Below are 144,179 nucleotides of genomic sequence, written 5' to 3' on the forward strand. Positions count from 1 at the left end.
CAGTTGATCTTTTTAAAGATTCAAATATTTAGTGGTAGTATCTACAATAGCCTTTTGCAGATTTATGCTAAGCCACTCAGGTACAGTGTAATTTACTTTGTACCCTGAAACTATACAGACTTTTATCTGTGGCCTTGCCTTTGGGTCCTTTTCATTGTGTCATGTGTTTTTAATGTAAGGTTTTGTGTTTTATGTGTTCTAAATAATATTTGTTTAAAATACATATATTTTTAAAAATTGCTTTGGTCCTGCTGAAGTGTGTAATAAATCTTCAGTGGGTTCTCCCCCCCCCCCACGAGGTGATTTGCCTTTTCTTTTTTTAAGGAGGAGGAGGGAAAAGAATTGAGAACAACTGCAGTGCAGTTAATGGGAGTAAAGCTATCAAACTTTTGGCTCCAGCTCAAGACTGCAGGGACTGCAGTGGCCCCCCCTTTAAAAAAAACCCTACAGCCTCGCCACTTTAGGATATGCGTCAGGATGATGGAGAGAAAAAAGGTTAGCCACTTTCTCAGCAAGAGGGGCACGTTTAGCTGAGCTGCGAAAGGAAAGCACCAAGAAGCATGTCCTTAATGGCAAGCAGGCATGGCGCCCTATGACGCTCCCAGGGCAAGGCGCGAAAGAGGGCGGGAAGGAGGAGGGTTGCTGATCCAACACAAGGGCCCTTTGCCCATTACGAAGACAAATGGCCCTTCTTCTAAGGCATTCATTTGCAGCCACCTCTCTCACCAAGGCTGGAATCAGCTATAAAGGGCTTCATTTAAACAAATACGAATGACACACCACCGGGCTCCCCTCACCCCTAGGGCGCCGCTTAAGCCACAGACCCCGTTTCCAGTGCTGCGAACAGCAGGCAAGGATAGAACGCGATGGGTTCTGGGATGCGGCAGCGCCTCTGAACATGTGCAGAGCGCTTCCCGCGGGCAGGGGCGGGGTGGGCCCCTCTTCTCCTAAGGGAGGGGGCGCCCCGTCTCCTTCTTTGGCGGCGCGTCGGGTGTCAGCCCTGCTGCAGTCGCTGCCTGCCTGCCTGCGGGGACGCTCTCCAGGCAAGCGGCGGGCGGGGAAGGAGCAGCACCGGGCGGCGGCGACGTCGTCTTGGCTCTCGCGGCCCGCCATGGCCCAGGCCAAGATCAGCAGCTCCAGGAGCAGCTCCAGCGTCGCCGAAGCCGGCGGCCAGCAGCAAGCGGGTGGGGGGCAGCTGCGGGGCCGCTTCTTCCGTTCCACCTCCATGGCGGACCGATCCAGCCGCTTGCTCGAGTGCCTGGACCAGCTGGAGAGGAGGTAACACCCGCCGGGCTCGGCTAGGAAACGGGGCGGACAGTGGTCTGGCTTGGCTTGGCTTGGCTTGGCTTGGCTTGATATATATATATACAGTAGAGAGAGAGAGAGAGAGGGATGGAGTTTAGCAGCTTTGGAAAAAGTAGGGAGGCAGAGAGAGAGAGATCTGCTGTCCTGCAATGGGCATTAAAAAGCAGAGTCAAATCATAATATGACTTCTTCTTCTCCCCGTCGGGGTTCCCGTGTCTTCCTTTTGAAGGGTTTCCATATGGGGCTGGCTTTTGTTGCTTGCCAGGCTCCCTGTTAAGCCCCGTGCGAGGGATGTTCACTAATCTTATCTTTCTAATAATCCCCTGGTTAGAATCGCTCTGCAAGCTTGCAAAGTGCTGCTTTGTCCCTCCGGGTGTCTCAGCCCCCGCAGCCAGTTTTCCTTTTGTTGTTCAGGTATGGTTTTAGTGGTGTCAGGCATGGGAAAGCAGCGATTATTGCTTCGCAATCCAAAGTGATGTCTGAAATCCTAGCACTTTTCACATATTAACTGGAATGAGGGGGACACAGGATCGTGTGTGTCATCCTTACTGCTAGCCATTATGTCTTTAGATCCTATGCACATAGGATTATTTTTTTTAAATGGATTTTTTTCTCTGGAAGGTTCACGTTGGGGTCGGGGGAAAGAGGAGAATATTTGTTCTCCTTGAACTGAATTTATGAAAGTTGAGGTGAGATGGAACACCCAGTCCTGCTCTCCCACTTTCAGCCTAATATGTGAAGGGTGCTTCTGTCGCCAAACCTCTTGTGTGCATTTTAATATCTGTGTATTGTGTCAAGAGACATGTTAAGTTGAAGGCAGGCATCAGCACCTGACACCCTGGGGCAGCTGTCAGGGCTCACCCAGCATGTCACTGCAAGCCACCATTTATATTTTCCAGAGTGACATGAGTTTGGCACTCTGGGGCACTGTGAAGAATTAAAATGCCATCTCTCAGCCCCCCCCCCCCCATGCACAACTGCTGCCACTACTGGATATGCCTGAGGGGACCTATCTGTGTAAGACAGGGTCCACCAGAAGACACTTTGACCTTTGTCATTACTATTTGGGGAGAGGTCCTGTAGTTGCTAATACACACATACAAGGTATTTTCCTACTTTAAAAACAAGGCCTTGTTCCTTAAATGGAAGCCAGCATTTCGAAATCAGTGCTCTTGACGGGGTGATACAGTGGCACCTCAGGTTAAGTACTTAATTTGTTCCAGAGGTCCGTTCTTAACCTGAAACTGTTCTTAACCTGAAGCACCACTTTAGCTAATGGGGCCTCCCGCTGCCACCGCGCTGCCGGAGCACGATTTCTGTTCTCATCCTGAAGCAAAGTTCTTAACCTGAGGTACTATTTCTAGGTTAGCGGAGTCTGTAACCTGAAGCATATGTAACCTGAAGCGTTTGTAACCCAAGGTACCACTGTACACCTATTACCCCCATCCTGGCCAGTGGTCAGGATGTAAAATAACAGAGGTTGATTGGAAGTGATTTGCTGGAAGCTTTCGCAGGGAATTGTTAGCTGAGTTGCCATTTGAATCTAAGGACTCGTTGACATCTGATGAGGTGCTCTGGTGGTGCGTGCAGGAGAGTTGGTTAGGTCAGATAGGAGGCTGTGGAAGATATGGGTCTTCTGCTGCCATATACCAAAGGGAATGGAGGTGATAACATATTACTGCAACTTACTGCAAGGTGCTCGCTGTCCGTGGGGCTATTAACAGAAGTTAATACGGTTAATAATAGAACATTAAGTGAAACTGGATGTATAGAAACACATTTCACCTGGTTAATTTCAGGCTTCAGTTTTAAAGTTTAAATAGCTTGGGATCAAGATACCTTGAAGACCACAAATACATCCTTGTTTATTAATATCGTCCCTCGAGTCCTCATCACTGAGTCCCTTTTGTATGCAGAAGTGAGGTGGACTGTGATGGAGCATTTCCATTTGTGTCACCCCAACTCTGGAATGCTCTCTCTCTATCTAATGCCATTTCAGCAACAGATTAAAAAAATGCTATTTTTATTCTTATTTATTTATGATTATTACTTTGTCAAAATAAAATAAATAAAAGTTGCTTAGGCTCTTTTCTTCTGTGTTTTCTCAACTGTTTTAGTTCAGTGTGACCTTTGTTATTCTCTGTTGTTCCTTTTTTATTGAGTTTTACAGATATGATTGATGGCTGATTTGAATATTTAAATGTTTGTTTTAAATATTTGTTCGCTGCTCTTGGTCGCTTTTATCTGAATAGTGTCATATGATTTGATACATGTACATGCATGTTTATTTTGAAATGGTGTTTTCCCCCTCATGCAAGCAATTATTTTATGCTTCAGTAACTGAGTGCATGTGTAGCTCCAAGAGCTACAACCTCGTGCAGGATGTTGGGGCATTTTAACTTCATAGCCGGTTGCAGCTGCCTCACACTTTCCCTCAGTATCTGTGTAAGAATGAGGAAGAAATTTGCTGCTGCAAGATGGTCCAGCTTTATGAGTGACGTACACAGGTGGCATGGTGGGAGAGGCCTATATATAGTTCCAAACTAGGAGGGACCTGGGAGCCCCAGCTGTCATTCCACAAACCATATGGAGTCTGAGCACCTTTTTTTTGTTGGCAATGCCTGGGCCCTAAGGATTCTAAGCCCCACTCGGCTCAATGGGATTTGCTCAATGCTAAATATGCTTAGGGTTTTAATTTGTCAGGAATATGTGATTCAAAATGAGAACCTTCCATTCCAGCTCCACTTCCTTAAGGCAGGGAAATCTTTATATCAGAAACATTATCAATCCTTTTCCATTCCCCAGAGCTGAAGCTTGAATTGCCTAACTGCTAACATCCAGGTGTGTGCATCGGTGGTGGGAAATAGGCTCTTACCATTTGAAGAATTCACAGGACACCTTTTAAAAATAGACTCTACAAAGTAAAACCTGGGAACAAACGAGGGCACACAATTAAGCCTCCCCCCCTCCCCGCCCCAGCTGTCCTATTTCAGGCCTTAAAAAGAGTGTGACCTGAAGGAACTTAGCCGAGGAAGCTTTTCCTGTGATAAAGTGAAGGGTTCACATACTTAATTTTTGCATCGTTAGCTTGCTGCTAAAGGCACTGGTAGCAAACAAACAAACAAACAAACCCTGCCAGAGCTGTAACCTGTTGAATAAGAAACAATGCTGCAGTACTAGTTTGCTGCTTAGTAGAAATAGAAAACTATATTACAGTACATTAGAGCATTAAAGCTATCTCCTTCAAATCCTGCTGAAGCTGAAATAGCTTGCTGCTCCTGCTGTTGCATTTCATAACATATATTTCCATCTCCAAAAAAGGAAGCTAGAGAGCTTAGAAAAATAAGAGAGGATATCCTAGAACTGGACTGGGCCGAGGTGAACAGTTTGGCTGTGGAAGTTCAGCTAGTTGATGGAGGCCTAGCGTTCAACGAGGTGGCTGCACGCTTGATAAATTAATAAATCCTGACAGAACAAACCCTTCACACAGAGCTAGAGATCTGAGAGAAGGAGTTCTAGCCTAATATTCTCTCCACCACAGTGGCGTAGCGTGGGTTGTCAGCACCCGGGGCAAGGCAAGTAATTTGCGCCCCCTAACCCATGGATTTGCCCTAACCCCCAGATGTTGCGCCCGGTGCGGCCGGCCCCCCCCTGCACCCCCCACGCTACGCCACTGCTCCACCATGCTAATTTCCGTGAGCAGAAAGCAGCTCACTAGGTGTCCTTGAACCAGTCAGTGTCTCTCAGTCACAGGTTTTAACCTACCTCACAGGGTAGTTGTGAGCATAAAATGGGTTGGAGAGGAATATTGAGCTCTTTGGAGGAAAGGTGGGATATAGATGTACAGTGGTACCTCAGGTTAAGTACTTAATTCGTTCCAGAGGTCCGTACTTAACCTGAAACTGTTCTTAACCTGAAGCACCACTTTAGCTAATGGGGCCTCCTGCTGCCGCCGCGCCACTGGAGCCCGATTTCTGTTCTCATCCTGACACAAAGTTCTTAACCTGAAGCACTATTTCTGGGTTGGCGGAGTCTGTAACATGAAGCGTATGTAACCCGAGGTACCACTGTAATATTATTAATTAATGAATAATTGTTTTGTACGAAAAAGCACCCCATCATGTGCGCACCCATCAGCAGTTTGAAGAGGCACTAGGCAAACACAGAACTAAGCTCAAGGCTTTTCTGTTACCTTAGCTTCATGAATATTTTTGTTAACAGTTTGGAAAAGACAGGTGTAAAACAATACGGACTTCTCTGTTTTCAAACATAAAACTCCACTGGGATAACACCACCATACCACTGTCGGTGTAGAATGAATGTAGGCAATCGACAAGATAGTGAAATTAATTTTAACTCCAGCATAACAAGTTACTTCTGTGGAAGCGGAAGACCACACTTTTAGGAATTCTAGTCCTGCTGGTAAGGTTGGCTTTGAATATTTTAATGGGATTTCTAATGAGATATGTGAATGAATGTAACAGTGGGCATGACAATTAAAAACACACACACACACACACACACACACACACACACACACAAGCACAGCATTGATTTGACCCATAAAAGCCTCTTCATACATTGTAGTAGAAGAAGAGACCCATTAAATCTTTCAGGAGCAGGGAACACAGTTCTCATAACACTGAGCGTTTTTTAGTGCAAATGTCTTTCTGTAGACATTCATGACTGAATACACCACTTCTCCTGAAGCTGAAACAGAGGCTTGAACAGACATGACTCAGCAGATCTATGAGCAGCAGTCTCAAAGGTTTTATAAAAGAGCCATGCCATGTTTAAACCCCTTCCCCGCATCACTTTTCTGAGGGAGATTACCCCAATTGGCCCTCGTTCCATAATAAAGCAAACCCCAAAGCAATTTCAAGAAAATGTTTTTAAACCTTCCTGCAGGAACACAATTGAAATTTTGTGTGTGTGTGAATAGTTGAATTCCTTTCAAAAAGGCCAAAGCAGCAATTTCCACAAGTGGATCAATCTCTTCACCGTGCCATTTTCTCAGTAGCAATGGCCTTCTTCCGCCCTTATTTGCATGGTAGGAAAAAATATGGGCAGCACAAGTAATTTAGTTATCTACTCTAAATGTACAGTGGTACCTCGGGTTACATATGCTTCAGGTTACATATGCTTCAGGTTACAGACTCTGCTAACCCAGAAATAGTGCTTCAGGTTAAGAACTTTGCTTCAGGATAAGAACAGAAATCATGCTCCGGCGGCACGGTGGCAGCGGGAGGCCCCATTAGCTAAAGTGGTGCTTCAGGTTAAGAACAGTTTCAGGTTAAGAACAGACCTCCGGAACAAATTAAGTACTTAACCCGAGGTACCACTGTAAAATGAATTGGTACTGCCATGAATGAGCAATTATTTTCAGTTATTTGCTAGAGAATGTCACTACGGGTAGCATTTGATTGTTTACAAACTCTCTTCCTATTTGGTTTTTCCTCTTCCCAGGGTTGAAGCTTTGCGCGATACAGCATCTTCAATGGAGCAGGAAAAGGAATCACTTCTAGAAATGATCCATGGCATACAAAACAGCCAGGATATGAGGAACATTAGTGAAGGTAAGAGTCCAGCAGTTCTTGAATCACTCACTCACTTTGGGCAAATGAAAAAAAAGATATACAGTATAGGGTAGTAGCCAATTGGTGGAAGGAGGCTATTTTTGGCAATTTCTCTTACTCCCTGTAGCTCCCAAAATTCACTCCAAAGTGCCATGGGCGTGTGGATATCCCAGTCCTATTGGGGTGAGGAATAGAAGGTTGCAGGGAGACAGGAGAAATCACCCAAAATGATTCCCTTCCTTGTTATTGTTGATGGGTGCCTTCCATCTGTGGAGCAACACCAATTGTGTACCATTCATAAAACTCATAATTTCACATTCTTGGAAAACACACCATACAATGTTTGAGCCCCTTTGCCTGGTAGTGAAACACTTGTTATTTTGCATGGATAGCTGCAATATTGGCCAAGTCAAAACCCTCTCCTAAGAGAGAAAATCTCTTGGCAAGCCCACTAGAACTATGATTGCACTCCCAGCTTCTATGTTGTGTGGTAGAAGAGGCAATTATACAAATAATACTACTAGTTTAGCTTGACTTTTCCAACTTAGTACAGCACATTGGTTTGATGTAAAGCTTTAAAACCAAAACGTTTTCACTTTCAAAATGCAGGTGAAAGAGAAGAACTCAGTCTGACTGCTAAACGTTTGATGGGCAGAACCCTCACGGTGGAGGTTTCGGTAGAAACCATCCGAAATCCCCAGCAACAAGAGTCCCTATTACATGCCACACGGATGATCGATGAAATAGTTGGCAAACTATTGGATGATTTGGAAGACTCCAAGAGCCGCTTAATGTCACTTTATGGTGCTTGTACATCTGAGGTGCCTGCTGGACCTGTTAACCAAAAATTCCAGTCTGTTGTAATTGGATGTGCAATAGAAGATCAGAAGAAAATCAAAAGACGGCTAGAGACTCTTCTCAGGAACATAGAAAACTCTGAAAAATCCATCATGCTATTGGAGCACCAGAAATCCACCGCAAGGCACCTCTGCAACAACGGGAAAGATTAAAAGCAAAATCAAATAAATCAAAGAATTGCTGCTTCCCTGGAATTTGAAGAAGAAAAAAGCAACACCAGAGGACCTTGCATGTCTATGTAGCCCTTAAACCAACTCTTGGGCGTTCAGAGCACAGAGGCATAGCTAAAAGGGAAGAAGCTAGGCAAAATTCCCTTACTTTACCCTCAGTGAGAAGACTACCAATTAAAAAATGGACTCATATGAAGCGCTTCCTCACTCTGCGGCAGATACAGGATTAAGCAGCTATAGGACTGTAGAAGCACATGAACATCCAGCAGTTTTCAGTCCATTGCTTTTCTTCCCCCAGAGTTATCCAGCCTATTTTACTCTGTGTGGGGAATAGTAGCGTCCTGGATATATTAAAATAGGTAGCTATAGCCATATTTGATATCAGTATTAAAATGTAGGCATCTGATGATGTGCCAATGATTTAACTTTTCATAAGCTGTATTTGGTTTGCTCCCGTACAGTTAACTGTTTTAGTATTTTGATACTTCTGTTATAAAAAAAATCTGCTGCTGAATTCCAGAAGCTCCTCAATCCCTGTTTTGCTTTGTTCTCTAGAAAGCTTCAGTGTCTACCATCATGTTCAAAAATGTCACATCGCACACTTCCTTTCCTCTCTTTCTCTCTCTCTCACACACAGACTCACACTCACACACAAAAGGCAGGTAAATGAGCATTGCATAGGGAGAGGATTCTGCGGTAAATGGATTGCTGCAGTAGATGCAAAGAAAATGATGTGCACTTTTTTCTTGCTGAAAATTAATAAAAGTAGATTGCACTCTACATTGTAAACACTTCCATAGCCTTTTTTTTGGGGGGGGGGGTAAAGGTTATATTTATTTATTTTTATCTATAGAGCTACAAATTGCTGGACCAAGGCAAATTGTGAGAAACTTTATATTCTAGTCGCACTCCCTCTATTATTCCACCTGCTCAGAAATCTTAACGTGTAAGTATTAATTTGGTCGTAAGTTGCTACAACTCTGTTATGACTGTGGAAATTGCTCCCCAGTTTTCTGCAACGCTCTGGGTAGTGTGGAAGGCCAAATGATAGCTGGTGCACAAAGACTCGCTGTGAAGCTGACCAAACGTGTGCTGTGCACCCTATTGTGGTGGAAGCAATGAAGGTTGCTTAGTCACCTCCAATGCATCTTTGACCTGCCCACCCAGTGGGGTTTATTGGCATCTACCATTGCAAAGGAGATGGTGGAACTCTCGGAAGCCTGCTGTGACAATGCTAGGTGCATAGAGAATCAAATGGCTTGCCTTCATAGGAACTTGAGTCCTGCCATTATTTCCAGGTCCAGGTGAGGTGTCCAATGCCTGACTTGGTGGCACCAGTTTCGGTTTTTTTCATCCTACAAACATGGACAAGATGCTTGTGTAGTCCAATCACAATATGTTTTTTTGACCATTATTCACCATGGCTCATTCAAGCCACATGCTGAGGGTTATGCAGGTGGGTCTGGGGGGAGGTTGATGCATCATTATGTGAGAGAAGCACCATTAAAGGGCTATGCTATGACCAGTGGAACTCCACCTGGGAACAACAGAGGCAGGCCCCTTAGAACAAGCTCCCCTCTGCAATATAGCAGGCGCAATTGTTTCAATTGTTTATTTAAAACATACTTCCTCACTTAGACATTTCCCTTGTCCACTGATGCTGATTTAATAATTCCAGCACTGCAATGATATTTTGCTGTTTGAGGGATGTTTATTACTTCATTAGCATAGTTTTTACTACTGTAAACAGCTCTGGAGGTTTTCTGTTTTTTAAAAAAATGAAAATCTGCCTACAGCTTATTAATAAATGCAGTAAACAGACAGAATACCAGTCACTTTTGTTATCCTACAATAGTTAAGACTTGAAACATAACTCAGAATCAGGCACACTATAACATAACTGGCACCTTTAAAAATTTGAGAATAGGTGAATGCCCGGCAGACACTGCATTGTATCCAAGGCATATTATGATTTAGGAAAAGAATGTTAGTAAATACCAGTTGACTGCATGCCAGTTTTATGGAAAATCAGCTTTCGGTTAAAATCCTTCGGTTCCAATTCACCTAAGGGGCACAGGGGTATGGAAATAGGCTTTGGCACACAGACAATACCAATGGAGTCTATTTTGTGCATATAAAGGAACAAGCAGAGAGAGATACACTTCCAGTATTCAGTGCTGCATGAAAAATGATGTTTTCTAGCCTGGGACTGTAGACAAAGAGCAAGGTAGATAGCTGGTTAACAGCACAAATCACCGCTGTAGAGGTGTTAGCAGGACCCACTTCCCTCCTTCAAAATGGGCCAGCTATCACAACTATCAAAGCTGGCAGTGTTACCCATACATTTAGCAATATATGCAGAGTTGTTGTTGTTTGCATGAAAAGTCTTCTCGCTTAGACATCTAGCAATGACTTTCAATTAACGCAGTTGCTCATTAGGCAGGAATTCAACACTGACTGATTCCTCAGTGCAAGTATGTTGGCTTGCCAGATGGAACAATTCCTTCTCTTATGTGCTGCTCTGGGGTGCATGCGGGGAGGAAAAGTGGGGGAACTCCCCTTGTGCAAACAGAAATCCTGGTGCAGGGCTTCTGCCAACAGGACTCGTAGCTGAACATGATACAAAAATGACTGGTAGTGCATCTTCCTTCTGCACTTAATACATCTATATTGGAAATGCATTACAGATGACTTCTGTAATAATTTTCTGGCGTTAAGAAAAGATATCCTAGAGATATCTAGGATGGTCCGTTATCAATCTTTAGCCTACTAAAGGCACTCAACTCAAGCTTTAAATTCTGAAAACAGTATGCGCTCAAACCTCAACGTACAGCAGCACAAGTACATGTTATAAACACACATTACATTTGCACTATTTTATACAAAGGCAAACAAGTAAAAAAATCACTGAGATCAGATTCCTTCTGTTCACAAGTACAAAACATGTAAGGCTACTAGTTTAATGTAAAAATTTTCATATAAAAATAATGTGCACACAGAGCCACAGATACTTAAGTAAGATTGAGTTGACAGTGGACAATTGGTAACTTGCTGATATGCTCTTGCATTTGTCAAAACAAAGCAAGACTTAATACAGTTTGGACCCATACATCTACAGCCATCCAGTGAGTAAATGCACTTGTTTAAAAAATAAGGTACTTAATCCAACAATTCATAATGAAGTAAGGGATTGATTACTGCAATGCCCAACTCATTGCCAGCAATGGGAATGGTTATGAAAGCAAAAGGAATCCTATGCTATTCATTATGTATGTATAGCTATATACTTTTCATTCCATGTTACTCGATAGCTAGGCAAAGACTCTCATCGAAGAAGAAAGTATGTTAGTTTTAGCATATGCATGTTCATGGAATTTCAGAAGCCCTCTCTCAAAATATAACTCTTATTGTGGGATGTGCTCTTAGGACGGACAATGCAGTATTTCAAGGTTGATGGATATAGTTTTAAATCTATTGGGTAGCTGAAAAGTAACATTGATGAAACGAGATCAATATTCAAAAGAACTGTACAATTCAGCTGCCAGAGCTCCAGGTCATGTTATTCGCCCTTGGATATAATTACGTTCCTCAGCTACTAATATCCAAAGTTTAGAATCAGAGTAATTTGGTAGTGACAGAACTTAGTTACAGAAATACTGTAGAAATATTAAACAACATGTAAACAGAAAGCAATCTTATAAATGCATGCTTCAACAAAGAAAACTAGGGTTAAAGTTTTACCAATGATCTTGCAGCTTGAGATTTTTTAAAAACAACTAATGCCCTCAATCCAAGAGCCCTGAAAATGTTGCCATCCTGATGAATGGGGTGGGCTGTGACATAGGAGTGCTGAGGGAGAATCCACAGAGAGAGCCTTCATAACCCTACCCCATTCAGCCTCCAAAAAGTTAGTGGACCATGTTCAGGGGGGCTGTTGTGGAGAGGAAGGGGTATGGAAGTCGGTTTTCCCCAAGTCCCAATATGTACCCTTAGCTCTGGCTCCAAGCCACTTTCTTGGGGTACACCATTAATGGGCCAACAATTTAATCCTATGCATGTTTATTTAAAGTATGTCCCATGAACCTGGAAGGTCTTGCTCTAAGACTATGCATAAGAGCCACAACGGCATGATTAAGAACAAGTGTGTATTTAAAGTAACAAAAAAAGGGGGGGGGCTTATTACCCTGAACCTGGGATGCTCAATAGATATTACAACAAGCACTAGAAAAAGTCCTCAAAAGCACTTTGATAAAAAAATCTCTATATTTTGCCATGTTTTTCCATTAATATATAAGCTATAGGGTTGTATTTTTTCAAAAACAGAGCTGATTGAAAATAGAACTACCAGGCTGTACCATTTATCACCTGCTTGCCTCATTAAAATTTAGAATATATATGTATATACATATGACACTAAATTAACTAAAACATCTAGGTGTAGCAGCAGAAGTATTTGCCTTTGGCACCGTACAATTTTTTGAAAGAAAAGTTAAGGCCCACAGAGTAGGGAGAATGTAAGCATGCACAATACCATTTGCGTTTGTTCAATTTTTTAAAAAATGAAAGTCATCTTTAGGATGCCAGTTCAGAAATTATCAGGAACCTATCATTGGGCCCAGTACCTCATTTATTATCCTGAATCTCTGACCAAGTTTTTATATACACACATTGCAGCTAGAATTCATAAGCTATATAAATATTGCACCGCCAATATTGCCAGAATGTGCATAGGGTAGTTTAACAAACTATTAATCCCAACTGAGCTATGTGGTCAAATAAGAAGGAAAAGGCATTTTCTCTTGAACGGTACCAATACTTAAGCATTTCAGCTGAACTTTTTCTTTTTCTTTTTCCTAAAGTGAAACCTATTGTACACTTTAATACAACGCATCTTTCGCCTGGAAAGTTGTCCTATTGTATGTAAAACAAATGCATGGGGGCAACGGTTCTATTTTTGTGCTGCCGGGGGTCTCATTATGTACTGATAATAATTCATTGCAACAGGAATATCCACTATCAATGCAAGATCCAATGCGTGCAACATCTGCTAAAGCACTGGTAAAACACCTCTACAGCCAGTTGTGTCCCTTATGGGTTTCAGCCGAGCAGCTGTGTCAGACCATCTTTTCTTCTCTATGCGGGAGTGTTAGGGAATGCTGCAGTTGCTAAAAGGGCTTCTGTTTTTCTTGGTCCTTTGTTTGTTTGGCCTTAGGTTGATGACATCACCACCATTAAGCAAGTTAGAATTCTGCCCAGAATGACTTCCACCTGCTGTGTTGAAAACACCTATTTGAAATCAAGCACAGGCACAAAAACGGAGTTACATATATGCAAACTGACCATCTTTGAAATATATGAGAGATTTTAAAATTTTAATTGTAGCATCTTGAACATTGTGAGATGTGTCCTGTATACAGATAGATAGATAGATAGATAGATAGATAGATAGATGATAGATAGATAGATAGATAGATAGATAGATAGATAGATAGACAGAAATACAACTTAATGTAAAAGCATGGATAATGCACAATTTATCCTTAGTTTTTCCATTTTAGAAATGTGTGCCTGATCAAATAATGACTTCACAAGCAGAGATCCCAGAGACAATTAAATAAAATTAATGCATGCTACTGTCAATCTTTAATATATCTTTTTGCAAAAGAAAAAACCTAAGGGCAGGATTCAACTAAATTGTTGCTTGGAATGAGATCTGCTTATGCAATGAAATTTCCCTTCCTTCTCTTCTCCCTGTGACCCTTAAAGGGTCGGGGAAGCCCCAAGTTTAGGGGGTGCGGGGCCGGGAGTCCCATTGCGCGAGGAAAGCTCGTTTCTCACATACTCCAGTTAACGCTATATTGAATTTCACCCTCAGTAATTGGACATTGGCACTCACACTCATCACTTGGCAACTAAAGCACAGCAGAGACATAACCCTGCGACAACAAATCTTACTTTCAGACACAAGAAATGGCGATGGGGTGGGGGTGGGGAGAGCAGACTGTGAAATACTTTAAAGAAGAGCTACATACAAAAGTTCAGTGTCTATGTACAAAAGACAGTTTACAAAGCTTTTTTCATCAGGTGCCAGTTTTTTCTTTAAAAACAAAACAAAACAAAAACAGCCATCTCTTGTACATCTTCGCCGGCATAATTACCATTAATGGCAGCTATATATTTTCAAACAATGTCAATATGCAGGGAATTCTGCACTGTCCATTCTTTGCATAACTTCAGTGCACAAGATTTTAAGAAAAGTGGCTGAAATGCCCTCATGTCATTAGTACCGTAGTTTGACATTCTAGAATAGAAATCATAGCCACACACACAGAGCCCATTTTCCCTACAGGTATTTGGCAAATTAAGTGTTTTTTTATTTCACTTTCATTGATATGCACTAGGAACAGAACAGGCACCCCATAGTTAACAGTACATTTTATCAGCAGGCAATACTGTCTGGCGGCATACATACCAATTTTGTTACTACTTGTGTGTACTACTTCTGGATCTTCAACTATTCTTTGTTTGAGTTTTTGAAGATACTTCTCAGCCAAATACTTAAAAACTGCAGAATATATATAAAGAAACTTTCAGGCATTAAGAAAAAGAGACAAGCACAGTTTTACATATTCTAGCTACTAATCCAGGTCTGATTTCAAAGTAACAAAACTCCTACCGACCATAGAAAAAGAAAAATCCAACCACATAAATGTCTCAGAAGGTGGTCACATGCAAGATAAGACGCACATTGCAGGTCAGGATGAATCACATGTATACCTGAAGGAGCGTCTCTACCCTCATCGTTCTACCCGGACACTGAGGTCCAGCGCCAAGGGCCTTCTGGCGATTCCCTCACTGCGAGAAGTCAAGTTACAGGGAACCAGGCACAGTGCCTTATCGGTAGCACTGATATCGGTGCCCGCCCTGTGCAACACCCTCCCATCAGATGTCAAAGAAATAAAAAACTATTGGACTTTTAGAAGACAACTGAAGGCAGCCCTGTTTAGGGAAGCTTTTAATATTTGATGAATCATTGCATTTTAATATTCTGCTGGAAGCTGCCCAGAGTGGCTGGGGAAACCCAGCCAGATGGGCGGGGTATGTATGTATGTATAAATAAATAAATATTATTATTATTATTATTATTATTATTATTATTATTATTAAGCTAGCACCTTATTTGTCAAGGGCTGATTTGAAAAACCATTTCAGAACAATTTGGACAACCAACACCTGGTATATTTATAAGAATGACCTACAGCTAAATATGTACACCCAGTTTGTTCTTTGCTGAACAAGCTGCCCGACCCTGCTTTACGACATTAAAACCAATCTCTTTTTCATCATGATTATAGGAATGTAAATAGCTGCCTTTTATCAAGTCACACCTATGGTGTCAGACAGGAGTCTTTCCTACACTTACCTGGCAATATCAGGGACCCTCTGCCTGCATAGCCCGTGCTCTACTACCAAGGTATGGTTGCTCCCATACATCTCTGCTGCCAGCCTTAGAGCTCTTAGTTTTTCAATCATTCCCTTTGAAATTTGAATTTAGCTTGAGAAGTTACTTTACTTGGGCCTAGCTCTCACTGAAGTGGTAAACACTGGGATGTACCACTTTAGACTGCAAATGGAGATTTGCATGACCAAATGCTCTTCAGTCCAGCCACAAGAGATTCCCTGTATCTTAAAAATTAGGTGTTGCAGACAAGCATTGATACAGGTTGATCACTTCAGTGAGAACTAGGCTTGACATTAGTGTTGGAAAATAAGAAAATAAGCCAGTGGTGGCCAAACTTGGCCCTCCGACTGTTTTGGGACTACAACTCCCATCATCCCTAGCTAACAGGACCAGTGGTCAGGGATGATGGGAATTGTAGTCCCAAAACAGTTGGAGGGCCAAGTTTGGCCATCACTGAAATAAGCAGACAACATTTGAAATTCCCTTCTGGAAAAGTTACAGCGAACTCTTACCTTCTGTTACGTTTAGGTCCTCCTTTACAGATGCTCGGTAGAATCTTAATTTTAGCTTTTTTGCCAACGCTTCTGCTTCTTCACTGTTTACCGGAGCAGAAAATTGTTTCAGACACTGGTTCTTTCCACACACACACCCCCCAGTACAACAGACACAATTAATTTAGATTATATTTAATCAATAGTAGATTAGATTACTGAAAGGTAACTGTATGCAAGAGCAGCAGATGATTGCTGTTGACAATATTGTAGCTTTAGGTTTATTTGCTACAAGGACTGAAGAGGTGGAGCTAACAGATGGTGGGCAGGCAAACGTAACTAAAAATACAGTCATACCTCGGGTTACAGACGCTTTGGAATGCGCACCATGCCGAACCCGGAAGTACCAGAATAGGTTACTTCTGGGTTTGGGTGCTTGTGCATGCGCAGAAGCACTAAATCGCGCTTTGCACATGCACAGAAGCGCCGAATCACACGCGCACACGCGGTGCTGCGGGTTTCAAACGTGCTTCCCGCACGGATCATGTTCGCAACCTGAGTGTCCACTGTATATACAGTAGTCTGTTATAAACCATCACAGCACCTTATGAAATATATGCAATCAATCAAGATATTCAGAGTTCATCTGTTATCTGCTATAACAGGGAAAACATAATTCCTGCATACATAAACCAAGTTAAACTAAATCTCCTTCATTCGTTTATTAAATTTATATTCCATCTTTCATCCAAGGAGCTCAGAGGGGCACTCCCCAAAATAAGCCTGTGGAGAGGGTTTGGCTGAGAGACAGTGAATGTCCCAAGGTCCCAGTGAGTTTCATGGTTGAGTGGGGATTTCTACCCTCACCATCCAAGCCCTTGTCTGACACTCTAACCCCTACACCACCCAAGTTTAATAGGAAGCCATTCATTTCAATACAGCCTGTGGCCAAACTATACCCTAGAGTGCCAGGACCATGTCCCGAGATGCAGGTCTATCCTCCAGTGTGAACTGGAGAATGGGGCATGAATGATTTTAAAGTGGAATTGGGAATGGACTAGAGGTGCTGAGCTACTTCTCTTCACCTCCCAGCCTGCCCAAGCCACGCTCACTTCCAGTACAAGAAAAATAACCACTGGAGTTAGAACAGGAGTGATAAGACTGCAGGGGCCAGTGGGATGGGGAGAGTTAACCACCACCTAACTATACACCTCATTTGCATTTGTACTCACTACATACTCTCTAAATCCTGCTTTAATTATTATGTTGTTTAAATGGGCTTGTTTATTATACATTTTAATTATTGATGCTTTGGTGTTTGGATGAGATTGTTTTACTATGTATTTTAGTTACATGTAGCTATATTTGTTTAGTTTGTGGCCTGCATGCTGGTAGCTAGCCGCAACGGACCATATATATCCATGCCCATTATCAAACCGAATACTTGCCGCTTCTTTGAATTGTTTGCATTTTTGTGTGACCATTACAAAGTCATTTAAGCGATTTGAAAACTGATTTCACAAAGCATGGCAACAGCACTTACTTCTTTATACAAGATTCATCTAGGAGGTCAATTTTATTCTGAACAAGCACTGTAGGGATGTCTCCGACTTCAGATACTACTTTCTCCTTCCAAGTAGGAATTGCTTCAAAAGACTCTCTGTCAACAGTCGAAAACACAAGCACGCACGCTTGGGCTCCTAAAAGTCACAATTAAGCACCGGTTTTTTGATAAATTTGGTTAACCACATCAAACCTATTAAGAAGCTGGAACAGGACTGTTTTTTCCTACTTTATTCAAATAAAGCAAGCATTTTCCAGCTAGTTTGTGTTGAGCACAGTGGGACTTATACCAGAGTAAACATGGCTTATTGTCCCAAAGACTTTGTTCTTACATTTGACTCAGGTCTTAAGGGCTGCACAGTAAACAGGTGTCTTAGTTGTCAAAATCACTCCTTAGGGTTGTTTGTACTACACTTTAAAGAGAACCATGTAATGAGCCCCTTATCTGGAGTCAAATACTTGGATCTGAACAAAAAAACACCACTGCTTGTTATTATAAGAACTAGTTACTCATGATATTCTATCTAGCTCCCCACTGCCAACAGTGAATAGAAGGTAATAGTATATACACTGGCAAGCATTTTACCTGAATTCTGAGCAGTCACTCCTGTACTGTAAGCAGTACGAAACCTTGTGTACTTAATGAAACCCAATAGCTTATGCCTTAGCCAAAGTTCTTTGAGCTGGGGTTGTAGAGAATACCTGCAGTTATAGAGTATTGTTTTATATTGTATATTTTAATTTTAATTAATCCCTGTCAAACTTTGGAGAGGTAGAATACAAAAGAAATAAAATAGGTGTGGATGAACAAAATAGGTGTGCAGAAGGAACTAGACGAGTGGTTCTTAAATTTTGTTTCATTAAGGGCTGCCTTTAATACACCAGACTTTCTTTATAGCTACCATGTGGAAAGCCACCTTAAAAAGCTTTGCAATTAAAACTGATCATCTCCTCTTATCCTCTCTGGCTGGAATCTAACAATGCACATTGTTTAGGAGACATCAAAAGTAACACAGCCTAGAACCATTGCCAGTTTCCTATCCGACATGTCAGTATGCTAGTAATTCTATTTACCTCTGTAATAAGCTTTCGTAATTGCATCAAATTCTTCTTGACCTGCTGTGTCCCACAGCATCAGTCGGACATCTTCATTGTTGACTCTTAAAAAAAACAAAAACAGCATACATTCTCAATATTTAATCATACTATAAAAAGCAAAATAAATTTCTTATTTAAAGTACATTTGTGGCAGTGGCGTTTATACCCCACATCTTTTCAGGAACACCTAAATCTATCCTACTTCCTTGTAAATTATTTATGCCTTTTCTAAAAAAAATCATTTTTTTATCACGATAGCGCTTGACCCTTGCCTTTTATCTCACAACTCTGCATGGTATGTGAGAATGAAAAGAGTGTGACTGGCCAAAGGTAACCTAGTATGCTTCATGGCTGAATGGAGATTGAGCCCAGGTTTCCTGAGTTCTAATCCAACACAGCCTGTCAAACCTTAGGTCCCCAGATTCTGGTTTGACTACAATCACCATTGTCGCCAAGCAGAATGGCTGATTATTAAGGATGACAGGAGCTGTAGTTTATCATTATATGGAGACCCAAGGCTGTGGGACTACAACTTCCCTCACCCCACAACGATCAACCATGCTGACTAGGGATGATGGGAACAGCAGTTTAACAGCATATGGGGACCTAAGGTTGAGAAGTAACTGCTGTAACTGCTACACAACACTGCCTTGATTTCAACTGAAAACCATCCTGCATCTTACTTTTCCCCTCTTTCTTTGTGAAAATGACTTCACTACTGTGTGTTAGTGAAATTTTAAAATTCCAGCTTACTTTTACTGTGATGTTCTTGTCCCCTACATAACATACTGCTATTCCCTGTCAGAAATATTCCCCACTTTTTCACTCATTCACACAACCTTTCTATCTCATCTGACAAATGAGACCTTTCCTTAAAAGGGCTGGTCTTTTACACAGTCTGTGCATTTTTTTGCATTTATTATTCAAGTCGGCAAATGTGGCACTTCTATGGAAAGTCTGCAGAATACAATTAGCATATAAATGCCGCACTTTCAGCTCTGTTAAAGAAAGGAAGAATAGTGTCACAACACTTTTCTCCAAGAAAACATTAGCTCAGCCCTTACAAAAAGCATCACACACAGGGAGGGAGGGAGAGAGAGAGAGAGAGACATACAAAGAGTGGCAAGAAGGAACTGTGCCCCCATATGTTAAAACACATACTGCATTTCTCTTTCCAGGAAATCAACTCCAATAGTTTTCTTGTAATCTTTCGTGAAAATTCCTTTGCAATATCTCTGGATCATACTGGACTTCCCAACAGCTCCGTTTCCAACCACCACCACTTTGATGGCCACTTCCAGATCTTCCTCCAACATTTTGGCAAATCCCCAAGGTCTGCAATTACTTCACAGTCTTAGCTAGATCTTCCCCGTATCTGAAGAGAAAGAGTAAAAATACTATTAAAGATAGTGCTATTAAAGATTCTAGCTTCTATGATCTACAGTGTATATGGGAGATAAGTGGCTTGTAGACCCTGTCTTTGTCTTTTTCCCAAGGCATAATATCTCACTGTACAGCTGAATGCCCTCAAGTTGACTATTCAGTGTCAGCACATACACCTTGAACCCAAGGACAACTAGGATAGTCAGGGTCAATTGTATCAGATACTAACACACGCCCAAAGATCCTGCTGCAGAATTTTGTTGCCTGAGGAAGAAGATGCATACAGAATGTCTATTCTTTCTAGCTCATTGCTCTTACCAAGCTGCATCAAGCTAACACCATCATTAACCCTCAAATTCCAAGGCCAACAGTAAAGGTAAAGGTACCCCTGCCCGTACGGGCCAGTCTTGACAGACTCTAGGGTTGTGCGCCCATCTTACTCAAGAGGCCGGGGGCCAGCGCTGTCCGGAGACACTTCCGGGTCACGTGGCCAGTGTGACATCGCTGCTCTGGCGAGCCAGAGCCGCACACGGAAACGCCGTTTACCTTCCCGCTAGTAAGCGGTCCCTATTTATCTACTTGCACCCAGGGGTGCTTTCGAACTGCTAGGTTGGCAGGCGCTGGGACCGAACGACGGGAGCGCACCCCGCCGCGGGGATTCGAACCGCCGACCTTTCGATCGGCAAGCCCTAGGTGCTGAGGCTTTTACCCACAGCGCCACCCGCGTCCCTTCCAACAGTACTGTATGAAAAAAAATGAAAGCAAAAGTTTAAAAAATACCTATTTGAATTGTAACAAGTTACGACAAGTGCTCTTTTAAGTAGGGTGGCTTGTTTTCTTACCAGGCATGCACAACAGAAATTTATTCTCTTAACAGTGCCCCATAAAGTATTTGTTTATTATTTGAAAAGAGGGTAAAATCAAGATTGGTTAAGTAGCCCATACAAATACAACAACTGAAAGAGAGTTACTCTAAATGTTTCAGAATTACAATGTCTGCAGCAATACATATCTTACGGCTGCACAGTATCACACTACAGTCCCTTCACGTCTTAATTCCTACCCGAGGCTGCTGTTTCCGAGGCATTTCATGTCTACACCAGCGCCTTTCCAAAGATACACACACCCAGGTTTAAGTCAGATGTCAGTGTGCAAACTCTCTGAGGATTTAGCCTCATTCCATTCAGTATGATCTGTTGCTTGTTTCCTTCCCCACCCTGTGTAATGTTCCTTCCAGCCACAAGTTCATCTCATAAATCTCCAACACACAGACACACACAGAGAAAAAACTACACACAAAAAACTATTCAGCTCCTTCCTACATCATACACGTTGGCTGCCGTGGGAAGCAGCCTCCCAGGCCAAATTCTACTCCTAATATAATTAGAGTATCTGTTCTCTGGGTTGGCCTTATCCAAGTTCCCTAGGTGAGCAACTATTCTGACATTACACTGTAAATTAGAGGCCATAATTAGAGTGGGGGGGGTGGAGAGGAACAATGGGACACCAAGACATTTCCAAGGGTGGTAGCTCCACCCAGGGCTGTACATGTAGCATTCACCAGAGCATGTCTTCATTGTGTTTCTGAAGCCCCCTAACTCACCACCAGGAATGTGCAATACTAGTGTGACTCTACATACAGTATATGGGGCTCAGGCTCAACTGGCCAATGGTGCAGTATACAATAGTCACTGCTTGAAGAAGTCACCTGGTGAAGAAGATAATTTGTAAACTGACTAAGACCAGAGGTCACTTCTGGAGGATTTTGTAAATTTGCACACCTGAATTCTGCAAGGCCCTCCAAGACATACAGCCACTGCAGCAGACGAAGCATGTACGGTGGTACCTCGGGTTACATACGCTTCAGGTTACAGAGTCCGCTAACCCAGAAATTATACCTCGGGTTAAGAACTTTGCTTCAGGATGAGAACAGAAATCGTGTTCCGGCGGCGGGGCGGCGGCAGGAGGCCCTATTAGCCAAAGTGGTGCTTCAGGTTAAGAACAATTTCAGGTTAAGAATGGACCTCTGGAACGAATTAAGTACTTAACCCGAGGTACCACCGTACAGCCCAGATCAGAGCAGTGACTGTACCACAGGACCCCTAAACTTGTTGGTACCTCCACCTTGAGTTACCACTCCCCCAAGCAACATTTACATATTAGACTCAGGGAAACTCATTCACATGGCTTTTAGTATTCTTCAAAAAAAGAAACCACCCTGACACTTAACAAATTTATCAGACAAGTGGTTTTCATAGGGCATCATTTTGTATATACCAAGTCTCACCCTAAACGTAACTAACGGAGCAGTTAGCTATTCAGACAAAATACACAGTATCACCATCTAAGATAAGGAGTATACTAGGCCTGCCAAGTGACAGGTACACGAAGGCAGGCAAATAAGTGCAGAACTTCAACCAATATAACTGCAAGGGCTGCTTCGTAATGCAGGACACCCCGTGGTTGCAAAATCTCCGCAATGTGGAAGGACAAAGTATAAATCTGACTGAGAACTCTGTCTTGGACCATCGGAGAGCAATAAAAATATCAGAAACCCAGAGTACGTACTGAGTGCCATGTCATCACAACTCTGAAATGTGAGCTCATAGCCAAGGATTTTGAAGCCGGTTTCAGCTTCTCCACCATCTGAGGATGGTATACCAATTTAATAAATAATTGTAATAACCTTTTATAGGGTAGGTACCCAGCTGAATCCTGCCAACCTAGCAGTTCGAAAGCACATCAAAGTGCAAGTAGATAAATAGGTACCACTCTGGCGGGAAGGTAAACGGCGTTTCTGTGTGATGCTCTGGTTCGCCAGAAGCGGCTTAGTGATGCTGGCCACATGACCTGGAAAAATGTCTGTGGACATATGTTGGCTCCCTCGGCCAGTAGAGCACTGCAACCCCAGAGTCGTCCGCGACTGGACCTACCGGTCAGGGGTCCCTTTACCTTTACCCAGCTGAAAGAACATTGTTTCTGTTAAGGGAAGCAGGTGTAGTGGAGTCAGACTACCTGAATCCCGGGCAGGGCGAGAGACAATCCTCACTCCGTCATGAAGCTCACCCTGCTTGGTCAGTCCCCGTCTCCTAGCCCAAACCTACCCCACAGGTTTGTTGTGACGGTTAAAATGGGGAAAAGGATAACCAAGATTTGCCATCCTGAGCTCTCTGGAGGAAATGTACACAAATGTAAAAAATAATAATAATAGAGGGAGGAGAGTTCTGGTAGGGAGAAAGGCTCGCTCGGAGACTCGGGCCGGGGTGGGGGGACGGGACATTTTTGCAATTCCAACCACACACGCGCGCACATTACGCACAGGCTGCGCGCCTCGGCCGCTCCACCTCTCTCCCTGCAGCCTCCCAAGCCAACACCAAGTCGCCTGCACAGGCCGTTCCCTCCACGACCTTACCAGCACCTCCAGGCAGCCCCGGTGGGGGAGGCGCCGGGCTCCCGCCTTCCCACAGCAGCCAACCCGCTTCACAGCTTCCCGCCCGGGGCCGCGCCGGGCTGCAGGCTCTGGCCGGCCGGCCGGCTCCCCGATGCCACCCCAGCAGCGGCGCCTCGCTAACCGGCGGCAGCGCGCGTGGAAGACGCATCCACGGCGACGGCCAGCCGGGAGAAGCGGAGGGCCGGCCCTTCCCAGCAGCTTACGCCCATCACCATCATCCCGGGTTCTCCCCGCCACCCGCCACCTCCTCCCAATGGCAAACACATCCCGGGCCGCCGCCCTTCCCGGGCTCCGCTTTCCTCCAGAGGCGAGAGGCGCTTACCGCCCCGAGCAAACGCCGAGTCCCCTGGCTCCGCCGCCCGCTTCTGCTCTCGGTGGGCGGGAACAGCCTTGCTGGCCCGGGTGGGAGATTGCAAGAGGAGGAGGAGGAGGAGGAGGAGGAGGAGGAGAAACGCCACATGCGACGAGGAGCAGCAGCCCCTTCGGCTCTGGGAGGCGCCGGATCCGCCACCAGCAGCTCGGCCCGGGCGAAGCAGGCGAAGCGCCCTGGCCTGGCGGCTCTCCGTCCTGGATGTGCAACCAGATCCTTATGCAAGCCCAGGCTGACGTAGGAAAAAACCCCGCGGAGATGAACGGTGTATTATTGCTCCTAAACAAGCGCGGTTGGCGCCTAGGTAGCAGCAAGCCCTTGCATGGTGGTGGTTTCGCTTGCTACAGCGCCCAGGGCGCCAGTAACTCTCCCCTCCGCCCATCCTAATAAGGATCAAGGGTTTTGCAGTGGAATCCTATTCACGCCTACCTAGGTGTAAGTCCACCAGGACTTACTCCCAGGTAAGTGCGTATAGGGTTGTGGGTTTTAGGGCAATAGAAGGGTTAAGGCAAGGATGAAGGATCTGTGGGTCCTGAGCACGGGCTGGGCGTCCCCACAGGTTTAAAGCGTTGTTACTTCAGCCAAGAAGAGAGTTCAAATTCTCACTTAGCTGGACTTCTGAAAACATCATGCTTTTGGGGTGAAAGATTACGGAGTTCAGTGTGACTGGTTTCCATTACAGATTAGTTGTCAGAGGCAACTGGGGGGGGGGGCGGGAATTGTTTGGAGGAGCAAGCAATTCATTGCAGGTATTGTATTGTTATATGCATTTACAGGTCTCCTATTACACACCTTGTCCTTTGGCCTAACTATGGTGTCCTGCAGGGTTTGACCTTGTGCCCAATGCTATCTGCATGAAGCTGCTAGGAAAGTATGGAGGTGCAGAGGTGGTTGTCATTGGTTATGTGCTCTATTGCTCCTTACCCTCACAAATTGGGAAGGGGGGGAGAGAGATTCTGAATAGGGGTCTGGGGTCAATGATGGACTGGATGGAGGTAAACAAACTGAAATTAATTCCTGGAAAGACAGAAGGGTTGAACTAGGTATAGTGTGTTAGCATACCGTATATGGATTTAGTTGCTTTCCCCTTGAAAATCAGATTCACAGTTTGGAGTTGCTGGAGTTACCCAGCTTTGCTCCAGGGTGCTTAGGATAGAGCTCCTTATGCGCAGAATTGAATTGTGAGGCCCTTTATAGTTTTAGAATCTGAAAGTGGAATGGGCAGACAAGTGCTGGAGCAGATGCAAACAGGGATTGCAACCATTGCTTTTAGCCTTTAATAATAATAATAATAATAATAATAATAATAATAATAATAATAATAATATCTTTATTGTCATTGCCCCCTCTCAGGGACAACGAAATTACTCGACTGCTCCATAAAAACACTAATTAAAACAATACAGTATAGTACAGCAAGGAAGATTAGATGACTTTCAAAGTCCAGGCTTCCCATTCAGGGCTGAGATCGCTCTGGAGAAGAAGCTGTTCTTAAGACGGCTCGTTCTTGTCTTCATCGTCCTGTATCTCCGTCCCGACGGCAGGAGCTCGAAGAGACAGTGACCAGGATGCGATGGATCTTTTACTATGTCCAGTGCCTTCCTATGGCACCTTGTGGCATAAATCTAAGGTGGAGAGTGGGCAGCCAACAATGCTCTCTGCTGCCTTAACAACTCTGCACAACCCCATCCTGTCCTGGGTAGTACAGCTTCCGTACCACACACATAAGCCATAAGTGAGCACGCTCTCAATGGCACAGTGATAGAAGGCAAGCAGCAGTTTCTGCGGAAGATGGTTTTTCCTTAGAATTCTCAAAAAGTACAGTCTCTGCTGCGCCTTCTTCACAAGCCCCCTTGTGTTGACACTCCAGGACAGATCCTCTTGTAATTCAATGCCCAAAAATCTGAACGTTGTTACCCTCTCCACACAGACCCCATCAATCAAAAGTGGCTGGATATTGCTCTTCTGTCTCCTGAAGTCCACCACAAGCTCCTTTGTCTTCCTTGTATTTATGAGCAAGTTGTTAGCTCTGCACCACTCTCTCAGCCGCTCCACCTCATCTCTATAGTGCGTTTCACCCTCCCTTTCAGGGATGAGCCCAATCACGGTTGTGTCATCTGCAAATTTGACAACCCTATTACTAGGGTGAGCAGCGACACAATCGTACGTGTAGAGAATATAAAGGAGCGGACTGAGTACGCATCCCTGTGGTGTTCCTATGTTAGTCTTAAGCATTTTAGCGGTATAAGGGCCCAACCGAACCCTCTGGGAGCGGTCTGACAAAAAGTCCAATATCCACCCACAAAGTGATAACGGAAGCCCCAGATCTTCCAGTTTAGACATCAGACGCTGTGGTAGAATGGTATTAAATGCCGAGCTGAAATCTAAAAAAAGCAGTCTGGCATAACCCCCCCGCTGCTCCAAATGTGCAAGGACGGCATGGAGGGCAATCGCCACAGCGTCCTCTGTCGATCTTTTCGTTTTATAAGCAAATTGGAATGTGTCCAGTCCCTCTGGTAGGCAGGCAATGACATGATTTCGTACCAGCTTTTCAAAGCACTTCATGATTATAGGTGTGAGTGCTACTGGACGAAAGTCATTCAGATCTTCCGGGTTAGGTTTTTTTGCTATTGGAACGATAATAGAGGACTTTAGGCAGGATGGAACAATAGCCTGGGCTAGGGATCGATTTAAAATCCCAGTGAAAACTCCTGCTAGTTGATCTGCACAGTCTCTCAATACCCTTCCAGCTACCCCATCTGGCCCTGTGGCCTTCCTTGGGTTGATTCCCTTCAACACCTTCCTCATCTCTTCTTTTTTCACAGAGACTGCTACATTCCTTTGTACTGCTACATTTTTTCATTGTACTGCTACTTTTTTCACAGAGACTGCTACATTCCTTTAGGTTTTAGCTGTTACATAACTGGCAGATATTATGTCAGAAGTTTGTTCGAGGAACTTGGGGAAGCATATGCACGCAATGTATAAAGGCATTGCCTGGTAACCATGTATGCCAGGATTCAAATCCAGTGGCAGGTCACACAAAGAAATAAAAAAGCTTCTCATGTTGCATTCAAACTGAAACATATCTGGGCATTTTTGTGAAAGTCAAATATAGTAGCAAAAATGGGGGAAAAAATGCAGATAACATTCCTTCCATCCAAATTGTGGCATTCATTCTCTGTTGACCACAACGCTGGTTTATCATAATTTATTTAGCTTCTAATGCCATTGCAGAATAACCATTTCAGGTGTCAACTGATATAGTAGGTTCCTTTTTACATTATCAAAGCACTATTGTGTTCAACATGTGCCCTCCTACATAAAAAGACCACCAAAAATTACCTTCCCTTTTCAAAGAAGAAAAGACAACATCAGAGAACTTAGGTAGATGTGGGAATTTTTGCCAGCCACAGTGTTGCTTCAGCTTAAAGCAGCGCACAGCTAAAGTAACTCACCCTGGCTAGAAATGAAGGAGCTGCTGTAGCCATTTTTTAATGTCTTTGATTATTTTTTTAATGTCATTGATGCAGTTGTGGGTTCCTGTGAGAGATGCTCAGAATTCCTCCTAGCCTCAAAACGGAAGCAACAGCTGGCCTTTGAGGGACTACGAGTGGTTGGAGTTCCTGCCATGAAGTAGACCAGGGTCCATGCACTGTGTCCTTCCAGCTGAATTCAAACTTGGTGCCTTATTCACGCTGGCACACTGTAGTAGCCACCATGTGTGAAGGGAGCAGATGGCAAAGGAAGCCAAGAACAAGAAGTGGTCTGAGGGCGAAGCCAGAGACCTGTTTCTACCTCTGATATCCCCTTTTCCTAGGGCAGCAAGGACGTGATGGAGACTCGGCAAACTGGGGTTGTGGTTAGACCACCAAGGTTCACTGCTGTGTGGAACAAACTTGAACGCCACTGTGATGGAGCTCCAGAGACTCTGCCTACTTACAGCCAATTTCACTGTATGCCCCAGGACCTACACAGAGTTTGGCAAAAGGAACTAGTAAGGAAGCCACACTCGTAGGGAGGGGGCAGCACCGTTGTGTTTTGATATATAATTGTCATAATAAAAAGCATTATTCAAAATTACTGTATGAGAACTTCATGGTACACAGTTGCCACAGAAGAGGACTAATTCTAATTTTGAAGCGGGGTCATTAGCGTCGGGGGTGGGGAGATAACTTTTTGTCTGGACCTGTAAGAAAAAGCGTTTGATCTATTTATTTCATGATAAAAAAAGATCTTTGTACAATCACACATGGCACTATTTATTAAAAATGAATACATTTGCTCTTATTACAATTGGAAAAAGGTCATTAGTGTTAACCTAGCTTTGTGCAAGAGCAATTACTTTAAACAGTAATTATTGAGCTTGTGCACTGGAGAGTACTTCCATGACTCATATGCAATATCAGTTATATGAAGGGAATTCCAGAGAGAAGAGGACTTGCTTAATTTTTTAGCAGTAGTAATTAACTTCTGCATATCCAGTGTAATTATTTCTATTGATTGAAGCAGAGAAGATATTTTCCTATCTAAAGACAATAATCTCAGGTTACAGTATGTGCCTGTTCCCAAAATACTATTTCAAGCAGTGAGTAGAACTGTAATTTGTCAAGCAGCCTGATTTTCACCAGAGTTTTCTGCTGCTACAGCAGAGTAAAAACTGTTACACAGCCATAGGAGTCTCTTGATTACTGGGAGAGGAGGAAAGGTAACAAGCTGAAAATGAGAATAGTTCTCCTGCCCCTTTGTGTTAAAACCCATTAAATGCACATTTAAATAAAAATCAACAAGGATACTCGCTACAAATTTGCAAAGTAGTATAATACCAGATGGCATTATGCACTGAACAACCTTGTGCCTACATTCCCACATTAAGAATACAGCCTACCTACACTGTATACAAGAAGATGTTCAAAATGCAGTTAAACACTTTAGTTAATGATTTATTAAAGACCATCTGTCAGTATGAATCTTCTGTTCCCAGTTCTATTAATTCAGAAATTAACGCTCGCTCAGTCTCTTCCCCCATCCTTCTGCCAGTTCCAATTTCATATAATCCTGAAGGTATTATGGGCCTTTTGTCAGCATCTTAAATATAGTGATTTGAGTCAGATGCACTGACCATCAGGGGTTGGTAATGGGATGGGAGCATTCCTCTTCTCTTGCATGCTTGTTTTCACTTGCAATAGTTACAGACATGGCCTTTTAATTTTAAATGAGGTGGAGGTCTCTCCACTGGATCTTGAACCTGCCCTGCTGCTTGCTATCCATGAAGATAATGGATCCAATCCAGACAGATCCAATCCAAATGCTGGAAAGAGAATTTTTTCTTCCCCAGTGCAAGCAGTGGGACTGTGGATGTTGCAGAAGCCATACTATTCATATGTCTGGCTTCTCGCTTGCTTGCTTGCTTATCTAATTTCTGTACTGCCTAAGGTATTAAAAATATTGCTAAGCTGCCTATAAAAAACCGAAGCAACAACTTTCATGTTAAGCAATATTCTGTTTGACAGTTTAAACAAACTATTACAAAAATTCAGTTACCTATAAAAATGTTACATGAAGACAACATAGATTGTCTTATTTTATTGTATTGTACTTATTTATATCCCGCCTTTTCCCCCTAACTGGACTCGAGACGGCTTACAACTAAAATGGAAACAGCTACAGACGCATAAAATTTGGATGCTGGAAAGGAGCAATGTCTCTGCAGCCTCTTTTAAGTGACTTCGGAGGACTCAAGCCCTTTAAGGAGATGTCAAAGGTGATGCTCTTGGCTAATAATTAACATTCCCCCCGTCTCTCTCCGCACGCAAAAAGACAAGAAATCGGAGCACAAGCTTGCATTTTTTTCGGGTCGGGGAAAGGGCAGGCAGGAGAGGGAGACGGGAAAAAATGGACACGGAACGCGGGCAGAATTGTGCCGGAAGTGACCATGCCACGCCGGAGTTGTCGCGCTAGGAAACCGGACTTCGGTAGCTGCGCTTGGACTCTCGCGTTTGCTTTATCTCTACGGCTTTGGCCGAATAAGGGGTTGAAAGACAGGGTAGAGCGGCCTTCTCTCCGCGGGACGGAGATGTGCTCCTCCTACTTCCGGCCCCGGAAGTGAAGGAGAAAAAAAAGGCGGGGGCGTCGTCGTCGCCACGGCAACCGCGGGAAGCTGGCGGAAGGAGCCGAGCTCAGAGGGGCGGTATCAGAACGAGCGGAAGAAGGAAAGAAGCGAGGCGGCGACGTCACGGCGGGGGGCGTGGCGAGCGTTACTTTTCGCGCGGGAAATTGGGTTCTGCTGGTTGTTGATCTGAAGGGGCCGCGCGGTGAGTGGCAGGTTGCTTTGGAGGAGCGGGTTTCTGGTATGTATGTGTGTGAGAGGATTATTTATCTCTTTCGCTCCCCCTCTACGATTTTTTTTCTCGCCCAATGTTCCCAGGCCCCAACAGTTTACTCCTGAGCGCATTTACTCAGAAGTAAGCCTGGGATGTAGCTATTAATGATAAATTAACATGTGCTATTAAGGTAAGGCGGGGAATATGCAGGGGGAATGATTTTGAGGAGATAGGGAAGTTGTTTGTAGAATTTGAACTGTTAAAACATAAAAGGGGTCAAACCATCGCAAGAAGTGTTGAATTTTTGGGAGGTCAAACCATCGCAATAAGCGTTGAAATTTTGGGAGGTTGGATTAGTTACAGTGGAATGGTATCGGGAGTGGGGTGCACGTTTTTATTCTTATTTATTTACGATTGTTACGTTTTTGAAATAAAAAAATAAAATTGTAAAAAAGGAAGTAAGCCGCATTGACTTCTTTGTGGGATTTTCTCTGAGGCAGGTATGCATAAGGACCGCAGTCTAAATCCAGTCCATGGTCCTCCTCCCTCTGATCTACAGTGGTACCTCGGGTTACATACACTTCAGGTTACATACGCTTCAGGTTACAGACTCCACTAACCCAGAAATAGTGCTTCAGGTTAAGAACTTTGCTTCAGGATGAGAACAGAAATCGTGCTACGGCGGCAGCAGGAGGCCCCATTAGCTAAAGTGGTGCTTCAGGTTAAATGTTATCTTGCTTCCGCCTCTCCCACCACAACCTGCAATCTGTGCATGTGATGCAGCTAATACATCTTTAAAAATTGAATCTTGAAATTCTTCTGACTTTGTCTATAGACCTAAAATAAATAAAAGAAAGTCTTTTTTCTTTAGTGTACCATTGGAATCTATGTTCTGAAGTGTGGTTAGCATTTGGACCAGCTTTTATTACTCTTTAGTTATATCCTAATCTGTTGTGATTCTGTTTGTCCTCTTATAGGTTTACAGGGAGAAAATGCTGTTTACTGGAAGCAGCAGACGGAAGTTGTTGAAGGTGGTGGCTGATAGACAGGATCAATACCCTCTCAGCCTTCAGTTCTACCTGCAGCCTCCCACTGAAAATATATCTCTAATAGAATTTGAAAGTTTTGCTGTTGACAGACTCAAATGTGAGTAAACGTGTAGACTAGAACAAACCTTGAATTTTCAGAATGGTTGATTATGTGTTTCTGTGAAATATTCTTATGTGACGCTTACTCACCCTCAACATTTTCAGGATCATAGAGTTCAGACATTAAAGAGTTATTTTTGGTATGGCTATCAGCTATACTTTTATGTAAGTTTGTTATAATCAGTTGTCAAATTATTTTCCCCCAACCACTTTTCAGATATGTATTTTCAGACGCATCTTAGATACTCAGTGCTACATTTCAAATCTGTCATTGTCTTGTTCTTTGCAGTACTCAAAGTAGTAGAGAACTTGGGTGTCAGTTATGTGAAAGGTTCAGATGATTATAATAGAAAGCTGGCATCCGAAATTCGGGCTCTTAAATTTCCGTACAAGGTAAGTAAAACTGAATAATTAACACTGAGTATAAACTTTATATTTCTGTGTAGTTGTGGCCACTGGAAGAAATAATATTAGAAATATAGTAGTGTTGGTAGATTAAAATGGTTGCACTAGGTCTTTCAGGGGCCCCTTGCCCATGACATGTATGATGGTGGTGGTGATGATGATGATAATATTAATTACTATTATTTTATTATTTATGCCCTGCCCATCAGATTTGGTTTCCCTAGCCACTCTGGATAGCTTACAACACATAAAAAATTGTAAAACATTACACATAAAAAATTTCCTGATACAGGGTTGCCTTCAGATGTCTTCTAAAAGTCAGATAGTTGCTTATTTCCTTGACATCTGATGGGAGGGCATTCCACAGGGCAGGCACCACTACCGAGTAGGCCCTCAGCCTGGTTCCCTGTAACCTCACTTCTTGCAGTGAGGGAACCACCAGAAGGCCCTCGGCGCTGGACCTCAGTGTCCAGGCTGAACGATGGGGGTGGAGATGCTCTTGATGTCTAGTATAGGCTTTCCTGTACAAAAGACCGCCAAAGGTGTCTAATAACTTGCATATAAAAAGTGATAACATAGAAAGAACATACTAAATAAAATGAAATGGGCAGAGTGGCAGATAAAAACTGTCAGTTGGAAAAAAGAAAATCAAATGTTGAAAAAGCCAGATAGTATCAAACAGATGAAATGCCTATTGAAATTCAAGTGACAAAGTACTACCAGAAAGGCGAAGGAATAAATCTTTCTGGGCAAAGCATTCCAAAGCTATGTCCCATAATGAAGAATGCATTGTATGCTTTCCTGTAATTTTGCATCTGGCCATGATTTTGTCCCTGATCAAGTTGATGGATCTTGGTTGGTAGTAAAAAACCCCAGCATAGATTCCGGAAGCCTGCAGTGTGCCCACTACTGACCTATAGAATTGCGGCAGCAATCCTTATATGCCTGGACTTCGTTCTAAGTAGATATGCATAAGATTGTGCTGCAAGTCTTTTTATTTTATAAGTTATTTATAATAAAGTATTTTTTGTGGTTGTTACAGTATATTATATGATTGTTCTTAACATGCTTTTTTGTAATTTAGGCTTTGGCTGAAGAGGATTATGATGCAAGAAGAAAAGATCACATTTCTCATTTCATATTGCGTCTTGCCTACTGCCAATCGTAGGTATTGTTTGTCCAGTTACTGTTTAATTGCATGTAATAAGCACAAACATCATGTTGTGGATTTTAAGATTTGAGAAAGTGTATTTTGTAACCATTTGTTGATCCACATTCCAAGATCTTTTAGGATTAATCTTATTTGGGAAACGCTGCCAATTTCAGAATGAAAATCATAATGGCCGAGTTGAAACATCCCATCCAATTATTGTTACAAATGCTTCACAATGGTTTGGCATGTTGTCCAAATTAACAAACTATAATTAAAGCTATCACTTCATCTCTGGAGGCAGGTGCACCATGGAGAAGGGAGTAAGCTTAGGAACCTGAACTTTAAAAGACTGGAAAACCAAGCTGATAAGCACTTCCAAACCATGGTTTTCCTGTTCATTTGGAACTTCACACCATGAGTTGGGTTCTAAATTATTGTTAGCGAAAGCCATGACTTGTTGAGCTGTCTGAATTGAGCCTGTTTCTCGGCATTGCTTGTGGGGAGAGGTAAGTGTAAACTGCAATGTGTTAAAAAGGACATATATTTGTATAGTGTTGTGTGTGTGCCTTTTAAGGAAAAAAACAGCAACACAACTTATCAATAAAATAACTTTACCCGTTAATATGGTGTTGCAATTAAATACTGAAAACTGTTATAAAGAGGGAGGCATTCAGACTTCTTAAAGAGACTCTTTCTAGGAAGCGGGTAACCATTTCCAGTTTAATCAGTAACCATCTAGGTCTTTTAAGATGCAAGCTTATTATATTTTAATTGATGTTAGCTGCATTAGCCTTGGACTTTTCTGCAAAAGTTTGAAGTCTTTATTTAAAAGCATTAAAATGATCTTTATTTTAAAAGCCACATATCCTGTCTCATCCTGTGTCAAGTTGGTGAGGTAACTTTGGACATTATTTTTCAGTGAATCTGGTGGCATGATGGTAATGAAAAATAAAGCTGGATTTTAGTAGTCCAATAGTGCCACCAAGAGGCAAAAGCTTGCATTGTCACTGCTTTTATTCACAAATATTTTCCAGGGTTTTTCTTTCCCCGGCCCCTCAATATTTTCCAGTTTTCTAAAATGTACAGTTCTCAACATATCAAAGTTTCTGCGCGTGGCATGAGCCAAGGGCATCTGAACAACAGGAGAGCTGAGAAGAGAAGCATTGCTGATGTCTTTTTATCTCTTTTATCTCTTATCTCTTGGCTCTGTCAGAACACATTGCCCTCTTACGTTTTTCAGAACCCATGGAGTCTTTGCTAAATTTCCACACACGCTGCTTAAACACCCTCCTTCCCAACCCAGCCACAACTGTGCAGTATTTTTTCTGCTGTCACCATTGCGGCAGGAACAACAGCGGCACTTCCCTGTGGTGTAGTAGTTAAAACCGGTAGACTTGTAATCTGGTGAACCAGGTTCGTGTCCCCGCTCCTCCACATGCAGCTGCTGGGTGACCTTGGGCTAATCACACTTCTCTGAAGTCTCTCAGCCCCACTTACCTCACAGAGTGTTTGTTGTGGGGAGGAAGGGAAAGGAGAATGTTAGCCACTTTGAGACTCCTTTGGGTAGTGATAAAGCGGGATATCAAATCCAAACTCCTCCTCTTCTTTTTCTTCTCTTCCTAGAGCTGCCTCTGAACAGCATTTTAGTGATGGGTGGGCACTGATGCCACTTTTGAATAGGAACAAACCATATATCCTTGGTGGTTGCTGCTGTATTAATTTACCCAACTTGTGCGTGCTCTCTCTCTCTATATTCAGTATATATGAATATGCTATTTAAAAGCTGCACCAACACTCAACCAGTGTAGCAGTGGTTAACCCAGGGGCCCATTGTGGAAGTCAGTGAGTAGTGATGCAGCTGGGTCAGGCTAGTGAGGAACTCATGAACATCCATGGATCCCTCAGCCAGTGCCTGACCTGGCCAACCACAGCCACAAGACTTTTTAACACACACACACTCTGCCACCATTCTAAATGAACATGCACTTGGATGTTCTCAAATGTTGTAAGAGCCACTCATTATGGAGTGGAAGAGACTTCTTTTGTCCAGGTAAAAGAATGTAAGAGAAGCAAATAGCATAATAAAGAGCAATGAAAACTATTTTGTTAAGAAATAAATTATATAGGAAACGCTGATCCAAAAGTAGAAATTGGAATGTTGTAGGAAGATTTCAGGTTACATTTTTGTTCATTTGACTTTCAAAGGAAAACTATGTAGAGAACTGTGGTTATGTGTTTTTAAAAACAATTAAACACATTTCAGCCTGTGTTTCATGTTCCATCGCAGGGAGGAGCTTAGGCGGTGGTTTATCCAGCAAGAAATGGATCTTTTCCGCTACAGATTCACTCAGCTAAGTGGAGAATTGACTAAAAAGTTCCTTGAAAATGTCAGCTTGTCATATGATGTTGTAAGTTTCACAACTTTGAATTACGGTGTACGTGGTAGTGTTGAAATGCTTAATATCTGAATGGAAGACTGAACAAAGTTTGTGATCTCGCCCCCGCCATTCCTTTTTGACCATAATGCATGTTTGGGCTGCTGTGCTTGTCAGTAGAAAGCCACTTGATCTCCAGCCATGCCTCATAATTAATCTTACATTGCTTTTCTGAGGATCTTGAGTATGGTTCTTCCTGATACGACAGCAGGGAAGATGTGACTATGTAGTACGCAGACCAAATGCTATACAACTGTCCAAATCCATATTCTGGCTCTGAGTTTTACAAATTGATGTTCCATCTATGAAGATGCATCCCAAACAGATTGACTCATTTCTACGGGCAAGCTTTGTTTTTAGGTGAAAAACACATTCACGTTAGGTTGTAAAATGCACACCGTCAACAGCTTTATCTGGGGTTTTTGAATTTACTAGATGTATTTTTCTTAAGATGTAATGCTCTCACTGAAAAATCTGCGCTAATAGGCGACACCTATGAAGGGAATGGTAGAGATGATATACCTAATTCATAATCTTAACCTGTGAAGGGAATGATAGAGATGATGCACCTAATTAATTAATTTTGCTGATTAGCGTGTGTACCACATTGACAGGCAGCCATCATTTTACAGGGGTGATGGGTGTCTTGGAGATAGTTTAGAGTAGGGGTGGGGGGACCTCTGGCCTTATGGACTTGACTGGACTCCAGCTTCCAGCATCTCCAGCCATCATGACCAGTGGTCAAGAGTTGATGGCAGTTAGGAGTGGCAGATGAAGATGATGGACTATGCGGAGTTAGCCAAATTGACTGTTAGGATCTGGAACCAGGGCGACCAGAAATTCCAAAGAGAATGGAGTAAATTTATTGAGTATTTGAAAGGTCAATGTAAAAATGCGAAGACTGAAATAAATCTTGTAACGTAATGTAAAAATGGTATCTGACTATGGACAAAAAGGGACTTGATATAAATAGAAGGACAGAAACTGACAGTTAAAATACACATACAATTTACTGGAAATTGGAAAACCAGTTGAAGGGATGGAGGGAAATGTATTTGATATGTATGTGAAAAGTTGCTATATTTTGTGCTTTAAAAAAGAAAACCAATTAAAAAATTATTATTATTTTTTAAAAGAGTTGATGGCAGTTGGGTCCAGCCACATCACACAGCTTGTACTCAATGAGGAGTGAGCTTATCCACAAGCCCCATTTGGGATGTCACACTAAGCCAAACCTTGGCTTAGCTCAGCATAGCACGATAGTAAGAAAGGACTGGGGAGGAGCAAAGTGGCTGCTGCCTGTATGGCCATGTGTTAGCACTAGGCCATGGTTTGGCTTAGTGTGACGTGTGAATTAGTCTGTACGCTAACACCTGATCCTTGCATACTAAGGGTGAGATTCAGCTCATGTGTCCTATCAGTGGAAGCCTGAACAAGGACTTCAGCTTGTTCAGTGGGGCTTCCCTTCCTGCAAGCCCCCTGAATTGGTTCAAGAGTGTGTGTCAGCAGAGCCTCCAGAGCAGCTTTCAGGGAGACTGATGGAATGGTTAACAAAGCAAACAGTCAAATTCCTCCCCAAGTAGAAATCACCCCCCCCTAAAAGCACTTAAGAAAGGTTGTGTGAAGGGGATGGGTTAAAATGAAGTTTGTGAAGTTTGGCTGACAAAGTTGCTACAGAATTGTACAAGAGAATGGTGAAGGTTAACAAGATTTGTACGAAGGTTTCTCTTTGGTTATACTTGTGTTTCTTAAGGAAAGGTTAACCCTCCCAACAGCAACCAACCCGATAAACAATATGTGAGAGCCTTCAGTTCAAATCCTTTGACAAATGGCAGAATACTTTTTTAAAAAAAAAACCCTTTGGGGTAGTAGAAACGGTGTTGCAGTTTATCTTTTTGAGTTGCAGCACTCATCCCGGGAAGCTGGAACAGTATTTGCAGTATCGCTGTTTTCAGAGCAACCCAGACAAGGTGCTCTCTAAGGGCCTACCCGGACTTAACTAAGAAGTGGAGGAAAAATGGGCCCCTTTCTCTTTCACTCAACAGAAGAGAGACTAATTCCCCCTCTGTTTTTACCAGGCAATGGGGAAGGGACCCTTCCCATTTTCTAACCTTTCTTTTAAACTTTTTAGAGACTTGTTCAGTAAAGGTTAGAAAAGGGGAAGGAAGCCTTTCGCACTGCCTGCATGGGTTGCCACCAAGCCTAAATGCAAAAGGTGTCAAAGGGTTATTTTGCTCCTTTTTCAACCTTTTTCCCAATCCACTTTCAGTTCCTAGAAGTGCTTCAGAGTGTTTCAGCACTCCAGGAAGGATGTTGGCTGCTTGTGGAATGACTGACCCTAGACCATTAACTAGACTTAAAAAATATTATTTTTGTTGTTGTTGTTATTAAACATGGATACTCCTTTTTTATTTTTAAAACTTTTGCAGTTGTGATTGTAGCCAGTGAAAATGGCAAGGTACAGTACAATTGAAGTTTATAGTTCTGTTGGTACTAATATTGTTTCTGAGATATTATTGACTGGATGTCTTCCATAAGGCAGTCTACTGCTTGAATTTTAGTGACTCCTGAATTTGTATTTAAATACACCTGTATTATACGCGTGTGCACACACACACAATTTTTTTGTTAAAAGTACATTGCAGTGCGCTATCGAGGGAGGAAAAATGGTGTCCTGGAATAGTCAGATGGAGGAGCTAATGCTCTACAATGCAGTTACTGGCCGGCTGTGCCAAAAAATAAGGGTGGGTAGCAGAAGTCAGTAAAGTTCAGTTTTTCCCCAGGTAGCTGCTCTTTGATTTTGTTGTGATTTTCAACAAAAAGTCTTTGGAGAGGTTTGTTAAGTAGTGCAAATGGCAGTGCTTCAGTTTCCTGTTTTTATCACTGAATAGTTCTGAAAAGATCAGGCATCTTTCATTTTATTTCACTTCCAAACCTTTCTAATTGAGCAGTAGAGGGATATAAGTGCACACTGATAATTCAGCATCTCAGTGAATGGAATGTTCTTGACTTTCTGTGAAAGCAACAAAAGGGTAACTGTGCTTTGACAGCAGTTAATTAAAAGCTTAAAGTGCCGGGTATCTCTTGTGCTTTGATTTGCCTAGGTGAAGCATGGCTTCTAACCTATTTGAATTCCAGTAGTTGGATCAAAACCACTTGGTTTTTATGATGGAGGGTTTTTTTGCTTTTGTTTTGGAGATTAGTGTCTACACAATACATTTCTAAAAAAGGCAGGTGTTAGTATTCACTTCCAGCAATTCAGTGGAAACTTGAGCTAGAAAACCTTATTTTCAGCAAGATGCCCTACCCATATTTTTTTGGCCAGGTGGTGCAGACAGGTTGGGCAAGCCCAGCCAGAGACATAGAAAAGGAGTTGCCTTAAACCTCTTGTGGTGAACCAGTTCCTGGCCCAGAAACAGAATTTGGTTCTATTGATTCCCTTGGGAATCTTCTCTATTGGTTTTGGAAAGCACGTAAGTACAAATAAGTAATGTAAATGTCTGACATGAAAACATAGGCCAGAAAGCCAAAGAAGAAAAGTGTTTGATCTTAATAATAATAATAATAATAGTTATTATTAATACCCTGCCCATCTGGCTGGGTTTCCCCAGCCACTCTGCACAGCTTACAGCATATCTTGAAGATGGAGTCCAGGTAAAAAAGAATCACACAGAATCACAAAATTGTAAGTTGGAAGGGACCCAAAAACTGGTCCTGCTCCCTGCAATGCAAAAATCCTACCCGCATCTATCCCTGGATGGGCTTAAGCTACCAACCTTCTGGAAGCAATCTTAGTGGTCTAGGTTTTACTTCATATTATCTTTATTACTCTCTGCTGACTAACCAAGGGCCATAAGATTCATTAAGGGCCATTGGACTTCACTTTTTAATTCATCAGCAGTGGCAGTTGCTACCTGCCCAGCATCCTGCAGCCATGTCTTCATTCGCTTTTGGCTTGTTTCTCTTAAAAAGCAAGCCAACAGGCAGGGGTTGAAAGGAGTGACAATCACTTTCCCCTTGTTTGCCACCCGCTGCAGCCCAATACGCAGCTTCATTTGTGAGCTGCCTAGCAACCTTCCATTTGAACTCTGCTCACCAACAGTGGTGGCTGCTAGCCCGCCATTCCTCTCGGGGCTCCTCTCTGTAAGCATTCACCAACCCCCAGTGAATTTTAAAGGATGGGGAAAATAAATGTTAATTAGAAGGAAGACGAATGATAAAGAGTAATAGTGACAGTTGTCCAAGCAGCCCTAGAAATGTCATGGGCAATAAAGAGAGGCCCTGAAGTACTATAATTAACATCCCCATTGAATGATGGTGAGAGACGTCTAATCCTAGATTAATGGTTTAGTAGTAGTCTGCACCAATTAGTTGATTTAAGCTTGCAGCCCTACAAAAATGGAAATGTGATTAGAAAACAAAATTATGAGTTTACCGTATTTTTCGCACCATAGGACGCACTTTTTCCCTTATAAAAAACAAGGGAAAACGTGTGTGCGTCCTACGGAGCGAATGCAGGCTTTCGCTGAAGCCTGGAGAGCGAGAGGGGTCAGTGCGCACCGACCCCTCTTGCTCTCCAGGCTTCAGGAAGCTATCCGCTAGCCGTGGGAGACCCAGCTCTCCCACAGCTAGCGGAGCGCTGCATTAATCCCGAAGCTTGGGGCATGCGGAGCTCAGCGCGCCCCAAGCTTCGGGATTAGCGCAGCGCTCTGCTAGCCGTGGGAGAGCCGTGCGGCTCTCCCACAGCTAGCGGAGACCTTGCCGGCACCCAGAAGCTTGGGGCGCGCTGAGCTCCGCACGCCCCAAGCTTCGGGATTAGCGCAGCGCTCCGCTAGTCGTGTCTAGGCTGCGGATAGTAGCCTGCTTCCCGGAGCGTTGGGCGCCCTGAAAGCAGAGCGCCCGGCGCTTCGGGAACACATCCGCAGCGTGGGGAGCCTTGCAGGAGTTCCCCACAGGGCTCCCCACGCTGCGGATAGCAGCCTGCCGCCTGGCGGGTGGGGCGCCCTGAAGCAGAGCGCCCCTCGCGCCGGGCAGACACCCGCAGCATGCGGAGCCCTGCAGGAGTTCCCCACAGGGCTCCCCACGCTGCGGATAGCAGCCTGCCGCCTGGCGGGCGGGGCATACTGAATCAGAGCGCCCCTCGCGCCGGGCAGACATCCGCAGTGTGGGGAGCCCTGCAGGATTTCCCAGCAGGGCTCCCCACGCTGCGGATAGCAGCCTGCTGCCTGGCGGGTGGGGCCCACTGAAGCAGAGCGCCCCGCGCGCCAGGCAGACATCAGCCGGCCCCACAAGCTTGGGGGACAGCAGGGAGGCGCAGCGCCACCATCCCGCTGTTCCCCGACCTGGTTCGGTTTCCCTGACCTGCTTTTGGGGGGGAAATAAAGGGAAAAATTTTTTCCTTTATTTCCCCCCCAAAAAACTAGGTGCGTCCTATGGGACGGAGCGTCCTATGGTGCGAAAAATACGGTAATTACAAGAATTGTTATTAGGATTTTAGACAGCAGGTTCTTGAAATTTGTTGGTGCATTTAAAAAGAAAGTTGGCGTCCATGCTAGTTTCTTTTTTTCTTTGGAAAGTGCTTCATTTCAGAATAACTTATCCAACTATCAAGACGCTCTAGAAGGCAGTTTAAAACTGGTATCGATGGTCAGGCAATGCTTGAGTGAAAAGCTGAGTTTTAATAAATGATGGAAACCTCACCTGCAGTTATTGGCGGTGGGGGTGAGGGGAATTTATTCCACGAAAAAAAGATGCCAGTGTTGAGAATATTCACCTCTGTGCTATCACAGGGTAGAGTTCCTTAGGCTGCAGCGCAGTCAACAGGGCATCGTCTGAAGATCTTAAACATATCTTCTCATGATGTTGGGTTGGTTGAAATGATTTTGGGGTGATGGCAGGACTGCTAATTGTGGAATATCCAGGAGCCTTGGGAAGCAACTATGGAAGAACTTCTAAAGGCCTTCCTTATGGGGCTCTATTCCATTCCAGCTTGCTTAATGGTGCATAAGGCTCCTTATTGTAAAACCATGGGAACCATGGGAAGGTAGACTCGGTTTCTGCTTTTACTTCTCAAAGGCTTAGTTTTGAGGATGGAGGATGTTGAAGGGGGGAGGGAAATAGAACACAACTTCTTAATGTTAGTTCCATTTTTATTTCTTAACACTTCATACTTCATTTACCTAATTCAAATAGTTACTTCCTCATTCAGATGAGTCGTCTTCCTTTTTCATTCCTTTTTCATTCCTTTCCCTTTAATATTACACCTGAGTTCCACATTTTTGCAAGGCTTAGCTTAGATGCTTCATTTATTTTAACGTTGTAACTAAGAGATCTTCTCTTATAATGTTTTCAGTGATTTTCAAAGCCAATAACTTTTGTTTTAGATTCCAAAATCCGAAAAGTTGAACATTGGAGAGAAGCTGCGAAACTCAACTCCTGGTTTGGGTGGCGTTAAAATAGAAGAGTTTGTCTTTTATAAGGTAAGTGAGCAGGCTGAGGTGGTGGCAGCATTTTGTATAAATGAAAAAATCTGTACAGTGGTACCTCGGGTTAAGAACTTAATTCGTTCTTAACCTGAAACTGTTCTTATCCTGAGGTACCACTTTAGCTAATGGGGCCTCCCGCTGCCGCCGTGCGATTTCTGTTCTCATCCTGAAGCAAAGTTCTCAACCCCAAGTACTATTTCTGGGTTAGCGGAGTCTGTAACCTGAAGCGTCTGTAACCCAAGGTACCACTATATTTTCATTCTCATAACCTCAATTTCCCAACCCATTTGGGTGAATAGTGTTACTACTTCCTTTTCTAATTGCTTCTGCCTACAGTTCTTATGTATATGACTTGCCTTAAAGGAAATGATTTGCCAATGTATATAGTAATCCTACACTGCAAATATCTATGCAGTTAAGCAGATGCTGTATTTCCCTGGGTGGAAGTTGGGTAAAACAAATACTGGGCTGCATTCGACTACGCTATTCTGTTAGTAGAAGCCGGCACAAGGTTTCCCCCTAATGCAATGGGTCTTTCCTCCTGTGCCCCTCATACCTCCCTCAGATCCACTCTAGAGGCTTGAGAGAACTTCCAGAACAACATGTGGATCGGGGGGAAGAAGGCAAGCAGCTCCTTAGCACTAAGTTGAATTCCACCCATTATACCCAGAAGGAAAGTAATTTCTGTGAAATGATTTCTAAAGGAATCTTCCCAAATTTAGACTTGGAAGCACTGTTGTTTCACGTTAGGCTTCTCAGGACCATTGAGTGTGCTAAAAAAAGAAGAAGAAAAAGAGGTCTTTATCAAAAATGGCCTAGCCAGTCCCTTTCAGAGATTACATCTGCCTGTTCTGTCTTTCAGGTTCCTTTCTGTGATGCTGTGGATTTAGTCCGTGTGAGAAAAGTTTACCTGCATGGCGGCTATGCCTATGTACCTCAGCAAGATTTTGTTACCATTGTTCTGAACAATTACAGAACCAAACTGTCAAAAGCCCTGGCAGTAAGTATTTTTCTTCCTAATTTGCTCTGTGTTTTACACTCCCTTTTCGGTTTTCATTTTTATAAATGGTAACATTCCATTCAGCCTGCGAAAGGTGATTGGGATAGGGCATGGGGATTTGTCTTTCAGGATTTGAGAAGTACTTCAACTGCTTCATCTTTTTCTTTTTTAAAAAAAGCTTCTTATTCTCATTATGTAAGACTTCACCTTACTGTACATTGTAAAATTGGAGCCTTTCTGCTTGAGATGGCATTAGTAATACACAGTGGTTTTATACGGCAGTTCTTATTGACAAGCAGTTTTCCGCTCGCTCCATTTCAGCAAACTTCAGAATAATATTAGGAACAGGTAGAGGAACAGGGGCAGAAATATATATTATTTATATTGGATTTTATCCTGTGAACCACCCTGAGACTCGCAGGTATAGGGCGGTATACAAATTTAATAAATAACAATACAGTGGTACTTCGGGTTACAGACACCTCAGGTTGTAGATACTTCAGGTTACAGACTCCGCTAACCCGGAAGTAGTATCTCGGGTTTAGAACTTTACCTCAGGATGAGAACGGAAATCACGCGTTTCAGGTTAAGAACGGACCTCCGAAACGAATTAAGTTCTTAACCCGAGGTACCACTGTAATACTAAATAGTGATGCTTGTTTTTCAACTTGCTTGCTATTCAGTCAGCTGTATTACTCTTAGAGACAGAATAAACATTGTTGCTTGGGGAAGGATTTGTTGCCAGCACACTCTTAAAAAAAATAAAAATCCGTATAGTTCTCATCTGGACAAGTCACTTTAGTGCTGCTGATGCAGCTGTTTGACTTCATCCCCAGAGGTTCATTCCATCGTCTCTTGAGACAGACGGATGCCAACAACAACTTATTAATGCAGTCCTGAAATGTAGTGTCCAGAACTTCAAACCAAGGTTGGAGTGATGCTGAGTATAACTGTTTTTTGTGTGTGTGTTGAAAACATGGTTGTTACTACAAGTAAAAAAAATATGAAATCTGCTATTTCTGTGACACATCAGTGTTGACTCTTGCTTAGTTTGCCATTCTCAAAAGTGTTGGCTGTCTGGTCATTAATTCTGTAATCTTCATGTAGGAGAGAGTTGCAGTCCACAGTTCGTCCAGAGTTTTCATTTTGCCATTATCCTAGTTGTCCAGTTTTCAGCTGGTCCTTCCCATCTTTCTATCATCTGCAAATTTGACTGCTTCTGTCTTTTTTTAAGTGCAGTTTTTCAAGCCATCATATATTAATGATTGCTAGCATTTAACCTTTAAAAAAGTAGTTTCTGCAGCTTAGCCACTTTCTTGCTTGTTCATCATGTATTAATAGCTTTTAAAAAAGAAATTCCAAACACTGTAAGAAGTAGGTGAGATAGTTTCTGAAACATAAGGAGCTATAGTGGAAAGTTCAAATCAATATAACGGTTCTCCTGTGTCTGCATTAATGGAAGTGGCTTTGAAGAGGATCTTAGTCTTTGTTTCTCTGCTCATGGCCAAGGTTTCTTTGTGCTTCAGAATTAACTCGTTCCTTCAGGCATAAGACTTGATGTTTTTTACAGCGCTAGTGTATCACAGCGACTTAAAAGGCTGAGACGTGAACTGGGAAGCCTGTAGTTTTGCAAGGTTTTTACAAGGTTATTTGTACAGATAACATGCAAATGGTTTGGGTCCGTTGGTGCTGTTGCACAGATAGCATTTCCACTGACCCCTCCTGTTTTTGTTAAGTAGCATGATTCTGCTCCAGCTTATTTTGTGATCGAACTGAATAACCTTTCTTCAGTGTTGCATTACCTGTTTGGGGAAGGTCTGTTGCTTGGTGGTAGAGCATCTACTCAGTAAGCAGGAGGCCTCGAGTTCAGTCCTCTGAATTTCCTTCTAGGTTTGTGTATGTTCCCAGCCTGAAACCTTGGAGAGCTGTTGCTAGTCAGTGTTGAGAATATGGCGCTAGGTGGACCAATTGTCTGATTTGGTGTAAGACAGCTTCTTAGGTTCCTAATGAAAATACTATCATTGCTATTTTATTTATAGCTGGAAGCTTCTTGCTGTGCATACCATTGCTTTGCTTGACACATGACTGCCCCGAAACACAACAGATTTTATACAAATGGCCTACTTGTGATGAGAAGACACCAGCAGATCCTAGTTGCTAGGAGACAGCAGAACACTGAAATAGCTTCTTTCGTACTTGTAAAGGTTTTTTTTCTTTGGCAGTTTTGTATAATAAAACTGTTCTTGGAGACTACAGAAATCTTTATGAACTTTCACTTTAAGATTTTGCAGTGTAACCTGCAATCATTATTTTGAATGTTTATTTATTTAGGTTTGGGAAACATTCCACGGTAGCTGAAGTTTGGATAGTTTGGTTTTAAAGTTGCTTTTATCAGATGCAACTAAATGCGGATAAACTCCAATTAAGAAGCTTTTTAATATATTGATAAAACGATTGTTCAGTGTGCTAAACTGAGGCCACAGGGTGCTATGTGTTTCTGACCACCAAGCCTATGCTACAGAAGGTGAAGGTAAAGGACCCCTGGACAGTTAAGTCCAGTCAAAAGTGTTAAGTTGTGGGTGAACATAGACGACGACACAGCGATTCTTCAAACAGCTCTTGTTTATTCACAGGCCAGAACAGAACTGAACTGAAGGGTTCAGCCAGCCTGCTTATATAGACCTCCACTACAACGCAACAGTAACCACTTTCTGTAACTATCCAATCACTGAATGTCACTTTCAATCCCTTATTTGCATATGTGGACCTGATTGAAAACTATCTACAGTATCCCCCTGCTGCCCCAGGGTGAGAACTTCAGTACACAGCAAAAGGCGACTATGGGGTTGCGGTGCTCATCTCACTTTAAGGCCAAGGGAGCCGGCGTTTGTCCACAGACAAATTTCCGGGTCATGTGTCCAGCATGACTAAACCACTTCTGGTGCAACCATGATAATACACCATGCAGACTAAGAGTGAAGGGATATTTTAAATTCATGGGTCCACAGTTCTGCTCACCACATCTGAAATGACAAGTTCTCTTGCCATCTTCTGTAGAGTGTGACCAGCTGCAGGGGAGGGGTTTCCCCATAACTGAGAAGAAGCCTTAAACCAAAGAGGTTTTAGCACCTCTTTTGCTGTTGGGGGCACTTGGAGCACCTATTCAGTGCAGAGCCAAATCAAGAACCAAATCTTCCTCCCCATTGCACTCTGACTTGGGCTGGGGAGAGGAAGGTGCGATGACTTGACTTCATGCTTGTTGGTGTTTGCCCTCCCTGGAAGGCTGAGCAGAGGCATGTTTCCACATTACGTGAAATGGAATCTTGCTTCCCCTTCCCAAGCATGGAGATGGGGAGGATAGCATAAAGCTGTCCTGCACCTAATGCTGCATTTTGGAGGTACAGCAGAAGGTCAGGAACAAGAATCGGGTCATGGGGAAAGGTGGCATAGTCATTGGAAAGCATAGGGTTTTTTGAGGGAGGGGCACCAAAGTCATGGGTTAAACCCCTGGTGAAAATCCATGGTTAAGCTGGGCTCTGATTCAAAAAGTGGTTGAAATACTGTTTTGAAAAGGTCTTTTTCAGGAGCAGAAATCATATCTAGGGGTTGTCGTAAGTTGTGCAGATCTGTTCTGGTACCATAACTTCCCTAGTCCCTCAAAGGTATTGTTGTTTTCGTTGGCATCCGTCAATGTCTCGAGAGGCAAGAAAAAGAAGTTCAAGTAAACACTTCCCACTTCTTTCTAGATACACTGCCCAATCTGACCTTGCATTTATTTACACCATTGCTCTACATATTTACATTGACAGATAATTTGAAGTATTGGGTGAAGTGGGCAGGAAGGGCAAGGTTGGTCTCTCATGCCTGGAACAGTGAAAGACCCCTTTCCTTTCTCATTGGGATCTTGAAGATAAGACAATATCTTTGTTTTATGAATGGGTGTGTGTCATCCACAGGGAGGGACAGTTGCCACTGGTTAACATGTTTGTGTTAATTCCAGAAAGCTTCATAGCCTGCATTATGGAAAAATATTTTGATGTATAATATATACTTCTAGAATGTTTGGATTTAAATTCCAGAATAGATTTCAGTTTGGTTGGCACTCTCGCTTCCTGATTATAACATGGAACTGGGAGCTGATAAACTCATTGAGTGGTTGTTCTGATCCATCCAGACAAAATGATTCAAAAGTCTCTGGATGAGCTCCATTACGCAAGCAGAGCAGGAGTCTGCTTGTTCAGTGGGGCTTCTCTTTCTCCCCCAGTTTGCAGCTTCAGTTTCCCTGCCCCACCTTCTAAAAAATAAATGTGCTCTGGAAGGTTGGAGACCCATCCAGAACAGACTTTGAGGGCATGTGATGGGGCTGGAGGGGGGTGGAGATATTCACAAGTGTATTTCTGTTGCGCCAAGTGGGAAGGGATCAGCCTTCTAGTTTTGATGCTTATAGGTGGAAATGCTACATATGGAACCATGCTTCTTTACACCTTTTGGTCAAGGATTCACCTTTCCTCCACTACTCAAATCTGTAAACACCATTTTTCATGTAGCTCCTAGCAGTAATTTCTGTTTGGGAATATGAGAGGGAGTATGCAATTTGATACAGATGGTGTTCAATAATATTTGATCACCTGAAGTTTCAAACTGTGAAGAAGAAGGCTTTGTGTTGTGGCATTAATATCAGAAAATTATGATTAATGAAGGTCTTGTCACTTGAGATTCGTTTCAGGTATTGAGTTTTGAGTGTTAACCCAAAGTAATTCACTGTAACATAAATGGATGATTTTTATAATATGCATATACAAGGTTAGTAAGGTAATAACTTTGACAGTGCAGTATAAAACATGATTAAAATGACTTTGTCCTCTGGATGCTTCGTGCTGAAGTGCAGCAGAAAAGTGCTTTCATTTTAGTATAATTTCGTTTAATGCCTTTCTATTATTTCTGTGCCATTTATTATTTTTTCCCATTTGTGATACTACAGAGCAGTTAGAAGATGTCTGGCATTGCTTGTGAGTTCAAGGTACTTGCAATATTTTCCTGAAATATTTTTTAACAATTTCAGTCACTGCGCAGTGAAGTGCATAAATATTATTTCTTGCAAGGCCATTGTCTGAGGTATGCTTCTGCCAGTGAATAAGTCAAAACAAAGTCAAAATAGCTTTAGAGGAGAATTGTTGTTTTTACAGAGAAGGCACTCAAGATGGACCGAAATTACACATAAGCATTTGTGGTCATTTCTACCCAGACTTTCCCCTTCTCCTGGATTGCTTCACTGGGAACCAGCTGTGGTTCTGGCCCACATCTGGAAATTATGGGTGCCCCTCACCTCTGATTGAGAGTGCTTTAAGTACAATCTCTGCATATTCATAATTCAGGCTGTTGTGTCTCTGATGCCTTATCGCTTTGTATTGAGCTCCAATAAGGTTTTAGTGTTCTGTCTTTCACATGGTGATGCTGTAAGAACTAAGAATCCAGTAGAAGTGAGAATCAATCACATGCTGGCTGGGAATGTATGGGAATTGTTTGAAGGAAAGTAATGTTTATCTCATTATGGTGTGTTTTGAGTTTCAGGGGTCTGGCCCAGGAACTCAAGTAGACCGAGAATCACTGTGGTGATGTAATCCCACAAGTTTATTCTTCATCGCTGCTGTGAACCGAGAATTCAGGGCTTATATGGATCCCTGTAGTATTTCAGTGCATAGGAATTGAGCTGGAAAATGGAAGGTCTAAGTTTCATTTGATCTCAATTGCTAGTACTAGTATATCAATTTGCATTTACTTCTCCTGGCAGATGACAGCATGCAATTAGCCTTAATGATGCATTAATAAAGCTGATGTATATTTTGCTCTCGGAGGCTTAGTTTGGTCAGAATCAAGTATACGCTTCCAGAGTTAACGCTAAATACTGTACATTACTTCTGGTAAATGAGCCACCATAGCCACTAGAGGGCTGTGAGAATTTGTGTCCTGGACTTTTTGCACTTATCTGTCCATCTACTGTGGGTTAAACCACAGAGCCTAGGACTTGCCTATCAGAAGGTCAGCGGTTCGAATCCCCGCGACGGGATGAGCTCCCGTAGCTCAGTCCCTGCTCCTGCCAACCTAGCAGTTCGAAAGCATGTCAAAGTGCAAGTAAATAAATAGGTACCACTCTGGCGGGAAGGTAAACGGTGTTTCCGTGCGCTGCTCTGGTTCACCAGAAGCGGCTTAGTCATGCTGGCCACATGACCCGGAAGCTGTACGCTAGCTCCCTCGGCCAATAAAGTGAGATAAGCGCTGCAACCCCAGAGTCGGCCACGACTGGACCTAATGGTCAGGGGTCCCTTTACCTTTATCCATCTACTATTTGAAACTGGCATTGGTTGCCAGATGTGATTGCTGCCCCCCTGCCAGCTCTCCTATCCCACTACTAGTAAACTCACAATTTCGTCCCTCTTCAGCATCCTGTACATTTCTTTTCAAGGGACTTCTCTCCTATGGCAACCCATTTAGTTCCCACAAGGCTTGGAGAAGGGATGGATACCTCCGATCCTCCTCCACCAGCTCACTCACCTGCCTGCGTGCAATTCTTTGATGCCAGTGAGTGATTAAATACAAGGCCAGTTTTGTGACCTTGTTGGTGTTGCATATTTCTTTAAGTTTTATCAGAGATACTGATGCATCTCTCACTCTTATTTCAAAACTTACCTGTTAGCAAATATGGGATAAGTAATAGGTCTCCTGGTACTAGATTTTTGCTAAAGTGAAAAGGTGGTTTATTTTAAGATTCACGCACATGCTACCCTTTCCTTCTGGTGCCAACCCACTACCAAGGGAGGCTTACAGCAATTGAAATTGAATACAATACAATACAATATATTGAAATACCTATTTAAATATATTAAAATGCAATGTATTTAAAAAGCAAAGATGGAGATCTGATAAAATGACCTTCACACAAAAAAATCAGCAGTATTTTTTCTCTTGTGCTGCAGCAGTAGAAATGGTGCTTTATGTCTTTTGTAAAACACACATTCAAGTTGCTGAAGCACAGCCTTTTGTGACATCCTAAAGGCTGCAACCATATGTTCTAGATTCTCATTGCCTTGGGCTTCCCATCCCTCGCCCTCCTGGTGGTTAAAGAGCTAATGTAGCAATGATGGGGTGTTTCAGATATTTTGTTGGACTATGGGCACAAGAAACAACTAAGAAGAAGCTGTAACAAATATGTTCCCCAGAACTGTTGTATAAACAAGCCATCTGTTGTGCACAACGTATTCCAATTCCAATGGATTCATTTGAGTTAACCATCTATTTTTAACTGGTAAAAATGTTCACAGATGGCAAGTTGTTAAAAAGGACAAAGTACTTTTGTTTGCTGCATAACTCTGTGGGCTTTTTTTATTGTCTCAGTTATAGCTTCGTACTGGTTCAGTTTCAAAATCTGAACTTAGTGGTAAAGTTTTGACGATTTACTGAAGTGAAACCACTGAAAGAAGGAGTCGGAACTGGAGTTGTGGGGAGGGGGTTGCCATAACGTCGCAGCAATATACATAGGCACTTCATTATTTCTCATTGCAAGGTAAGATAGAAAATTAGAAGGAAAATAAACACTACATGCAGGGATAGTAAAAGTGGTGCCCTTCAGATGTTGCATTGTTGTTAGTGGAACAGACTCCCACAAGAGGGGGTGGACTCTCCTTCCTGGGAGGTTTTTAAGCAGAGGTTGGATGGTCATCTGTCATGGATGCTTTAGCTGGGATTCCTGCATTGCAGGGGGTTGGACTAGATGACCCTTGGGGTCCCTTCCAACTCTTAACTATGATTCTAACACTCAGGCAACATGGCCAATGACAATAGAGTTCAACATTTGGAGGGCAGCACATTTGCTATAAAAGCATGTCTAAAGTGGGGGAGACTTAGTTTGGGGTTATATTGAGATGTGCTTTGACATTCTGAGAAGCAGGAACATGTAATTCCCAAAGGGTAAAATCAAGCAAAAATAGCCCTTAGAGTTCTGGGTGGAAGGTTCTAGATCCCTTTGTACCAATCTTTAGAAGACTTTGTGAACTAGGCAATATTCACACTTAGTATAAATGTGCCACTATGAAAAGAGTGTCTTGTTAGGGAAGAAACACATTTTAGCATTAATTCATACATCTTGAATAATTCATACAACTTGAAAATAAAAAGAGCAGTTCAGTGTTTCAGTTTTCCTATAGTGTTGGTTTGCTTTGGTTTCAAAAGTGGAGATTAATTACCATCCTGAATAGCAAAAGAGGCTCTTGTTAGGTACCACAAACAAAAATCCATCAAATGTTTGTTCAAAATAAACCCGTTGAAATTTATAAACCTAAGATAGCCGTGTTCCTTAATTTCGGTGGGTTTACTCTGAGTAAGACAAAAAACTGTATACAAGCCTGCACCTACCTACCTGGAAGTAAGCTGATTGAACTAAATAGGACTTAAAATAGGTGTATATAGGATTGCGTTGTAAAATTGGCTATTGAATGTCTTCAGGCCCCTCAGCCACACAATACTTTTTGAGCTTGTAGTAAGTAGCCTGCTACTTGTGCCATTCCACAAATTGGTTTTAGGGAAATGTTCTTTTATTCAAGGCTCTGCAGCAATAACTTTGATGAGGTTCTAGAATCTAGAGGCTCATCACAGTTACTGCTGCTGCTACAACTTCCTTTGTCTAACTGTAGTAGCTCTCAGTTTCAAAACTTTTTCTGCCCTTGCCATTATCTCTTCAACTTTTCCAAGATCATGTTCCTTAGGTTAATTTTGCAATTGCTTCTAGCATACAGATATTATTAAAATCCTGACATGAAACTGTCAGTAAAGTACCTTTCAAGTGAGATCAAAGAGAGCAGGTAAATGGCTTTGTGAAATGAAACCAGAATTCTTATATGGGGGGGGGGGGACTATTTTCTTTAGCCAAGTCAATTTTGTTCTAAATCATACTCTGCTTAAAGAATTGATGTTTGTACACTTTTATATCATCCTATTTCCATTCTAATGTCATGTAAATGGAAGTACCTCGGTTATATTTTACACTACATTGGTTCAGTGATTTACTAGTGCATTGTGTATTTGATGTTACTGAATGCAAAAAATAAAATAAAATATTAGAGCCAATATGGGAGGTGTGCAAGTGATTTCTCCTCTCATTTTCAAGGCTTCCCTATTATTGAGAAACAGCCATGTTATTGAAAGAGGCTTTATAGAAGGCTTTGTATGTAATATTGCACGAGTGGATTCTGCTACTTAAAGCTTTACTGCTTGAGAGCTACTTTGTTCTAAAGGTGAACCTGCACCATAGCAATTTTAAAACGTTAAATTAATTTCTGTTTTGCAGCATGCCTCTGTTCCTCCTGCCCCCACTTCCTCCTCTAACCTTAGTTATGCAGAATGACAATGAGAAGCACATTTTCAATTTTGTTAAGTTTCTTTATTACTAGATGCAAACTATTACTGGGAAGAGAAGCTTTACTTGTCTGCCAGAACTCAGTGGCTGATCTGCTGTTGGTTCAGTAACGTAACCTTAGGGATATAAACTGGCTTCTTCATCCCATCATTGAAGATTGTATTATGTGCATATGTGTAGAGTGGCTGTCAACCAAAGTGTACCTTTAATGGTATGCAAAGACCAGGGTTGTGTATCCACAGAGTTTTTGACTCCATTTTGTCTAGCAGTGACTCTTTGCACCGTACTGTGAAAGCTATAAGGAAATTTCATTATAGTTTCAAAAATAGTTTGTCAAGTGGTACATGGAGTTCCTGTTAGGGGCTTTTCTTTAAAAAGGCAGAAAATATCTCTGTGCAGTCCCTTGGACTATTAGTACAGTGATACCTCGGGTTACATACGCTTTAGGTTACATACGCTTCAGGTTACAGACTCCTCTAACCCAGAAATAGTACCTCGGGTTAAGAACTTTGCTTCAGGATGAGAACAGAAATCGTGCTCCGGCGGCGTGGTGGCAGCAGGAGGCCCCATTAGCTAAAGTGGTGCTTCAGGTTAAGAACGGACCTCCGGAACAAATTAAGTACTTAACCCAAGGTACCACTGTAGTTGTTCTTGCCTTGTATTTGCTGGATGCTGATCTGGGAATCCAGGTCTCTGCTGAACAACAAAAACAAGTATTTTTCACTCGGTCTGGGAATTCTTTACTTGAGGTAGTTGCTTGAATTAGACTACAGGCCTGAATATTCCCAATAGGCGAGAAGTCTCTCCTGATTTTGCAATGGAGTGATGTGTCCCATTGGATTTCTCTTACGAGTGCTGCCAAGATACGATCTCTCAAGTCTCCCGGGTGCGGTATAAACATTCCATTTATTCCTTTTGCCTGGACATTTCTCAATATCCATGTTTTCATGTAACAGTGAAGCATGATTTAACGCTGTCAGAATAACCCTGAGTGTTTAACTCTCCTCCTCCCCGTTGCCTGGAGGAAGACTTAGGCAGAGTGGCTTTGTGTCATGTCTAGCCCACATGGAGTCTTCAGATGATGAACCAGGCACCCTATAGGTTGGAGACCTTGAAGCAGGCAGCGTTCCCTGGAACCAGTGCTGAGGATCCCTTGCAGGGGGAGACCTGCTAAAGAACCCTTGGAGCTGTCCGGGCTGAAAAGTTACAACATATAACATGTCTACATACCCAGATTCTTCGCAAAGGTCATGAGTAAGGGGTTGTTGTGAGTTAACAATCTCTGAAAGTCCTTCATTACCAGTAGCTGTGGTTTGAGTATGGTCTAGGAGGCAAACGTATCCTGAACCGCCTGGTTGCTGGAAACAACACAGGTCTCTGGCTCCTTGTTCTCCCTCCTTGCTATGTTGTACAGTGGTACCTCGGGTTACAGACATTTCAGGTTACAGGCGCTTCAGGTTACAGACTCCACTAACCCAGAAATAGTACCTCGGGTTAAGAACTTTGAGAATAGAAATTGCGCGGTGGGAGGCCTCATTAGCTAAAGTGGTACCTGAGGTTAAGAACGGACCTCCAGAACAAATTAAGTTCTTAACCCGATGTACCACTGTACCTTGTCTGAGCTCCCTGTCATACTGTTTGTCTCTGGATCACACTTTAGAGCTAGACTGATTCTCCATGCTTGAACATGGTTTGTTTTGATGGTGCTGCACCTGTAACCCTGCCCTGTTTGGTGAGTGTTTTGCTAAGAGGCTTAAACCTCCTTAGCATTTGGGGCTCTAGCCTCTCAGGAGACTCACTGGAGCATGATACTTGGTTTAAAACAAACTCAAGTGTTCATAGCAAGCCAGCTTATAAAAACGTACCAGAGTTTGTTTTAAATCAGGATCCCTGGTTGGTACAAATGCAACAGTAAATTGAGATTCTGTAAAAGTGAAATTAAACTCTGACTTTCTCCTAAGTTGTGTGGGAGGGGGGAATGTGTGACCCCCCCAATGCTTCTCTCAGGCTCATATAGGCATGCCTATGCAGTGCTAAACCCTGGTTTGGTGTTACATGTGAATGTAGCCATTGTCTCTTGTATTTCCCCCTGTATTTTAATTTGACTATTTCGGAGGTTTCTAGACACTCAAATTAAAAGGACTTTATGGAGTGGCTAGAGAATGTTTTAAATCATATTTTGAAGGCTGCCATCATATGCACCTTTGTGGGACTTCTGAGTAAATAGGCATAGGATTGTGCTGCACAGTTTGCATAGACACGACTGGGTTATGGTAAATTACTTAGTAAAGACTTTGCAAATACCAAAAGTACACATCTGCTATACTGTAATGAGTGACTTAATTTCTTTGCATCAGTGATATAAGATGTTATAAAACCAATAATCTTTTAATGTTCCTCATGACAAATTACTCTAATGTCTATTCTAAATATCTCTTTTCTGGTGTTTAATTTAAAAAGTCCATTCCTTGAAGCAGATTATAAATGAAATTAAGAGGACTGGCAATCCTTGTCTTTTCTGGCCTTTTTAAAAAATATATACAAGAGAAATTGCCTTATTGCATCCTACTGCAAAGAGACAAATTACTTACTGGGTTGTAATAATCATTTCTTGAACTATATCAAGTGAGTTAGCACCTTGGTTAGTCTCATAACTTACGCACAGAGACAGAATTACTTCTGTGATTTCCAAGAATATGTCTAATTTGTAGCTCTAGCATAATTTAAGCTTACCTTTCTATGTGAGGGAACTTTTTAGGTCTAGAAAGTTGAAATAAATGGCTCTTGGCTTTGTTCTTCAGACTGTTTAGCAAGCTCTTTTTATTCAACACTGGTACAGCGGGTTTTCAATCATCAGGAAAAAAATGATTTAAGATCTCTGACATGTTTGGAAGATCTTTTTATTGTCATGCTTATGGAAAATGTGAATATGAAGCTGTACAAAAATTGTGTACCTTTTGTTTGTCTGAGATGGTCCTTCCATCTGGGTCATGGGCCATCTTACATTTTCCTGCATCCACGGAGTTGACGGCTCCTGTCACGCCTCCTTTTTCAGCATCTCCCAAGAACTACATTTTGCTCTCATAACTTCTAAAACACAAGCCTGTTATTCATATACCTCTTACATTATTGAAGCTGCTTCCTTGTTTGTCTTCCATGGCTGACATCCATTGTTGTGTGAGCAGGCTTTGCTTTCTCTCCACTGTAGCTCCCCTGCAAACGTGCTCTTCCAAGTGTCCCTCAGAGCAGATTAGGGCTGTGTGTGGGGCAGTGTTAAAAATTAGCCAGGTGCCAGGCTCATTTTGCACCTTGCTTTTGACTACTTGCAACCAGGTGAAGATGCCTGGTGCCAGGATGGCTCCTGAGATCTCCAGCATATGGAGGTGCATGCCTGAAGAAGATCATTGGATCTGGACTGTTTTCACACACTAAGACCCCATCCTGTAGAATTCCACCAGTTATATTTTATCAGAATGAATTTCTGAAACCAAAATGCTTTTTCTGTGCAGCCTGAGCAGGAGTAGTCAGCATTAAGAAAAAGAGGTCAGAACTCTGGATCAAGTGACTTTCCTTATTTAAGTTGTCAAAGCTCTTAACCTAGCTCAAGATTGTCATTGAACTAGCCAGATGTTTAACTGAGAATCAATCACAGTCAGCCCACCATTTGAAAAATAAGTCTTTATAGCTGCCTATCCCAAAAAATGGCAACTAGACATTCCGTTTTGGCGACTGTAACCCTAATTTAAGACCATTTGGTGCCTAGCTTATATACCTGAGTTTCTACCATTGGTGTAAGGAACTGTGGGGGTGAGGGGGAGAGCCCATTCTCTTAAAGGTGTTCATTCCATTAGCAGACATTGCTGGATTTAATTCTGTATCGTTACATCTCCTGTAAGGAAACTTACTTACTAGTTTCTTGTTATTTGTATTCTACTTTTCTACATAAAAATGCAAAGCAGCATAGAGTAAAAACAGGAGTGCAAATACAAAAAAGTAAGAAAACGAATAAAACCAAAGCAGCAGTAAAGCAACATAATAATAATAATAATAATAATAATAATAATAATAAGAAGAAGAAGAAGAAGAAGAAGAAGAAGTTAGGAGAGAGAACATGAATCAAACACAGGCCTGAGAAGAAAAGTCTTCACAGTGTGTCTAAAACTTGGAAGGGAAGGAGCCTATCAGGCCTTCCCCATGAGGGCATTCCATAACTACCGCCAAAAAAGTGCTTTATTTGGTACATATCAGCTGTATCTCTGGTGGAAACTTATCAGTGGAAAAGAACAGTAGATATTGGGGGGGGGAGCGATAAAGACAAAGAGGAGGAGAAAAAGAAGATGCATCCTTGGGTCGTTTTTCATCCAACTGTAGGATTTGGAAAGTGTATCACATTGTGAGGTAGTGGATCTGGTGAGAGGATAATGCTGTGAAACCCCTAGACCTTTAAAATAAGTTCAGTTTTATCCTTCTTAAACAATAACTCAAGAGCCAATAGGTACTTTGGGTGACACATTTACTCTGTCAATGTCACCAAAGTTAGAAAAAGTTTAGAGTATCAACAAAGGATCTAGGGCCATATTGGGTTAGCTAATGAACAGGTGTTCTGAAGTATAAGAGTGTAATATCTGTGTCTTATTACTTATAGTCTTCTTTATTAGTAATCTGGTCAACGTGCATTTTGGTACTTCTATTCTTTTTTTACGTTGCTACCACTAAGCAAAGGAATGCTACTGATTGAATGTATTGTAAACCAGGCATGCAATTGGTATCTTTTATCTGATGTTTAATGGAAAGAAAATGTTAATTTAGGGTAATGAAATAGGCCTCCAAGTATGGTGGGTGAATAGACCATTAGGTTAATTAAAACGAGGATATGTATCACTGCTGTAGTGGAACTATCATTTTGAAGGAGACAGTTTCATTTAGTGCTTGAATAGTGAAATTCAGAATGTCTCTCTCCCAAACTGGATTTACGACACATAAGACCAAGATAAATGGCAAGGGCAATTCAGACTTCTGTTCATTTACTTTTACCTGCCTACCATCACTTGTCAGTCTTGACTGCTTGTCACATAAAGGTGAAGATTTATTCAGCCTTATTTAAATCAATTAAATGGAAATTGTGTTGCTTCACTGTCCATCACGCAAGTGGTGCGTTTAGTACAAAAAGCGCTAAAAAGTTGTGACAAACTGCACTCAGAAAAGCTTTCAAACATGCTTTAATGAGTACAGTCACCATCTATGGATTTCAATTCTTGTTTAGTTTTTAAATATCACAACATTTTTAAAGGGCTTCTGGAAGAGGAAGGAGTTGTGTTGCTACATTGTTTATACTTGTTTGGAAATCACTTAGGATTGCTGCAACTGAAGAAGAAAAATCGGTGGTGTAGATAACAATTGAGGGGAAAAGATGACATTATAATAGGAAGAGTCGCAGAAGCAAATTGGTTTTCTTTAATATAATGGTACCTTGGTACTCAAACGGCTTGGCTCCCGAACAAATCGGCTCCAGAATGCTGCAAACCCAGAAGTAAGTGTTGCGGTTTGCAAACGTTTTTCCACAAGCCGAATGTCTGACACAGCTTCCACGGCTTCCGATTGAGTGCAGGAAGCTCCTGCAGCCAATCGGAAGCTGGGCCTTGGGTTTTCGAACCATTTTGGGTGTCGAGCAGACTCCCAGAACAGATTAAATTCAAGAACCAAGGTGGTTAGAGGGCCATTCTGGACCATCAATAAGCCTTCAGGTGGCAAAGGACTTCAGGTGACTGCAGCACCTACACAACTGTGTAACATTTTTTTCCAGCTGTTGTAGCCACTAAGAAGGGATGCGGGTGGCGCTATGGGTTAAACCACAGCCTAGGACTTGCTGATCAGAAGGTCGGCAGTTCGAATCCCCGCAACGGGTGAGCTCCTGTTGCTTGGTCCCTGCTCCTGCCAACCTAGCAGTTCAAAAGCACGTCAAAGTGCAAGTAGATAAATAGGTACTGCTCCAGCGGGAAGGTAAACAGCGTTTCCGTGCGCTGCTCTGGTTCGCCAGAAGCGGCTTAGTCATGCTGGCCACATGACCCAGAAACTGTACGCCAGCTCCCTCGGCCAATAAAGCAAGATGAGCGCCCCAACCCCAGAGTCGGCCACTACTGGACCTAACGGTCAGGGGTGCCTTTACCTTTACCTAGCCACTAAGAGAGCTTTGTTTAGCCTTCCCTCTCTGCTATCGCCAACCCAGTCACCCTATTCAGCTGGGTTTTCAGTAGCAGCTGTGTCCTAGTGCAGAGTAAGATGTAGCAGAAAACCCCTTACATGAGTGAAATGTGCTTCCACTCAAGCAAAGAGAGGCCCACCCAGCTTCCACCAGTTCAGCCTGTCGTCTTGCCTGCTTCTCCATATTCTACACTGTTGCATACGGCCTGAAATATTTAGGAGTGACCGTGGGGGGTGGGGGAACTAAGGGCTGCAACAGGAAGTGAACTGTGCCCACTGCTCTTTCAGTTCCTCCCACTGGAGCTGAGAATTTTTAAACCGCTAAGGTTGTATATAATAGGACACCATTGTTTAAATTCTGGAAGACCTTGAGCTATAATGTTGTCATAATATGGCACCAAGGCCCAAAGGGTTGTGCTGTATCTTCTAGCCATGCCAGTCAGTGAAAGACTGGTTGAGATGCACATTTTAAGGTAACTTGTGCTTCCCACTCCTCACTTTAGGAATATGACAGTCATATAAAGATCTGGTAAGAGGGGAATGTTCCTGCACATTTCTCTTTAGGTTAAAATAGTTTAAAGAATCAACGCTTTAAAGAACTCTCCTGACTAAAAACTACCAGATTGAAATGTTAAATTGCGAAGTAAATCAAGGGCACATGCAAGCATGCACATGGAGTGATGATGTGGGTTAGAGAGCTCCCTGAGAGAAAGAGTGTCGTAAACAAGCCCCCCCTCCCCCCCCCAAAAAGCCCTTGGGGACTGCAGGCCAATGTTGAAGATTTCCTGATCGGCAAGGAGGTAAAGTAGAGGCTTGTAAGTTGAATTAAAAGAAGGTCTAGATTCTGAAAATTTACCTGGCAGGCTGAACACAACGTGGGTCAACTCAACACAGGACTCCCACTTAGTTCAGTGTGACCTGAAAATGTGTGTGAGATTATGACCCGACGGAAAACTGAAATAGCTTCTTTTATTGATTTACTTCATGAATCATCATGGAACAGTGAAGTGGAATGTTTTACATCCAAACTTAAACGCTTTAGCGTTTGGATTAACAGTTGATGCAGTCAGGCTTAATATCAAATGTGCAACCTAAACCTACCCATGTTTACTTGGAAATAAGACCTACTCTGCATGGGGGTTGCATCCTAAATCAAAGTATTCTTGACTTATAACCTGCTTAGTGTATCACACTGCCCATTTAAGGGCATACAGATTACTCCTTTCTAATTCTAGCACCTTTCCCTTCTCTGGCATCTCCCAACAACCACCCTTCACTTTTTCATCTAAGACACCATGGCCAGCTGACCTAGCAATGGGGAGAAACCTTCACTATCAGATACGCTGCAGTTGTGCTCTCCACTTGGGAATCCACCGGAACATTTTGTTGCATGCCCTATTTGTCTCTCTCATGTTAAGCTATGAGATGATTCTCTTGCGGAGAGCATTTTCCATCTAATGATAGTAACCTACTAGAAATGGCCGAACACCCTGGTGCTCAATGTATGAAGTACTGTACAAGTAGGTTGTGTTGAAACAAATGAGACATGGGATTTGCAAAAGATATCAAGTGATTAATTTTCCCAACGTAATGAGGGAGATCAAAGAAGGGGCACATGTAAAGGTAAAGGGACCCCTGAACATTAGGTCCAGTCATGACCGACTCTGGGATTGCGGCGCTCATCTCGCTTTACTGGTCGAGGGAGCCGGCGTACAGCTTCCGGGTCATGTGGCCAGCATGCCTAAGCCTCTTCTGGCGAACCAGAGCAGCGCACGGAAACACAGTTTACCTTCCTGCTGGAGGGGTACCTATTTATCTACTTTGACGTGCTTTCGAACTGCTAGGTTGGCAGGAGCAGGGACCGAGCAACGGGAGCTCACCCCGTCGCAGGGATTCGAACTGCCGACCTTCTGATCAGCAAGTCCTAGGTTCTGTGGTTTAACCCACAGCGCCACCCGCGTCCCCAAGGGGCACATGTAGGCAGGATCAAACAATATGTGCAGACAGAGCTTTGCTTTCTAAACAGTGCCATGAAGCAGTGTGGCAAAAAGCAGCAAGCAAAGCTACTGTTATATGCTCATTCCTATTTGTAAGAATGTTTCTTCTTTGGCACATGGCCTCTCCTCTCTTAAACTGTTGAAGCTTTGTGGTGTGTAGGGTGGGATGGGGGAGCTCAAGGTCCTTTCTGTGGGTTTCCTTGGTTGACCTCTTTGTGTACAGTTGTACCTCGGGTTAAGTATTTAATTTGTTCCGGAGGTCCGTTCTTAACCTGAAACTGTTCTTAACCTGAAGCACCACTTTAGCTAATGGGGCCTCCTGCTGCTGCTGTGCCGCCGGAGCACGATTTCTGTTCTCATCCTGAAGCAAAGTTCTTAACCCGAGGTAATATTTCTGGGTTAGCGGAGTCTGTAACCTGAAGCGTATGTAACCCGAGGTACCACTGTATTGCTCTTTATTACTTGCTTTGATTTTTTTTCTATTGAAAAGGGCAGGCTCCAAATACAAGAAATCTATCACAAACTTTTCTTGCAAACCCCCCACCCCCCAGGGATAGAAATCCATGGAAATACTCAGTGGTAATCAACCACCTGATATATTTTAACGTGAAGAAATGGGGTGGGGGAGCTAATTCTTCACATGAAATTAGTGCTTTTGATAGGTGCTTTTTTTAAGTGTCTCTGGATGTCCATAGTGCTAAAATATAATAACTACATCTTTGCTAAGATTGCATACTTTGAGTATTTCTTCAGAATTGCAATGTGTTAAAGGTTAAAACCAAACTTTTTTCAAAATTGATCAGCATTGAAATGTCAGCTGTCTAGTTGTGGCAACATACCAGCATGCAAACACTAGTCTAATATTGATTTCCCTGGCTGCATAACATTTGCATTGTGACATTTTGCTGCAACATTAGCGAAGTGGTTGTTTCTTGATCAATCGCTTTCGGTAGTACACACCATACAGCTGTACTCAACGTGACCTATTTGGAATTACATATTAACAACCCAGCAAAAGTATGGGTATGTGTGCATATAAATGTAAGCCCGGAGCAGGAATTGTGCTGTGTTAAAAGAGATGCTGTTTGCAAGCATAGTTCTTACATTATATAAAACTGCTGTTATGTTAACTACCAAATACAGTACCTAGGCAAAGCATTATTGACAGTGCAATCCTATACATTGAATGAAATCCTGTTTATTGCATTCAGGATATATATAATATTGTTATACCGTTATATTGTTTTGTCTGATGATACATTATGTATTTTTGTGTTTTTATACTGTAAACTGCCCTATGACCCTCTGATGAAGGGCAGTATATAAATTTAATTAATTAATAAATAAAATAAAATTGTGTGTATTGTGTGAGCTGTATTAGAGATTCAGTATATTGGTCCTTTTTAATTGAATTTTTTTGCCTCTCCTACCCCTGATCTAACATATTGTGTAAAACAAGACTTACCAGTAACTTGCCCATTAGACTTTCTGATATGAGGAATAAGTAGACATTACACACACAAACACACACACACTCACACACACACACCATTGTTCCTCCCAGGAGTTCAGACAGGTGTATTTGATTGTTTTCCTTCCCACTGTTTAATCCTTGCAACAATCCTGCAGTTTACATGAGACTTGAGATAATGACTGGCCAGTGTCTCTCAATAAGAGTCCTGGTTGAATCTGTATCTCCCCAGTTTAAGGTCCAAACTAGCCTAGCAGCAGCCTTTGACCTCAAACATGGATCTGTTCCAATTATAGAGGTGTTCACATGTTACATTCAACAAGATGCTGCTGTTTGGTGATGATAAGGTGAAACTCTGTGACCCTTATAATTCAGACGAGTATTCTCTTGGTATGAACAATGCAAAATTGTGGAATGTTGTTACAACATACTACATTTTTGCTTCTCTTTGGAACAAAATCCATAATAAAGCATAGAATTGTCAATCGTAAAAGATGGTGACCGCTGCTTTAAGCTTGTGCGTTGCTTGTCTGGTTATTAATCAAACCAGACTTTTTGGTGCTATCACTGCACCAAAAAGCATGAAATACTTACATTGAAAGCCAATCAATCAAATGCATGTCCCAGATCTATCTTTAGAGCAGCGATGAGTTGGAAGGAGCTCCTAATAGATATGCAATTATGTGCCAATATCTAAGCATGAGTACCTGTGTTATTTTCTTACAAAAGGGTATTGCATGGAAATAAAGATGTGATTGTTAAAAACAATATACATTTTCTTCATCTTTTCAGTAGCACACAGATTTAACCGTATAATTTATGGTTTTGCTGATTATAATCTCTATTTTGGAATCTTATCTATTATAGAACCCTAAAAGTCATGGAACTGCAAAGGACCTCAAAGATTGTCTAGTCCAGCCCTCTGCTAATGCAGGAAATGGACTACTATAGCATCCCTGACAGCCGTCAAGCTAGTTTTGGATCAAGTTTAAAGTAGCTGCCTAGGCATTTTTCACAGCTGTAGAAATCCCTCTTTCCCTCCCAGTTCTCTGAACATATGGGATGACCAAAACATAGACGTAGGATGCATGCTTTGCATGCATAACGTAAGGTCCTCAGTCCAGTACCTGGCATTTCTGTTTAAAAGATCTTTGGGCAGCAGACTGGGAAAGAAAGCTCTTCTTCATACCTTAGGGAGCTGCTGACAGTCGGACTAGACAGTCCAGAGCTGGATGTACAAATTATTTGACTCCCTAGAAGGCAGCTTCATGTTTCTGTATGTGGTGCAAACGTCCTGTGTTGCTTCCCTGCTCTCATACTGAATCATCATACTTGTCTAGGGAGCAATATCCAGAGATGGGCTTAGCGTATGATCTGGAGAATGAAACAGTATGAATGGGAGGCGGTTGTTAGCTTTTCCAAACACAGTGAAGTAGAATTCCCTGCTCCGTCCTTTCCTGCTTGTTATGGCTAACAACAACAATAATTTGCACAACGAACTGCAAGATGGGTGAATAACTGAGATTAGTGTAATAATGCTTAACCCTTAGAATGTTCAACATTCATGGAGAGCCTCTGTTAAAGGGTTTATGTTCTCGGAGTCCCTTTTCCATTCCTCTCCTCCAATCTGATGTAGGCTTGAGGCAGCCATGAGGGTTTCCCACTGTTAGGCAGGCAGAGATGGATGCTGAGAAGGTATGTGTGTGAGACACCATGAAGACTGAATGAGAAGCAGCCAGTGGGCAAAGGGGGTATAAGTTACTCACTGACATTGCTAGGCATGATTTTGAGTATTATTACATACCAAAGGATGTAATTTTGATGTGTGATTTTAGCAAGCAAAAGTATTTTAGAATAACTAACATTTTTTCTTTCTTTTTTAATGTAACTTGTTTTTACTGGTATTCTTAATTAATACTTTAGGCTGTCTGTTGTAAGTAGCTGGGAGTTCTTTTGTTTTAGTAAGTGGCATATAAATTTTGTTAGATATATTACCTTGTAATCATTGTAGTAGCCCTTTAAGGTAGGTTGATACTGTTAGGTCCGTATTGCAGGTGGTCCAGCAAGACTTGAGTCTGAAAATGGCTCGTCTAAAGCCATTTGTTGATTTTAGTGGCAGAAACAAAATTAAAAAATTCCCTCCAGTAGCACCTTAGAGACCAACTAAGTTTGTTATTGGTATGAGCTTTCATGTGCATGCACACTTCTTCAGATACCATGCACACAAAAGCTCATACCAATAACAAACTTAGTTGGTCTCTAAGGTGCTACTGGAAGGATTTTTTTTATATTTTGTTTCAACTACGGCAGACCAACACAGCTACCTATCTGTATTTAGTGGCAGAAGTTAGGTTTGAACTGGGCACTTCCTCGATCCGTGGCTAAACCTTAGCTAATATGCTTCAGCAGCACAGAAGGAAAAAAAGATGTTCATCTAAGAGAACAACCGTAATTGATGGAAAGGAATCTGTTTTGTAAGACTTAACTATACGGAGAGCTCGTTGTAGTGGAGCCTTCTGTGGAAACAGTTACTGAAACATTGATTTCCTCCGCTCTTCATCAGGAGTGGATTTGGCAGAGGAGTGGATTAATGCTACTTCCCATCAACAGAACTTAAGTAGTTTAAATGCAATGGTTAATGGGTCTGGAGAAGAACTTGTTGAAATAACGACATTGCGTTGATCTAATAATAGATTGAATCGATAGGTTTAAAGCTTATGTGGAAGGCTGGTAAAATTATAAGCTTGATAGGAAGAGGGAGAAAGATGATAAACAAATGGACATCTTTGAAAGAGATGAAAGAAGAGTTGTTGATTTCTGTTTCTGGAGATTTGACTCAACAAGAGAGAGTGATTGTGTGAGAGACAACAAACGTTCCAGTGGTTTTTTTTGAAGAATAAGTTTTTGGGTGAATAAGTTAATTTTATTTGCATTATTAGTAACTGTAGTTTGTACTTTTTTAAAAAAAGAGAGAGCAGCATTTCATTGGCTCTTTGTGACTTGTTTCCTCACCCCTCCCCAATCCCTTTTAGCTCACAGCACGGTCATTGCCCATTGTACAAACAGATGAGAGACTCCAGCCTCTGCTCAGTCATCTCAGGTAATGTATCAGTATATTTTTCCTATAATAGTTCTCGGGGAGCAGTATTACTGGGTGGTCCAGTGAGCAGCAGGAAATGGTTGCGGATGGTGAATAGGTATGGAGCATTCCCCTGAGGTGTGCCCAGGCAGCTGCTACTGCAGCCTACAGCAAGCAACTCTTTGAGATTTGCCTTAATTGGCCCTGGTATGGCGAAGCTCCTAAGCAGTGCTACATTGCAGGTGGGACCACTGGCATTCTGACTGCTAACTTGTGGTCTTCTTACCATGATTTCACCTGCGCCATCTCAGTCAACACATCAAGCTCATCCCTTAGGTTATATTTCAAACAAACAAACATGTTTTGTCCTTTGGGGGGGGGGGGAAAGAGCCCATCTACAGTGGTACCTCTGGTTGCGAACGGGATCCGTTCCGGAGGCCCGTTTGCAACATGAAAAGAGCGCAACCTGCAGCGGCGCGTCTGCACACGTGTGGGTTGCAATTTGATGCTTCTGCGCATGACGTCATTTTGCACTTTTGTGCATGCGCGAGCAGCAAAACCCAGAAGTAACCCTTTCCGGTACTTCCGGGTCGCCGTGGGACGTAACCTGAAAGAGCATAACATGAAGCGACTTAACATGAGGTATGACTGCACTTGAAATTCCCTCAGACCCTTTTTAAAACCACAATCATGATTTTATTACTTTCTGGGGTTGCCTCCTCATGGAGCTCTGTAGTATTTCAATAGAAATGTTGTCACAATTTTCTGATAAATTTTAAGAAGACACACTTTTACTAGCAGTTCCTTTAATGTGAAAAATATAAAGGATCTATAACTGAAATCTAGAACTACTTTCTTTGGGCAGCTGCTTTGACAAGTTTCAGGTATTTTGCTCATACTTGGAACATAAAGTTCATCCCAGACTATGATTCTGATCTTGTTTCTCAGGAAGAAATGCCACAAAATAAATCTGTCAAGGTGCTCGTGTGGTGAAATGTCAGAACTGTGTTGGATAAAAAAAAAGTTTCAAAGTGCTTTAGTGTATTCAAGTCATATTTGCTGAATTGTTACGTTGGAATGATTTCCTCCTAAAATCCATAAAAAGTTCCCATTGTATTTAAGTTCCCATTGTATTTAAGTTCCCATTGTAACAAGAAGTGAATTGTTGAAGATTTCATATACCATAAAAAACTTTCTTTCGTCTCTACCCCACAGTCATGCATATGTTGGTCCAGATTACAGCATTGAAAGAAACATTGGGAAAATTTCATTAGAACAGATTGACACTGTGAGTATTTTATGCTTTTAAACTGTACCCCGTATTGCCCTTGTCCAGCATGCAGTTTGTGTGAAGAAACTGACTGCCCTTTACGTATAATAACAGGTTGGATCCAGAGGAAGTTGGCCCTGCATTAGTCCTGTTGAAATCAATGAGACAAGGTCATGACTAACATGAAATCAGTGATGCACTAATGCACAACTAACCTCATTTGAATCCGTTCCAATATATTTATCCTCAAGGAAACCAGTGGCATAGAAGTCCTGTTTGTTTTTTAAAAGTGATATAAAGGAGTCGGTCTAGAGGTTTGCTGTAACTATTAACACCTTATTGTTAACCAAATACGGTAGCTTAATACAGGCAATGACCATTTTACGGGGGGGGGGGGGCTCTGTTCCTGGCCCCCCACACGTATAAGCCTGCCCTGTTCTGTCCCAATTCTGTCCTCTTCTGGGTCCAAAATGACCCGCGCTTCCATGCCCACATGTCAGTTAGATGTGGGCAAAATGGTCACTGCCTGTACTGCTGATTATGATAATTATTATAGCGGGCATATCGTATCTAAGAAATGAAAGCAAGTAATAGTTGGGAAAATAAACTTAATTAAAGTGCATCCAGCAATGTATCTGAAAATATTTAAGTCTGTTTTAAATGCATTATCTGACCCCCGCTCTGCTGTTTTTCTGTATCTGTTAGTGCACCAGCCTTCCCCGGCACAGTGCCCTCCAGATCGCTTGCGCTGCAATTCCCATCAGCTCCAACCAGCATAGCCAGTTGTCAGGAATGATGGGAGTTGTAGTTCAACAGCACCAGGTTGGGTAAGCCTGTTATACACTGACCTAAATTGTGATAGGATGAAGGGCAGTATAAAATGTTTTAAACAAATTCAAGATATACCTATAAATGATATCAATGCCATCAAGTAGAGTATACTTTTTTGGGGGGGGTGAGAACAAAACCACTATTAATATACAATCAGAATCCATATTTTAAACTGGTAACTAATTAACCATACTGATTAATGCTTTTGGCTAGAATTAGTAAAGACCATTTCGTTTTTTAATAACTATTTCTGCTCTGCATTTATTCTTTTCTCTTGTATAGAACAAAATATTAGATTCAAATGCTTACAGGCATATTGAAGTCGTAAAATAGATTTACGCATAGTCCCTATAGCCCCTGCATATCCTTCTCTCCTCAAGCTGTTCACCTTTCTAAATAGATTTAATTGGTGATCAAAATGCAGCCTGTAAGTCAATCTATTCAATAATATGTTTTCCTGTTGCAGCTTTCTGTTAAATCATTTCCTCCCTGCATGCGCCAACTGCACAAAGCTCTGCGTGATAACCATCATCTCCGTCATGGAGGCCGTATGCAATATGGTTTGTTCCTAAAAGGCATCGGTTTAACACTAGAACAAGCTCTACAGTTCTGGAAATCTGAATTCATCAGAGGAAAAGTGGATGCAGACAAGGTAAATTACTTGTTTGGAGCACTATTCAGTTCTTAATAGTTCTCTTTGAACATTTGCGAAGTCTGCAGACGTCCATGTGCACTGTGGACAGCTGCTTAGACTAAAACAAGTCTAACATAAATAGCAATAGCAAAAAACCTGCTTTCCCATCCTTTCCTCACAGCGGATATACATCTCAATTCTGCTCTCAGCACAAATTTATATTGCCAAACTTTGTTGTTTGCAGAAATCACAGAAGGAAGTCAGAAAACTTACTTACAATATTGATAAACACTTATATATAGTGATATCAATATTTGCTTTCAAAATCAATAAAAGGACCAAGTTCCACTACAAATATTTCCATACATTGTCCTCCAGTGCTTAACCTTAATATTTTCCTAACTATTGATCCATTTCTGTTTAGAGGATGGTTGAATGAAGTCCTTGTTCTGTCTCCTTACCAACTGAAAGGTAGCCAACATAACACTAATTTTAAAAGAGGAATTGATGGGGACCCCAGGGAGGGAGGGAGTTTAAACTTACATACCCACTTTGGGCATTATAAAATGTGTGCTTGGAAAGGGGTGTAGAACCATGCAAGCAGGCCCTGTCATTCCCAAGTTGCGTGGGAAAGCCAGGTTGGAGTGCTCAGAGCTGACTTTCACAGTCCTGAGGCCCCTGCACAGATACCAGTAGTCCCTAAAGGACTACTGTACTGAATAAAAAGTTTTGCAGAACAACAATTTGCCACCAAGAAGAGCAGATTCTTTGGAGTTCTTGAGAGTGCTGAGAAGCATGTAAAACAGGGGAAATCCGACAGGCATTCAAAGTCCTTTGCAAAAGGCTTCCAAGTACATGTAGAAGTCATGGGATAAGAGAACAGATCATCTTGCCGTTTCTCTGAGCCTTGATGCTAATGCCAGAAAGGCATAGAAGGAGGTCTTCTACACAAATGCTATATTGTTGTGCAGTAGCAACTGCATGCCAATGTGCACTGGTTTTTCTTTTACATTTCCAGTGCCTCCTAAAGGCATGCTTTAAGCCGGTGCCAAAAATAGACAGGGACTTCCAAAGTTTAAATGCTGCCATGCTTAGAAAACAACGCAGAATGAGCGTTACGTGGTGCCTATAATAGTGCTGTTCTCCAACACCATGCCATAGACCACTCCAGCCAGCTTGGCCAGGGATGTTGCTGGTCAGCAGAGTGGTCAATAAACCACCAGCAGCATCAGTTTGTCTCTTTGGCCCAACACCAGGTGTGGGATTGGCTTCTAAGAGACTTCCGAAAGAATGGGAGGTTTGAAACTGGAAGCAGGGACCAAACAGCTAGGCCTCCGCCCCAGGTGGTGGTCAGTCCCTCTACTCACTAAACCTTCCCCTGCCACCACCACCCCTGAAATTTGGGGCACCTTATATAAAGCTGCTTTCTTTCTCCTTAAGCTTTTAAATGTACTGCATATCCAAAGTGCTAATTTTTATTACTGTGAAATTTGTGGAAAGAGGAAGAATAATCCACAATACCCTAGAATGGCAATTAGTATTTAAATTTCGCTGGAACAGATCATTCCTCTTTGCACAAGTCGCCAAGAGTCTAGCAAGTCATGTGTTTGATTAAAGCATCGGTTTGATTAAATTATGTTTCAGATAGGTCAGTTGTTAAAATGAAATGGTTGCCTCTGATTATATACATTAGTTTAAGTAGAAATATTGTTTGTTGTGTTTTATTTTTGGCATATTCTATACCAAGGTTTTTGATAAATATTTTTCAGCTTCGGGAAAGAATTTTGATGGTGCGGAATAAGTGTTCCTCATTCGCCGTGTCACTTTTCTGCTGCAACCATTCATAAATACCCCGAGGGTCATGCAGTCCACAAGACAAGTGATCCACCCCTGTTCAAAAAGGCTTCCTATTACAACATAGCTTTCAGTTTGGTAGAAGCTTTCAATTAACTCTGGGAGCAAGCTTAGTAAGTGGAGGTTATTTCTCTTGATTCCAGATACCAGGGACTAGGTCAAGTGAGTGTAGCTCTAATCATGTTTCACATTAAGAGCCTTTAGACCATACCGCAGATTGTGGAATTGGTCATAGCAGTTTTTAGTCTGTAGGCATTTGACTCAAAAGACACCTCCCTTTGTCTTTGTATTGCATACTTACTCTCAGGACGATGCAGTAATTAATATGAAGGATTGTTTTGTACTGTTGGAACCAGAACATCCATCTGTTAACGGAATTAAGAGCCAAGTTGCTGGTTAAAGAAAATTATTTTGAATAAATACTGCAGTTCTATTACCATGAAATAATGCATAAATTAATAAAGCTAGTCAGTTTGCTTCATATATTCAGAATTAGCCCTGATCATTAATCAGTGATTGATTTCAGCTTTTTTTAAAACCAGATTTCGGCTACTTGATTATTTTTTTATGGATGTCTGGGAATTCTTGTGTTCACAATAATAATGCATAGATGATAAAGGCCAGCCTCACCACTTTGCATCAGCCGTTTTATTTTCAACATTATATTATTACATTTAAAATAAAGAAGTCTGACCTTGCAGACCTGAGGCCTCTTCTGGTTTAGCTGCAGAGTAGAAGATACTAATGAGAATGTCTTTGGGATATAATTATGTAGATTTAAAGAAGTGATGTACTTTTAATTATGCCCTGTAGCTAATGTAGATGCATATTAAACTAAATCATGCCTCTCTGCATTTCCCTCTGAAATTTCTTTTTTTTCTCAGGTCTTAAATTAGTTATCAGCTCGTTGGTGCACACCAAGGTTAAGTAAACTAGAGGAATAGTGGCAGATCAGATTTTATGTTGTGTTTCTAAGATGTTCTATCAGTTGGTGAACTTAATGGTCTTGGCGGAACACAGTTTTGAATAAAGCTTAGTTCCCCCAGGCAATTATATGATGTCAGCACAATACACTTCTGTAGAATATGAAAATACTGGATTATTTAAATGCCTTATTGAGGTATGTAACTTCAAATAAATGAAATGCAGGGTTTTCTCTGAGGTGCAAGTCATTTGTTACAAAATTTAGTTGTGCTAAAATTAATACAGACTGCAGTCTTTCCTTTTCTGCTTTAACTGTTGGTTTCAAAGTACCAAAGAGCAAGATAGGAAACTTCCTTGTTTTTTCTTTGTATTTCATTTTGAGATGTCAGCCTACATTGATGTATCCATTTGACTCTGCCCTTAATACTCTTATCATTCCATTGGAGTCTTATCCTTTTCAAGATGTTTGGCTAATTAGTCTGTCAGCCTCTTGTCCAGTCTTGAACTCGCACTTTTGCAAACTTAAAGTATTTCCAGAAAATATCAGATTTGATTCAAGCACAAATGTGTGTCAAAAGTTATTCATAATGTTATGTATTTCCTGAAATGTAACATTTTCATACCCTTAATCTAGAATGCCAACTTTTATTGCTGCTAGATATCTGAAATATTACATAGATTCCATTGTAATTTTTATTAATGCCTGTTTTGCAAGCTTATAATTGTGTCATTGTAGCCTGAGTTCAATTACTTTAAAGAAAAAGTGTCTGTTATGAAAATAACAGTTTTCCTTGTCTTACATAACAAAGCACACTGCTGTATGTTCCCTTCTGAATAGTTCGTAACAAACATTGCATGTATCCAAATGTGTGTTTGAATGCACACTTCGGAAACTGCCATTTTAAGCAATAAAGCATTTCCATCAGAATTTTCTGCCATGTGTATTTGACATTTATCTGATTTAAAGTAGTGAGAGGCACAACTGTTCAGTTGATTAATTGCTTGAGAGGTATAATTTTCATTTCCAAAATTTGAATAGTTGATCTCTGTAAGAACTAGGCTGTGAGGCAGTCTACAAAGTATTTTAATGCAAGTACCATGATTTTTAGAAAATTCTGTGTGATTTGTTCACTCTATTCTCCCACTGTTTTGCTTAGAGAAAGAACATGTATTGTAAAATATGCCATTAAATATAAAAGCCATTGCACCATTTTCACCTCTTAGTTAGCTATAGAATAAAGCAAAGTTCTTTAGAACACTCCATCTTCTGCCTCATGTAAAACCTCTGTATCATGGAAATGGAGTCGAAAAATAGGTGCTGGTGTAGCAAGGTTTGAGTAGCCGGTTTGTGTCATGGGCTGTTAGTATTTTGAGATGTCCTGTCTGTCAGTTTGATAGACAGGTTCATTAACTGCATGATTGACGTAGCAGCCAATCTGATCCTTGAAGGGCCTGTTCCCTCTTCTTTGGACTGAACTGTTGTGCTGGTAGGAAAGAATAATGAGAGTTGAACAAGATGGCAAAAACCTTTCTTTATATTTTTAGGAGAGGCAGTGGGGATTTATTTTACTTTCAGAATTGGATTGTTAGTGGCATGTGCTTAATTATTGAAGGATAATATCCTTTTGGTTCATGCATTGTTGCTGGGAGTGTTAATTGGGTAGCTTTGCATTAAGATGCTAATCAAACCAAATTCCTCTCCTATCTCTAGTGGCAAGCAGAAGGTGTCCAAAATGTCTAACACTAGCTGCTAAAAATAGGCTATGTGGTCATTTACCCGATCTCTCCTGTGATTGGCTTTTGATGTGGATGTGACAGGAGTCAATCATGTCTATGGCATATGCTTTTTTATTTTTTAAAAAGCACCAATCTTCTGACCTGTTTTCTTGTTCAGTGTGACTAATGCAGACTTACATTGATTATCCCATAGCCCACCATTGCTCAACAATTATTTGTTTGCTTTGCATTAAAATATTTGTGCACTTTTAGGTTGGAGTTCATACCTGCCTCTCCGTTGCAACAGTCATTTTGCTACAGGGGTCCTTCTGGATTGCCCTGAGCTTAGACTTTAAAAACTCATTTTGTGAGTAAGAGTTATAATGTTTTAAAAGCTTGTTCTCAAATTGGCTGTCAGTTTAGCTTTGATTAATTTGATTATTTTTAATAAGCCCAGCAGAAGAGGTAATTATTGTAGAAAATTGAGGAATAAATCTGCAGGACCAACTTGCCATACTCAGAAATGATTTCCAAGTCCTATCGTGCCATGAAAAGAGTCTTCTGTAACTGCTACAACATGGCTGGCTGATAACATCGTTTCAATTTTAACTTTAAAATTGCTTAGCAAGGAGATATAATCAAATACAACCACTCAAAATCCCATTGTTTCATCCTTTGTAGTAGCTGAAATCTCTTGACACCACCCAATTTTTATTTCTATTTAGTTTGACAAAGGATATGCTTACAGCATCCGACATTCCTATGGAAAAGAAGGCAAGAGAACTGACTATACTCCATTCAGCTGCATGAAAATTATAATGTCCAACCCACCAGGCCAAGGGGATTATCACGGTAAGTGCTTGCACCTGACATGTTCACAATGCATGGGAACCCAAACTGCTTTGGAAGCCAGCTGATTGGCTGGCTGTATTACTGGCAGAAGCTAGTTTTCTGTGGCTTATGGCAGTCATCACTGTCAAGCCTAGTGTGCGGTTACTCTTCTGGTGATTTGTCTTATTACAGAACTAGGTCAAGCAAGAGAGATTCATTCAGCAGGGTTTCAACATGAAATCCACCAAGCTGTTTAGTTTTTTATTTCTCTTCTTGGTTCTGCTGCTGCTTTTCTATTCCCCAGCCCCCCCCAAAAAAACATGTCTCTCGACAAACAACAAAGTTCCTCAGTGCTTTTGCTTTGCTTGCAATCAATGCTCTTGCTTTGCTCTAAAACAGTCATAAATTATAGGCTTTTTCTAATAGCTTAACACTCTCTGGGATAGTATGAAATATTTCGAATCTTATGATCTCCCTAGAATAAAACACTAATTGGGTAAGCAGCATATTTCTATGACTTGCCTAAAAGTTACTTGGCATTGAAGCAGGTTTCTTTACACATATTCAGCTTTCCCTCTTAAGCAAGAATCAAAAGTAATGTAACAGCAAAGTAATGTTCCACAGAAACCTTTGGTTTCATTTAAAAATAATAATGTTGCCCCCAGTCTCTGTGCACACAAAGGTCTCTGGGACTCTTTTGGAGGAATGGGACCTTAAAATTGGTAGACAAGGTCAAATTAAGAGACATCCCCCCTTCCCCGCTCCTGGACAGTGGCTGGTGGGGAATCTGCTCCAAGAGAAGTCACCAGCCAATTACGGAGACTTGTTTACTCTCACCTCCAATTCTTCCCAGTCAATTAAGTCCAATACCCTAAAGTATGGATCTTCTGTGTGGAAGGTTCCTTGTTAATTGTGTTAAAGTGAAGGTGTGTGTGTGTGAGAGAGAGAGAGAGAGCGCACTTTCTGTGTGGTAAAGAAGGTAAATAAACAATTCCCTAGCTCCATCTTAATTGCAATGCATATTCTGCAATGCCATTTATGTTGGAATGCGCAGCCTGGACGCCTCCAGACAGAGTACTGCATTGTTCAGGAGGCAATTCTTTTGAAAAACTAAGGACACACAATAAAAACTGAGGACGTATAATAGGAGTTTGATCTCTTTACACACTAATGATTATGCATTTGCTTAAAATGTACCTGGTGATTTAACCACCAGTAATTTAACTGTGGCTGTTATTTCGTATACTAGCTAAGCTACGATACTTGGGTATTAAACCACTGTAGTTAGGCCCAGTGAAATCAATGAAATAAAATACACTTAGATGCAAACACTACAGCATAATTATTTTCGTAAGCAGCATTTCTCTCCCTCCCTCCCCCCCCAATTGACCCTCAAGTTGACGTTCTCATGCTGTTTAATAATGTTATCTGCGGGTTTTTTAAAATTAATTGTTACAGCTAAACTCCTGCAGCCTTTTCTGTTTGTATTATAGCTATACTATTATATTTGGGTGAATTTTCAAACTCATTTAGTGTGGAACCTAATTAAAGCAGTTTTCTGTTCAAGTGAATAAGAATCTTGGCCTACTTTTCTGTAACACATTATATAACTTTTGTGCCTATTAGTGCTATGATACCATACAGTGAACTAGCCGTTTGGAAGAAGCGTAAAGCTATTGCACACATGGGCAATTAGCTTTTGTATTAATAAGCTGCCGCTAGACAATTAAGGACTGCTTAGCCAGGCTCTCAAGTGTGCTGTTGTACTAACTTCTGAGTAAATAGTCTTGTTTGTGTGCTTGCCTCTCTTCTGTGTTGTCAGGGTGCCCATTCCGTCACAGTGATCCTGAGCTGCTGAAGCAGAAGCTGCAGTCATATAAAATCCCTCCCTCTGGGATTGCTCAGGTAGGGAATATTTTCTTCAGTTACAGCAGCAATGTGGCACCAGGTATTTCCTTTCAGTTTAGTTTAATACTGATGTATAATATGTGACTGACAATGCATGCAAAATGCCTTTTAAATCAGGTTGTAGTATTTGCTTCAATGATGTTCTCCCCCACCCCCCAAAGTGTTCTTTTCACAATGCTGACAAGCAGATTGATAGTTTTGTTTTTCATTACTGCAATCCATTCCCCCCCCCTCTGTATTTTATCAAGGACGTTGAGCAGTCTGGTTTACTGCAGCTTAGAATCATAGAACCATAGAATCGTAGAGTTGGAATTGACCCCAAGGGTCATCTAGTCCAACCCCCTGCAATGCAGGAATCTCAACTACAGCATCCATGACAGATGGCCATCCAACCTCTGCTTAAAAACCTCCAAGGAAGGAGATTCCACCACCTTCTGAGGGTGTCCATTTTCCTGTCAGACAACTCTTACTGTCAGAAAGTACTTCCTGATGTTTAGTCGGAATCTCCTTTCTTGTAACTTGTATCCATTGGTTCGGTTACTAACATTTTTATGTGTTGTAAGCCGCCCAGAGCAGCCAGATGGGTGGGGTATACATTAATTATTATTATTATTATTATTATTATTATTATTATTATTATTATTATTATTATATTAGCTTCCGGAGCAGGAGAAAACAAGTTTGCTACATTTTCTTTTTTTAAAAAAAATAATTTTTATTAACTGGCCAATCACATCAAATTAAATCACATCACATAAATTCCGAATTACAAAGCCAAATTTTAAATTTTGTTGGGGGGACCCATACTTAAAGATCCGAAGGGGAATTCTGATCATCTTCTTGCTGCTGCGTTAATGTCCAAATCAGTCCAAATCAGTCCAGACAGTTCGTAATTCTATCCCATCTCATCTTGCTGTTTCCACATCACATCTTGTTCATATATTTTCTCTTTTTTCTTTATGATCTCTTCTAATAGTCTCCTTAAGCCGATAAACACCAATAGTAATAATAGTCCTGGTGTGAATTTTCCGTTCTTCCAATCCTCAAATCCCGATGGTTTCCATATATCATCTCCTTCATAGATAACATCGCTCTTTCTATCATAATCTTACGAAACTGTCGCTCTTAAGTCCCACTGAGGAGTTTAATCCACAATATATAAACAGCTTTGTTTCTCTCTTTCTCCTCCCAGACTCAAGAGCTCCGACAGAGCTTCCCAAAATGGCGACGGCATTTTTAACTGCGTCATTCCAAAGCTCTTATACCTTCCAGGCTCTTCTTGAAACATGCTTTGGTTCGAAAGTTTATCTCCACTCAGCCTTAAATCCACAGCTTAAGTCCTTAAAACGACATTACTGACTCATAAGGGGAGGGGATTCTTGTTTAATCACATAGAAAAGGAAAGGAAAGGTTTTTCCCCCCCTCCCCCATCAGTCATTTGCCGTACCGTATCTTGACGTATCTTCTCATGTTTTATTCTTGTCTTGTTTTATCAGAGATCTCTTCTGTCAGCAGTCTTTACTCCCCCTTCTTCCTTGAAGTATGTGCAATTCACCTCGTCCAAATTCTTTCTTTTGAAGTTCTTGCAGCTAGTGGCGCGAATCAGGGACGGCGTCCAGGAGAGCCGAAATCCCACAGGAGGGCTTTGTGCCTAGTGCCCCCATCCCCACAAATTCGGGGGTGGTATAGGGCACAGCAGGCAAGGGCCGTCCCCCCCCCATCCTGGGGGGGTTAAGGAGGCTAATTACCCCCATCATAGCCTCCAAATTACCTCGTGTGGGTCGGAGAGATGTTATTGTCAGCCATCTTCCGATGCGCCCCCTAGTGGCCCCCCTGCTACATTCTCCATGTAATGACAGCTCTTTAGTTATTTGAAGATGGATAGCATATCTCCTCTTAATCTCTTCTTTATCAGGCTAAACATACCAAACTTCCTCAACTGTTCCTCACGGGGCTTGGTTTCCAGACCCTTGATCATCTTGGTTGGCCTCTTTTGCACACGTTCCAGCTTGTCAATATCCGTCTTAAATTGTGGCACCCAGAACTGGATGCAGTACTCCAATTGTGATCTGACCAAGGTGGAATAGAGCGGGACCATTACTGCTATTGCTTCTTACAGCCATGCAAGCCTTTGGGAGGCAGAGACCCAAGAGGGCATCAGAGGAGGGAGGGAAGGAAAGAAGGACAGAGGCCAGTGTTGCCTGTGGCACCCCTGACCATCACGACACACTGGTTGAAAACTACTGCCCTAAACCATGCTTAATTCAAGGAGCTCTTGTTTCATTTTAAAATTGCAGTGTTGATCTAATTTCCAGTAGCACCCAGTCATGCAAACCCAGAAGGCTGTGAGATTCATCAGTATACATCTCTAATGCTTGCCATCAGGGTGTTCTGATTCTCACAACTGCTGCAACCTTTCCTAAAGTATTTTGCTTCTGTGCGTATTAGAAGCAAAATGCTGATATCACAGTGTGGGAGAATCTGACTCTTTGGATTTTGTGTCCCAAAACTTTGCATTAATCTCTGGATCAGCTGCTTTCATCCAGAGGAAATACTTCGCTTTAACTATTCAATTCTGTACAGTAGGAAATTAGGGTCAGGGATTCCCCTGTTGAATATGTTCATAGTTTTGTGAGCTAACTTTGATATGCCTTTTGTTTATTATATCGTATAGCTGCTTTTCAGCCAAAAATCTTGGCTCCTATAAGCGGCTGTCAGTACTTCAGATCCCAATGCAAACAGCAATTAAAATGCAAAACAAACAGAATGCTTCTAAGGAGTGAATCCTCAGCTGAAGATAGATGAGGGTTTGGTGGAGAGAGGCCTAGCTGCTACCTTCACTTCCTCTGAGGACCTTGGCCACAGCCCATGGTGGCTGGAAGAATTGAATCTAGGCATGAGCGTTGGGGTGGGTTACTTTTCAGATCTGTTCCCAAGTATGTAAATGTTCCTGGGGATAAAGTGATGAAGCTCATGTTCCTTTGCAGCTTTAGCTTATAAACTAATAATTTCTCGGTCTTTTTACATAGTAGTTGCATATAAGAGATGTAAATTGCTTTAAAGTGAGTGGGTGGCCTGTTTGTCTTTTGACTTAATGCCGAGTGCCACAGTTTGTCAGGAAAGCATTTCTGCATGAAACATTTAAGACGTTTAAATGTTTTAAGTTCTCTCACACTGGCAGTGATAGCAATTTGCTTGCATCCCGCCCATTTTCATGCTAGGTTTCTCCAGGATATAGACAATTTGGCTTGACAAGTATTTTACTGAGATTCCACATTGTAGGCCAAGTTTCATCACAGTAAGCAACAGTTGTAGTTCGAGATAAGATAATTTCTAGTAGTCAAATAAAAATCTCCAGTGTTGATGTATATCTAGTTCTTTTGGGTGGTTCGAGTCATTAACTACGGTGGTTGGCATTAACAGCTGCTAATGAAATGCTAGAATAATTTTGTACATATTCTGTAGAAAACTTCAAATTTCTTCCCTTCCAAATGAACACAGTTAGGTTAGCTGAAACTTCTTCTTCAAGGTAACCCTAAAACATCAGAAAAAAGTGCATCCCCCTAAACTAAGCACAAGAAAGCTACACTCATAGATTCAGCTAATTAGGACTGCTAAATAATTGCTAATGTAACAGGGCTTGCCCCCTAAATACAGGTTTGGTGTTTGCGCTGACAGAACAATTGTCATAGTGCTACATTGAATTCCCATACGTTGGAATATAGGTCGCCTCGCTTCAACGTACCTCAAAAAAATAATGTTGACTCATATTTCTCTGCTACTATTGCTTTGAATTACTGATTGACTCTTTTTTGCAGCATTCTTTCTGCAAAAAAGAAAGTTCTGTACCTGTCAGCAAGTCTCCTTGTTGGTTTTCTCTATATGTCTTTATAAAAAATATTTATACATGGCGAGCTTATTGTATGCCAACTTGATAATATGTAATAGGTGCATATTGAATATAAGTAATATATGTATGTATAATATATACAAGTGTTGTACATATAATGTAATATTTGTAATATAAATATAAATTGTACATATAATACGTGCAAGTACTGTGTGTGCGATGCAAAGCAAGCGTGCATACTTAGACTCTCAACAGGCATAATAATTCTGTGTTAACTAATGCTGGTTATGGGCCTCCTAAAAGTGCCTTATAGCAGGCATAGGACCACTGGTCCTGTTAGCTAGGGATGATGGGAGTTGTAGTCCCAAAACATCTGGTGGGCTGAGTTTGCCTTATAGGAAGCAAGTCTGATTGAACACATTGAGGTTTCTAAGTAAATATAATTACCCAGACTTTATTAATTCAGTCCATATAAGAAGCTATGATACTTTCTTTACATTTCATTGACCTCATGATTCTTGCTGCCAGAAGGAGCTTGAAAAGCAGGTCTTTGGGGGTTGGGTAAGGTTACAGGTTTATTTGCAGGAGAGCTATTTTAGGATCTTTGACTATGGAGTATTTCACAACACTTGCTCCAAAACTAAGCTCCAGAACTTCGATTCCCTTTATGTACCTTAGGAGTGTGAAGCCAGGCATGTATAAATTCTGTTAAGCCCCATGCTGGCCAAAAATGAGTCTATTTTGGTGTGGGGTTTTTTTGGAAAAAAATTGAGTTGAATCCCTATAGGCTATCAAAAGTGGAGCTCCTGTAGATTTTTCATGTTAAATCTTAGAAATAAAATGCACAAAGAAAGACACTAGCGGTTTGCTTCACATAAGCAAATAAATGAAGGTTTTTGCAAAGCCCTAAGAGAACAAGCTGAGGTGTTGCGGAATTGGCCTGGAACTAGGGGAATATTGCTAAGCATGTTCCAGTAGCTGCACCTCAATCACATTTTAAGTCACCTTTGAAATAAAAATGAAGGTTAGAAATAGATAAAATGCAACAAATTCTTTGCTGGAAAGATTGAGTCTTTTAAGAACAGAAGTAACTATTTTATTTGAAAATGGCTTCAAACTGACCTTGCGTACCTGAAAATATCTGTGATTAGGAAGGTGAAGCCAATTAACTATTTTAAGCTTGTGTGTGACAGCAGTACCCCATCATCTGATCTCAATATCTTTTGAGTTACAGTGCTAAGAAATTGTTTAATAGTCTCTCAAGTAATGGAAAGGTGAGGGTTCCAGCACTTCTGTTACCTTTTTAGAAGAGACAATTTTAGTACGTGTATCTTTTCTCCTTCCTTGACAAGATGCACTTGCCAAATTTCTCAGCAGTTGTTAAAGGTACAGAAGCCTTGGCTTCCTTTGCTACAAGAGAAATAATATGCAATGCTTCAGAAAGTAAAAGGATGGGGTGGGTAGGCTTTATAGCATTATTTTCATTTGGCCACAAAATAGTGGTTTTATATTTGCTTGGGTACAGACAGTTTCCTTGTGCTAGAGTGCATCATGCAGTAATTAAAAAAAATATTCTCCTTGGCAGTGCTGGGAAGGCAACATTTAACAGGTCAGCTGTCAAATCTTTTTTGGAGGATTGAGGACCAGTTTGTTCCACCCTGCAGTGTGGATATCTGTCACCACACTTCCTACACCTGGGGAGTCCCAGAATCATAGCTGCCATTGCAACAAAATTGGGCCATTGGATTAGGTACATTTCAAAGCATTGCTGCCCAGTGTTAATTATGGAAAGCACATGAACCTTGGTGGGATTCAGGGTTGTTGCATAGCTAAGTCAATAATCACAAAAGTTTTGTTTGGCTAGAGAGGTTTCCAATTTCATGGTAAAATCTGCAACAGGGAACTCTGCCTATGCTGTGGTGTTTACTAAGGGGGCTGGGGAAAACCTGGCAATCATATTGCATTGAGGATGGTGTTCCAGGCTGCTAGGCAAACAGCCCTTTAAGGATTTGCACATGCAAAGCAGCAGCCTGTATTCTTTCCTTTCTCTTTTTTTGGAGGGGTGGGGGGATTTCCTAACAGTGGCCTCCCAGGCTGATTTTTATATTTTAAATTCTCTTGAGCATCTGAGTTGGCCTCTAAAGCAGATGGAAAGGAGTGAGTGAGCTGCTCTTGGTAAAACCAAACAAAACGTACTACATGTAAAACAAGCCCCATGCCACTTGGGACTATAGCTTAAATTTCGTATCACCTGTGTGACTTCATCCCAATGCTGCCAGGATTGTGACAAGAGAGGAACCCTCATACATTCATGGTGTGAGTATGGGCACACTATTTTTGGTATAGTTTCTAATATTATTGGTCAACCATTGAACCCAATCCCTGCTTTGGCCCTTAAGTCAATAGACACCAATCTAGACCCTCTCCTTATACAGAATGGCCCAACTGTCCTGCTGTTTATGAACCTACCCGGACCCCACAATCATCCTCTGAGGCCCTTCTTAATGTGCCTCCTCCATGAGAGGTCCGGCAACATGAGAACAAGCCTTTTCTGCAGTGGCTCCCCATTTATGGAATGCTCTCCCCAGTTAGGGTTGCCTGGAGTCTTCATTATACACCTTTAGGTGCCAGGCAGAAATGTTCCGCTTCATCCAGGCCTTTGGCTGATTGACATCCAATGCCCTTTTAAATGTGTTGTGGGAGGGGGGATTATTGGTTTGTTTTTGTTCTTATTTTTACTATGTATGCTGTGTGGTGTTTTTTAATATTGTAATTTTATGTTGCGCACCAGCCTGAGATCTACGGGTGAAGGGGAGCATACAAATTTAATAAATAGAAATAATGAATACTATGATCACCAGCAGTGCTTTCTTCTGTGGGTACTCAAAGGTAGGCACCTTTTCTTCTAGGAGAAAAGCGCTGGTTTTAAGTGTGGCACTTACTATAACAACTTCATGCTGAGTGCCAGCACCTTTCTTTCCTAGAAGATAAGCACTGATCACCACCTGTTTAATAATAATGATAATGATAATGATAATGATAATTTATTATTTATACCCTGCCCGTCTGGCTGGGTTTCCCCAGCCACTCTGGGTGGCTTCCAACAGAATATTAAAATACAATAGTCTATTAAACATTAAAAGCTTCCCTGAACAGGGCTGCCTTCAGATGTCTTCTAAAAGTCTGGTAGTTGTTTTTCTCTTTGACATCTGGTGGGAGAGCGTTCCATAGGGCGGGCGCCACTACCGAGAAGGCCTTCTGCCTGGTTCCCTGTAACTTGGCATCTCGCAGTGAGGGAACAGCCAGAAGGCCCTTGGCGCTGGACCTCAGTGTCCGAGAGAACGATGGGGATGGAGACGCTCCTTCAGGTATACTGGACCGAGGCCGTTTAGGGCTTTAAAGGTCAGCACCAACACTTTGAATTGTGCTCGGAAACGTACTGGGAGCCAGTGTAGGTCTTTCAAGACCGGTGTTATCTGGTCTCAGCGGCCGCTCCCAGTCACCAGTCTAGCTGCTGCATTCTGGATGTAGTTTCCAGGCCACCTTCAAAGTTAGCCCCACATAGAATGCATTGCAATAGTCCAAGCGAGAGATAACTAGAACATGCACCACTCTGGCGAGACAGGTACAGCTGTAATGGGATGGTTTGGGGGTCTGGCTTTTTCTGGGTATCTGCGGCAACAAGAAGGGTTGTTCAGATGCCAAGCTTGGCATGATCGTTTTGACAAGGTATGGTCCCCATATATCAGCTATGAAAATAGAAGTACAGTAGTACTTTGGTTTTCGTACAGCTTAGTTCTTGAGCATTTTGGCTCCCGAATGCCGCAAACCCGGAAGTGACTGTTTCGGTTTGCACACTATTTTTGGAAGCCGAACGTCCGACAGGGCTTCCGATTGGCTGCAGGAGCTTCCTGCAGCCAATCAGAAGCCACACTTTGGTTTCTGAACATTTTGGAAGTCGAACCGACTTCCAGAACGGATTCCATTCAACTTCCAAGGTACGACTGTAGTGTTAATGTTAGACCTCCAGACACTTGTGCTTACTTACAGAGAGGCTGTGTCACAGATATTTGAAGCTTTGGCAGTGCATTCAATGATTCAGTTATTTGACAGCATCCCTGCTCAGTTTTTCTTCTCAGATGTAAGTGATGTAAGCATGCAACACTCTACAAGTTTTATTGGAATTGTTCAGTGTTATTTTGATACAATATTCCACAAAAAGAAAAAGGTGCTGTTCCATCCATCCATCCTTTAGCCAAAATAAGTTTTTTACATGATCAAATGTACAACATAAACTTGATGCACTGATACAAAATGTGCTGCTGCTGGGTACCATTTCAGTATCATTCAAAGCAGCATTAACACTTTTAATTAGCAAAGCCAAGTTTTTTATATATTACATTTTATTATCTGTTCCATTTCAAAAGCATATAGACGGTGCCAGACTTTAGCCTCTTCTGGCAAGTTGATTTGTTTTTCACAAGATATGTAACAGGATGTGACAAGAAAGGCAGACATTTAATCAGTTGCACTTGTAGCAGCAAAACAAACCCAGTAAGCACTTCTTTGGCAGCATTGTAGCTTGATATATTCAGCAAATATTTGTACATCTGTCAATAACTATAAGGCAGCCTCCAATAATGAGGGCAGTAGGGATTTGTGCCGGAGTTTATTTCTGTGCTTGACATGGAAAGGTCAGCCTTTTGAAAAGGAGTGTGAATTTGCATTTCTCAAGAATTTTCTCTCGGCTGAGGCTATCTCTCAGTTCCAGCGGTTTCCTGAGCTTGATAAGCAGGGAATATACAGTTTAATTATATAGCAGCAGAGGGGGAAAATGACAGACAACTTAAATTTTCAAATGGCGTTGCATTCTGCTGATAAGAATGAATGTTTTATGCAGGACAGAAGAGATTACAAGAGGTAGAATTGGAAAGCAAATTGTATTTACAAGAGATAGAGAGATGTTTCTAATAGGAATTCAAAACAGATGATTTCCCTTTCGTGTTCTGAGGAGCATTGCTAGAAACAACTTAACTTTGAGAGCTGATCTTAGAGAGGGTAGAAATGTAGTGCTTTCTGCAACTTCTTTCCTGGATTACTTCCACCACAATTTGTAGTTGGGAGCACAGTTGTATTATGTCGCACACGTCTGAGCAAGTTTTATCCAAAATAAATTATAACCGCATACTTGATTGGTTCATATTTCACTTGCTCAAATGGTAGATACTTATTTGAAATAATGCAAGAGATTTTGCAGCGCAGTATGTTCTGACAGTGCACATCGTTCCTCATTTTTCTGTGTCATTTGTGAAGTAGAACTGTTGATTTCTGGTTGTGAAGGCAGAACCTCTTCTCTGTCTATGGATAATCTGACTTCAATTCTAAGTGGGAGGAAAATGTCAGCAGCATTGTATCTTATAAGACTACAGATTCTTGTATTATGTCAAACCCTGCCATAAATTGTAAAGGTCATATGTTCACATTGCAGAACATTTCAGCTGTTTTAAAGACCCTTTAAATATATCGATCACTTTCCTTTTTCTAGATTTTGGAACTGGTGAAGGGCATGCACTATCAGTTGGCCTGTCAGAAATACTTTGAGCTGACCCATGACGTAAGTGGTGCTTATTTATCAGGTGATAATGTGTCTCATTATTGGAAAGACTGGTGGCAGAAACCCTGTGCGAAACTTCAGACATTCTGTTCACATTCACCACATGCCACCATCCTTGTTAATTACGCTGAGTTAATGAGTATATAGCAGATGTCTTTCATTTCATGTATGGATCGACACTCCGCATTTGCTAACTGTTTAGTGCATACATAATCAACAAATATGTTATGAGGTTATGCTGTTTTATTTTGTAGCAAAACTGTTTACATTTATGGAGTGGTGTTTCACTGGTCCTAGCAAACGAAATGTAGATAAAGCAATAACACTTGATTTCTACATTTTTTCTTTCCAGTTTTCCCCTCTTACAGGATGGAAGAAGACACAGTTCCAAGTTGCATTAAAAAAAGTACATAAAGATTGATTAAATATATTGCTAACAGAAAACCTTTCTTCCCCCCCGCACCCAAACTCCACCTTTGTCCAAAGACACCATCAATCCATATGTCTTAATTCCAGCTCTTGTATATTTAGAGTGGCTTGCATTATTCCACATAGACTGAAGGAAAAAACCATATCTGTTTACATATTACATACCTGTTTACATATTTTAAAAGTCATACACGTCCTCTCAAATGTCCATAGTGGTGTTTCCAATTTGCCTGACCATAACCAAGGGGAGTTATTTGTAATTTGCACCTCTCTTCCTATTTCTCTTGAAGGACAAGTAGCAAGGGCCCATCTCCAACTAAGGGGTGAAAACCCTGCACACCATTTCCCTGCTTTTGATTGGATAGTTCTCTCTGCCCCTTTCCCATCAATTGGGAGAAACTATAAAATGGGATGATTTCACGTGTTTGTCTGTCTTCATTTGTCCCGGGGGCAAGGGCCTTTGAATATGTTTCTGAGCATGGATCAGTTTATTTCTGTAAGTTTAAGATGCAGAACATATTGTGAAAAACCTAATAACTTCTCCATCTTGCTGGTCAGTACCAAAGATTTATATAATCCTACATCCTGTTCTCCACAGTGGCTTACAAGCTGTTTCTTAGGAAGCTCACAAGCAGAGCATAATGGCAATCGTCCTCCCACAGCAACTGGTATTCAGAGGCTTCCTGTATCTGAACCTGGAGGGTACCATATAGCCATCATGACTTGTAATCACTAATAGCCTTGTCCTCCATGAAAGGGTGGTGTGTGTGTTAGTTAGTCCCACCCCCCCACCCCCGAATTGCTATCTCGATAATAGTGCTGTCCTTGTTAGCAAACATTTTGGAGGCCATTTTGGATTTAGGTTTGCTGCCTTTCTTGGTAGGTTTTGCATTTGCATTTGAACCATGGTCAGTTCATCTACGTAGAGCAGTTGTAGGGAACCTCTAGCCCGTGGGCCTGATTAGACCTGCTATTTTTGGTCTTACTGAAAAGGAAGACATTCTAAACATGCTGCTACATCTTCCTGTCCACTGGATGCCAGAATTTGATGGCTTTTTCTGTTGCCCTGTCCCACAAAAACCAATCAGTCATCTGTCTCCCCTGGTGATGAATGAAAATATTTATGAATACAGTAAGAGGAAAAAATGAATTTAAATATAGAAGAATGCTGAGCAAAGCTTTGAAATTCAAGGTTACGCTTTCTAATGTAGAATATATTCTTTGTTACTTGCATATAATTATTTTACTTAGAAATGTATCGAGAAATTGGGAGTGTTGGTGCCACATTGAACTTCAAGTTTTATTTAAATATAATGGAATTACTTTCTGGTGCCAAAATCTTAAAATTGAGCCCCAGAAGTCAGACTGTAAGGAAAAATACTTAAGTTATCACTTGTATTGTTACAGCTATAACAATATGGTGTTCTTAAAAGGAGACAGAACAATTATATAACCAACACAAAATATAAGTGATTAAATTTATAGCTTAATCCATGGTTAAGGAAAAGATATTGGTGGCATTGCAATTCTAGTGCCCTCTGTGAGTCACAGAGACCAATAGATTCATAGTTTTCATAGGGGCAAATGGAGGGAATGAATTGTTATTCTTACTTATGGCAAACTGCTGGAATTGTTCCCATTCAGGTTTTTGTTTGTTTGTATGTCAATTATTTCTTTGTCCTAACTAATAAACTGGCGCCTTTTTATATCTAAATAAATGTGCTCTTTGTGCTTTGATAGCTATAAATGTTTTGCTATCATGAGTGATTTGGCTGAGCCAATATTATTAATAAGGATAATAAAACAGATGTGCTGAAGCATTTTTTTTTTACTAAGCTGTCAAGCTCATTTGGTTGCAAGCAATATAATTAGAGCGGCTCCGTTTAAATGGGCAATGCTTATATCCCTGGCTAAAAGGAAACTGCCACTTGCAAATGTAGCTTTGCAAAGACCAATGCGTTTGATATTGTGGTTATTGTTGTCTTTCTAATGGCTTTCCTTTTCCAGGAAATATGCATCTTGTTTATGTTTATAGACGAAAGGATTGATTTTCTTTTTTGATTTCTTGGTGGTCAAAATTTAGTTAAGAGCAAGTTATTAGAGAGAGAGAAAGCGTGTAAATAGCAAGGCAGCATACAGTATCTGAAATAATTCCATATGGCTTTGTATTTTTTGTGTCGTGTTTTTTTTTTTGTAATAGCAGCTTGCCTCATTATCACTTGCCACTTTGTAGCTTCTTGATTAAAACCCCAAGAACACACAGGTTCAACACCATTGCTTCAGATCCTTAGTAAAACCACACAATACGACACCAAAAGGAACCCAGGCTTTGTGTTACGGAAGGACACTGCTTAGAATGAACAGAATCTGAGGAAAGCTTTGAGGCCTTAGTAGATGAAATACACAGCAGATGAAATAGAGAGACTTGTTTTTAAATCCAGTGTCCTTTACCTCATGTCAGTTTAGATTACAAGCTTTGCTGGGGTGTTTTTTGTGTTTTTTTTACAGGGCACGATAAATGATGTGGGGCCTCCCTCCCTCCTACCTCAGCTAGACTGGGGCAGGGGGAAGGAGCCATTTAAAACTAAACGCTATTTTCAGGTTTTTCTTTTGAGAGGAATTAAGGTCAAAATGTTTTTGAAAAGTATGTAGGATACGTTAGCAAACTTCGTTCCCCCACCAAAAACAACCCCCAAGCACCCGTCATCTTTAAAGTAGAGCTTTTACTTAATATCTTAGCACTAATGCTTTATGCAGCATGTTATAAACAGAAGTTTATTTTTATTGCTACTTGTTAAATCACCAAGAGGTTTCAAAGGAAGCTATTCGGAAATGCAGTGAATTTTTTTTTTGAAATTTTTTTTTTTAAAATATGTTCTCCACAGAAGAAGTAGCCTTCTCTGAATAAAACAGCTAGGGCTTGCCTTTAAAGATAGCTAATTTAATCATAGTTTGAACGTGTGTTTTTGTGTGTGTGTGTAAAATCTGTTCTGAATATAGATTTATTTCCGTGAGAATTTGGTGGCTCTTTTGTTTGCAATGGCTTCCACAATTGACTTGTTGGTAAGAATTCTCTGTTTTGATCTGTAAAACTATCATTGATTTAGTTGTCTCCCCACACAGAAATGTAGAATTTGAACCTGGACATTCACAAATACAATTGAGTAGAAAGAAGATACAAGCCTAACACCGAGAGCAGTTGTTCTCTTAACAGGCCATTCTCTGGATGTGCCACTCTGCAACCTTATATCCACTTACCTGGGAGTAGGACACATTGATTCCAGTGGGACTTACTTTTGAGTAGACATGCATAGGCTTGTGCTGTGAGTGTGCAGTTAGGACTTTTCCTTTTTCTTTCATTGGTGTGCTACTTCACCTGAGCAAATACTTGGTTTTGTTTTGTTTATTTACAGCTGGAATGAATGTTTGTGGTTCCCATAGCCAAAAAGCTAACTGAAACTTCAGCATTACCTGCAGTTTATTATGCAATTGCCCCTTCGGATTGTGGCCTGTGTATTTGTCTCTTAAAAAACAACAACAAACAAACCTGTCCTCTTAGGTTGCTGTTGCAACAAGACAGGGAAACTGAGTATCAAAACATGTTTTGGCTCTTAGCAGCTTTTATCGAGCAATGTTTCACGGAGGCTGAACTAATGCATAGCTTTCCTCTCAACGCTGGCTATCTCAAAGCTTGAACAAAGTGAAAATTTTAGTGTGCATTTCAACTCAAGGGTGTGTGAAGTACAGTGACAGAACATGTTTTCCCCTTCTTCTTCTTCTTCTTTTTTGCACAGGTCAATGATACTGGGTTTTCTTTGAACCACCCAAATCAGTATTTTGCAGAGAGTCAGCAGCTACTCGGTGGCATCAAGGATATCAAGAAAGAACAAAGGCAGCCCGAAAACTCCCAACCAAAGCACAGCAGCCAGACAAGTATAAATAAAACCTCCACTTCCTCTTCTGTAAATACAACAGAGGAAATGGAACTGGAGGGACTCGATGACTACTTTGCTGAAGATTAAGAAGCATCTGTTTCCATTTTGCAACATACTTTTTACCATCTCTGTATTTTGAAGTAGCTCTTTTGAGGGTCAGGAACTGGCATCATGGTGTACATAGGCCTCTTGAATGCTGCCTTAAACAGAAAAAGGAAAACACATTGTCAAGCATCCAGCTTGTGCATCAGTTTTGAAAAGAAAACTGCAACATCGTTTGCAAGATCGAACGACGGTGCATTTCCATTTCTGTGAGCAAAGCCCTCTGTATTGCTAAACCTCCCACCTCCTCCCTGGGCTCTCTGTTACCATGCAGCTCTATTTTTCTTAATAAAGCGGATTCTGAAATGTAGATGAGTGGATGCATTGCTTGCGGTTTTTAGGTGATAACTGCTAGATAGCATTACATGCAATTCATAACAGCTTATGAATGGCTTGTAGAAATATACAAAAGCTGTCTTGCTGTGATCTGAAGTAGCAAAGATTGCTGTTTGAAAAAGAAACTAGGTTTTAACTGCATGATGCCAAATATATTTACACTTGAAATGGGTGGATTGGTCTTAGCCACCATAATTAAAATGAAGAGCTTCACATCCATTCACATCATGGGCTTCCATCGCCTCTCAGCTTCGTGGAGGGACAATTTCTGTGTCTGTGTATTTTGACAGAACAAATTGTTTAATAAAAAAATCAGAGAGTGTAAAAGGAGAACTGAATTTGAGCCAGAGCTTTTTCTTTTCTTTCATCTCCTTTCTTGAAATTCATTAATAGCATTACAAATTTAACTTCACACATACACACATACACAATACAAACAAAAAAAATTCTTAAGTTGAATTACTATAAGATGTTAATTTAAACTTCAAATACCGCTTAGCTAAAATCAAATAATATTATATAAAATAAAATAACATATATCAAAATAAAATAAAATGATAAAATAATTGTGGACTTCCCATCATTTCCCGATATAGTTGATATTTATGATTTTGAATGTACTTATAATTATTACCTTACTTTTAACGTGCTTTCTAATACTTTCTTACAATATATTGTACTGATTTTTCTTTGTTTCTTAATGCAAAATTTGGCTTATTTTGCTTATTTATAGAACTCATTAAGCCTGTTATGTTTTGATACTGCTGTTATTTTTCAGTTCTCATATCCGCTTCTAGCTGGGCCCAACATAGGTAGGCTGGGTGAAGTCCTGGTTTAAGCTGCAGTTGTTACTGCCACTTAGAAAAGACAGGAACTACGGTAAGAGGACTCATCATGTACAGCAACTCCAAAGTCTACTGCAGCTCACTTGGGCTGGTAGTCAAGCTCAGCCAAACAAGGATGTGTGATCTTCTATTAGGAAGGACCAAATCCACCAGTTTTGGTTTCTTCTGTTTCCATTCTTAAGTTTAGTTAGAATGGTTTCGTTTCCTACGTTTTGTATGTTGCTTTCACTAATGTGTTCATTTTTTATACACACTTTACCCAAGTTAAATGTGTTCGTGTGCACATTATTCGGCTGGAGAACTGCATTGCTAAATTTGGATTCTGAAAGATGGCTGTGTTCACAAATTGCTTCAGAAAGTGTGGATTTGGTAGGCAAACTTAATAGAATTAACCCCCTTCTGTGTACCCTTTGCCTGAGTCCTTTATCATTCTCCTTTTAGTTACCCTTTCCCTTTAGCGTAATAGGGACGCGGGTGGCGCTGTGGGTTAAACCACAGAGCCTAGGACTTGCCGATCAGAAGGTCGGCAGTTCGAATCCCTGAGACGGGGTGAGCTCCCGTTGCTCAGTCCCTGCTCCTGCCAACCTAGCAGTTCGAAAGCACGTCAAAGTGCAAGTAAATAAATAGGTACCGCTCTGGCGGGAAGGTAAACGGCGTTTCTGTGCGCTGCTCTGGTTCACCGGAAGCGGCTTAGTCATGCTGGCCACATGACCCAGAAGCTGTACGCCGGCTCCCTCAGCCAATAAAGCGAGATGAGCGCCGCAACCCCAGAGTCGGTCACGACTAGACCTAATGGTCAGGGGTCCCTTTACCTTTTACCCTTTAGCATAAAGTACACACATCTTAAGAAAATCTATTAATTTGGACTGCAATCCTTCAGTTAGGGATGTCCCCATATTGTCCTCGGCCCCATTATGATTGTTGGTCACTTGCAACACTGCAGTGTTGGTGAAACTCCCATTGGTATCGTATATACTTGAAGCACTAAAGGGGGAAAAGTCACTCCAGGTACCGGTTGCTGGAAACCATAGGAGAGTGCTCTTGTACTCATGTTCTGCTTGCAGGATTCCCACAGGCATCTGGTTGGCTACTGTGAGAATAGGATGCTGGACTACATGGGCCAATGGCCTGATCTATCAGGCTATTCTTATGTTCACAGAACACAATGACACTCACAACTACAAGGGCAACACCTCTGACTCCCACCAATCATAAGGCAGCACAATGATGATGCTTCCCTAAAAGCAACGGAAGCCACAAATCCACTTATGGCAACGGGGAGGTGCAGATGAAGGTGTCTCTCATTGCTCAGGCCTTTCAGGAAATGTAAGATGTATAGAGGATCTTGTATGTTTTGGTTGCTGTTGATGTCTTAAGGTTTTGTGGTTTTAAGCTGTTTATGGTTAAGTTTGAATTTGAAGCTTATTTCTGACATGGGATGCCCTACAGTCAAATTCTACAGTGTAAGTTCTTTGGGGCAGGGGCCTGTCCTCTTTCATTCGTGTAAGAACTACCGTATTCTATAATACGGTGCTCTATAAGACGCACCAGACCACAAGACGCACCTAGTTTTTGGAGGAGGAAAACAAGAAAAAAAAAACATTCTGAATCCCAGAAGCCAGAACAGCAAGAGGGATCGCTGCGCAGCGAAAGCAGCAATCCCTCTTGCTATTCTGGCTTCTGGGATAGCTGCGCAGCCTGCATTCGCTCCATAAGACGCACGCACATTTCCCCTTTTTAGGAGGGAAAAAGTGAGTCTTATAGAGCAAAAAATACGGTACTTTTCTTGCAGTATCACACTGCATTTAACGCTTTCCATATTTAATTCAATGCCATGTTAAGTCCAATTCTTCAAAGTGTTGGCTTTCTTGTTTCTCATCCTCTGGTCCCTGTAAAATTAAAACCCCTACGTCTCCAGATGCTTGACAGAATTTCTAATTTTAGAGAACGGTTTGGGCTGCCTGGCTGTCTCTTCGAGTAGTTAGCTCACTTGTTCCTCATCCTCGATGCCTAAGTAGTAGGAAAACAGTGGGATGATAAGGCTTGTCATGTTTTCAGCTTTTCTGTTGACGAGCTGCCTTAGGAGCATCTTTTGTCTTTGGCTGTACTTCAGCCGGGCAGCTGAAGAGGAAATACTATGGTTACACTGGAAATGGCATTACTTTTTGTCTGGGCTCTTAACATTTCATGCTTGTGCATCCATTAGCTGAAGGAGAGATACTAGAAGAACAGTGTTTGGGGAAATAGAAGAGCCTGAGGTTAATTGCTCCCGAGAGAAGGCTTGCTTGGCACTTCTTACCTACAACAGAATGCCGATCGGTTGATAGGTAAGTCTGGGCTGCAACTCTGGAGCGTTGACCGATCCTCTGAGGCTGTCACTCCCCATCCAGCTCCACCCCTTGCCTTGAAGACAAAAGTTCCACCTGGAATTTATTTCTGCTGCTTATAAGCCAAGATATAACAAGGATGCGTGTGTTGACATTAGGCTGTTGCATGCTCTCTCTCTCTCTCTCTCTCTCTCTCTCTCTCTCTCTCTCTCTCTCTCTCTAATTCTGGGTTGTAGACAACAACAAAAACAATTATAACACACCACAAATTAACGAACTGCAGCATTATAGTCCTGGTTAATTGTCAGTTGAATGCTATTTTTAACAATATCTTTATAAAAAAGTTATTCAAAATTGCCTTTCAAGCAAGTTTCCCACAGTGCTCTGCGCCCCTTCTGCAAAGTCAAAACAGAATAAAAATAGCTGAACTTTGCAAACATGTAAAAAGCAGCATCGAAACCATAAGCTAGGATTCAGTTGATTAAAGGCGGGGGGAGCTCAGGCTTCAGAGCCGAATGTGACCCTTTAGGGTTCTCTGTCTGGCCCCTGGAATGCTCCCCAGGCCCCATGCTTCCCTCAAATTGTCTCAGACCACCAGCATTTTTGCTTAGCTGGAATGAGTCTTTGAATTCTGATAATGCCTCTTGGTTCTTCAAGAGGGAGAATAAAAGATTCAGAGGGATGTGGGATTGTGTGTTATTTTGCTCCTTTACCTCTGGCCACACACACTACTGACATGTTGCCCTCAGAAGATCACCCAGAAAGGAATGGAACTCTTGGGCTGGAAAAAAAAAAAGATTGCCACACAAAATGGTGGCAGAATCTTGCTCTACAACAGGGGTGGAGAATCTCTGGCCCGAGGACCAATCTTGGCCCACCAAGAGGTCCAGCTTGGCCCATGAGGCTGTTTTCCCCCAAACTATAAACACCTGTAAATAAGTTGGCATGTGTGATGTCAGCTGATGGGTGGGAGGGCACATATCAATTTTACTTTGGCCGTACTTGCCTATTCCCATGAGGGAGCTGGTGCTTGCATCCAAAACAGGATTTTAACTCCTGCTTTTCATCTGATGAGTGTGTGCATGTGTGAAATCCAGTTCAGTTTTGACTTCCAAGTGCAGGAGCATGCAGCCAAAGCAAGCAGCCCCAAGGTGTTTTTTTTCCCCTCAAACATCAGTTACAAGTGGGTTCCTCCCATTCACAACCAAATGCTTGGAAAACACAGGCTTCTTTCTCCCTTTCCCACCAGCTGATTCGGGGTGGGGTGGTGGTGGAAGAAGAATCACTTTTCCAGCCCTGTGTTTGACCCCTTGCTCTGTGGTTCCCAAGTGGCTGCAGGGTGCTTGGGAACCCTACACAAAGGATTATGACAGGTCAGTGGGGACAGTGAACCTGCCAGTCAAGTGACACCTTAATGATTGCATGTGATTGGCAGGTGGGTGGTCCTCTCACCCTGCCAGAGCTAACCCACAAGGTTCCAATAGAGGTTCCCTATCCCTGCTCTGTTATGTAGAGTCTAAGAAGTTGCCCAGGCAGCTCTACAAGCTATACAACAGAAGTTCAACATTGTTGGATTTAGCACAGATCCATAGGGAAAGGCTAGCTCTAAACTTCTGAGTGTAGTTAATTGCATAAAGTATGCCTCTCAGCGCTTCAGCGGCAGAATATTCATAATGGGTGCTATCCAGAAATGGCTGTGAACTTAAATCCCAGTGCATTCTGTGCCTACCTTTCCCTGATCAGTCCCCCATTATTGCAATTATTGGAGCTGGAACAGGTCCCCCCCTCCTTAAATAGATCTTGCATATTCCTATGAAGTCAGCACAGATCCCTCTGGTGGAAAGGGCCTGAACAGCACGTAATGGGTTTGCACAACATTCATCATCATCCATCTTTTCCTAATGGAAAACTACAGGAGCTTTGATGAATGGGGAGTGCGATTTGGCCAATTTTGCCTGAGCTCCTTAAAGTGTTTGGTGTGCACTCCCCGCTACTATTATGCTATTTTGAAACTTCTGATAGCAACAACTTTTCAGCCTTGCCCTGAAATTGCCGATCGTACCGCTCCAAACAGCTGCTGTGATCCTTGAGGGATTGTTGTTCTGCTGTGATACATCTAATCGTGCCAAACTAGTGAGAACAAAGCACACATCCAGGAGTGCAGGAAGCGCCCCTGGAAAAGGCAAGGCTCTATTTTGCTGGGGACATCAGCGGGCTGAAACTGACATGTTAGCCATATAGAATGTGCTCTTTGCTGTAAATGGTGTCCTTCGAGCGTTCTCGATTTTTAATAACTTTTTTAAAAAGATTGGCATTCTCTGTCAATTGTATGGGTGGCTGGAGAACCACCATCGGCTGAAGCACCCTTGACATTTGTAGAAGATAAAGGAAAGCAGTCCATCTCAACCTCTTAAATTAGAACTGTTACATCAGTGCAGGAACTGGGGTACTTCCAGCAGCTTCAGTGCAATTTCTCCTCTTTGTTCTTTTGTGCTGCAAATGGTTTCTCCTTTTGGAGGCTGAGCCCAGTTGCAGCAACTTGCAGTCACCTCTGCAGTTTACTGAGAGAGAGAGATTACAATAGAATTTTCTCCATTATTGTTAGAGGGACATGTTTTTATAGGAGGAAATTAATTGCCCCTCCTGGAAGAACAAAGCTCAGTATTGACATTTTGGTGGTTCTCCTAACTTGCACATCTCGTTGCTGGCTGATTTATTTTCTTCATTTAGATTTTAGTTAAAAATCAGAATGTGCTTAAATGGACTCTTGGTTCACAAGCTGCTTCATCCTCTGCAGTGCTTAGTTTGGATGGCGTGGGCAAGCTTTCTAAGAAGAAATTTGCTGCCAGGCACTTGGGGCATTCATCCTGATTTGCTTGCACACAAAGTTTACATGGAGGTGAGATTCTAGCTAGCTGAAAATTCCTGTTGATTGATTGTGGGGAGCTTACAGGACAGTGGCCATGTGTCCTGATTTGCTTGAGGGGCGTTTGTACATTTTCCAGTTAGTCATTTGTCCACCTCTTGTTTTTCCCACGCATTTCCCTGTCACTTAACCAAACTACAAAAAAAGTCTGATCTTTTGAAATTTGTTGTGTTGGGGCAACCGAGTGCTTTGATCCATTATAATTGCCGAAACCTACCGTATTTTTCGCTCTATAAGACGCACCATACCACAAGACACACCTAGTTTTTGGAGGAGGAAAACAAGAAGAAAAATATTCTGAATCTCAGAAGCCAGAACAGCAAGAGGGATCACTACGCAGTGAAAGCAGCAATCCCTCTTGCTGTTCTGGCTTCTGGGATAGCTGCGCAGCCTGCATTCGCTCCATAAGACGCACACACATTTCCCCTTACTTTTTAGGAGGGAAAAAGTGAGTCTTACAGAGCAAAAAATACGGTAAATGTTCCTTCTGCATTTGAATCCGTCCCGCACAATATAGTTTGGAGCTCCCCTTGGGTTCTGTGGTATTCTCGTCTGTGGGAGGGCTGATGAAAATGAATGCCTCTGAAGCCGGGGAGGCCCCTCTTTCAGGCAAAGTGTCACTCAAGTGACCACCTAGGTGCCACTGGCCTCCACTGCCCTCAAAGCTGGTACCACCCATTAGGAACAGTACCATGTTAGGCCTTCCCTCATGGTTTTATTTTACCATGGAAAGTAACTGGATGGCTTCAGTTTGAGCTGAAGACTTGGTGTGTGTGGATGAAAGAGGCTATTTAACCCATTTCTTTCCACCCCCCCCCCCAAAGCTGCTTTCTTCCTTGAGAATAAAAGATATTGGTCCCTTTGTCTTTTATCGATTGGGGAGAAAAGTAGCTTGGGGTCAGCAATTTTGAGCAGCCAGCTGCCTGTGAACTGGTTTGAGACGCCAAGCCGCAGTTTAGTGGAATGTGTCATCTTGAATTGGCCACCAAGGGGGGGAATTCCTGTACTGTATTATAGATGTAAACCAGCCGCTGTAATTAGAAACGTGAGCACAGCACAGGCTCCCTCCGACTGAAGAAAGTGTGTTTAATTCCTCCTGGCCTGCATGCTGCAAGAAGCAGCTTTTCCTCTTGAATAAGATGAATGAACGCCCCACCCCCCAATCCCTACTGACTACATTTTATTAGGTACCAAAATGAAGAAATCCGGAACCAGCTTTGAGCCATATTTTTGTTTTTGTTTTTAGTTTCAGTTAATACTCAAGGGGAAAAAGAAGAAGAAACGCTTGAAAACTGCACTTAAAACCTGAAAAAGTTAGAATCTGTGTTTTCTTGAGCATGTTCATTGATTACGGTGGTATGACACAGGGGAAATTACAGCATTTGGAATGCTTCTCTAATGCCTGCAATTCCCCACACAGTAATGTACACAGTCATCATTTGGTGTGGGTTTTTTGTTTTTTTTTGTCTCAGTGGAACATTAATGCACATGGAAGAGGCTGCTGGGAGGACGAACAGGGATTCCTTGCCTGCTCTTTGCTTTTGGGTCAATTGTTGTGTTGCCTTGGCTGTCCAGTGACTTGCTCTGCCCTCTCCCTTCTGGATTCTGTGTCTGTCTTGGAATCCCTGTGCACATCAGTTTGCCCATCGTTCTCACAATCTTGCTCGAACCTTTCTGAATGAGCTCCGCTCCGCTCATCCCCCCCATCCCAAACTGCCAATGACATTAGTACAGTAAAATATATGTTATGCTTCTACGCTCTTCACCCTGAGCTCCTCCTCAGAGGATGTGAAATGTTAAAAGTATTCCCAGCCAGTTTGTCATCCCTAGGAGAAGCTGAGCTTTGTGGCTTGTATTCAACAGGCTCCCAATATGCTGTACCACTTCTCCCTTTCTGCATTTGGCAGACTTTCTACGTTGTGAAACAAAGCCTACATTCTTAAAGCAACATACATTTGTTTATGTGCCTATTTATGCTTTGCCTTGCCCTATCCCCACCCCTAATGCGCACACACCAATTGCAAAGTTGCTGGGGGTGGGAGGGAGGGAGAAAATGAGTGTTGATGATCACACAGGCACTCTAGGAGATACCAATCTTTTTGGGTTCAGGGGCACCATTGGAATTGGAGTGCTGTGGGCACGACTCACAAAATGGCTGCCGCAGGGGGTGTGGTGTAACACAAAAAGGCATCTACATCAGCCACTGCCGTGTTTGCTCAAAGAGAGCAGCTCTTTGCTCCTCTCCTTGGCTCAGAATTGAAGGGAGGGTGGTTGCCCAATCCTGGCATCTGACGAAATGTGTGCATGTTTTAAGGGGCATATTCAATATAGGTGAGGCTGAACTAGTGCAAACAGGAACTGAGCAGAAAGATCAAAGAGTCTCTCATGCATTGTTAATTTTGTAGGATATTTATGCAAACATTTTGGGTACACTGGGGGGGTGCACACTGATGCCCATGCACGTTGGCTTGGCTCCCTGTAGCCAATATGTATCCTTCACAGCTGAAGCTTCTCTGTTCAAGTAGACAAAAACCTACAGAACTGGATGACTATACAGTGGTACCTCAGGTTAAGTACTTAATTCGTTCCGGAGGTCCGTATTTAACCAAAACTGTTCTTAACCTGAAGCACCACTTTAGCTAATGGGGCCTCTTGCTGCTGCTGTGCCGCCAGAGAACAATTTCTGTTCTCATCCTGAAGGAAAGTTCTTAACTTGAAGCACTATTTCTGGGTTAGTGGAATCTGTAACCTGAAGCATATGTAACCTGAGGTACCAGTGTGTGTGTGTGTGTGTGTGTGTGTGTGTGTGTATCTATATCTATATCTATATCATTATTATTAACTCCACTTGCGGTGGAGGTGGAGTTCACTCAATTCCTCCCCATGACTACAGTCTCCTGTGTCCTCCAAAAGCCACTGCTGAGGACCCAAGGACCCTTTGAGATGAGATGGGGAAACTGGAAGAATGTGATATGGTTGCCTGCACTAGAGGAACAGCCTTTCTGCTCATGCAAAACACTTTTGGATCCAAGTCTATGCTTTCAACTTCAGAGAACTGTCATGTGATTCCCACCCAGAAAGCTTTACAGAGTCAGACCTTCTTACCTTCAGCAACAGAACCATGTTGTGCATTTAATGAACATCTTCTACCTCCACTGTTGGGAGCAGTATGCCTCTGGATACCAGCTGCTGAGTATCACAAGAGAGGAGAGCAGTGTTGCATTTTCAGGTCCTGCTTGTGAGCTTCCCATAGGCATGTGGCTTACCACTATGAGAACAGCATGCTGGACTTAGATCAGCCTTTGGTGTGACCCAGAAGGGCTCTAATGTTCTTGGGGCCATGTCTGCACCATATTACTAGGTCAAAATGTTGGACAGATGCATCCAACATTGGCCCAAGGGGATGCACCTCAGAGGTCTTTTGCATTATACTCAGTTGTGTTTCATTAAGACATCTGCCTCCCACCGAACAGTTTAATTCCCAGAGCCCATGATGAACCACCTGTTCTAGGAATTCCGCAAGATGTTGGTATGCATGTAAGACAGAAAAATCGACCAAGCTGAAGGATATCAGGTGCTGCCCTTCTGAAGTTCAGTGGGCTGTTCTCTCTGAAGAGCAATTATTCCTTATGGCCAGCCCTCCCTCCCCCCACCGCTTTCAAATGCAAACAAATCTTTTTACAAATGTCGTAGATGGGTCATGGCACTCCAGTGCATACACAATGAACACCTTAACTTTATTGCAAAGACTGTGTGTGTTTAAAAAAAGGAACATATTGTGCTGACATTGTAAGGAAGCCCTTGACGTCTGATAGTTTAACTGAGTCTCTTAATGTTTGACAAATGATTCCAGTTCAGCATCTGCCTTTGAAAGCAGGAGATAATATGGGACTGGCTCAATGTTAAACACTTTTTCTAGGGCAGCATGCAATTTGATGGGCTGCAGGGAAAGCTAACAGCTTTATACAATGGCCCGCTTCCAAATGGCCACACAATTCTTTTCCTTACGTCGAAATTACAGTGTTTTACAAAAGGGGAAAAAGGCAGGGGGGATTTCTTAGCTGCGATGTTCTTTATTTATTGAAGATGTGAAAGCTTCAAGTGCAAGTGAAATGCAATGTCTAATATTTGCAAATTGTTCCAGAATGAAAGTGAAGCAATTGGCCTCTGGTCTCTGTAATATTCCTGTATTGCTATCATTAAGCCCCATTGGGTTGATGCTTTGATAAGTGGTGGTCAGATGTTGGCCTTCAAGATTGCTATATGCAAGCTCCCCACTCCCTTTTTTTTCTTTTGGTGTATGTATGTGTTCCTATCCCTTTTGTTTTGTATTCAGCAGTACTGGATGCTATATAATGGGAAGTGAAATAGAAATCTTAAATTTGGACGCAGGAAAAGCTGAGCAAGGAAATGTTTCTCAGCTGTGATTTGCTTTCTTGCAGGAGCCGCGTTTTCTTTAAAAATGTATGCTAAACATATCCAGTAAACTTGTCATCCGGGTGCCTAAAATCCATGTTAATTGCCAAAATGAGAGGTAGTGGGAGGACTCAGGTCTGCCTGGAAGGTGTCCATTGTCAAGGAAGGCAACTCTGCACACAAACAGGGGCACATTCATTTTAATTATTCCTTCTCATGTTCTCTACATTGCATAGAGAGAAACTTTAACAATGAAGTCAAAGGGAAAAGAAACAAGAAATTGATTTTCCCCGCCCCCTGAACGGAAATGTCCCAAATATTGCAACCTTTCCCCATAGGGGAGTTGCAACCCCTTTATCATTTTAGTTGCCTTTATTTCTGCACCATTTGCAGCTCAGTAGTATTCTTTTTGGAGGTGCAGCAACCAGAATCTGTACACAGTATCCAAGTGTGGCTGCACCATTTATTTGTATAACAGAATGGTGGTTCTGGCAGTTTTATTTTCAATCCCTCTCCTAATTATCTCTAACATGGGATTCATTCTTTCTTCAGCTACCAAACACTGCGCCAACATCCACCAGATTCCTGCCATTTCAAATCCCATTGGCACATATGTCATTAATATTTTTGCTGCAAGTGCCTCACTTTACACTTCTTTACATCATTAAATTGCATTTTCCAGTTTTAGGCTTTCCATACGTCAGGAAAATTCCTGACATGTCCTGGTTTTGGGGGAAGCCTGGATGTATGTCAATGCGGCGGAAACAGCTCCAAAAGCTTAACATCACTATTTTGGGTTTTCCTCCCAAACAATTTGGGTTTGATCCACCAAAAAAGCTCAACAATTTTGGCGGTTTCCTTAAAAAAGAAGCTCAAAAAGGTCACTCTTTGTGGGTGTCAGGAATCTTACCTTTTGAAATATGGCAATCTCACCTGTTTTAGGGTAAGCTCCTTTTATAGCTCCTCACAAACCCCTTACATTTTTACCACCTTCAGCAATTTGATGTCATCAACATATTTGGCAAAGTCCCTGCTCACCCCTATTTCCAGATTGTTTAGGAAGAACTTTAAAAGCACAGGTCCCACTACAGATACATTCTGATACTTAGATCTGTGAGGTTTGCAGCCAAAATCACAAACACATGTTTTGCTTAGCTAAGCACATGACTAGTACACAGAGAGTTCTTGAACTTCCTAGAGAGGACTCTGTGAAGTCACTTCCTTTGCCACCCCTAGTCAGGAACTGTAACAAGGACAACAAAACTTTATAAGTCCTTCTGCCTGTGAGGAAGGCACTCTTCACCCTGGTCTTCAGCCATGTTAGCTAAGACTACCAACTTTTATTTTACTGTAACATACAAGTATTTTTATGCACGCTACCTTGCTATATTTGCTTCCTGCCTCGAAATGTAAGCAAACTCCCCTCCCCCCCTTCGTATTTTACTAAAAACATGTAGTTTGCTCTCTGCACTGGTGGTAAAGAGGGGGGAGGTCAGCGGGCCACAAATGAAAGGGGTAGAAGGTTGCAATTGCCTAATTCCTTACCTTTAATAAGCTGCAAAACTTGTAATCGCTTTACTCTGCTAAAAAGGCTTCAGTCAGATTACTTTTGTATCTCTCCCACACAATGTGGGGTAGGAGGTTTAGAGCTAAATCTACAAATTTAATCCTCAAATCCATCTTCCACAGGATCAACCTCGAGCATGCATGTACGTATGCAATTGGGTGTGCATTAGTGCCACTGGGAGCTGCAAGCTTAAGAAGTAGTAAAGTAAAAAAAGGTAAAGGACCCCTGGATGGTTAAATCCAGTCAAAGGCGACTATGGGGTGTGGCACTCATCACCACTTTCAGGCTGAGGGAGCTGGCCTTTGTCTGCAGACAGCTTTCAGGGGCATGTGGCCAGCATGACTAAACTGCTACGGGACACAGTGGCGGAAACCAGAGCGTGCAGAAACGCTGTTTACCTTCCTGCCCCAGCAGTACCTATTTTATCTACTTGCACTGGCGTTCTTTCGAACTGCTAGGTTGGCAGGAAGTAGTACAGGGGCAGTGAGGCACCAAAAGTGGTGCCAGATGTGGGTGGGTGAGCCCCTAACAAAGATAAATGTGTCATTTTACCTCGGAATACTTCTGGGAACCACTGTCTTGAGAGAGGGAACACTATTCCCATACTCTCTTTGCCTCTTGTTTCACCCACCAAATCCCATGTAAAACAATGCAGATTCTTTACTGTTTTGTTCTATATTATTTGCTACCTTAATAATGAACCATTCAAGGTTTCTTAGTGACTCTGTCCAATAAAGGATCAAACCAATGGTAAATTATCCCCGAGTATTGTATGCAACTCTTTGTTGGATACTCAGGAGGCCTCTGCCTGCCGCCTTGGCTGGGTTGGAAATTCACTGTCAGAAAACTCAGAAACCTAGGGATTTTAGCAGAGTTCCAGAAATGTGCTCTCTTAGCAATTGTTGTGGTGAAAAAAGATAGTTTGGGGCCATTTATCTTTTAGTTGTCCTGTGGGTAAGCAGAGCCTTGACACTAGGCCGCCATTACACTCTCAGGCAAACCATACCCCATCCTCCTCCTCCCTTTAAAATAAGGTGGGTGTTGTGGTGAACTGTGGGGCTTGGGACATAAAATGTGTTAACAGAGGTGTAAGCGAAGGAGCGATGGCAGGGCTGGCAAGCAGAGCAGGCGGGTGGGGGACAGCCTCTAGTCTAATAAACAAATAGATAGGCCCTTGGTATGCTTGTTTTGAAATGCAGCTCTCAGATCTTAGCTATCTAGCTCTTTTTAGGTGATGAGAACTATTATGGCTAACTGCAGAGAGCTTTCTCTCTGCCTGTGTGGGTTTTTTTAAATTAAAAAACAACAACACAGCAGGCTTTGACTTGCGTTGCCAAAAGAAGTATCTGGAATATGGGTTGGGTGGGTGGCATGGTAAAACGCGATCGTGAAGTGATAAGTTGCCACCATATCACAGTGTGCTGGGAGGTGGGAGCGGAGAAATCTCTAAATGGCATTTGATCAGTGCACTTGTCACCACCTAAAATGGTTCATGTGACCCTCTTAGAGGAAGGTTGAAGTACTCTCTAGCTAGTATCCAGGCTACATCCAGATATGCTGTTTCCAGGTGAGCTGCTTTAATATTGCTGCCCTATATTTTCCAGAACAATGCAATTTTGACTCTGCAGGATAGCAATTCCTGTGCACACTGGCAAACTTTTGTGTGAGCATCAGTGATCTCCTTTGACAGTGTCTTCTTTTGTTCCAAAACAGATTCTCAGCTGGAGGAGATGAAGGTAAAAAAAAAAAAAGTCACCTTTTTCCGTCTTACATTGAGAGTGTTATTACTTATTTATTTTAAAGTCCTTGCATAGAATTAAATGTCCTATCTTGAACAGAATCATTTTCTATCCTGCCTAGAGAGGATGTACAATTTAGAATCTGGGTCACTTGTTCTAGGCAAGGTGTTCAGTAATATACTAAATGCTGAGGACCCCAGTCGATTGTGGCATGTACAAGTTTGTGCTTGGTTTATGTTGAATCTGCTAGCATTTTGCCTCACCACCAGCAGGCATGCCATATTACATTTTTTTGGGCTATGGCAACATGAACATTTTTTTGGGCATATCTAGGGAAGGGTCATAGCTCATTGGCAGAACATCTGCTTTGCATGCACAAGATGTTGGGTATTGCTGCCAGTCAATACTGAACTAGATAACTAATGGTTTAACTCGGTATAAGGCAGCATAACAACAACAACAACAACAACAACAACAACAAATATTTGTACCCCACTCATCTGACTGGGTTGCCCCAGCTACTCTGGGTGGCTTCCAGCACATATAAAAACATAATAAAGCATTGCACATTTAAAAACTACCTGATACAGGGCTGCCTTCAGATGTCTTCTAAAGGTTGTATAGTTATTTATCTCCTTGACATCTGATGGGAGGGGATTCTACAGGGTGGGTAGCACTACCAAGGAGGCCCTCTGCCAGGTTCCCTGTAACCTCACTTCTTGCAGTGAGGGTAATGCTAGAAGGCCCTCAGAGCTAGCTCTTGTGCATCTATATTTATTTTCTGGGAGAGGGTGATGTGCACTAGCATGATCTTGCAGCCAGAGATGCCACATTGGACTAGTGAAAGATTTGGATAACCATCTCTATTTGGACAGTGACATCAGGTTGCTTTATCACTTCAGACCACAGATGGAAGCTCATAGGCTGAAATGCTTCCTCACAAAAACATACATATATACAGAAAATGAATGCTTTGGAGAAGAGGTCTAATTTGCAGTCTAAAGTACAGTCCACATACAAATTTACTACCTTGGTGAGCAGTAAACACCAGCCTCGCCTCCCATCTGAATTAGTACAGTCTTAGGAAAAGAAACTTGATGCTGTTTGCATCAAAAAACTATAAAGGGTAAAGAGAAACTGCAATATATTTCAGTGAGTTAAGAAATTACAGTGGCTTTGCTCTGCTTATCCAAGTTTTTGATATGACATTTGATGCAACAGGAAAAAGAAATCAGCCTTTCAGACTGTAACAGAATAAATTCAGATACTTGCCCATGATCTGCAAATCTCTGCCTTTTTCTGGATTTTAGAAAATGCAGGATCAAAGATGTGGGAATTAATTAGCAAAGTAAAATGGTTTCAAAGAGAATTACTTTACATGCATTGCTTCTGTTCCTTTGTCATAATAAGAGAGTCACTATTTCATAGCATATTACCATTGCAGTGTTAAAAAAAAAGGTGTTTACATGTCATTAGTTTATGGCTGACTACATATGCAGAGCACACCTTTCCTTAACGACAAAGACCATCTCAGTCAATTACTTTAAATCAATTTATGGCTTTGAGACATATACAGTCTCTCTCTCTCTCTCTCTCTGTGTGTCTGTATTCCAAAGCTTGCACAGGAAAAATGTCACTTGCTATCCAACCAAGGGCAAGCCTGAAACATATGGTTACAATATCTGTGCCTTCATTGGGCTCCTGGGAGTATTCAGTGACAAATCAATGGAAATCTCTTGTACATGGGCTAGTGCAAAGTGGTGTGCATTGAGGGTGATAATGGAGCCGCCCTGTGCTATGATATTGGTAGCTGTGCTGCTTCCTTCACCCGCTCCCTTGCGCAGATGCATTTTAAGCAAAGCATGAGAAGCTATTATTCCTTTGTGAATAAGAATTACAACAGTTTAACTTAAAATGAACAGAGAAACAGAAAACAGGTCTGGCTTTCCACTTACACACCAGAGAGGAGAATGTCCCGTAAATCTGTCAGATGAATGACTCCCTAAGCTGTATTCCTTCGTCTGTCTATGAACACTATTGGATGATTCACAAGAAAATCTCCCAGACATGAAAGGGTAATTATGATGTGGTCCATCAGTCATTCCCAGGGTTTGGCTGCACCAGCGCTCCTTCCTGCAAGTCTTACACATGTGTGCCTACCCTCAAGTGAGCCCCACTGAATATGTGTGGGGGGGATTACAGCTTTTTGTGTGTGTCAAGGTGTTACTGTTTGTACGTTTCTTACATTTCCACATTCCCCCCCCCCCGGGGGCTGTGTGGGAATCTCTTCATATTGTGTTTTTATTATTTTAAAAACAGTGCTGAATTAGGGCACAGATCAAATGAATAGCATTGTCAGCAGCCACTCTTAAGAATTCCAAAGCAGCTAATCTCTAGAATTTGTCATTAGGAAACCTTCCACAAGGATATTCCACTTTTTCCTCTCTGTCCAAGGGTTTATCAGTTCCCTCATTCCTCTGAGGCTTTTAATCGCAATTTAGAAACAATAGGGCTTTCACATTCCTTAAGCAAAGCAGTTCAAAATTGAAAAAGAGAGTGCTTTATGGCTCGGTTTATTTATATTTATATTAAATTAGGATTTTCAGTATGCCTAATTAGTATAATTAATCAAGGTTCCCCTTGAATATTCTCTACAGCTATTCTGTGACCTTTCTAGTTTGAGTAGTGGGTTGCAACATCGCTCTTCCACTGATATCCACTGTTCTACAGCTGACTTATTTGATGCTGTAAAATGTCACACTCCCCCCCCTTTAAAGTTTCCCCCCCTTTTTATTGTTCAGTTGAATATTGATCTGTATTGAGTGCAAGTTATCCTTTCTTCTTCCCAGAGCACTGGCCTTATTCTGTGCTGTACAAAAAGATCAGCTCCGTCTGTACTTTTATTGTTTTGAAAAGTTAAACACTTCAAGGTGAAATTTAGGTGATAAAACCTACACTTTTTCCTCATGCTGACATCTTTCCCGATGCTTAGCTATACCAGTCTACATTTGCAACTGGCTGTAAGGTTAAAGGATCGGCAAAAACCCACTAAAACATGAGCAGCGAACCTGCGACCCTCCATATGTTGTTGGAATCCAAGTCCCCTTAGCTATAGCCAGCATGACTCAGTGGTCAGGGGATGATGGGAGCAGTAGTCCAGCAAAATCTAGAGGGTCACAGAGCCCCCATCGTGCGATAAACCCTGGGCAAAGGCATACCGTTCTCACTGTTGCCAACCATCCAGAAAAACCCTCGCATAGATGGAAAGCACCGTCTTAAAAGGTGTTACCCTTTCTGTCTTATACAGGAAGGAATGTCTCTTATTTGAGGGTGCCGTGTTATAATGCATGCAAGCATCATCTATGCTTTGTTTTGTTTTCCTTTAGAGCTGTTGTTTTTACTCGCATGAAAATATATTCAAATTACGGTGATTACAAGCAACAAACACAATTAAGTTTTTGGGGTTTTTTTAAGAACAGCATGTCAATTCATAATACTCACAGAGGCACGAGGCTCAAGAGCTCAGGCCTGGCCATACTTTCTCAGACTTTGCTACTGGATTGCCCTTCATTGATGTTTGATGGATGGATTGGACTGGTCCCTCTTGAGTCGGAGCCTAGACTGTTGCTCAGGACAGTGTCCTTGACACTGATCTGTCTACAGTGCTCCTGGGCTGATGGATCCAGCCTGCTCATCTCACTCCTTGATCTTGGTCAGAAGCATATTTTATTTTACTAATTCCATTGAAAGTGTGCTCAAATTCTGCATTTTATACACTTTATTAGGCACGTATTATTATCAGTATAACATCATATGCACATTTATCCATATTAGATGCATATACACACCAGATTTCTAAAACATATATTTATACAGTTCTGCTGCAGAAATATAGTACCACATGGTGTACACTCTTTTTATATGTACAACACGTGTATATTTCTGCATACAATTTTGCATACAGTTAGTCAGGCTTAAAACAAACAAACCAGAATCCCAGAGCGTTCAAGCAGCTTCGATGTAAGCAGGTGCTTGATGCGAGACATGCCAGTAAAGTTTGATTTGGTTGGAACAGTTACATTCTGTGTATAAAACCTCACAATCTGTGATTTTAAGGTGTTTAAACTGTTTTCAGTATTGTATTTTGATGTTATTACCTTCTCTGGGACCTTAGGGTGAAGGGCTGGTTAATGATGACGATGATAATTTCCATAGCTGGAGATTCAAATGTAGAATTCTGTCAACGGAAGCTTTGTGCAAATATTGCTGCTTGTGCAACAGGGCTCTTCACTTCTTTCTCCCCCACCCCCGGACCCCTAAAATTGGCTGTGGAGGGGATCAGGAGGACATCCCCTCCATAGTTCATGGGGGGGGGAGGTCATGCTGCCTGGCAAGTCAAAACGCTTGCCCTCTTGGAACAATCAGAAGAGTGAGATGTTGAATTCCTCCTCTATTGTTTCTCTCTGAAAATTGATCCTACAACAGAAAGGGGAATGCCAGGTTCATTCACACAAGAGTGACTTAGAATACATAGAGGGGGCTTTGTCCAGAAAGGCCATGTTGTTGAAGCCCCTCATTTTTAGGAAATACCATTTGATCAGAATTAAGTGTTCAAACTGCGGGGGAGACATACATCTTTTTTATAATATGGCTGCCTGCTCTTTTTGATTATTTCTAGCACTGCATTTAGGTGTGAGAACGGGAGAGCAACACCATAGGCAGCTTTATTCCTGATGAACTAAGAGACCACCGGATTTATTCATGCCCCCAGGGACGAGGGATCCTTGACAGCTTGGGTTGCAGCTTAATATTGTAATTGATCTCATTTGCTGGCCTTTTGCACTGCTCCCCTTTCAGTCTTGTATGCTAAATAATTCAGACCTCTTATTTTCCCACAGCAAAAGAAACTCTGACTTCAATCATGCTTTTTACTGTTGCAGGAGCCTGTGGATCAAAAGTAGTAGTAATAGAAGGCACCTGTGACGTAGATCACTTAACGTGACAGCTTTTTATTCATGCTGTGAGGATGTTCACCATCTGGTTATTTGATTAAAGTATTGTCTCATTCATATATATATAGAACCCCCACTACAAAATGTTTCCTTTTTTATGGGTAAATCTGTAGCCATGAAAGATGCACTGAATTGTTTGGGGCAATGTGGCCACATTGGTGCCATGTCTGTTACCAATGAGGCAGGTTTCAGGTAAGCTTTATGGCTCAAAACACAGATAATTAAGCAGGGGCCAAGTAAATGAATTGCAGAAAACGTAGGTAACATAGCAGTTTAACTTGTATAGGACTCACATGGTGGCTGCAAAGCAGAAGGACTCAAATGGTGTCATGCATAGAGGGTCCCCTACCCAACTCAAATGGCATCAGGTAGTAAATGCAAGGGACTTGGTTAATAGCAGACATTCACTGTTGAAAATAAATTAATCTGATTGGTCAGACACTGATTACCAGTAAACTGACAGCGGAGGCAGTCAGAGTTAATTGAGCTCCAATCAGGGTTCATGCAAAGCAGGCAAGGGAAAGAAACACAATAAAACTAGCTATAGAGGCACATCCGTGTTGGTATCACCCACGTAGGACCAGTTCCAGCTTAAGTGAAGGCTTTTGGAAAGGTGTTCGCACCTTGGCTAGAGATGGGATTAGGAATGGTTTGAGGACTATGGATTGGTTTGAAGCTGTCTTGAGAAACAGTTCATTAAATTCAATTTTTTAAAACGTATAAAACACAGGTCTCTAAAACTACTTCTTCATCTGGGGCCAGCATTTGTTGATTTCCAGTCAAACTAGTTTAGCAGCATAAGAGAGTTTATTTTTCATCTCGCTCCTGTTTAGTGTTAACTTCAGATGGAATGGTGAACTAATCTAAAAATGATCTAAAATGGATTTTTGGTGGGATACCTAAAATGTCACGGTTTTATGGTCCAATATCTTTGCCCTTTGTACAAGTGGAAGCAAACATCTTAGTGTTTCCCTTTTGGAAGCAGGTGATTTTTCCTCCCCAGTTGATAAAGCATTTCTGCTTCAGAGCCTCCCAAGTGGTACTGATTATCAGACAATTTGATTATTGGTTTCATAGGCCAGAACTGACTCATAACATGTATTTTAGAATGTTTATGGGGAAAATAAAGTTTTAAAGCCTACTCTAGAGTTGGTGACAAGGAGGTTACTTTTTTGCCTCCACCATTGCATCCCTGCAGTGTTGTCCATCAGAGCTTCTCCAGGTAAAGAAAAGGTTGTTGCATCCACTCATTTCAGAAGGAGATGCTCCTCCTGGGGTCAGCTCCGCCTAGTGGCCTGTGGCCAGTTGTTATGCATGCACATTCACTACCCAACTTACATTCTCCTCTTCCTGTTATAAGAATGTATGCAGGAAAGCCTGCCGGTAAAGAAATGAATTTGAACATCTGGGTCCCTGGATGTTAAATAGAAACAATTATTATTTTAATATTGTCATCATGATTTCTGAGTATGAAAATGTTTGATTTCAATATATGTTTATGTATCAGTTTTCAATCATGCTTCTATTACTTCCACACCCAGTGGTAGGATATTTTAAATTGATGCCTTTTGTACTGAATATAACCAAGGAAGTATTATGAAAGGCATTTATTAGCTGATTTTCCAAGGTTTAAGGTGTCTTGAGTTAATTGTTCAAAAAAAAACTTAAATAATACAGAAAACACAGATTTAATAGCACCAGAAACACCCAAATGTACTAACCAGCCAAGCCAAAAGCTACTGTTTTGCTGTTTTGTTTTTAATTATTTACTTGTTTTTAATCCTGTTATTTATTCTGTGAACTACCCTGAGATCTTATGATGAGAGGCGGTGTATAAATCTAATAAATTAAACTAAATTAAATTAACAATGTAAGTTGAAATACTTGTGTGTGTGCAGTACACTTAAATCAGAAAGGAATTTTATTTGCTTTCCAAAACAGTAGCTGTATTGGTCTATTGTACTAAAGAAAAAGGAAAAGTCCTCTTTGTTGGAGCTTACTTCAGAGTAGTCATGCATCGCACTGGGATATTCTAATCCCAAAGTCGATATGTTGAAGACTGAAACAAGACAGACTTTATTCTGAAATATTAAGTCCCCAACACTTTTACCTCTAGTTCTTCCCACTGCCGGTGGGAATGCCACCAAGAGAAAAATGGTTTCCCACCTTGGTCTCAGGGCCGATCCACCCATGAGGCAAGTGAGACGACAGCCTCAGGCACCACAGTCCAGCAGGGCTGCAGATCCCCATGCTGATTTTTGTTCCCCCTTTGTTCCTGATGTAGATCTTCCCTTACCCCATCTTCTCTGGTGGGGAGGGAGGATGCCTGTTATGTACTGAGTTGAATAGGATCCAAACTGCAGCAGTCTGATTGGTCCTAGAACAATAGGATCCAAAAGGCAGCAGTCTGATTGGTCCTAGAACAATAGGATTCAGAATGCAGCAGTCTGATTGGTCCTAGAACAATGCAGCAGTATGATTGGTTGGCAGGAACTACCCAATCATGCTCCAGATAGAAGTGAATCCACAACCTGATTGGCTTACAGTAGAATTCCGGAATTAGCCAATCATGTGCAGCCCATTGTGTAAATAATGTATATAAAGCAGATACTTTGAGGGGACTTTCATTCATTCCTCCTCACCACTATGAGCTGAATAAAGAGCATGAAATCACTTTGCGACTCTGAGTATATTTCACTGGCGACGAAGGTGGGATCCCGCTGAGCTGACTGCCACACACAGCACCGCAGCACCGCCACCTGCCGCACCGCTGCCTCGCACCGTGTATCCAGGCTTCAGCTCCGGGACACAAGGAACTCAGAATGGCAACCGACAACAGCTTCTCGCCATTCAACCCAGCATCTGGAGACTGGGAAGCGTACGCCTCCCGTTTCACCTTCCTCCTAGAAGCCAAAGGGGTCATCGACGAAGAAGACGCCAAGAAGAGGGCGATATTCTTCAGCGTCTGCGGAGAGGAGACGTTTGAAATTGCCCGGGCCCTCCTTGCGCCTGAAGACGTCGCTACTGTTCCATACAAAACAATAATGGAACAGCTGAAGGGGCACTTTTCGCCGCAGCCCTCAGTGGTGGCTCGTCGAAATGCCTTCTACGCAAAGCGGCAAGCCCCTGGGGAAACCATAACTGGGTTTGTGACCTCTCTCCGCCAAGCCGCCCGGTTCTGCAACTTCTCAGAGCTGGAGAACATGCTTCGTGACCGCCTCGTCGGTGGCCTGAAGGATGAGAAGCTGCAACGACGCCTCTACGCTAAGAAGGACCTAACGTTCCAGGTCGCTCTGGAGGAGGCCCTGGCAACGGAAGCTGCCGAGAGGTCGACGCAAGAGGCACGGCCGAGCCAGCCGTCCCAACCGAGGGTCCACCACGAAGACCTCACCGATGACTCAGGATCCGACAGGGAGGAGGTGCACCGAGTACAGCAGCGCACTCAAGCAGCCCACATACCACAGCTGCCTCGACGAGGAGGGAACTGCGCAAGCTGTGGAGAAAGTCACGAGAGGAGGACCTGCCGTTTCCGCAACGCAGAGTGCAGGCAGTGCAGAAAATTGGGACACATCGCCCGGGTGTGTCGGGCTCGGCCCACCCGACGCCAGGCATCAGATGACCAATCCAAGAGCCCCAGGTCCCGGGGCCCAACGCACCAAGGCAACTCGACAGAGCTCACGGACTTCCAGGTATACCAGTTGCCCCACCCCAACGTAGAGAAAATTTATGTTGACGTACAGATAGAGGGGGCCCCATGCCGCATGGAGCTTGACACGGGTTCAACTCTATCCATAATCTCGGCAAGGACCTTAAGGAAACTGTGTCCTACTGGGGGTCCCAAACTCAGGCCGGCCCCATTCACCCTCCGGGACTTCCAAAAACGTAAGGTCCCCACAATGGGGGTGGGGACCTTCAGGGTGCAATACCGAGGGCGGACGCGGCAACTGGACTTGCTTGTGGTCAAGGGCCCCTACATTAGCTTACTGGGATTAGCATGGTTTGGACCACTGGGGCTAGCCGTCACCGGGGTGAACCACACTAGCTTACAAGTGGACGTGGACGCCATATGCAAGGAATTTCCGGGGGTTTTCGATGGGAAATTGGGACAGTATACGGGCCCCCCCATTGCTCTACAGCTTGACCCCGCAGTACGACCGGTCAGGCTCAAGGCCCGCCGGGTCCCGTTCGCCCTGAAACCTCGTATAGACGAGGAATTGGACCGGCTCGTGAAGCAAGGAGTGCTGGAGCCGGTGCCTAATGCCCCCTGGGAAACCCCAATCGTCACGCCCGTCAAGCCTAATGGTTCAGTCCGCATCTGCGCAGACTACAAATGTACCATAAACAAGGCCCTCACGGCCCATGCATACCCAGTGCCAGTGGTCAGCCATGTTCTTGCCACCCTGGCTGGGTCGAAAATTTTTGGCAAGCTGGACTTGGCCCAAGCATATCAACAGCTGCCAGTAGATGAGGCCACAGCAGAGGCACAGACGATTGTGACGCACAGAGGAGCATTCAGGGTAAAGCGGCTGCAATTCGGTGTCAGCGTGGCACCAGGCATATTCCAGAATCTAATGGACTCTCTACTTAAAGGGATTCCTGGCGTCACCCCCTTCTTCGATGATGTGTTGATTGCCGGGCCCACACCAGAGGAGTTTGAGGACCGCCTCCGCACCGTTCTGCACCGTTTCCAGACGGCGGGTCTCAAGGTGAAGCGGGAAAAATGTCTACTAGGAGTGCCTCAGGTGGACTTTCTGGGATTTATGGTGGACGCAGAAGGGGTCCACCCGACTGGGGACAAGGTACGGGCCATTTGTGATGCCCCAGCGCCCAAGAACAAGACTGAACTTCAGGCCTTCTTGGGACTATTGAACTTTTACCATTCCTTCCTTCCCCACAAGGCGGCGGTAGCAGAGCCCCTACACAGACTCCTGGACAAGCGGGCCCCTTGGGTGTGGGGCCAGCGCCAGGAGGCCGCATTCCAGGCAGTCAAGGACTTGCTTGTCTCAAACTCGGTCTTGGCACACTTCGATGAGAGGCTGCCGGTGGTGCTAGCATGCGATGCCTCGCCCTATGGAATTGGCGCTGTCCTGGGACACCAACTCCCGGATGGAAGAGAGGTACCGGTGGCATACTTTTCCCAGACACTCAACGCAACCGAGCGGAACTACTCGCAAATCGACAAGGAGGGACTGGCAATCGTGAAGGGAGTAAAAAAATTCCATGATTTCTTGTACGGGCGGCCCTTCACCGTGGTGACTGACCACAAGCCGTTGCTTGGCTTATTTGCCCCTGAAAAGCAGACCCCCCAAGTGCTGTCTCCTCGCGTCCTCAGGTGGTCAATTTTCCTTGCCAGCTACCAGTATGCACTGATTCACCGTCCGGGGAAGGCGATGGGCCATGCGGATGCCCTCAGCAGGCTACCACTACCGGAAACAGGCCCCGACCCAGCACCTGCACAAGAGGTTATGAGCCTGGAGCTGCTTCCCGACCGCCCCATTCAGGCACAAGAAGTTGCACACCATTCCAAGAAAGATAGGGTCATCTCCCGGGTCCTGGACTGGGTGTGGAGGGGATGGCCCAGCAGCAGCCCCGGGCCAGAATTCGCCGGCTACACAACCCGCAAACATGAACTGTCGGCCCACAAGGGGTGCCTGTTATGGGGAAGCAGGGTCGTTGTTCCCCAGCCCCTCCGCAAAAGGGTCCTCACAGCCCTACACGAGACACACCCAGGGGTAGTAAGAATGAAGGCCCTTGCCAGGAGTTATGTGTGGTGGCCGGGGATCGACGGAGAGATAGAGGCCTGGGTCAAACACTGCCAGGCCTGCCAAGAATCCCGCCCAGATCCCCCAAGGGCCCCAGTCCAGTCCTGGGAGTCCGCCCGAGCACCATGGTCACGCCTGCATGTGGACTTCGCTGGCCCCTTTCAGGGGAAAACATTCTTCATAGTGGTGGACTCCTACACCAAATGGCTGGAAGTCGCAATGGTACCGTCCACTTCTACGTCCGCAGCCATCCGGGTACTACGCAGGCTGTTTGCAACCCACGGGCTCCCTGACACTCTCGTCTCAGACAACGGGACTGCATTTACGTCAGGAGAATTCCAAACCTTCACAGCGCAGAACGCCATCCGCCACATCCGTTCGGCGCCATTCCATCCTGCCACCAATGGCCAAGCAGAACGCATGGTGCGGACCACCAAGGACACCCTTCGCCGCATGACGCAAGGGGATTGGGAGTACCGCCTTGCCACATTCCTTCTAGCACAGCACAGCACCCCCAGCTCAACAACTGGCCGGAGCCCCGCTGAACTACTAATGGGTCGGCGCCTTGCAATCAGATTGGACCGCATTCACCCCGATAGAGCTCAGGATGAGGTAGTGGTGGGGGAAGGCAGGAACCCCCGGACCTTCGAGGCCCAGGACCCAGTGTACGCAAAGAATTTTGGGGCAGGCCCAGCATGGGTACCCGCCACAGTCACCAGGGTCACTGGCCCCGTGTCGTACGAGGTGCTAACAGATGGGGGGCAATGCTGGCGCCGCCACTGCGACCAGATACGGCGACGATTCCCGGGAGAAAACCAGGAGGAGGAAAGGTCAGAGGAGTCCCAAGGGAACAGAGGGGCAGTGAGGCCCATAGAGCACGAGGGGCCAGCAGGAGAGGCAGAATCAGTAAATACAGAGAGGACCTGCGAGGCCGAAAGGACACCAGAACCAGAACCACGACTGAGCGAGCCGGTTGCGCCAGACCAAATAGCCCCATCACAGCCAGCATCCTTGGAACACGAGCCAGAACCTGAACCCCGGACCAGGGAACACCCCAGGCCGCAACGCACACGTAGGCCGCCAGCGTACCTCGAGGACTATGAATGCGACCTCCCGGGCAGGACTGGAACTTAGAGGGGAGGGGTGTTATGTACTGAGTTGAATAGGATCCAAACTGCAGCAGTCTGATTGGTCCTAGAACAATAGGATCCAAAAGGCAGCAGTCTGATTGGTCCTAGAACAATAGGATTCAGAATGCAGCAGTCTGATTGGTCCTAGAACAATGCAGCAGTATGATTGGTTGGCAGGAACTACCCAATCATGCTCCAGATAGAAGTGAATCCACAACCTGATTGGCTTACAGTAGAATTCCGGAATTAGCCAATCATGTGCAGCCCATTGTGTAAATAATGTATATAAAGCAGATACTTTGAGGGGACTTTCATTCATTCCTCCTCACCACTATGAGCTGAATAAAGAGCATGAAATCACTTTGCGACTCTGAGTATATTTCAATGCCATTTTGGTGTCCTCTTCAGGTGCCAAAATGTCTTGGGCCAGCCCCTACATCATACACAGGCTGAGCCTCATCGTCCGTCTACTTCACAACAATCTAGCTTGGGGAACCGCTGAGGTAATACTCGCAAAACATGACTATAACAGTGCTCTGGCTGTTATGCAGGCCAAAAAATACTTCAGTCCTCGTCGGAACGTTATTTATTTATTTATCACAACTCAAAAATCCCATTAAGATGTCTTCACAGAGAACAAACAATTTATGACAAGTAACTAGCAACAACTGTTCAGAAGGTTGGGAAGGCAATTACTTTATTAAAAAAGAGACACAATTGGCTTCTGCACCACTTATCCAAATAGATTTTCAGCTGGGTTCAATAAAGCAAAAAAAGAAAGATAGAAATTTGCCTTGGGTTTCTGCAGCCTTTTAAGATTTTCTTTGTTTTATTGTGGAACGAAGAAGTGTTTGTTAAGAATTTCTTCACAGTTAGTACTGCAGGGGGTGGGAATTCTGCTAGACTTCAAAACATATATCTGTCTCTCCCTGTACATTCAAAAAACTCATTATTAAGTTTTTTATGACTCTTCTAAAACTAGAAGTTTCCTTCTGAGACATGAAAGTTAATATTTCCCTCAAGAAAAAGTACAGTATTTGAGTTTTTCTTTCTCCTGCTATTTGGGGGCTCTAGCATTATATACGACAGGTTTATCTTGCCACTGCCCCTTTCTCCCTGGGTGCTAAAAATTATTTTGAAAATGTGCCAGGCAAAATGAACAAAAAAAAATGTAGCTGTCTTCACCTTGTCTTACATGTATTTGCCTTGATCAGCTTTATAGTATAGGGGTGACCAAACTGTGCCTTCTGACCCTTTTGCAATATGACTCTAGGGCAGTTTAAGCCAGCCAGGTGTCTTTAGAAGCTCATAAACAAGACACAAAGGTTCTGGGCATTCTTTGTTTGTCATACAGTATAACTTAGATGCAGTTACTACAATGGAAAATCTCTGTAGTTGATTTCCAGCATTTGATCTTCAGAGGGGTATTGCTTCTGTACAGAAAGGTTTAATTCAACTATCATGACTAATATTTGATGACAGGCAAGTCATGAAACTAATTTCTCTTTAAAATAGGGTTGTGGAGTCTGTGTTGCTGGACTCCAACTGTTTGTTTAATTCCAATAACTTGAATGTTGTGAAGTGGCACTGTTTGTGCATGTGCGCACATTCACCTAGCATTTTCAAACCTTTCTCCGTATGAGGGGGGAAAACCTAATCAATTTTTTAAAAACGTGGAAGCTTATTTCCCTTAGTTTCTAGATCTGCAAAACAAGCACCAAAACAACACAAATTATTAATAAGCTTCTATAAGTGTTGACACTTTGTCTGTTCACCAAATCAGTGATTCCCTGGAATTCTGTCTCCAGAATGGATCTATGTCCACTCCTGGGCTGGAAGTGAGGAGCAAAGACTTGCTGGCTGCTTATGGGTCTTGTGTCACAAGCTGATGGCCACAGTGCACTGTGGGACAAATCAAAGGAGAATCTGAACTTCCTAAGTGCAGTCACTTTGGCATGCTGGCTACTGTTTTTCCAAAAATAGAATCTCTTTGCTTTTCATTCATGTTTTATCGGACCACTCATCACTGTGTGCCAATGTAGAAGTAGCATTTATTCTCTTATTTACCGTTCCCTCTTTTTCTTCAATAGTGAGAATGAATAGGAAATCAATGCTATTAGAGGGAAGAATGACGAGTTCATCCCCAGGAAGCTGTGTGCTCACATATTTAGCCCCACACCCCATCTGCATCTTTTAGCAAACCTGGTATACAGGATGGAACTACAGTGGTACCTCGGGTTAAGGACTTAATTTGTTCTGCAGATCCATTCTTAACCTGAAACTGTCTTAACCTGAGGTACCACTTTAGCTAATGGGGCCTCCCGCGCCGCCGCCACGCGATTTCTGTTCTCATCCTGGGTTAGCAGAGTCTGTAACCTGAAGCGTCTGTAACCTGAGGTACCATTGTATAAGAAAAACATGTCAGCAAAGAAGCATAGCATTGCAAGGAGACCCCAAAAGTCCTGTGATGCAGGAATAGGATTAACCCAATACCACAGCATCCCTGAGAGGTGACTGTCCAATCTCCATATGTTGCTGGACTCCAGCTCCGATCATCTCTGACTATTGCCCATGCTGGCTGGAAATGATGGAAGCTGGAATCCACAAAACATCTGGAGGGCCGCAGGTTCCCCACCCCTCCTTTAGGTAACCATTGCTCGCACCTTCCATGTAGTCTGTGGAATAATCACGGATTTGCTTTGCTAAAGACTGTAAGCTTTCTAACAGTGAACAAATGCCTGAAGGGGCTCTCTCAATTAGCAAAGGCATAGTCCAGTTTCTCATAGGCAATGTGGTCTCTCCCCACACAACTCCCTGCTGAGCAGATGTATAATATATGACATGATAAATTTGGGTCTAAATAGTAGGAGGAGAAAGTGCTCCACCAGTAGAGACAAATCCTGGATGGGATTTATATGTATTCATAAAGTACTAGAGTACTTAGTATTGTTTTGCAAAGTAAGGACATATAGCAGGATAAGCTGACTCGAAGATTACTAACACTTGAAATAAAAAAATGTTGGTAGGTGAGCAGAGTTCTGTGATTTTCTAGGAGGTTCAGAACCTAGCACAAAGCGTGTTTATTCACCTAAGCTGCATAGTGTTGCATCTTCTTTTTAAGTCCTTTGGCATTAAGCAAAACCAACTACATATTTTATCAGCCCCCTCCTCCTGCCCCCAGATCATGACACAATCTGGTCCACAACTCTGCTACAATCAGAGAACTAGAAGTCTGCATAGAGCAAATAGCTCAAGAAAATGAACCATGCTGTAGGCTGCAGGGCAAGTCTCACAGACACATGCAGCATATGGTAAAGGAATTACATATACAGTGGTACCTCGGGTTACATACGCTTCAGGTTACATACACTTCACGTTACAAACTCCGCTAACCCAGAAATAGTACCTCGGGTTAAGTACTTTGCTTCAGGATGAGAACAGAAATTGTGCTCCGGCGGCACGGCGGCAGCAGGAGGCCCCATTAGCTAAAGTGGTGCTTCAGGTTAAGAACAGTTTCAGGTTAAGAACGGACCTCCAGAACGAATTAAGTACTTAACCCGAGGTACCACTGTAAAATACATTTGAACCATTTTAGAGGTTGAAGGTAAATCAGTGAATCCACAGACCTCAAACGCAAATTTAAAGCCCTCCTTTCTCAACGTTAGTCCGCTTTTACATAAACTCTTCCTCCCTACTCCAAACACAGACTGACATCAGAAATATACAATGACAAATCAGGGGTGAGGGTTTTTTGTTTTGTTTTTGCCTTTGCTTTGTGCAGGGACCATTTGAAGAGGAATGGTTTATCTGGAAGGTGAGAGGACTTTCTGAATTTAAGTAGCAGTATCCTGAAAGGGTTATACCAAACTCTCTCTAGTTTTAACATGGTGTGTACGCTAAAGAGTCTGGATAGCTCAGTTGGTTAGAGCGTGGTTCTGATAACACCAAGGTTGCAAGTTTGATCCCCGTAAGGGACAGCTGAATATTCCTGCATTGCAGGGAGTTGGGTCAGGTGATCTTTGGGGTCCGTTCCAGCTCTATAATTGTATGATTCTATATACAAGTGAGTAGGTGAGGTATCGGGAGCTCAGAGCCGCAGCGTATGAACGCGCCGCCATCTTGGAACATTTCAAGATGGGAGGTTTGCTTCCCTACCCTGCATAGAAATGGCTGTTATGACACTGGCAGAGTAGTGTGTGTGTGTGTGTGTGTGTGTGTGTGTGTGTGATTTCAAGCTTTCAGGCTGCACAAATCACCACTGGGTATTCTTCAATAACGGAACATAACATTAGGTATTTTGTAGCATTGTCTGGAGCCAACACTCCAACGACACCTGCAAGGCTGAAGATTCCCAACTCCTTACAAAGAGAAAATCGGTGAAAAGAAACTTCTAATCTCCTGACAGCTCAGAAATATATATTTTTTAAATGATTGTTGGTTTTTGAAATCTTCAGTGCTTTTCCACAGTAGTACACTAGATGGCAGTGCAGAGGCAAATAAAATACTCTGTGCAGTGCTTTGAATGTGCCAGGCTGTATTTGATGGGTTCTTTATTACAGTGGTGGAGGGATTAAGTGTCTCGCTTCACAAAACTGGGCAGTGGAGCTGGCATTAGAGCAGAAGTGCTGGATCTGTTTGCAGGGATGGGATCTGAGGACAAAGAAGCCCACCCTTTCGGGGAAGAACAGCCAAGGTGGGAGGGTGTCTGCCTCATTCACTGCAGCACTGTTGGCTGGGTAGCAGAGAACTCTGTTACGTTCTTAAAACTTAACAGCCATTTTTTTGTTTTCTGGTGCCTCTTAACTGTGCTCAGTACAGACTTTAACCTAATTCATTGGCAGGCGATACAGGAATTTCTTTATTGCTCTGTTGAACTAGGGCTGGAACTTAGTTCTGGGAGCAGCAATGCTTTTTCCCACTCTGCATTTACCAAATCTGCTCTTAAGGGCATGTCTACATAAAAAACTTTATTGCTGAAACACATGATGAGCAAACTAATTTGATATGACTATGCTATTTGTGAGAGCAGGTTGGGAAGTTTTGATATGTGAATACTTTGTTCCATGGTGTGTGTGTGTGTTTTAAGCAAGCCCCTCTGCACGCAGAAAAAATAACATGCCAGGAGAAGGCTACCCTAGAACCTTCCTCCTGGTGTGCTAATATTATATGTATAGGGAGTGTTTTAAATAAGGTGGCATATTCAGCCAGCTGGCTGAAGTGTTAATCCAGTAATTAAACCCTGATCTCCCAGGTCCTAGTCTGACCCTAAACCAGGCTTCCTCAACCTCAGCCCTCCAGATGTTTTGAAACCACAATTCCCATCATCCCTGACCACTGGTCCTGCTAGCTAGGGATCATGGGAGTTGTAGGCCAAAAACATCTGGAGGACCGAGGTTGAGGAAGCCTGCTCTAACCACTGCACCACACTGTCTTCCTCCTGCTATGGTGCAGCAATATAAATCAAGTTTTATTTGATGTTTCAATGTGTCATAAACCACTTTGCGATGTTTCTTTAAAATATGAAGTGGTATAGAAATGAAAGGAGTATTTTGGCACCAAAGGTGCGGTGGGAACTTGGCAATATATTATTGCAGATCCAGGGTAACAGAGTTTAGAAGTGCAAGGGCACCTGTCAGGGAACTGACATCAGAGATCAACGGAGAGGGAAGACGCTCCGAAGATGCAGGGGAGGGAACCAGCAAGGAGAGAGGGAGAGCTTCCGCTGGGGAAGGAAACCAAGGTGACACCAGGAAGAAAGGGGAGGCTGAGAGTACTTCGGAGGGAAGGCTCCGAGACTCTTCCAGTGAGACCAGTGGGGAGAGCGCAGGACCTCCGCTTGGCACGCCTACTCTGCGCAGAAGGCTTCCGCGCACAGAAGCTAAGCAGAGACTGGCTGTTAAGGAATTCTTATGTTGGAAGAAGTTCAGGAAACGCCCACTGACGGATTCTGGCAGTGATTAAGACAGTCGCGTTTGCAAGGCGCTGTCAAACCAGGGAAAGTTTGAGCTATATAACCTGCTTGGAGCAGTTTGGAGTTTTACGCATGAGCAACACCATTTCCCATTACAGCACCCATAACTGCTAAAGTTGGGGAATGTTAGAAATGAATAAATGGTAGAATTTAGATAGTATTTGAAGTATTGAAGGAAAGATGCAAGGCGTTAGATTTAAAATGCAGGCTAAAGCAGGAAATTGCCGGACAATGGCCAGTTGTTGATACTCTGCCTAAGCATGGGGTAAATAGAAGAGTTGGGAAGGGGATGTTACAGGAGCCATGACGTCACACAGGGGGGTAATGTATCCTTTTGAAATTTAGAGGTTGGGGAAGGAGGGGGAGAAACCAATGCTGGGCTGCTGTGAAGGACGGGCTCCCTCTGAGATGTGAATGCTGTGAAAATCGATACGTGTAAATAAATCATATTTCAAAGACACTGCATACTCCACACTGCCCCGTTTTCCCCAAAGGAACACAGACCCTAGTTAAGTGTCAAGACCCCTTGCAATCTCGTGCACCACTTGGTAGAGATTGGGTTGGTCAGATTGGGTAATATATATATAAGTGGCATTTACCAGAGGTTTTGTTTATCAATTATATGATATATCACTTGTGTTCTGCATCTTTTCCATCCCATTAGAGTGGCTTACAGATCTAAATAGAAGAAACACCAACATCTTAACACAATGAAATAATATTATGCATACAACAGACAGCATTAAAATTTTAAGGAGGGGAGGGGAAGACATGTTGTGAAATGCACGGTTTAATTGTATAAGAGTGACAACATTTCAAGAACTTGTCCTTTGTAAAAGGGTCACCTGTGCGTATGAGAATCGTGTGTAGATCAAACTACTGAATAAATGGTTGTACTTAACCGTAGCGAAGCTGCAGTTTCCCCACTTAACCTTATAATAAAAATAGGAGCTTAAATTGAAGTTGTTACTGTGTGAGTAATTTTGATAGTTGGCATTAGGGAGGTCTCTGGTCTGCGGACACCTTCTACTGACAGCTATAAAGGACTCTGTGAACCTGGACATCTGTTTGATGGGAATGTTTTCTGCTTTATTGATTAAGTTTCTAGCTCATTCTTTGATGCTTGTTCAATATGGTATGCAGCGTAGTAAGAACACAATTTTCAATAATAAAGCATACAATGTAAGTGTATGTGTGTAATTAGCAAACGGAGCAAAAGCTACATTCGTTTTAAAAACCTTTCTACCTCAGCAATTTGAAAAGCAAAGGCTTAGGCTGGCTCCATAACTGGACCTTTTAGCACTGAAAAAAAATTTCTGTCCCATGATGTGTTGGAAACTGAATTAAAATGATGGTTCCACACAATATGGACTAAAAGCACTATTTTCTACATTAAATCTAAAATGCCTGACCACACCACAAAGGGGGTGTGTGTGTAAGTTCCTTGCTTTTGAAAAGAAAGTGGGAGAGAAACCACTTCCTAATAATTATTTTTATTTTAGTTCTCACAATTCCACTCTAATACAATATCAACAGGCACTGGAAGGATATATCAGATAGTGAAGTTACGTGTCACCCACTGTGGAGCTGATACAGCCCTTTGTGGTAGCAAGAACTTTCATTTTCCTTTCTCTTCTCCTACTTGTGTTCAGAGGTGGATTTAGGTGAGAGTGACCAGTTCACCTGCACTGGGCACCGAGTCAAGAAGGCATTGCAGGGGACGGTGCAACAATGACAAACAATGGAAGGTGAGAGGTTGGCAGCCAATTTTGGCATTGCACAGGGCACTGCTGAAATTTTAAAGCCCAAAGTTTGCCACTGCTTCTGCTAAATGCTTTCTTCCCCCTCCTCCTCGCCTCTCCTCTGACTTGCTATGGATACCTTCATATTTGTCCATCTGGATCTTAACTCAGTGACTCTAACCCTCCGTGTAATAAACCTGGGAGAGTCATCAGTTTTGTAAAGTCTCTTACAGGCAGAATGAGAGAATCCTCAGAACTGGTGGCCAATGGAGTCCACAGGTTAACAATAGGTTTACTTGATTTTTAAACGGCCCTCACAAAATGGGATAGTGGAAAGATTAAAAACGTGCTGTTATTAAGGCCTAAAAGATACCGAGCAAATAAAGAGAGAGTGAGGGGGGAAATATGAATTTGGAATGCTGGAGAAAAGAAAAGTTACTGAGGCACACAAAAGTAGATTGATTACATAGGAGGGCTTTAATGCAGGATCAGCAAAACACAAGTTTCGCTACTTCACATTCTTTATTTAAGCTCTGGCTGCTCAAATGCACCACGGTAAGAAAAATGCAAAGGTTGCTGCAGCCAGCTTATGATTGCAAAGTTCAGATAGCACAGGAAGGGAGGAAGGCCTCCCACTGTTGCTGAGATTGACACTGATTGGTGAGGGAAACCAAATAAACAAATCCTCAAATACAGGAGCAGTTAAGAGTTCAGACCCTTCCTTCCAACATTACATAAGCAGAATGTCCATTGTTAATGAGTCATGAAGCTCCTCCCACAATGCGCTATTGCTATTCTGAAGCTGTAATTAGCATTTTGGTTTGCTCACAATGATGAAAGATTTGAACTTGAAGTACCCCTGGATGTTTTTTTTACCAGGAAGTTGGGTAAAAGTATATCTTTCACCACCAGTTCTACAAATCTGTTGTTTTCTGTAGTGGACAGGGTGTCAGACTACGACCTGAGAGACCAGGGTTCAGATTCCCACTCATTTGGGCCGGTCACTCACATTCTTACTTATCTATTTCTCTTTTGGGAACTAATGTGGCACATAGGTTGCCTACCCAGAAATGCATTTTGCCCCCTCTGTGCCTGCACCCTACAAATTTCTAGTGCTACTAGCAGTTAAAACTGGTCACTAAGTAAATATGCATCTTGCACCTAGGCACAGTCTATTTACCATTTTCCACAAGTATGTTCCATTTTGGGGAAGGGGAACTATGTACCACATCCACAACACTTTGTTGTAAACATTTATTTATTTATTTATTTATTTACATGCACTCTCTCTCTCTCTCTCTCTCTCTCTCTCTCTCTCACACACACACACACACACTTTAATTACCAAGGTGGCTTCTGTGTTGCTTACATAAAAATCAATTACTGTAAGCACACATAATTAAAATACACAATTCCTTCCAGGGTCAACATGCCAGTTAAGATAAAGTTAATATAATATATGTAATAAGATTTTTTTAAAAAAACTGATCTACAGTAGTTAATTTAGCTATAATTTTCTCAATGTGTGAGGGAAGGAGGGAGTTGATATGAAAGACCTGCAAAGGGATGTTTCAGCAACTGGTGGTATCAGCTTGCAAGTTTGGCATTTCCCTTGCTGCCTCCCTCAGCCACAGTAGATTGTGATTCAGTAGCATCAAATCTTTTGCTGCCTGCAGCAGCCAAGCAGCTGGCCCAGAGGTCCTTTCAATTCAGGGGTTTTAAAGTTTTCTTTTTCTTTTTTAATCCTCAGGAGATGGTTAGTGTTCTATTCCTTTACAAAGACAAGAAGGCTCCCTGCTGTAAAGCATCATGTGTACTAGTGATACAACTGTTTAGATGGAAGAACTGAGTGATATGATAAAATGGGAGCAACGAACCTGTCACTGTGGCAGAACAGATGCTTTGCATACAATAATAAAATTTTAAAAATCTGGTTTAATCCTAGGCATCTCAAGGTACACCAGGGAAAACAGATCTGTCCAAAATTCTGGAGACGCAGCTAGCCTAGGGAATAATGAACTAGAATATGGACCAAATAAAATAAGCTTCCATAGCAGTGCTCATCTAAATGCTATGAAGCACCAAACAACACAACACAAATGCAATACAGCATGCACAAACACTTCAACAAGTAGTAACGCAGACGTGTATTTTCACTCTGCGTGAAAACTTGTGGCAAGGAATAAGGGCCACAATGCACATAGCTGCCTCTTAGATGGCAATGGAATTATTTTTTTGCCTTTCTGTCACCCGTGACCTCACCTAAAAGCTGGTGGCATTATCCACTTTGCATCTCTTCCTGAGTGGCTTTATTCATTGCTGCTATGTTGTTTCTGCTTCTCCTTGTGCTTGCAGATAATAGGGGGAGATGAACAGTAAGCTTATTGCTGCTGTGTGCTCCAGCAGTACATTCTCGGTAATCTGATTTGTCTCTACACAAGGATTTTAGAGAAATACTTCAAGTCATTTATGCCACTGGATGACAGCAGGGCTAAGTTCTAGGAGGATTTAAGAATGTAGATGTTGTACAGTGCTGGTTGTTGGCTAGCTAGCTGTTTCCCAATCCGTCTTGGCTTTAATGCGATTTCTCTCCATTGCTTAAGGTTTTTTCTTCTACTGTGTGCTGCTTTGAGTTAGGATTGACAATGGTCTGTTCCATGGCAAAGGGGAAAAAAATACTTAATGTTTTTTCTTCTCCTTCAGCACTGCAAATATTTATGAATATATGTTTTGATTTCAGAAAGGATTATTCACAAGTAAACAGTTTGTGAATCATAGTCATTGCTCTACACTATGAATAGAATTCATATAAGATGGGCTGTAGCACAAGAGGCAAGGCATGCCAGATTTGTGATTGCAGGGGAAACTGCTCCCCATCAGATCTGTTCAGACAACCAGCTTCAGCTTCTATGTGGACCTTGTTACATGTGAAATAAAGAGATACAAAATTGTTTGGACTGATTCCCAATAACCTTTTAAGTAGGAGACTGCCTAACAAAATTCAATGTTGACACACCCTCTACCATATGTGTGTGTGTGTACTGTAATGAGTTGCTCAGTTTGAAATTGTTCGTCATTTGCTGATCTTGTGTGTCTTAAGGATATTTTATGTTGTCATTGTTATACATTGTTATTGTTTTATTGGCTTGTTGCTTTAATGAAGGGTAGCCATAGAGGTAGAACCCCATGACACATGCCCTATTTATTTGGAATTTCAGGAATTTCAGGTGAGATACCCACACAGTGGAAATTGCTCTCAGTACCAGTCACCACACGGAAGCAAAGAAAGGTTCAGATAGTTTACTGTTGCAGAAGATAAGGTTCAGTAAAGCAGTTCTCGATGTAGATATATATAGTGTGTAGGCTTTTGCAGATACCGACATACAGCGGAACCTCAGTTGTTGAATGCCTCCGTAGTCGTACGCTTCGGCTTTTGAACACCGAAAACCCGGAAGTAACTGCTCCGGTTTTCAAACGGTTTTTGGAAGTCAAATGTGCTACATGGCTTCTGTTTTGTGTTTCCCTATTGTATTGAGGCTTCCACTTTCAGTTTTCGGTTTTTTAACGTTTTGGAAGTAGAACGGTCTTCCAGAACAGAATACGTTCGAAAACCGAGGTTCCACTGTATTCAGATACATACAAGTACATTGCTGCTCTTAATAAGTTCAGCAATTCAAGACATAACACTGGACAAGTAGCACTGAATGGCTAACTGACATACTAACTGCAGGCTAACAGTCACTCACCCTGAGCGGACATGCTTGAATCACAGATATAGTTGGGGCACAAGGTTGTTACCATAGCAACTGGCTTGGCTGAATTGCACTTGCAATTAGTTCATCCACGGGGTGATTTACACTCATGAAGGAAATTAACCCCTTTTCATGTCCAGTTATTGCAACACTATCATACTGAGCTATGATTGACTGTGAGGAGTTTATATACTGGTGGTGGTGTGTGGTGAGTGAGGTGTTGAATTACATTTTGTCTTATGCCCTGTCATGGTGACATGGGTGGAGAGGTTGTTGATGTAATCCCCTCCTTTACCTGAAGTCATTTAGGGAGAAATTTATTGTGTTGGGTTTGGCTCTGGTGTAAAGTTGACATAGTCAAAATCAGGGATTGGATAGTAGATAATGTGAAAGACTCTGTGCCTGAGAGAGCCTACAGCATGAGAGGGAAACCTGTGGCTCTCCACATGTTGAACTCCAACTCCCATCGGCCCAGCTCACATGATCAGGGGTGATGGGTGTTGTAGTCCATCAACATCTGGAGGCTATCATGTTGGCCACCCTCGGTCGAGAAGAGCAAGAGATGTACTAGGTGTGCTCCTCACCTCTTCTGCCCACAACTCCACCCTGTTTTAGCCGCCCCACCAGAGTTCCTTTCTTAGTGGAGGCGTATCCTGCATTATGCCAATGTAGCATGCCTTCTGCCAAATCCTATGCCCTCTTAATAAGCAAGTGGATCTTGAGTTCAGGATTGTGACCAGAGCCTGGTTTAGAAAATGCATTTTCATCCCCTTCTCTTACCTCACTAACCTCATCAGGTAGCAGTGGTCCTGTCATTAAAGAGATTGATTCTAGCCACATTTTCTTTATGGAAGTCTCACAATACCACATATCTGCCATATATTACGACCTACCTTTAATGGAAGAAAATGTAGGATGTTGGAAAGAAAAATGGGCAGAAACTAGAAGGTTTAAACAGTGCCAAAAATAACAATCCTTTGAGTTCACATTTAATATAGATAAGTTACTCAATCTACAGTAGGGTAGTGTGTTGAGGCTATTTATGCATAAATCACTTAGTTCAGCCTGGATCCAACACTGATAGGACATAATTGATCTTTAAAAGTTTCATGAAGGAATCACAGACTGTGAAATTAAAGGAGGGTTCTGTTGTTTAACTTTGCATTTCTATCAGTTGATAGGGATAGAACAGGCAGTGGAAAGATGCCTCTTTTCTTTGCAGGAAGAATATTTTACAGATAGCATTGCAGTGTTAATTTAGTAACCCCGGTGTCTGCAAAAGTTAAAGTGACATTAACTTTCAGAGAGCACATAAGCGTGGCCTCTACTGCCTCAGAGTAAGAGCCCATCTTAATCCAACATCCTGTTTTCCAGCAGTCGCCGGACACATTACAGTGGTACCTCGGGTTACATACACTTCAGGTTACATATGCTTCAGGTTACAGACTCCACTAACCCAGAAATATTACCTCGGGTTAAGAACTTGCTTCAGGATGAGAACAGAAATCGTGTAGCGGTGGCACAGTGGCAGCAGGAGGCCCCATTAGCTAAAGTGGTGCTTCAGGTTAAGAAAAGTTTCAGGTTAAGAATGGACCTCTGGAACGAATTAAGTACTTAACCCGAGGTACCACTGTATTCTGGCAGCAACCAAGACATGAAGGCAATAGCCTTCCCCTGATTTTTGTCCCTCATTAGTGTTCACAGATATATTCCCTTTGATAATGGAGATTCATAAGTTGAATGTGTCCACCTTCACATTTGTTTTTGGAACTGGCTCAATAACTAGATCACTAAGTATAGTTCCACAGAAGAATGCAACTGAGTAGGAAGTTACTTCTCACTCCATGTTCCCCCTCTGAGTGGTGGCCTCCTGTTTATGGAATGCTCTCCCCAGGGAGGCACCATTGTGAGGCAAAAACAATATTATTCACCTAAGCCTTTGGAACATAAATTTAGCAAGGTGGGGAAGAGTTGTGTCTGTTTTAATTTTTTAAAAATTGTATATTTTTGTGTTTTATCCTTGTTAATGTTCATTTGTTGTAAGTTACTCTGAGTTTCATTTTTTGGGGGGAAACAAATGAAAACAAATAATGGGAGGAGGGGAGAATGTGGTACTGGTGGCACTGTGAGACCACATGCATTTTTGTTTACTTACAAATGGCAATATGTTACTTTGATGGATGAAGTGGCCAGTCAACAAGGTCCATCACAAGTACTATACCACAACTGCTCCTGCTTGTTCAAAGCAGCATTTTATTTGCAGCTGCCTGGAAACGTATGAGGTAACCCACTGCTCTAAATGTTATTTGTTCTAATATCCTTTGCTTACTTTGATTTTATATAATCCCTTGATTATTCCTTTCAGCTTATTTTTAAATATATCTTTCACAAACTTCCTCTCAGACAATAATTGCTCTCACGTTGGAATGAAGACAGAGAGCTACAATTATATAAAGTTCTATAATTATACAATTATATATAGCTGGAAGGTGATGCCACAGTTCTTACTGAGGTGATGTGGGAAAAGCGGTCATTCTAAATTTAGTTGTATTCCAGGCTACTGGGTTGATGGTGGTTGTTTTTTTGGCTGGTTTTTTGAGTTGCTTGTTCTTTGTACATCCCTATATTTCTTAATTTGTGCCAACTGGTAGGCCACTTGACTTACAACTTAACTCTGGTGTAGCTGCTTTCTGTACGAATGTGTGATTTGAAGTAAGAAAAGAGAAACCATAGTTCGAGAGCATTGAGACACTGTGCAGAATGTATCAGTGGCATGAAATAAGCTAGCAACACTTTCCTTTTGCCTGTGCATTGCAGTGAAAAAAAACCCCATTGAGGTTTGCTTCTGCTCTGGGAAAGACTTTATCCATCTATTTTTGTGGTGGTCTTCAAAGTGTCCTGCGAATGCAATTGACTATATGACCTATTTGTTTCTACTGTGTTGGGTTTCAGCTGGTACACTGTAGTAGACAACAGGATGGCAAGCATGTAATAGCAATAGTAGTCGTAGTCGTAGTAATAGCAATAACAACAACAACAAATAATAATAATAATAATTAATAAATAATCCTGCTGTGAAATGCCACTAGCTTTTTCTCACACTTACCGCTTTTCTCTACCCTTTAAACCAGAGTTTTCCACATGATACTTTTCGGTTTTGGTTGTTCCAGAATAACTTCTCAGCGAGGGCAGGTGGTGTTTAGAGAAGCTAATGAGAAGAATGACTTGGCTCCAAAGGGCATAACTGGAACGCATATCACAGCTGGGCTCTCTCAAAGGAGACTATGAATGAGTCAGGCATTTTCAATTACTATCTAGGGTTGAGGTCCCAGTAATACCTTCTCACCAGTGACATGCTCCAAGCAATAATCATGCACACCCGTTATCTGCTTCAAGTGAGTACTTTAGCGTGCAGGAGGCTGGGTATTGTCTTGCAAATACATTTTGCTCCAGTTGCAGGCCCTATCACGTTGTTGTTGTTGCTGTTGTTATTGGTGCTACAGCTGTATCAGCTAAAACACTGTACACTTTGATGGAGTGGTTCAACTGTTATTTGTTTCGTTTCTTGGTAATCGTAATCTGTACCACTCCATAAAAAAGGAAGCTTGCTTGCTGATAGTAAGCAGAAAGCACAAGTAAGATAGATGGGACATTGATACTGCTTATGGGGTTGATAATATGTAAGCATTTGTAAGCATTCTTCATTGAGCATGTGCTCAGAAGTGGGATCATTCAGTACAGAGAATGATAATACGTTAACATCAGTTAACATATTAATTATAGGTTAGATGAATTCTTGAATGGGGATTAATTTTGGGCTGTGAGCAGTGGGGCAGGGGAAAGCCTTTTACTATGAAATCAGAATCCTTTCCTTCTCTTGGTTTCCAGGCAATGGAGGCTTCTTCTTGAGGCAAACAGCAGTCAGGGGAGGGATTTTCATTGGGGAGTGGTGGTGGGGAAATATTAATTTTTCTCTCCTCGTTGTGGTCCCAATGCTATTCAGGCTCCCCCATGGCTATTTAAACAACAACAGCAACAAAATATGTCTGTCAATTGCATTGTCACAGCTAGTTTATTATTGCTGCCAAGAATCACCGAGAAGAGAGAAGCTAGACCTGAGTGCTACTCCACTGATACAATATAGAAAACTGGGGAGGGATATAATTCCTGTACAGTACTCTGGACAGTAAATTAAATGTAATTTAGTAAATTGTTTTCACATTCCCATCACATGTGAAAAAATGTCCCTTTCAGTTTATATCCTCTCTAGCACAGATCCTCCTTCAATCATGGTTTGAAAGTTAAGTGAATAAGCAACATGCATCTGGACAGATGAGGCACTAATTTCTAATGTTTATGTTTCAATTATTGTTGTGGCTATCTTTCTTAATTTTAAGAAGATGTTGTTGTCTTTTCTAAGTTCAAAGGTGTGTGTGTACTGAAATTAATAAATTAGTATGCCATTGGATGATGTCTGTACAGACTGTCAGAAGATGCTTAGTTGCTCTACACAACCTGAATGCAGGCTCCAGTTAATTTATTGCAATATTCCTGAGAAGCATGTCTAATTAGTTTCATCTCGCAGCTGAGTGAACAATGCCAAAAGGGTGGGATAATGCATATTAGATTCCATGTAGAATCAGTAGCTTGAGAGAAAACGTAGGTATGATAAATGTAATAATATTATGCGCTAATTTTATAAAAAATGTGTATTCTTCCTAGGCATGGGGTGAGGTTTTAGCCCATCCAGGATCTGGGACAGAATTATGGGTTCTAATCAGGGTGGAAGCAGTTCTGCAATGGGCTCAGGGCTTGTTCAGTTTGGATGGGTTTTGGGACCTGTTGCAGAAGGAAAAAGTAAAGTTGGCATAGCACAACTGGTGGTATTCCTGGACTGCACTGCACCCATCTCCCATGTTCAGCTTCCTCTGATACAATGAGCAGAGTTCATTGTAGCAGTACTCTAGTTCAATAATAGCAGTGCGTACTCCTTTGGTATGCTGCAGGCCTGGGAGCACATGAGTGAGGCTAACCACAGCCTGATGATGCTCTCCCAGCTGCACTAAGCCTTGTCTTGTACACAAAAGGACTTCTGGTATAGTGAGGGAGAGGTGATGTCCTTATTGTCTATGATTCTCTCTCTCATTCTCATTACAGTACTAGAAAAACAACAACAACCCATATCCCAAAGTTCAGTGCAGAAATGGACACCTCCATGCAAAATTATTATTTGTAGTACTGTAGTGCTTGTGTAAAGCCAATTGTTTTCAATTTCATGTATTAATTCTGTGCTAGCTATTTTGCTCACTGGAAAGGATGCCTGCTGTTGGAAGTGTACTTTATCAAATTAAAGCACCCACTCCAGTGTCATGTAGCATATTGCATTATTTGCTACACTTCACTTCCTGGCATTCTTTCATCCCAAGGAAACACTGAACAGGGTACTGCATCAGTTAATATATGTCATGCACTGTCTGGGATTTGTTTGTCTTTGTATTATTATTTTTTTATACTTAACCTTATGGCTCAGGAATCATTATGTACTCAATTAACTCTGGCTTATGTGCTCTTTGCACTTAAAGACTATATTGCTCTTTCTGTAGGAAAACACACACACACAGATTGTTTTGTGCACAACAGACCCAAGTAGCCTGGTGGTGCATTATTTCATCATGGGTCAAAAGAGAACAGCTGTAGCTACAGAATATAGGGTCGAAAGGGGACATACTCTGTTACTGATTGTATTTGTTCTGTACCCGCTCTCAGCGCTGAATCATCCACTGGAATGTTGCAAGGGGACTTTAAAAATTATGAAATAATCCATATTATTTTGGCCTAACCACCTGCAGCAATTGTAGCGTTCTATTAAAGACTCTCAGGAAATTCATAATGTTGAACATCACTAATTTCTTTTCAACAAGGATTGCTATTCCAATTTACAGAATAATGAACAGTGTGGAAAGTTGCAACGGAAAGCCTCAATTTGATCCTTCCTTCCTTCCTAATGAGTTTATCAGCAGAAAAGTAAAATGAATACAAAAGAAACAAGGAGTCAGCATAATTCCCATATAAGCTCCTACTCTGCAGAGTTATATTTAAGAGCTGGAGTTTACTATGGAATATGCTACTGGGACCATGAAGTGTAAATTACATTTGATCTAATAACTAAAAATATCTGGGATACAGTCGTACCTTGGAAGTTGAACAGAATCCATTCCGGTAGTCCGTTCGACTTCCAAAACGTTCAAAAACCAAAGGATGGCTTCTGATTGGCTGCAGGAAGGTCCTGCAGCCAATCGGAAGCCATGGAAGCCCCGACAGATGTTCAACTTCCAAAAATAGTTCGCAAACCGTAACAGTCACTTCCAGGTTTGCTGCGCTCGGGAGCCAAAACGTTCGAGAAGTAGGCTGTTTGACTTCCATGGTACAACTGTATTTGTAAACCCATGCATCACAATGGAAGAACTAAGACTGACAAAGTTTCCTTACCACAGTATATATACTATAGATGGGAGTCCAGTCAGCATGCAGGCTTTGCAAAACAACATAATTTAATCAGCTTTTATTGCTGAAATGAAACCTGTAGATTATGCCCCTGCAGAGAAAAGTGCAGCTATAAATGACAAGCAGGGCAGTGATGTTTTGCTCTGTCCCATTTGCAAGAAAATGTCTGCTAGTCCCAGCTCTGGATCCAACATATAGCTTGCTAAGATACCATACCGGGCTGTGCTGCTGACTCTCCCCCACAACACACCCTTCGAAAACTACAACTTTGTAGTCCCCTTGACAGCATGGAAGACAGTTTCACATGTTGCAATCCAAAGTGGCTACGGGAAGGAATACTGAAAATACATGGGTGGGGACAACTGGACACAGCCACATGGCTCTAGTATTCTCACAGCTACCACATGGGGAAAGGCTCCTATGCCACTCGTGTGTGTGTGGTCTAGTTGAAAAACATTGGTCCAACAGTGTTTATGCCTATTGTTGCACCAAATTTGGGGTGGTGAGGTTGAGTCTCAGTGCTTTTGTGTGTGTGTGTGTGTGTGAGAGAGAGAGAGAGAGAGAGAGAGAGAGAAAGTTGAGGCAGCAAAAATGGTCCCCTATTGGAATCTCATTTATGCTACTTCATAGTAAAGTTATCCCTGACTGGTAGCTTGTAGATTGCTGCCATAAAATCCAGTTTCCAAGAGCTGACGTAGGATTATAAAATAAACCACACACAAAATTGTAATTCCTGTCTTTGTTGGCTAAGTCTCTAAGAAGAATAAACTGAAATGCCAATTCTTACTAGGTGCATGTATTTACCATTGCAGAATGACCAGACAGCACGGAGCAAAGCAACCTTGATGTTCTTGACAAGAAAAGTCATACTATAATTACAGAAAGTCAATATCCCCCCCCCCTCAGGCTTATGTCCAAAATGGGTAGGTATTGACTGCCCTACCAATCCTACCAGTTTTGAGGGTAATAAGAATTTTGCAGTGTACTCTTTGCTAGGAATAGCCAGCAGGCAAACTTTTTGAGTTATGCAAAGACAACTGAAGCATTTCACATATGACAGCATGCACCATGGGTAAAGCTGTGATCTCAGGCAAATAGCCTGCAATCTAAACAGTCATTTAAAGGCCAATTCTGCTGCCAGAAATGTCCTTGAAAGCACTGAGGGTGCAGCATGATTGTGCATGTTGAAAGAATAACTGCACTATATCAGGAAAGGACCATTGTGAAGAGTGGATAATGTTATATATATTGGCCATTTCAGTTTTCCTGGTTTTGAGTAAAAAGGGACTAAGGGGATATGAAATACAGTGGCAGGATGGTTTGGATTTCAGAAGTTGGCTATAACAGCCTTTACCAGGAAGGCTTTCCCTGAAGTGTGACGCAGGCATTTTATACAATAATAACTGTATAATTGTAGAAATTGTTTTATTGTCTTTAGTTTACTGAGTTTGTAATTTTTTGTATTTTATATTTTATCTTACTTCATTTTATTGCTTTGGAAGCTTTCTGTTGTAAATCTGCAAACCAATGAATAAACCACACACCAAGGAATTCATCTTTATGTGCAAAACCCTCCAAGGATTAAGATTATGCAGCCCACATAGTTATTGTTGATACTTATCATATTTGATATAATGATATTTATCATATTTCATATATGCACACAAAAAATCCTTGTTATGATAAATAATATATCTCACTACATGAAAGGTGAGTTACTTTTAAAACTATTTTTCTCCTCTGCATAAAATATTCTTGATTTCTTAGGGTGGGACTATGCTTTACTTGAGAAAGTTTGAATTCCCAGATGTAGGAAGACAGTGATTTCTGTTTCAACTTTTATTCATTACAATCAATGCTGGTTCTATTCATCTGCAGTTCTGTTCATACCAAATACTATGTTACCTGTCCTGCTGTCCACTATTCCATAGAAACCTCAAAGTATCTTCTCAGTGGGGTTCCAGGTGGTTTGGCCAACCTGCTGTGTAAAGTAGAATCTCTATCTTAAAATATGCCTCTGAATCTTCTGTGACTCACAGAGGATCTGTGGAAAGGATCCCCTTGAGATAAAATGTTTGAAAACCTCTGCCTGAATCAGGCCTGCACAGTTTGTATCCCAGCAAGCTGAGCACAACAGCAATATATTCTGACTTGCGCAAAACTTGACAGCTCACCTGGTTTTGTAGTCACAGAAAGGTAGCAAAGCCAGGATATTTGGCGATATTTAGCTTGCATTTGTCTTGGTGGGTCAAAAGAGGTGCAGGATTGTTCTAGAGAAAATTCAGTTTTGAATAATAAGTTTTGACAGTCTTTGAAAAACTGCCTAATAAGAAATTTAACTAAAGCATTCATTTTTTAAAAAAAACACCACAAATTGTAAATAAACAACCAGAGTGCATATTGTGAGAATCTGGCAGTTTAAGACGGCTTGTGTTATTCACTTAGGAATTGCCTGTTAGTTGTATAAAGGCTTTCAGACTGAACCGAAGAGCATAAGTTCCTTTGAAACTCAGCTGAGATTGTCTGCCTGAAGTGTCTGCTCAATGTCTTATTTCTGCAACAGCTATGTATTTATCTTGACACCAAATTTTCTGTTATGACCCTGGGAAGCTGAGGCTTTTTCTGCTGCCAAGCCTGAGACTAAACACCGATTTCTGTGCTCATGTGAGAAACACCGTCTTGTAAGTAAAGGCCTCGGAAAACACTGATGTCCAGCAATTAACATATCAATCTGGTTTTTACGTCAACTTGAAGTTACTGCAGATCTATGCAGCTGTAAAACAGGAGCAACTGGCTGGGAGGAGTCCCTCTAGCGCTGTTCATGTATGACTGCACAGAGTATGGACCACTCTGGGATGCAGGAATAAGTTTGAGAGGCCAGTCCATGTTGGACTAAATTTACTGATGGACTATGATTTTTCTACCCTAGCAGAGTACTTTGGACACAGATCTGACACTGCGCCCTCTTCTTCTTACTTGCCTCCTCTCTCCTTCCCTCCCCCCCCCCAAAGTGGCTAGAATGATAAAAGTCATTAATGATAGGGAGGGAGCTCCTTCTCTCTGTTGGATGCCACTGGCTGTCTTTTCCGGCTCCCCTGCAGCACATCCCAGTGTAATACGCTTCTGCACAGGTTTTACAGTGTGCCCAGCCTCCTAGTAGCACAGCTGGTGACCCAGTCAATTTTAAAATGCTGTGTCATTCTGGTTACTTGTGCAGCTTAAGGCCCTGCAGCGCAGTCAACTGGCTTTGTTTGAACGTCTCATTGATGTGTTAAATTTCTGTGGCACTTTTGGACCAAACTGGTCCTTAAGGCAATGTGGGGGGAAATAAATAGTGCAATTCAAAAAAACACACCATACAATTTAAACAAAAACAAATGGTAGGGAAATGCAATAAATCTAAACCACAATTAAAATATAGCAGGTGGCAAATATTATTTTTAAAGCATTTACCTATTTTCCACCTCCAAAACCTTGAGGAATAATAATAATAATAACAACACAGTGGTACCTTGTTTTACAAACTTAATTTGTTCCAGAAGTCCATTCTTAAACCAAAGCATTCTTAAACCAAGGCATGCTTTCCCATTGCAGCAGGGACTCAATTTACAATTGGAGCATACTCAACAGGAAGCAGAACATGTTCTTATTCCAAGGCAAAGTTCACAAACCAAAACACCTACTTCTGGGTTTGCAGCATTCTTAATCCAAGTTGTTCATAAACTAAGCTGTTCTTAAGCCAAGGTACCACTGTAATAATATAGCTTTGGTCAGCTTGCTGAAACATTGAAAAGTCGAGGAGCCTTTTTGGGAATGAGGTTCCGTAACAAGGGTACTTCTATTGAAAAAAATAGGAGGAGGGTGTTCAACTAAGTTTTACTTAAAGTAGACCTGTTGACATAAATAGACCTAACTTGGACATGTTCCTTAACTTCAATGGATTTATTCTGAAAAAATTGCTGATTGGAAGGTCACCAGTTTGAATCCCTGAAATGGAGTGAGCTCTCGTTGCTCTGTCCTAGCTCCTGCCAACCTAGCAGTTTGAAAGCATACCAGCGCTAGTAGTTATATAGGTACCGCTGTGGCAAGAAGGTAAACGGCATTTCCTTGCGCTCTCGTTTCCATCACAGTGTTCTGTTGCGCCAGAAGTGGTTTAGTCATGCTGGCCACATGACTCGGAAAGCTGTCAGCGGACAAATGCCGGCTCCCTCAGCCTGAAAGCAAGATGAGCACCACAACCCCATAGTTGCCCTTGACTGAACTTCACCATCATGGGGTCCTTTACATTTTTTACTATTATTTAGCTGGACACTAGAGAGATGAACATTTAAAAAGCTGTCACTTGCCTTAGGTGTGTTTTTGTGTGCTGTTCAATGCAGCACTTTTTTCTTTTAGTGCTCGCTGTGAGAAAGACAATAAAAAAACCTATTAAAATCAGCATTTAAGGACAACAATGACAGGAAGAAGGAATAGCTGCTTTTCTCCTGGGTACTTTTCTAGGGAAGTATATTATAGGTGCCAATGTTTTTCTTTCTCTTATCTGTTTCCTTTCACAGTTTTTATATGAGCTTGTACAATTTGTTTCAGCATACAATTACCTGAGAGAGATGGTGAATATGAAAGTGTGGGATTGGTTGACATGCCCTGTGGTGCCTTCAGTTGAAATGTTTTGTTTTGGCCTGAGGTAAAAGCAGCTTAGATGTCCTCCTATTCTTTCTCATAGGAGTAACATTTTGTTTGCTAGGTTTCCCCTGGGCTTTTTCTACATAGAAGCTTTCCATACATCTGATTCAGTACTGTAGTTCAGTATTAAACAGGTAGTCCATTTGCGTTGCTCAGACTATATGGTTATCTGCTTCAAATATCTACCTGGGCTTCTCATGCTCTTCCTCATCCCTTCCTACAATTCCTAGAGTGGTAAAACAGTCAATCCCTCTTTATAGGTGACTCTGAGAATTGTAGCTCTAGGAGGAGAATAAGGGGCTCCTAACAATGCTCAGCACCTTTAACAAACTACAGTTCCCAGAATCCTTTGAGGAAGGTCATGGCTGTTTAAAGTAGAATCATAGTGCTTTAACTATGTGGTGTGAATGTGGCCTTATTTTGTTCAATGGGACTAGGCTCCAAGTAGATGTATATCAGGTATTACATCCTATGTAGATACCAGTACATTTGTTCATCATCATCCCTTGTTTTCCTCATGCTCCCTCTGCTTTTCCATGTTGAAGTTTGGATTGTAAAGCCGCTCAGGAGAGTAATGTGTCCTTTTTGTTTGCTACACTGCATGGCAAGCACTGGGGATACTGATGGTACTGTCAGGAGCTCGTCCTACACTCTAGTAGGACCCTGGCAGAGACACATGCCCGACTGGCATGTTCTCTCCCTCCTGGTCGTTCATTCGGGAGTTTCAAAAGCTTTCTTCTGCCCACATCACAGCGACCGATGCAACAGACATCGGCACACTTCGGCCAACAGACATCAGCAGAGTCTTCACAGCTTGCGTAACAGACCTCAGCAACTCAGCATTTTGGCTAATCTACTTTAGTTACATATAAACACACACAGAGCACTGTAACATGGCTCCCTCACTCTAGCATCAGACAGCAAAGAGAAAAAGAACAAAGGACAATAATCCCACTTCACAGAACACAGTAACACAAACATCCTGTCTCCGTCACTTCCCACTGTGGAGTCAAAACATACATCGTCATGTGATAGACAAAAATCCCATGACTGCAATCATGGAGCAGGAATTCTAACTGGCACTATATACAGAAATAATAAAACTAGATAGGCAAGAGGCCATTGTTGGCTAGTATCATTTAGAGGCTGAAAGCACTAAATGAGCACATCTGATTGTTAAAATGGGCATTTCTGGAGATCCATCAGTGATTATCCCAATCATTGATTATCCAAATGATTATCCCAATCATCACATGCGTATATTTTCCTTTGGTCTGAAGACTTAATTTCTCCTCTGTGTCAAATGCAATAAGATGAGGAGAGGCAAGACTTGTCCAGTTGTTTTGACATTGGCACAATCTTATGTGTGTAAGTCTTCTGCCAGCTGGTTCCTCCCCCCTCCCCAGCTTCCATGCCTTTTCTCTTTTGTGCCACTGAAGAAAGAGAATGGGGCTTCTGGACTTTCTGGTACCACCCTGTGTGTATTTCTACCATGGTGCAAAAATGAAAAGACTGAACTGCCATGACAAGGCTTCTTCCTGCTATTTCTGTCAACGTCTTCAAGACTTCTTTGCCTTTCCTTTTTCTGATAACTCTTCCCTCCAGTCTCCACGATACTGGGGTGTGGGAGGGGGAATGGAGAGATGTACGAACGATAAAACAACACTTTTAAGTTTTAAGGGCCTTCCCACTTCTCAAAAGATCTGAGAGACTGACAAGACAGCCATGGGTGGGTTCTTGTTTTTTTAAAAAGATTTATTTCCCATTTGATCAGGCTAAAATCAATAGGGGTGAGCAAAAGACTTTTGTGTGTGGTAAAACAAAAGTTTAAGTTTACTTTTATGTGCCCTCTTCTCCCCTCTTCTCTCCAGATTACATTTGATCTATAGTACAAATTACTTATAGAGTTGTCATCTAAAAAAATAATAATCAAATTCCTGTGGTTTGATGTTTAAAGGGTATGAAGTGGGAGTAGGAATCAGTGAATATATAAATTTATTTCTCTCCGTTTCTTATTTTTTTAATGTTAAATCTAATTCCCTACATTTCCATGGCCATTTGCATTTTTAAAAGGTACCCATGAAAATTATTCACCATTTAAATGGCAAATTCCTAATATAGTATTTTTGTATGCAATTTTTGCCTAATTTACACGTTTACAAAGCAATTTCCCCATATATAATGCATTTTGTACATTATTTTCACTAATATGCATATTTTTATGTATATTTTTATGTATTTAGAAAATTGCATTGCAAAATTCAGAGAAGCACAAATTTTAAATGATGGTTGTGTTTTGCTTCAAGTATAGGTAGATTCGCCTTTAATTCCGCCCCCATCCCCAATTTAGAATATTTAATAAGCCATAAAAGTGTAAAGTTGCATATACATGTTCTTTCACTAACAGTCAAGAATTAATGACTTTCCTGTGTAACTACCCTTAATCAATAAGTATTGCTTTCAGATCCTGGGGGACTCATTAGAAATAATGTTGAAGTTCCAAGCAGAAAACAAAAGTATAGGGTGGAGAAAGTTCCAGGTCTGTTTTTTGAAGGTTGCTAACTCTAACTCTTGGTTGATTTAAATTTGTAGGACTTTTGGTGTATGTTTTGGTGGAGGCGTGTAATATGATAGTTAGACTCAATCTGCAAATCCAAGGCTCAGATCTCACTTTAGGTATGTCACCTCTGCTATCAGCAGCTTTTCTCCGCCATGTCCACCTTATCTTGTGCATCGGCTGATCAGAAGAAGTCTTTCAGGTCTTTAAAGGTAAAGGTAAAGAGACCCCTGACAGTTAAATCCAATTGCGAACAACTCTGGGGTTGCAGTGCTCATCTTGGTTTACTGGCCGAGGGAGCCTACGTTTGTTCGCAGACAGTTTTTCTGGGTCATGTGGCCAGCATGACTAAGCCACTTCTGGTGAAACCAGAGCAGCGCACGGAAACACCGTTTACCTTCTCGCCGGAGTGGTACCTATTTATCTACTTGCACTTTGATGTGCTTTTGAACTGCTAGGTTGGCAGGAGCTGGGACAGAGCAATGGGAGCTCACCCCATCGCAGGGATTCAAACCTCTGACCTTCTGATTGGCAAGCCCAAGGCTCAGTGGTTTAGACAACAGCGCCACCCATGTCCAGGTCTTTAGCTGAGACTGAATGTCACCCCTTTTGCCCATAATTGTTTGTCAAGCCTTTATTATTATGCAGTTTTTTGTTTTTGTTTTTTTAAAAATTCTCACTCCTTTGTAATCATTGCAATCCTGGCAACTATTTGGTCAAACTGTTCCTTCCCTGAGAACAGCTGAGAGCACAGGTTCCATTGTTCAGGACCTTTTGGGAAGGCAGTGGAACCTTGTGGTCTTTCTTTTTATTAATCTGGTAGCACTTGTTCAGGCAAGGCTGCCATTAGATGCAATCTTTGCTTTTTTGTAGGCAGGCATGGTTAGCCTGAATTTAGGAAAGCCTCCAATGACAAATGCAATATAAACTAATTCCTCCCAGTCAGATGAATTCATATCCAGGAGTGGAATATGGGAAGACCGTGGCTAGTCTGCCACCATCCCACTTAAACAGTACTGGAGTATTTATACCTCCGTATGCCCTTGCACAGTTCATTGTGCTTATGTCAGCAGCAGCAGTGTTATGCCATCTGGCCACCTGAGTGATTGCTATCCGAAGCAGAGAGCCATGGCACCATGAGCTAAATGATCACTGCCCTCCCACCATTTTGCCACATGCTTTTGTTTACTATTTAATGATTGATTAATAATCTCTTTAAAATATTGTGGGCTGGTGACAAGCAAAGTGGATCGCAGTGAGCAGATGCTCCCAGTCCTTTCAAACACAGAAAAGAGCTTTCGATAAACAGACAAGACGAATGGCTAAAGAATTGGTTTAGGTATTGTACTGAGGGTGAGTGAATGAGGTGGACTAAGGGCTACACCATGTAATAATTTTGTTGCACAGTAATGCGCTGTTCTTGCTGAGTTGTTGCAAGGGATTCAGACATCTCTTCTGTGAAATATATGATTGTGCACTCTTTTATTTAAAAGCACTTATGCACCGCTTAATATTTCAAAAATCTCTAAGCACGGTGTGCTCCCTGAGATTCCATCCATGGAAGTTGCTGAGCAACCATAGAGGACAAGTGAGGCTAAGACCCAAAGTGGCTGCCCTCCTCCTGTACATACGTATCTCCACATATCCTGCAGCTTCAAGGACATCCTATAACTCAACTGTGGATGATTTCCATAAACTTTACACAGATTGCTACAAAGGTGAACTCATTTACATAATTACTATGGAAATGAAGGGTACTCCATTGTGTTTGCTGTTGAATAATGGATCTAGCAATGCAATTCATAGACGCCTTGGAAGATACTATGTGTCTGTGTTTGTAAATGTGCGCGTGTGCATTTATTTAGGCTAATCGTGATGCTGAGATACCCATGCATGGCAGTAGCAATGCTAGTATTAGGCCTGTAAGGGGCAGAGGAGGGCCATTTTGAACAAGCAAAGTCTCTCTCTTCAGAGACAGCAGGAAGCAACAATTTGCCAGAAGTGGTGACAGTTGTGATGGGACATCAGCAGAAAAGGAGCAGTTGCAAATAGTCAAATGTATGTTAATGTACTTACAGAACCACAGCGTCCCTGCTGATGAGATGCTAGCTGCCTCTTCCAGAGCGCTAGTCCAAAGCATCATAGCACCCTATAGCTAGATAGAGGGTTGGTATTTTGCATGTTGCTTTCACCTGTACTGTTCATATCTGTTCCCTTATTCAGGTGCTGTGTTTGACTAGAGTATGTAAGTAGAGCTATATGTAAGTGACTGCATGCCGGTCACGCCCCCAGTATCCCTTTGCACACCCAGTTTCCCACGTGCTCTACCCTGGCCTTTCCACATTGAGTAGGAAGGGCAAAGGAAGCTTTTAAACATTTTCACCCAAGTGCGTTTAGAAGATCCCTTGGGACCTTTCCTGCTCGATGAAGGAGCTTAAGAGTTGGAGTGCATAAAGGCCATTGCGTGTGGGGACTTGAGGAGAGGGCTTGCATGCACAGAATGTCACTCTACACCCTTCCTTCTGTTTACATTCTATATTCAAGCCTAATACCTGACTAGAGCTTGTGTTTAGTTTTGGTGTCTCTATACTGAATTGATTGGTGAGATACGGAACTAGTGTGTGTAAGATGCAACTGTCACATGGTCGGTGTGTGGCATGTGTGCCGTAAGTAGCACAGCTGGGCAGCAGCACCAGGGTCATGAGATGGTTTACCCTTCAGCTGTCCTAATTAACTGGACTAACCAGTTAATCAGGAGTATTGTTGTTAATTTCAGTGAATACTATTGCCTGTCTGCATCTCACACATTTGCATTGTTGTGAGATTCCAGGGTTTCACATATACACAACCTGAGTCTACAATGAAGGGAGGGGGTTCACAGCATTAACACCCCAAGAGGGTTTTCCTTCTCCTATAGCCACAGGTTTGGATTCCAATCAGGCATCACACTGTCTCCAGCTGCCCAGCACGCAGCTTCTAGCTCACATAACTCACCTCTCAACTCTGGCCTTTGTCTTTCTAACTACCAGTGAGTTGAGGGAGGGGACCCTACCCATTTTATATCTGGCACACAGCCACTTCCTTTGTTATCTTAATGGCCCTTACTTAGAAGGCCATTACCTCACCAGGAAGCTTGCATGGCTATTTCAGGAATTGAATCTGTGCTGGATCCAGGAATTAGAAGGGGTCTCACGTATACAGTTTAACCATCCTAACTCATAGCACTATGATTGGATGAAATGACTACCAGGCATTGAGATTGGGGATTCAAAGTCTTTCTGCCCGGGGACTCAAGTCAAAACAGAGTAAAAGAAGGCAAATAGCTCATAGACTTGGGATTCCAGAATGTTGTGGGCAGCACAATATCCTTGGCACCCTGTTCCTCCCTATTTATTTATTTTAATTCAGGGTGGGGTGCAGGTTGTCTGATTCTTTTGTCTATTTTGGGGGTGGATGGTGTTTAGATGTGCTATCTATTTAGGACTTAGGGTTCTGAGCATTGTAAGTTTTATCTCCTATGTTTTGAGCACTTTGAACCTGGACTTTGGTTCTAACTCAAGAGCTGCATTTATATATGTTACATGTATTTGTTCTCTGTGGTATGTCTCACAATCATTTCTTACCCAGAGGCCTGAGCTTGCCTGCAGTTTTAATATATACTTTTTGCTTCTGGTTCATTTGAGTCTGGATTGTGTGGACCCACCATTAGGCAGCAGGCTTTTCATTGGACTGCTAGACTCTGTTCCTAGACTCAGGCACAGAGATGCTCCTGTTTTCATCTGTCAAATGTTGGAATGCATACACTTAATTAAAGCATATCTTCAGGGGCACCCTTCTGCTTGCACTCCATGCCACAAATCTGTCTACTCTTGGGCTTAGCAGGCTGGAAGCAAAGCTACATGTAGGCACCGGTTTCTCTTTTTCTCTGTAGCAGAAGTGCACACTACAGTGGCACAATTTTTGGATTTTACCTGCAGCACACTTGTTGGAAAATTTGGCTATTATTGTTTGGTTGCTTGTGAAATTTGTCTGCTGTGTTTCCACCAAATGGTGCTCAAGGCTACTGATTTAACTCAAACAATAATTCTTTGCAATGATTCTATGAATATGCACACACCGACTATCTGTTCTCATAACTTGCCAGGCATAATCCTATGAGCAAGCTCCAACAAGAAACTG

At 42.2% G+C, this 144,179-nt stretch overlaps 4 protein-coding genes across 10 annotated transcripts; 3 read left to right on the forward strand and 1 right to left on the reverse strand.

The window, feature by feature from the left end:
• Positions 1-461: 461 nt before the first annotated feature.
• On the forward strand, positions 462-8,435 carry BAG2 (BAG cochaperone 2). Its single transcript, XM_053381141.1, has 3 exons — positions 462-1,278; positions 6,772-6,881; positions 7,491-8,435. Exons 1-3 carry the CDS (start codon positions 899-901, stop codon positions 7,889-7,891), a joined length of 891 nt encoding a protein of 296 aa, XP_053237116.1. The 5' UTR covers positions 462-898; the 3' UTR covers positions 7,892-8,435.
• Positions 8,436-9,600: 1,165 nt separating this feature from the next.
• Positions 9,601-23,760, reverse strand: RAB23 (RAB23, member RAS oncogene family). 3 transcript variants are annotated; one of them, XM_053381149.1, is made up of 7 exons: positions 23,680-23,760; positions 19,685-19,898; positions 18,500-18,585; positions 17,406-17,562; positions 15,884-15,966; positions 14,382-14,474; positions 9,601-13,195 (listed from the first exon to the last, which is right to left on the reverse strand). In XM_053381149.1, exons 2-7 carry the CDS (start codon positions 19,837-19,839, stop codon positions 13,056-13,058), a joined length of 714 nt encoding a protein of 237 aa, XP_053237124.1. In that variant the 5' UTR covers positions 19,840-19,898; positions 23,680-23,760; the 3' UTR covers positions 9,601-13,055. The 3 variants fall into 3 exon arrangements, with proteins under 3 accessions (XP_053237124.1, XP_053237122.1, XP_053237123.1); XM_053381147.1 differs by lacking the exon at positions 9,601-13,195 and having other exon boundaries at positions 14,167-14,474; XM_053381148.1 differs by lacking the exons at positions 9,601-13,195; positions 23,680-23,760 and adding an exon at positions 23,319-23,410 and having other exon boundaries at positions 14,167-14,474.
• On the forward strand, positions 23,420-89,001 carry PRIM2 (DNA primase subunit 2). Of its 5 annotated transcripts, none has more exons than XM_053381142.1 (14): positions 23,420-23,964; positions 31,028-31,196; positions 31,488-31,591; positions 32,688-32,767; positions 35,044-35,164; positions 41,575-41,670; positions 42,539-42,676; positions 64,787-64,854; positions 66,049-66,121; positions 67,401-67,586; positions 72,788-72,914; positions 74,716-74,798; positions 84,197-84,265; positions 88,489-89,001. In XM_053381142.1, the coding sequence occupies exons 1-14, from the start codon at positions 23,449-23,451 to the stop codon at positions 88,714-88,716; spliced, it is 2,058 nt and encodes a 685-aa protein (XP_053237117.1). In that variant the 5' UTR covers positions 23,420-23,448; the 3' UTR covers positions 88,717-89,001. The 5 variants fall into 5 exon arrangements, with proteins under 5 accessions (XP_053237117.1, XP_053237118.1, XP_053237119.1 ...); XM_053381144.1 differs by lacking the exon at positions 23,420-23,964 and adding an exon at positions 29,875-30,077; XM_053381145.1 differs by lacking the exon at positions 23,420-23,964 and adding an exon at positions 29,875-30,041.
• A 22,032-nt stretch (positions 89,002-111,033) lies between these two features.
• LOC128411567 (uncharacterized) lies at positions 111,034-116,680 on the forward strand. The gene is made up of 2 exons (XM_053384007.1): positions 111,034-111,602; positions 116,575-116,680. The coding sequence occupies exons 1-2, from the start codon at positions 111,103-111,105 to the stop codon at positions 116,678-116,680; spliced, it is 606 nt and encodes a 201-aa protein (XP_053239982.1). The 5' UTR covers positions 111,034-111,102.
• The last annotated feature ends 27,499 nt before the right edge of the window (positions 116,681-144,179 follow it).

This window comes from Podarcis raffonei, chromosome 3, assembly GCF_027172205.1.
Source record: "Podarcis raffonei isolate rPodRaf1 chromosome 3, rPodRaf1.pri, whole genome shotgun sequence".
In the NCBI taxonomy this organism is placed as follows: domain Eukaryota; kingdom Metazoa; phylum Chordata; class Lepidosauria; order Squamata; family Lacertidae; genus Podarcis; species Podarcis raffonei.

Bases quoted from the DNA above. Each gene is read 5' to 3' on its own strand.
- RAB23 (XM_053381147.1), bottom strand. From the start codon at position 19,839: ATGTTGGAGGAAGATCTGGAAGTGGCCATCAAAGTGGTGGTGGTTGGA. The intron at 18,586-19,684 runs GTATGTGTTTTA...GTTTTTTTTAAG, and splicing joins TTCCTGGAAAGAGAAATGCA to AGTCAACAATGAAGATGTCC. The intron at 15,967-17,405 runs GTAAGTGCTGTT...TCCGGTAAACAG, and splicing joins GATGAATCTTGTATAAAGAA to TGAAGAAGCAGAAGCGTTGG.
- LOC128411567 (XM_053384007.1), top strand. From the start codon at position 111,103: ATGCTTCGTGACCGCCTCGTCGGTGGCCTGAAGGATGAGAAGCTGCAA. The intron at 111,603-116,574 runs CCACCCCAACGT...TCACCAAATCAG, and splicing joins TTCCAGGTATACCAGTTGCC to TGATTCCCTGGAATTCTGTC.
- BAG2 (XM_053381141.1), top strand. From the start codon at position 899: ATGTGCAGAGCGCTTCCCGCGGGCAGGGGCGGGGTGGGCCCCTCTTCT. The intron at 1,279-6,771 runs GTAACACCCGCC...TCCTCTTCCCAG, and splicing joins CTGGACCAGCTGGAGAGGAG to GGTTGAAGCTTTGCGCGATA. The intron at 6,882-7,490 runs GTAAGAGTCCAG...TTCAAAATGCAG, and splicing joins TATGAGGAACATTAGTGAAG to GTGAAAGAGAAGAACTCAGT.
- PRIM2 (XM_053381142.1), top strand. From the start codon at position 23,449: ATGCCACCCCAGCAGCGGCGCCTCGCTAACCGGCGGCAGCGCGCGTGG. The intron at 66,122-67,400 runs GTGAGTATTTTA...TTCCTGTTGCAG, and splicing joins CATTAGAACAGATTGACACT to CTTTCTGTTAAATCATTTCC. The intron at 84,266-88,488 runs GTAAGTGGTGCT...TTTTTTGCACAG, and splicing joins ACTTTGAGCTGACCCATGAC to GTCAATGATACTGGGTTTTC.